The 128,625-nt window shown below is 45.7% G+C and overlaps 3 protein-coding genes and 1 pseudogene across 8 annotated transcripts; 3 read left to right on the top strand and 1 right to left on the bottom strand.

Annotated features, from left to right (window-relative positions):
- Positions 1-13,211: 13,211 nt before the first annotated feature.
- Positions 13,212-23,320, top strand: CHI3L1 (chitinase 3 like 1). The gene is given in 10 exon segments (NM_001080219.1): positions 13,212-13,349; positions 13,574-13,603; positions 14,505-14,706; positions 15,225-15,281; positions 16,051-16,201; positions 18,143-18,264; positions 21,033-21,156; positions 21,720-21,902; positions 22,405-22,521; positions 22,695-23,320. Coding segments are annotated over 10 exon segments (1,176 nt in total). The 5' UTR covers positions 13,212-13,300; the 3' UTR covers positions 22,836-23,320.
- A 101-nt stretch (positions 23,321-23,421) lies between these two features.
- MYBPH (myosin binding protein H) lies at positions 23,422-34,593 on the top strand. Of its 5 annotated transcripts, none has more exons than XM_005216663.5 (11): positions 23,422-26,597; positions 26,705-26,839; positions 27,576-27,743; positions 30,167-30,255; positions 30,610-30,805; positions 30,958-31,097; positions 31,653-31,812; positions 33,019-33,155; positions 33,264-33,450; positions 33,758-33,808; positions 34,270-34,593. In XM_005216663.5, the coding sequence occupies exons 1-10, from the start codon at positions 26,351-26,353 to the stop codon at positions 33,772-33,774; spliced, it is 1,476 nt and encodes a 491-aa protein (XP_005216720.2). In that variant the 5' UTR covers positions 23,422-26,350; the 3' UTR covers positions 33,775-33,808; positions 34,270-34,593. The 5 variants fall into 5 exon arrangements, with proteins under 5 accessions (XP_005216720.2, XP_010811320.2, XP_010811319.2 ...); XM_010813018.4 differs by having other exon boundaries at positions 34,267-34,593; NM_001075435.1 differs by having other exon boundaries at positions 26,296-26,597; positions 34,325-34,586.
- A 310-nt stretch (positions 34,594-34,903) lies between these two features.
- On the bottom strand, positions 34,904-76,128 carry ADORA1 (adenosine A1 receptor). 2 transcript variants are annotated; one of them, XM_005216653.5, is made up of 3 exons: positions 76,048-76,128; positions 74,797-75,229; positions 34,906-36,901 (listed from the first exon to the last, which is right to left on the bottom strand). In XM_005216653.5, the coding sequence occupies exons 2-3, from the start codon at positions 75,135-75,137 to the stop codon at positions 36,262-36,264; spliced, it is 981 nt and encodes a 326-aa protein (XP_005216710.1). In that variant the 5' UTR covers positions 75,138-75,229; positions 76,048-76,128; the 3' UTR covers positions 34,906-36,261.
- A 38,069-nt stretch (positions 76,129-114,197) lies between these two features.
- Positions 114,198-114,996, top strand: LOC100140718 (annexin A2-like; annotated as a pseudogene).
- The last annotated feature ends 13,629 nt before the right edge of the window (positions 114,997-128,625 follow it).

The raw sequence follows: 128,625 nt of genomic DNA, 5'->3' as shown, positions 1-128,625 counted from the left end.
TCTTTGCCTTTCTGTGGCCACTCATGCTCATCCTTCAGGTCTTTCCTTAAGACCCACTTCTTCAGAGAGCCCTGGCACTCATTTTCCAGTTACACTATCACATCATTCTGACTTATTCTTTATCATGGCACTTACCACTAACTGATGTTTTCCTTGCTTATCATCTGTTTCCCTGGGTGAGAATAAAATCTCTACCTGAGTAAGAACTTAGCAGTCTTATTACTCTATCTCCAGCATCTAACATTATTTCTGGCACATGGAAGATACTTAATAATTGTTTGTTGAATGAATGGATGGGTGAATGAATGAATGAACGAATGGATGTTATCCCTTTATATACTGCTTTTAGCAGAGAGATGAATTTTTCCCAGAGAACCAATAAAATTAAGTCCTAGGCTGCATTTCCCACATCATTTCAAGTTTCCCCCTACAACTTTAATCAAAACTCACCCATTCCACAAACTTTACAGGATCTCTGCTAAGACTGTGGATGGAGATAAATGAGATTTGGGCCCCAGACACAAGGCTTGATCTCCTGGAGTTTATAGAACTAGAAGGGGCAACATGCATGCCTGAAGCATTATACTCCAAGATTAAAATGCCAGAAAGAATGAAAGAGGAACAAAGTAAACATGTTCAAAGGGAAGAGAAATTTTCTTTGGTTGGGTGCTGGGTGAGGGCTTTAACAGAGGTGCCAGCACTGAGACTGAGCCTTGGATGTGGGTTCAGATCCTCCTCAATCTCAGAGGCAGAGCATTACCCAGGCAAGGACTGAGTGCCAGGATCCCCAGGGCACAGCCAGACTGACTGGACATGGCACACGCAAAGGAGGCACACACAAGACAATGATGGAAGTAGAGGTTGGGGCCAGATTGTGCAAGGTCGTGGACTGGACCTAGCCAGGGGGGAGTGAGCCACAGTGCGCCTTGACCTAGAAGCAAAGCGAGCAAGTGCAGCCAGGTTCCCTTCCCCCATCAGTGGATGGGTGGGGGGAGGGTGGGCAGAGGAGGGTCTTCACTTGCAGTCATGCGGGGGCTGAACTGGCTTCTCTCTGAAGTTCAGTGAGACACATTTCTCTTCTTCAAGCAGTGTGAAAAACAAGCTGGTCGACATACACGATTTCTCAACAGTAAGAAATTAAGCAACAGTTTTTGAGACAACATCCTGCCTTGAGAGAGGGCAAGGTGCCAGAATAATTTTGCTCTGTAGTCAATCCTGTTTTTGAAAGCAGTTTTCTTTGTAAGGGTGCTAGTCTGTCTGGGAAGGGGCGGAGACCTGGGGCTGGAGACAGGGATGGAAACTAAGAGTGATCTGTATGGAGTTGGCATGGACAGTGGGTATTCTGGTGGAAGAAGACTAGGGTGTGAAGGGCGGGGGAGAGGTGAAGTTGAAGGTGAAGTTGAAGTTCAAGGAGACTCGGGGAGTCTCACGGGAGATCCACCAGATCAGGAATAATTCCAAGCCTCTGCATCCTTTCTCTTCACCTTCCAGAGGCTCATGGCCCCTCCCATAGACTCAGCCATACTCCCAGTTTCAGAGACCAGCAGACATTTTCAGCTCCTTCTCCTGGGTCCATCTCTACAACTGCTTTACCACATTGTGCTGTAATTACAGGTTCATACACATGCTCACACACACTGTGAGCTCCTGAGGGCAGGGGCCGTGTCCTCCTCCTCTGGTGTCTCTAGCATCTGTGCAGCCAAGCCTGTAGGCTGGACAAAGTGTTTGGCTGAATGAAGTGGCTCCAGCTGCACCTTCTGGGCGCTACTATCTCTGCCTGATCTCTAACCATCACGGGGCTTGGACAAGGGCGGCTGCCCTTCCATCCCTGGAAGATCTCATCCATTCTCATGGCTTTAAATAACATGTTTATGCTAATGACACCCATACTTCTATCTCTGTAGTCCAAGGCTCCCCTCTGAGCTCCAGACATATATATCCATAAGCCTTCATGTTATTTCCACCCAGAGGAAGTGTAAACAGCTCATCTTTACCATGTCTGAAACAGAACTCTTTACTCTAAAACCTATCCTCACCCCAAATATTCCTCACTTTAGAAAATTACCACAATCCTCTCCAAGTTGCTAGAAGTCCAAGGTGGTTCCTGATTCCTTCTTTTCCATCATCCATTTACATCCAACTCATCAGTAAGTTTGTTAATTCTCCTCCAATAAATGTCTAGAATTTGCCCACTTACCTCCATTTCCATCTCTACCAGCCTGGTGCAGGCCTTGATGTCTCTTGCTTCGACTCTTTAATAGCTATTTATGTTCTTACTTCTTTCCACTCTATATCTATTCTTTACAGAGCAACAAGAGTGGCTTTTAAAAACACAAATCCTACCACATACCTCTTTGCTTAAACATTCAGTGTCATCTGATTGCACATAGAGTAAACTCCCCCCATGGGTTACAAGGTCCCCCTGACCCAGAGCTTCCTCTCTCTCTCCACTGGGCTTCCTGCCTCTGTGCCCCTTGGCTCAGTCTGCCATAGCCACAGTGACTGTCTCTTTCTCTTACTTAAAAAATAAAATATCAAAGCTGTTTCTCACTCCTGGGACTTCACATATGGTATTATCTACCTAGCTCACTTTCCCATTTCTTGGCATGGCTAACTTCCTATCCCTCAGATTTAAGCTTAAGCTCACCTCTCCAGAGAGACCTCCCTGGCCATGCAGGGTAAAGTAAGTCCCTCCATGCACTCATCACTCCTACCCACACTGCTTAGCCCAGGACTTGGCACCTAATAGGGCTCAGCAATTACTTCCTGAAAGGATGGTAGGTGCAGCCCTGGGTCCCATATCCTGTGAGTTCTTTTCTTCCTCCTTCCATACCACCAGGGATTCAGCACTCTCCCCCACATTTTTACAGTTTCTCAAACCTGCCCACACAAGCACCATATTGTAGGATTTCTTTCTCCTCCAAAATTAGCTGCAAAATTGGACAAAGACTCCTTTGCTATCTGCTTCCTGGCCGTCACCTTCAGTTTCAGGTTTAAAAGCTAGTCACTGCAGGGAAACAGTGGGGAGAATGGAAAATCACCAACAGGGAGAAGTGGCTGAGTCCAGAGCCCGATGCAGTTCCCGGAGACGTGGTCGTGCTCTATAGTTAGCTCCTGACTGCCTCTCTTGGCAAGACCCCACCAGTTATCTAGGACAGCCCTGATTTCCACCGATCTGTTCTAGTGTTTGACTATGTACCATGAGCCTTCTTACCATGCGGTCATTCTAACCTTTTCCTGCTCTTCTCCCAAGACAGCAGGCTTTCTTAAACCACCCCCACTCTCAGTAGTTGAAAGGCCACAGTCTGGTCCAAACCCTTGTTCTGCCACATTAAAATCTGCATGACTTTGGGGAAATTACTTATCCTCTTCATGTCTCAGTTTGCTCATTTGCGAAATAAGGATAAGAACAATACCTCCATCCCAGGAACTGCCAAAGCCGTGACTGGCATAATAAGTGTCAAGTATTTGGAACCCATAAAAGTGCCCCCATTTCCCTCAGAATGGATAAATGGTATGACAGAATCCTAGGCTCTAGTGAACACTTTAGTGCTTTGACCAGTCTACACATGATATGGCATTGGATGACTGTTACATTCCTGCAGGCTGGGTTGTGAGCCAGGTCACGTCTATAGGTCAGGAGTTCGGTCTCCCTGAGGAGAGGAAGAAAGTGTGGGGACTTTTTCTTCTAGGGACTCAGGTTTGCACTTTAGTGGGGAAAGGGCAAATCTTTATTGGAAATCAGAGCTCCTAAGACTGGTCTTAGGCAGACAATAAAGGATCTCCAGTCTTTTGGGCATGGTTCTCTTAACCCCAGCTCAGGAACAGGGGTGCATCCCTGAAAAGTGGTTGTGAGATGGCACCCTTCCTACAGCATCAGCAGGAGACCATAGCTGGAAGGTCTGCTTCCTGTGGAATCCATCGCTTAGTGCTCACTTCCCTTTGACACCCCGGAGCCGCCCCTAACGTCTTAGTTGAATCCAGTGGCTCAGACCCAACTCTGCAGAGGGAAGGCGTGCCACCTCCTGGGCTAGAGTATTCATTGAGGGACAACCAGTGTCCCAAGGCCACTTTGCTGATAGCCTCTCAAGGTGGGATCACGTAGTCCAGTTGCCCTTCTGGAATTCCTCCAGCGCCAACTCAGGCAGTCCTGCTTGAAGTTTGCTTTTATTAAGGGAGCTGCAATGGCCCCTTCAACATTCCAGGGGCATTCATTTCACACTGCGCAGGTTTTACCTCCCAAGGCTTTGCAGGAGAACCCTCACTTTCAGGCATGGCCTCATAGTCCCTGAGCTCAGGTCTGCTTTATGCTGTGCCTGTTGGAACAAAACTGAAGTCTGGGCTCTAGGGCAGGCTTTGTCACAGCGGAGGAATGACCTGGGAATTCACCTATTCTATTTCCTTGTTGCTAGTTGGAGAAAACAACCTCTGTGTTAGTTTCCTACTGCTTCTGTAACAAATTACCACAAACTTTAGTAGCATATTTATTCTCTTACAGTTCTAGAGGTAAATTCTGTGGTGCTAGAATCAAGGCATCAGCAGGACTGTACTCCTTCTAGAGGCTTTGGGGTAGAATCCATTTTCTTGCCTTTTTACTGTCAACAAGCCACGGCATTCCTGGGTCTGTGGCCCCTTCCTCCATCTTCAGAGCTGATCACTCCAACCTCTGCTTCCATCATCACATCCCCTTTTCTGTGTTTGAAGGATTATTATGATTACATCAGGCCCACCCAGATAATCCAGAGTAATCTCCCCATTGCACAATTCTTGATTTAGACACATCTTCAAAGCTCTTTTTGTGTGTAAGGTGCTGTATTCCCAGGTTCAAGAATCAGGACGTGGGTATCTTTGGGGAACCCATATTCTGTTTACTGCAATGTCTTAGTGTATAAGCTATTCTTTTCAAACTTCATCTATTTCCCAGGCTCCAAAAGAGATTTTGTTATCTTAGTCCAAAGTGCCTGGCTTAAGATTCTAAGAATGGAGGATCTATCTGATGCTGGGAGGTATTGGGGGCAGGAGGAGAAGGGGACGACAGAGGATGAGATGGCTGGATGGCATCACTGACTCGATGGACGTGAATCTGAGTGAACTCCGGGAGTTGGTGATGGACAGGGAGGCCTGGCGTGCTGCAGTTCATGGGGTCGCAAAGAGTTGGACATGACTGAGTGACTGATCTCTGATAGATGTTTCTAGTTGCCTGTTTTAGTGTTGAAAGCCCTTAAAGGAACCATCTCCTGGCTATGGTATAAGAGATCCATGTAGCTCTGCATTCACTCTCTCACACAAATGGATTGAATATTGTACTTGGATGAAAAAGGCTCTACAATCCTACCCCATCTTTTGATTAACCAGAACCATGTAATCTTATTATTGCAGATGATAGTCTATTAATCATAATTACAAATTAGTTTTCCTTGTGTCTACTAAAGGCCCCTGCTATAAGCTGAAAAATCAGAAATTCAGTCTTCTGAAAGAAATAACTAACAAAGGAACGTCAATAAAACAAAACAAAACCCTGAATCTGGTTGGTACTCTTGACTTGAACCCCATAGGACATACACTCACAGGTACAGTTCAGTTCAGTTCAGTTCAGTCATTCAGTCGTGTCCGACTCTTTGTGACCCCATGAATCGCGGCACGCCAGGCCTCCCTGTCCATCACCAACTCCCAGAGTTCACTCAAACTCACGTCCATTGAGTCAGTGATGCCATCCAGCCATCTCATCCTCTGTTGTCCCCTTCCCCTCCTGCCCCCAATCCCTCCCAGCATCAGCGTCTTTTCCAATGAGTCAACTCTTCGCATGAGGTGGCCAAAGTACTGGAGTTTCAGCTTTAGCATCAGTCCTTCCAAAGAACACCAGGGCTGATCTCCTTTAGAACAGACTGGTTGGATCTCCTTGCAGTCCAAGGGACTCTCAAGAGTCTTCTCCAACACCACAGTTCAAAAGCATCAATTCTTTGGTGCTCAGCTTTCTTCACAGTCCAACTCTCACATCCATACATGACCACTGGAAAAGCCATAGCCTTGACTAAACGGACCTTTGTTGGCAAAGTAATGTCTCTGCTTTTCAATATGCTGTCTAGGTTGGTCATAACTCTCCTTCCAAGGAGTAAGCATTTTTAATTTCATAGCTGCAATCACCATCTGCAGTGATTTTGGAGCCCAGAAAAATAAAGTCTGACACTGAAACAGTGTCACTTCTATGAAATGATGGGACCAGATGCCATGATCTTCGTTTTCTGAATGTTGAGCTTTAAGCCAACTTTTTCACTCTCCTCTTTCACTTTCATCAAGAGGCTTTTTAGTTCCTCTTCACTTTCTGCCATAAGGGTGGTGTCATCTGCATATCTGAGGTTATTGATATTTTTCCGGGCAATCTTGATTCCAGCTTGTGCTTCTTCCAGCCCAGCGTTTCTCACGATGTACTCTGCATATAAGTTAAATAAGTAGGGTGACAATACACACCTTTTTATACACACCAAATAGGAAAAGGACGTACTCCTTTTCTTATTTGGAACCAGTCTGTTGTTCCATGTCCAGTTCTAACTGTTGCTTCCTGACCTATGTATAGGTTTCTCAAGAGGCAGGTCAGGTGGTCTGGTATTCCCATCTCTTTCAGAATTTTCCACAGTTTATTGTGATCCACACAGTCAAAGGCTTTGGCATAGTCAATAAAGCAGAAATAGATGTTTTTCTGGAATTCTCTTGCTTTTTCCATGATCCAGCAGATGTTGGCAATTTGATCTCTGGTTCCTCTGCCTTTTCTAAAACCAGCTTGAACATCCGGAAGTTTACGGTTCACGTATTGCTGAGGCCTGGCTTGGAGAATTTTAAGCATTACTTTACTAGCCTGTGAGATGAGTGCAATTGTACGGTCGTTTGAGCATTCTTTGGCATTGCCTTTCTTTGGGATTGGAATGAAAACTGACCTTTTCCAGTCCTGTGGCCAATGCTGGGTTTTCCAAATTTGCTGGCATATTGAGTGCAGCACTTTCACAGCATCATCTTTCGGGATTTGAAATAGCTCAACTGGAATTCCATCACCTCCACTAGCTTTGTTTGTAGTGATGCTTTCTAAGGCCCACTTGACTTCACATTCCAGGATGTCTGGCTCTAGATCAGTGATCACGCTATCGTGATTATCTGGGTCATGAAGATCTTTTTTGTACAGTTCTTCTGTGTATTCTTGCCACCTCTTGTTAATATCTTCTGCTTCTGTTAGGTCCATACCATTTCTGTCCTTTTTCGAGCCCATCTTTGCATGAAATGTTCCCTTGGTATCTCTAATTTTCTTGAAGAGATCTCCAGTCTTTCCCATTCTGTTGTTTTCCTCTATTTCTTTGCATTGATCTCCCTAAATAAATGGACATCCTTACCATAGGCCTATCAGGCTGAGCCAAGTCACCAAGTCAGACTTTCTAGAGTGACTTTGGTCTAGATTTGAATAAGGGTCAGCAAATTATGGCCCTCAGGAGAAATCCAACTAGCTGTTTGTTTTTGTAAATAACGCTTTTTTGGAACATAGTCACACTCATTGAGGGGTTTTCCTGGTAGGTCACTGTTAAAAAAAAATCCCCCTACCATGCAGGAGTTACAAGAGATGCAGGTTCCATCCATGGGTAGAGAAGATCCCTTGGAGAAGGAGATGGCAACCAACATCATTATTCTTACCTGGAAAAATCCCATGGACAGAGCAGCTTGGCAGGCTACACTCCATGGGGTTGCAAAAGAGTCAGATAGGACTTAGTGACTGAACAACAACATGCTCGTTGAGTCACTGTTATCTATGGCTCACTTCCCACAACAGCAGAATTCAGTGGTTACATACAAGGTATGCAACTCACCTAAAAGTATAAAACTTTGTAGAAATAGACTGCTGCTGTGGCTAAGTCACTCAGCAGCAACCAACTCTTTGCAATCCTATGGACTGTAGCCCATCAGGGGTCCATGGGATTCTCCAGGCAAGAAAACAGGAGTGGGTTGCCACTTCCTTCTCCAGAAATAGACTACCTAACCCCAGATCAATAAAATTAAAATGAATTACCTACAGTTAAATAGACTAAATGGACTGATCTCATATTATTAACATTTATATTAATTGGCATAAGGGTAAAACCCTTCTTTTTAATCTATTTATTACCCTCAACTTAGAATATACTTAACTTTTAAATAATATACTTTATTTAACCCTATGTAATCCATAATATTAACATTCCAACATATAATCAATGCAAAAAATATTACAGATAGCCTATATTTTAAATTCTTTGTCTTCAGTTTTATTTTAAATCTAGTGTTTATTTTTATACTTTAGAGCCTACCGAATCACATTTTGAATGTCATTTTGTCCCAATTGAACTTTCAGATTTCAAAAGGAAAAAAAATAATACCTGACTTATCTTAAAATGGATTATAAGCTGATATATCATTAGCACAATTTAAAAAGAACAATGTTGTAAATTATAATGATCTGTATTGATGGGGCTTGTCTACAGAACAATGATAACACAGGTTAAATAGTATGGAAAGTGCCTTTACTGATTTCCTATACTTTTCATGGCCAATTTCCGTATTTTATAAGTTTGAGGCAATGTAACCAAACTGATATAGCTTATTTACCTTTACAGATCATGTAGATTATTTATATAGGCTCAGTAAGAATCTATCCATTTTTCCTACCAGAATATAATTGAATATTGACTATGCCAAAAATTCCACTTAATTAGGTATGATAAGCCCCTTTTTAAAGGAACAAAGATTATATTTTACATGTAAGGATGACATGAAGTCTTCTCAGGAAAAGTTTTCTGGGACAGCTTTATGGTTTGTGAAATTCAAAAATTTCATTTACTGGCAGACATATTAACAAATATGGGAATTTAAGAGAAAAAAATACTAATAAGGATGGTAAAATTTCTCTGACACATAAAAGTAATTCCCAGCCTAGGAGTTTCACAAGCCTCCAGACAGAAGTTCATTATATGGATATAAATCAAAAACAACAGGCTATCCTGACTGGTTTCAGACTCCAAAATAGTAAATTCTGACTATTTCTCATAAATATGGACTTTGGACAAAAGCTATTTTCTCCTTGATTTTTACCATGCTAACAAGTGAAGATAAACTGAATATGATGGACACTTAAGAAAGCTGCTGATTTCTACTATGAACATAGTAGCCTTAGTCATATTTTTTCACTTTTTAAATACTTGTTGCAATTTGTATTCAACAAAGCTTTCTTTCTTAAGTTACTTTTGCAATTGTTTACTTGTCCAGATGTTTCTGTGTCTGAGTCTTTGATAGCATTTACTATGTGCTGGCACTAATACCATGCTGGAGCCGAGGATTTGGAAATGAATTTGAGGAAGAGACCTGCCTGTGAATAAAGAACTTCCCCTCAAATACTTGGTAGGATGTTAACATCACCTTCATTTGTTCTGACGCTCCATGCAAAAGGAAAGGATCCTCAAAACAGTTATGCCTGAGAGGCTATCCCTGGGATCCAGAAAGTTGTCCTCTGACATGGTTCTGTCTGCCCACAGCCTCCTGATCCAGCCTTATCTGTGCCTCCCTTGCCCTACTTTGCTCTTCAAAGTGAAAGAAAGAAAGCAAAAGGCGTTCAGTAGTGTCCTACCCTTTGTGACCCCATGGACTGTAGCCTGCCAGGCTTCTCTGTCCCTGGAATTCTCTGAGCAAAAATACTGGAGTTGTTATGTTAGCCACTCCCTTCTCCATGGGGTCTTTCTGTCCCAGGGATCAAACCCAGTTCTGCATTGCAGGCAGATTTTTTACTGTCTGGGCCACCAAGGTGCCTCCCTTACCCTACTTCGTGCTTCAACCTCTTAAATCCATGCAGATCCTGGAACATGGCAGCCTCTTCCCATCACGGGCTTTTTCTGTTTCTCCTGCCTCATATGTTTTTGCCAGGTTAGCACCTGTTCTTCCCCTTCCAACTGAAACATCATTTCCCAAGGAAGACTTCCCTGACCACCCACAGCATTTGTAAACTCTCCTAACCCTCAGAAGTACTTTGTTGAACTTTTCACAGTTGTAATAAATAACTGATTTATATGAGCCGCTGTTTAATGTCCATCTTCTTTGCAGACCACGTGCTTCATGAGGACAGGCGCTGACTCTCTGATTTCACTGTTTTCTGCCTCCACCGCCTCCCACAGTACAGGGCAACTGTAAGTGCTCAATTAGCATTGGTTGCACGAGTAAATGAAGGATAAGAGCAGACGATTAGAATGACTGGATCAGGGAAAAATTGTCAGGGTGCTTTCTTTGGGTTTTCATTGTACCTCCCGAGTTGGTTATTCACAAGGTGACATAACTATTGAAAAGATGAAATTTCTAGCACCTTCGGTTCCAAACTCAAAGCAGAAGAGTTTGAAGTTTTGTACCATCCTGAGATCATTTTTTAATTTATTCAGTCACTTAATAAATACTTCCCTAAGCATCTACTATGTGGCAGGCACTAGGGATGAACACAAACGTGAGTAGAACAGGACCCCATCTTTGCCTTTACTGAGTTTATAGACTAGTGAGGGAGGCAGACATCAATGACATCCGCACTCACACACAAGATGTAAGATTATAACAGAGTCATGCGCTAGGAGGAGAGGTACAAAGTACTCTGACAGCCCCAGTAGGGATCTTCCCTCACAGGGGAATCTGCCTTTTCTGAAGGTGCTTGCTGAGCTGCAGTCTGAAGGATGCGTAAGTGTGTTAAGTTGAGAATATGCAGATTATGACCTGCAGACCGAGGAGGCATGAGCCATGCACACAGGGTGGGCAGGAGGCTCCTTCACTATCAGCTACGACTTTGGGGAAATGAAAACCCTGGGGCTGTTTTGATTGAAGGTACGGTTTCAATACACAAAGAAAGTGAAGTGACAGGATTACTTACAGACTCCAGAAACAGAGGAGGGAGGCGTGCAAGGAGCTGGGGCCAGTGCAAGGAGCAGTGCTCTGTCCTAGGTCACAAGCCGGCAGGAGACAGAGAGCAAGCACCTTTTACTTACAAGGTGGTTGAGGAGCACCACTTACTTTTCGAGGGCTCAACTTTAAAATTTTATTTTAAAAGGTGCCCAGGGAAATGCAAAGCAGGACCTTGTGGCTGGAATCCTAAACTCAGGTTCTTATCTAAATTGCCAGATTCTGGGTGTGAGTAGAGTTGTCATACTGTAAAATGCTTAGGCAGCAACTCAAATAGCTGCCTCATCACAAGAAATGATGCAAACATGGAGTTCATGCTGCTTGTTGTGACATGAAAAGTCCTTTGTCTCTGCCCTAAGGTTCTGTGTCTTCTGCCGGAATCCATAAGACTGGCTGTCTATCTCATTAGCTTGCAAGTAGTAGAAAATCTCAGGCCCTTCATCGTTACTGACATGCAAGTAGACGGCATATGCAAAAGCTGTGTGGTGGATGAGAGCAGAGCAAATATAAGAAAGTTCAAGAAGGAGGGCATTGGGACTTCCCTGGTGGTCCAGCAATGAAAATTCTGTGCTTCCATTGGTTTCCAACCCTGGTCAGGGAACTAAGAGCCCACATGCCACGTGGCGCGGACATAAAGTAAAAAAAGAAAGATGGAATGAATGGATGGGTTACAGGGGCTGAAGCAGGCAGGACATGAGATGAGGTTGGGAGGTGCTCTGGGACCCTCGGCCAGTCATGCTGGGGCAGCCCCAGGCAATGTCTTGGCCTCTTCTGGCCACATTCATGCACGACATGTGGAACCAATGAACTGGGTTTAGGGGAGCACAGGATAAAGCTTGGGCCAATCTAAGCCTATGAAATAATTTTTAACAAAGGAGGAGAGTGAAAGTAGGTGTTTTCTTAACATCCTGCACCCTGTTATGAAAATTTTTACATACCTACCACTGTAATATTTCTATTAGACTTAGAAGAAGTCTATTTCCCAGTGCCCCAAACAAAGAAAGGTTATTATGAACTATCATTTCTGTCAATTATCTAGGGTACAAAAGAAGGCTATTCACCTTAAGAGGGTGAAGCAATGACCCTTTAGTGTTCATGAGTATGACTCTGGACAAACTGCTCTCTGATCGTTTCTTTCAGTGAAGAGTTGTTTCAGTTCTACAGGGAGAGGAAGGAAGAGAAGTGCACAGAGAGATAGACCTCACCAAGAGAGGGCTGTGAAACCAGTGTGGCTAACATCAGATTAGTACCGAATGTTAGTGTCAAAGTAAAGGTATCTATTGAGAAGCCCTCTGACCTCTTCCAGCAACTGGAGTTCTGAATTTTTCACTCCCTGCCTATTAATTCATTTGTAGCCTACAAAGAATGGAGTTGTCTAGGATCTTTGGATCAAAGTGTATCCACAAATAAGACAAATCATGCAGAGCCTTGTTAAGAAGTTTTGTTCTTATCTGAAGAGTGACCAAAAAAAAAAAAAAAAATCACCGAGGGATCTAGAAAGGGGTGGTATCATTACACTTGGGTTTCAAAAGAGAGGAGCTGAGGGAATGGGGGTTATTCATCTTCTGAGATTATCTGCTCCTGGGGGAAACTGAGTAGTCTGCATTTTTACTTCTTGGTACTTCAGCGAAGCCTCAGACTTGCCAAATTCTTTCTCATTCATTGTAACTGGCATTTCAAAAGGAGGGAAAGCAGCAGCAGGTCTCAGAGTGCCACTCAGCACTTCCTACTCCTCTCTAGCTTTTCTTGTTAAACAATCAGCATGTCAGTCGCTGAAAGGCTCTCTGGCCCTCACCTTGACCTTCAGGCTGCTATGGGAAGCAGGCTTGGAGAGGAGGAGAGGAGGTCAGGCAGGGTGATGCCGGGGTCAGGGAGAGAAGAAATAACAGCCTTGTTTGGAGGTGCTGCGGGTTGCAGAATTCAATTGTGCCCAGTTTCAGCCTGGCCAAAGGCCTGGACAGAGGGCTGGAGAGGCAAAGGTAGGGGTTGCCAGAAAAGCAGGGGAACTGCTGACTTTTGGAGAAAAGTGAGTGGGAGGCTGAGTCACTGGGCCCAGGAACCCCCAGATCATCCCTCTAATGGCTGTTCTACTGGCAGATGCCTCAGGAAGACTTGGCCCAAGTTTTCAAGACTCTCCAGGGTTTCCCAATCCGCCTCTCGTGGCCCACAGTGCTCCTCCCCCGCCACTTCACAGTCTGCCAGTTCCTTCACTGACACACAGCTCGGTTTCCAGTAAAGGGAGGATTGCGGTGCAGGGGAGTGGAGAAGGGTACGTATAAGAGGAAGCTGGAGGCCCAGGAAGCGTCCTGCTCAGGCAGCTGGGGAGCAGGAACCTGAAGGCACAGGAAGAGGCCGCGCCATGCCCTCCTCTGCTGCAGCCAGGATGGGGCTGAGGGCGGCTCAGACAGGTCTCTGGGTTGGCCGCAGAGCTACTGCTTGCAGAGACTGGCCTCCTACCTGCTGTGGGGAGAGGCAGTGGGTGGGAGAAGGGGTGGTGCAGAGCCAGGGGGGAGAGAGGAGGTGCCTGGTGTGAGGAGGCCCTGGATTCCATGGTGGTGGCGGGGCGGGTGCAGGGAGCAGGAGGGAGGACCAGAGGTGCTTGCAGGGGGTCTCATCCTGGATTTCCCTTCAGGTTTTGTGGTCCTGGTGCTGCTCCAGAGCTGTAAGTAACCTTCTTTTAACTCATGGAAGGTGGGGGTGTGGTGAGGGCTATATGGAAGGGAACTTGGCACTTTTCCCCAGTTTCTTCTGTGATGCAAATGGCTCAGAAACATTAGCATTTGTTAAACCAAGGTGATGAGTATATAGATGTTTATTATACTACTCTCTACTTTTCTGTATATTTAATATTTTTCAAAATTAAAAACTTTCAAAGGCTCAGGTTCAATGAAGGCTTCAACCAATAGCCTAGTGGGAACCACTAATAGGAGCCCAGGAACAGTGTGCATGAGTGATGCCCACTCCAATCAAGAGGGCAGAAGAGGCCTGCTCTGCAGCAGCAGAAATTAGAAAAAGAAGAGAGCGGGAACTTTCCAGTCCACTGGGTTATTGTGTCTCAGCTAGGGGGATGGACTGAGGGGCCGGAGACTGCCATTCTGGGTGGGTTACGAGTCAGGGGTACCTTCCCCATGAAGGCAGAGAAGAGACAGGCCAGAGCCTCTCAGATCAAGGACTCCTGAAAGGCAAAGGTCTTCTAACACTGGCTGTTTGGAGCTAGGCCACTCCTTTCCTTCAAGGCCTCCAGGGAACCTTACTTACTTGTACCAAGTCCCATCTCATCTTTATTCATTAAAGCCTCCTCACTCCATGCAGTGTTCTGTTCTTAGTCTGCAGTATATTTATATACTTTGATCTTTCCTAAGCATTTTCAAAATAGGTTTTATTTTCACCAGACAGAGAACTCCCTTGAGCCAGCTGCTTTCACTGAGAATTTTAACTATGCTCACAATTCTACCCATCCATCCCACCCCTCCCCAAAACCCCACTGGTGCTCAGCTCAGGGCCCCAGCCAGAGGGTCCCTGGCTCAACCTTGGCCCAGGGCTCACCCTAGCCTTCTCCTCAGGTGCTGCATACAAGCTGATCTGCTACTACACCAGCTGGTCCCAGTACCGGGAGGGTGATGGGAGCTGCTTCCCAGACGCCATCGACCCCTTCCTGTGCACCCATGTCATCTACAGCTTTGCCAACATAAGCAACAATGAGATCGACACCTGGGAGTGGAATGACGTGACGCTCTATGACACACTGAACACACTCAAGAACAGGTTGGGCCACTGACTAGCCAGGGCAGGAGAAAGATGGAGGTCAGGAGGGCTGGTTTCAGGGTAGAGTGCGCCTGCTCAAGGGGATGGGCAAGGTCTCCGGGACTCACTTCTGGGTAGAGAATTGGAGGGCCTTGGCTCAAATGGGAGGAAGTGATGAGGGCAGAGGTCAGGGTATAGAAGAAGCCTGCAGAAAAAGGCATAGATGAACTCCCCTGGAAGAAGGAACTCTCTCTGTCCCCTGTGGGTGCCTCTCCACAGAGAAAATGTTCATGGTTCTATTTTGCCATATCGTGGCTTCCCACTGGAGGGAACAAAAATGGGCAACACATCTCAGAATACATGCCACAAATACTTAGAAAACCTTAGAATAGTGAATTTCAAGGTTGGAAGGGCCTTGGAGGCCTGATTCAGCCTCTACCCAAAGCTAGAAGCCTACTACAGCTTCCTAAACATGGGGCCACCCCATATCATGGCAACTTCACTCAACCCCAGCCTTCCTGCCTCTCTGTGCCCCACAGGAACCCCAACCTGAAGACCCTCCTATCTGTTGGAGGATGGAACTTCGGTTCTCAAAGGTAGGATGCATCCCCCAGAGGATGATGGGATAAGAGGAAGCATAGGTTTCTCTACACCCATGGGATGAAGGTCACAGGGACCCCAGAATGGTCAGGCACAGGGACGTGAATGGTTGTCAGGAGTTTGCATCACGTGCAATCATGAAACCAGAGACCAGAAAGGGGAAGGAACTTGCCAAGAGACACACAGCAAGATGGCAGTCAATGTTCTGATTGCTTGCCAGTGCTCTTTTTACTACTTCTCAGACATGAAAACAAAGAAATTTGAGGGGATACTGTCCTAAGGGTTGGAAGGAGCAAGATGGAATGAATGGGAATTTGGGAGTGGAGACCCTGGGAGGACTTCCTGGAGTGGGTAGAGTTGGAGCAGCTTTAAAAAGAGTTAAAGTAATGGCTATAACAGCTCTCATTTATTGAGTGGTTGCTATGTGTCAGGCATCCTGTCCAACCACTATCACATGTAATCCTCATAATAGCACTGTGAGATATTACATTTATGCCTGTTTTACAGATGAGGAAACTAAGGCTCAGGTTATAATCTGCTCAAAATGGCTTGGCTACTAGGTGATAGAGCCAGGGATATCTGATTATAATGCACATGTTCTTTCTATTAATAAGATGATTAGAAGTGGGTCCTGTCCAAACCATGCCCTCCTATAGCTGTGTGAGTTCAGGCTCCCAGCTGCACATGCCCCAGAGACCACTCCAAGGGGCCAAGGCACCCAGCATTTTGGTGCTGAGCACTCTACTGTGGTGATTTTGGTTCTAGATTTTCCAAGATAGCTTCCAAGACCCAGAGTCGCAGGACTTTCATCAAGTCGGTGCCACCATTTCTGCGGACCCATGGCTTTGATGGACTGGACCTAGCATGGCTCTACCCCGGGTGGAGAGACAAGCGGCATCTCACCACTCTGGTCAAGGTGCTGGTCGGGTCGGGGAAAGGGGCAGGGAGGTGGGGAGCACCAAGGAGTAAGGAGGGCAGAAGCTATCTTTGGGCATGTTCTCCCGAGGCAGGCAAAAGGAGACTAAAGCCTCCTTGCTGCAGAGTCCTGAGATCTGGGCCAAAGGTAAGACAAACAGGCCTGTGTCCTGAGGTCTGACACAGCAGGGAAGACATCCGCTGAAAACAGGGGAGGTGGGCTGGGGTTCTAAGAGGCAGCGTTCACTAACCAGGGCGCCTACTCCTCACTGCCACTTAGTCGAGCATCATTGTCCTCTATTCATTCTCAAACTGACACTGCGCACTCCCGAGCATGCACTAAATCAGGGATACTCAACTCCATCTGGGGGCAGCCCAAGCATCTCTAGTTACCCTAGGGGCAGAGCAATCAAACAAACTGTTCACAGTATCAGTAACATTTGCTGGATCATAGAGAAAGCAAGGGAATTCCAGAAAAACATCTACTTCTTTTTCATTGACTACAATAAAGCCTTCCACTGTGTGAATCATAACAAACTGTGGAAAACTCTTAAATAGATGGGAATACCAGACCATCTTACCTGTCTCTTGAGAAACTATGTGGGTCAATAAGCAACAGTTAGAATCTCAACAACTGACTGGTACAAAATCGAGAAAGGAGTATGACAAGGCTGTATATTGTCACCCTGTTTATTTCACTTATATGCAGAACACATCATGCAAAATGCTGGGCTGGCTGAATTACAAACTGGAATCAAGATTTCTGGGAGAAATATCAACAACCTCAGATACGCAGATGATACCACTCTAATGGCAGTAAGCAAAGAGGAACCAAAGAGCCTCTCGATGATGGTGAAAGAGGAGAGTGAAAAAGCTGGCTTAAAACTCAATATTAAAAAGAAGAAGATCATGGCATCCAGTCCCATCACTTCATGGCAAACAAAAGGGGAAAGGTGGAAGCAGTGACAGATTTCCTCTTCCTGAGCTCTAAAATCACTGTGGATGGTGACTGCAGCCGTGAGATTAGAAGATGGTTGCTTCTTGGAAGGAAAGCTATGACAAACCTAGACAGTGTATTAAAAAGCAAAGACATCACATTGCCGACAACGGTCCATATAATTAAGGCTATGGTCTTTCCAGTAGTCATGTATGAATGTGAGAGTTGGACCAGAAAGAGGGCAGAGCACTGAAGAATTGATGGTTCAAACTGTTGTGTTGGAGAAGACTCTTGAGAGTCCCTTGCACTGCAAGGATATCAAATCAGTCAATTCTAAAGGAAATTGATCCTAAATATTCATTAGACGTACTGACACTGAAGCTGAAGCTCCAATACTTTGGCCACCTGATGTGAAGAGCCGACTCAATGGAAAAGACCCTATGCTGGGAAAGACTGAAGGCAGAGGAGAAGGGGGTGACAGAGGATGAGATAGATGGATGGCATCATTGATTCAATGGACATGAACTTGGGCAAACTCCAAGAGATGGTGAGGGACGGACAAGCCTGGTGTGCGGCAGTCCATGGGGTCGCAAACAGTCAGACACAGCCTGGTGACTAAACAGCGTAGAACAACAGACTGAACAACAATCAATATGAATCACTTTAACTTTGTGTTCTCATTTACTACCTTAAACAAAGCAGAGACCGACAGGCAAATGTCTTCCAGCTCTATCTGTGGACTAAGCGGGATCACTCTTTATTCTCATGGTCCCTGCAGGACAAAGAAAAATGGAATATTGATGAGTACACACGGGGTGTAGGGATGAGATCGGCCCGAACTGTTTTTAGGAAAAGGATGGGTGAGCCTGCAGATGGGACCACTTTATCATTCCCACTAAGCTCCGGTCTGGTTGGAGATTACAGCAGACAGGGAAGGCCAATGACATCCTCAAAGATCTTTCTCCACAAGGCTTGCTGTCACTCACCTGCCTCTCTCCCAACCAGGAAATGAAGGCTGAGTTTGTAAGGGAAGCCCAAGCAGGCACAGAGCAGCTCCTGCTCAGCGCAGCAGTGCCTGCAGGGAAGATTGCTATTGACAGAGGCTATGACATCGCCCAGATATCCCGGTGAGTCTCCTGATCTACTCTGCCTTAGCAATCTGTGTACAATCAGAATACTGGGCTTTTGGTCCCAATTTCTCCAGAGATGAGTGACTTTGAGCAAGTCACATCACTTCTCTGTGCCTCAGTCTTCCTATCTGTCAAAAGGGGTATAATAATCCCTATCTTTCCTTTTCACTTGGGATATTGTGCTGACCAGTTGAGAAAATTGCTATGAATGTATGTTTGTGGGAAAAGAAGTAGAGAGAGTTATACAAATGAGCCAGTCACTAGTCTCTGGAAGGGCAAAGCAGCAGTTAAAAATACCTTTCATTTCTAGCCTGCTGGAGAGTCCTCAAGGGACTCTGTCTTGCAGAGACTCCCCTTTCTTGTTCACCTGTCCCTTCTCCTTGCCTTGCCTCCTTATGCATGTGGTGATGAGCAGTCTCCAGCCAAGCAGCTTGATTTCTTGGTGGAACAAGACATGGATCTTAGGAAACCCAAGAGTAAGAGACAAAGACTCTTCACTCTGACTAGAATCTTCTTTAGGGTCTCAGGCACATGTAGATTCATTGTTTTAATTGCTTTAATTGATCAGTTCAGTCACTCAGTCGTGTCTGACTTTTTGCAACCCCATTGACTGCAGCATGCCAGGCTTCCCTGTCCATTACCAAACTCAGGTCCATCAAGTTGCTAATGCCATACAACTATCTTATCTTCTGTTATCCCCTTTTCCTCCTGCCTTCAATTATTCCCAGTATCAGGGTCTTTTCAAATGAGTTAATTCTTCCCATCAGGTGGCCAAAGTATTGGAGCTTCAGCTTCAGTGGCAGCAACTGTCCTTCCAATGAATATTCAGCACTGATTTCCTTTAGGATGGACTGATTGGAACTCCTTGCAGTCCAAGGGACTCTCAGTTCAAAGGCATCAACGCTTCAGCACTCAACTTTCCTTATAGTCCAACTCTCACATCCATACATGACTACTGGAAAAAAACATAGCTTTGACTAGATGGACCTTTGTTGGCAAAGTAACGTCTCTGCTTTTTAGTATGCTGTCTAGGATTGATGATAGCTTTTCTTTCAAGGAGCAAGCATCTTTTAATTTCATGACTGCAGTCACCATCTGCAGTGATTTTGTAGCCCCAAATATAAAGTCTCTCACTGTTTCCATTGTTTCCCCATCTATTTGCCATGAAGTGATGGGACCGGATGCCATGATCTTAGTTTTTTGAATTTTGAGTTTTAAACCAGCTTTTTCACTCTCCTCTTTCATTTTCATCAAGAAGCTCTTTATTTCTTCTTCCCGGGTGGTGTCATCTGCATATCTGAGGTTGTTGATATTTCTTCCAGCAGTCTTGATTCCAGCTTGTGCCTCATCCAACCCAGCATTTCACATGATGTACTCTGGATATAAGTTAAATAAGCAGGGTGACAATATAGAACCTGACATACTCCTTTCCCTATTTGGAACCAGTCTGTTGTTCCATGTCCAGTTCTATTGCTTCTTGACCTGCATATAGATTTCTCAGGAATCAGGTAAGTTGGGCTGGTATTCCCACCTCTTTAAGAATTTTCCACAGTTTGCTGTGATCCACACAGTCAAAGGCTTTGGCATACTCAATAAAGCAGAAGTAGATGTGTTTCTGGAACTCTCTTGCTTTTTCGATGATGCAACAGATATTGGAATTTGATCTCTGGTTCCTCTGCCTTGTCTAAATCCAGCTTGAATATCTGAAAGTTCACAGTTCATGTAGTGTTGAAGCCTGGCTTGGAGAATTTTGAGCATTACTTTACTAGCGTGTGGAATGAATGCAGTTGTGTGGTAGTTTGAACATTCTTTGGCATTGCCTTTCTTTGGGACTGGAGTGAAAACTGACCTTTTCCAATCCTGTGGCCACTGTTGAGTTTTCCAAATTTGCTGGCATATTGAGTGCAGCACTTTCACAGCATCATCTTTTAGGATTTGAAATAGCTCAACTGGAATTCTATCACCTCCACTAGCTTTGTTCATAGTGATGTTTCCTAAGGCCCACTTGACTTTACACTCCAGGATGTCTGGCTCTAGGTGAGTGATCACACCATTGTGGTTATCTGGGTCATGGAAATCTTTTTGTGTACATCTTCTGTGTATTCCTGCTGCCTCTTCTTAGTATCTTCAGCTTCTATTAGGTCCATACCATTTCTGTCCTTTATTGTGCCTATCTTTGCATGAAATATTCCCTTGGTATCTCTAATTTTCTTCAAGAGATCTTTAGTCCTTCCCATTCTATTGTTTTTCTCTATTTCTTTGCCTTGATCACTGAGGGTGGTCAAGTGATCATTGATCACTTAGAGGGTGGGAATGAGGTGGCTCTCAATCATTTGCCCCAAACACCTAAAGCTCATATTCATGCAATCCACCTGGAGACCCCTAATCTGTGTGTGTAGAAAGCTTACTCCATATTACAAGGAATCATAGTTCCAGGCCATCCTTTGGTCCTGCTCTTTCCCCACAAGGCTAGTTACTGATGATATTAATCTGCTTTCTCGAAGATGAATGTGGTTGGAGAGCAGGAATTGAGATGTGCTGGAGGGCAGCTCCCAGTTGTGTCCTGAGTGCAGACAGGAAGAGCCCTGTTCTTGCTTTGAATGCTCCTGTGGGACCCTGAGCAGGAGCCTAGGTCCAGCAGCCTAGTCTGGTCACTGGGTTCTACCAGATTTTGGATTAATGACTGCCTGTTCTTCTTGCTCACATCCTGTTGGGGTGGTGTGCTTTTAAACTTTTCTCCTTGCCCTGCATCCACTCTTCTATAGACACCTGGACTTCATCAGCCTTTTGACCTATGACTTTCACGGAGCCTGGCGCCAGACAGTCGGACATCACAGCCCCCTGTTTCGAGGCCAGGAAGATGCAAGTTCTGACAGATTCAGTAACGCTGTGAGTGTCCCAAAGGAGGGAAGGCTGAGAGGGGGCCACAAATGCCTGCCGCCTGCCAGAGCCCACACACCAACCTCTCCACTGCTTGGTAATCCTGTAAGGGAGGGGTTAGGGGCCCACTTCACAGATGAGGAATCCGAGGCGCAAAGTTCATGCATCCTCCGTGGCTCTGGGAACTGAGGAGGTGATATGTACATACAGAATCAAGATATCTCCTGACGGGCCTACAGGGTGAAGGCACAGGGCAGGTGGGAGAGAGCAAAAGAGGGCTGGGGGCTGAGAAGCCAAGAGTCTGGTCTAGCCCTGCCATTTGCTTGCTGTGAAATGTGAGCCAGTCACCTGATTTCTGCAACTATGAAACAGCATCTTCTCCTATACCTAAGAGGATTTCTTTGAGATGGAAACTGTACAGTGCTTTTTAGACTGACATTATAAGTTCCCGGAAGGAAGGGAATTCCAGGTGCATCTAGATCTGGAACTCCCTTCAAGGCAGCAATGGGAATTGCACGACCTTTTCCCTCCTAGACTAACTGCTCAAACTGTCCTGCCCTTCCCACACCCAGGACTACGCTGTGAGCTACATGCTGAGGCTGGGGGCTCCAGCCAATAAGCTGGTGATGGGTATCCCCACTTTTGGGAGGAGCTACACTCTGGCCTCTTCCAAGACAGATGTGGGAGCCCCCATCTCAGGGCCAGGAATTCCAGGCCAGTTCACCAAGGAGAAAGGGATCCTTGCCTATTATGAGGTATGAGCTAGGAAGAAGGTAAGATTTCCCACAGCATTGGCAGCCCTGGGGAAGGTGACCCTCCAAATCATCCTCATTTTACTCCTTTGAAAATTAAAAAAATTAAAAAAAAAAATTCCAGCAGACTTAGCACTCTAGAGAAGAGGGAGGAGGAGGGCAGGCACATCATGTCTTCATCCCCTCTGGCCACCAAGTTGGGGCCTTCCTTTTAGCCCAGGAAAAAGCAACAGCCAAGAGGTAGGTTTTGTTTTGTTTTGACCCAACTTCTGCTGCTCTGAGTTGCCTTGGCCAGTCCTCAGTGTCAGTGGAGAGCAGCCACAGAACCCTGGGATATTTGCATCTATTTTAAGTAAAGTTGCGTGAAATCTGCAGGTTCTAGGGGCAGGTGCAACTTGCAGGATGAAGCAAGGGGCTGCAATAGATTTGGGGGGTAACATCCCCCCAGTGACCGGCAACATCTCAGCACAGCTCTCCAGTCACCCCTGCCCTGTTCTCTGCTCAGATCTGTGACTTCCTCCACGGAGCCATCACCCACAGATTCCGTGACCAGCAGGTCCCCTATGCCACCAAGGGCAACCAGTGGGTGGCGTATGACGACCAGGAGAGTGTCAAAAACAAGGTATATTCGCAAGGCCACACCCCCCAGATGAAAAGCGAGAGGGATGCCCCCTGCACCGAGGGGGGGACTTGGCTACAGGGGTGTTTTGGGTCCCAGTGTCGTCTAGATAGCATGCCCCCATGTGCACCCTGGCACGGGAACCCAGCCACGCCCGCCTTGGGTCTCCCCACCAGGCACGGTACCTGAAGAACAGGCAGCTGGCTGGCGCCATGGTGTGGGCCCTGGACTTGGATGACTTCCGGGGCACCTTCTGTGGGCAGAACCTGGCCTTTCCTCTCACAAGTGCCATCAAAGATGTGCTTGCTGAGGTGTAGCCTTCTGCCCTTGGGCTCACAGTGGGGCAGAGACGCCTCTCACACTTGGCTCTGACTGACCAGAAGCCTGATCTCCTGCCCTGCTGGGGCCCCGCTGAGCCTCAGCCTCCCTTCCTTGGGCCCATGTGAGGGCCACGGCTCTGCAGTCTGAGCTCAGCTCTGGTTGAGGGGCAGGCCGGGGTGGGGCTGTGGGGCCAGCACAGCGCACAGTGCAGGGTCAGCACGTACCTGCTGACGAACAAGAATGCTCAGCAGCGCCAAGCCCGACACCGGGAGATTTCTTCCCCTTGCTTACTCTGGGGCCTGATGCCTAAGGACGCCATTTTGGCAAGCTCTGCTGCCACACAGCCTTATAAGAAGCAGCAACCACACTAATTACACTGTCTGCAAGGCCTGGCTTGAAACCTTTTCCTGGGAACATAACTGTATCTCCATCCCACTTCCCCTTGCTGGTTCTGGACCTGCTCAATAAAGCACCAGGGTTCACCTGTTGTTGGCGCTTGCTTCAGTATCTGTGGCCCCACTGGGCTCACCTCCCACCTCTCTTCTGGAATCCTTTCTCTCAGACTTGGGAGCCCTGAGGTGCAGAAAGTGAGACCACCCTGTCCTCTGCTGCCTCCAGGGCATCCCCCAAAGCGGCAAGCATCACCAGATTCATCGGTTGTGGGCTTAACCCAAGAGTGCTGGAGGCCTTCTAGATCTTAAATTCATTGTCATCCAGACTTCTCTATATGGTTCTTTGTTGAAAGAAGCCTTTTCTGTTTCCAGGGGCTAGCAGGCACTAGGAAGGAAACCCTTTAATCCCAGCCCTTCATCTCTTCTCACCCTGGGAGGGGTAGGAGCCAATATAGGGCCAGGTTAGAGAGAGCCCTGACCCTGGACTCAGAGGTAGGAGACACCAATGTTACCTCACACACTGTCCCATAATCACTGGTCTAGGTCTCTGCAGATCTTGAGAGCTGGCCTTCCAAGCTCCCCTCACACTCTCAGTGAGCAGTTGCTCATCACCTTAGAAGAGCCCTTTTCATTGCTGGACTGAAATTGGTCAGATGTCATAGGGCTGTAGCCTAGCCCTCTGTCTCTCTCCTCTCAGGACACACTTAGCCCTCAGCCCATGCAGAAATCAAGGCTCCTTGGCCCAGCCTGGGACACGAGGTGGGGGCCAGATGAGACAGTGTGGGTCAGATAGGATGAGCTCAGATCAGCCAGGCTTCCAGTCTTCATGAAGTAGAGATGCTCTTAACAGTTTCTGCACACTCCAAGAGCCTTGGACAAGCTTTGTATCCCGAGTTCATCTGCATGCTCCAAAATCAAAGAGAATTTATTCATGGATTCCCGGCTGTTTGAATTATCTGTGACTTGGCCCAGTGGTTTGTGGCACTACTTTGAGGTGTGGGGAAAGGAAATACCTATCGGCCTCCCTGAAATCTGAACTAGCTGGAGCAGGGCAGAAGCAACTAATCCCAAGGTCACTGCCAAGCTAAAGGCAAAGAGTGAGAACTTGGCCAGAGCTTCAAGGTTGCCTGGCATTTCACTGCAGGCCAGTGGGCCCAGCATTCCCAATCTGTGCCTACAGCCCTCCCACCACACTGGGGTCTTTGAAATGCCAGGAGCTGTGTGAATCCTCCAGTGCAGCTATCCCCCTCCCCATCTCCCCCGGCCACCCTTCCCCCATCCTGGGACAGGCTCTGCAGGGCTGACTCAGGGTCCTACAGAGTTAGTCACATTCACTTATAGCTGCAGAGTCAGAGCCCAGGGATGGGGATCGGGTCTCCGGACCTAAATCCCGCCCGGCAGGACTCTGACTCACCCAGCAGAGGGCTCGGGCACCCAAGCAGGGCAGGATGAAGAGGCTCCTGAGGCCCTCCACTGCCTTTCCCAACAAGGACAGCCACCATGGGACGTGGCCACCACACTCCTGTGCCCTCAGCGCTGGGGAAGGGGCAGAGTGTGAACGCGACTGATGGCTTGAAATAAATTACACGGGCATTGATTTTAAAATGGTAGGATATATCATACATGCTGAAGAGTGCACAAAATGTATTTTCTTTTTTTTAATTTAAAGAATTACTATATAGTGAAAGGCTGTATAACTACTACTCAGGACAGGAAACAAGACCTCATTTGTGCCTCTGAAACTCCATATCTCTGTCCCTCCACCCAGAGGCAAGCACTATCCTAGTCTTCCTTGCCTTCTTTTGTGGCCTTATCACCTAAAGATGCCCCCTGAAGAACAGAGCTGGTGCTGCCCGTGTTTGAATTGAGTATGAATGGGGTCGCATCACTCTCTGTGCCCAGCTTCTTTCGCTCCCTGTTATGTCTGTTAGATCAACTGAGTAGCTGAAGTTTGCTCATTTTATTCCACTTTTGGTTTATAGGTGCACATATACGCCACTTATTTATGCATTCCTCTGTTGAGGCAGAGCTGTGTTCTCCAACTTTAATGTTATACACAATGCTGCTGTGAATGTTTACATGCATGTTTCTAGGACTGTAACTGCTGGGTCACACACTTTCAGTTTGACTAGATACCATCTCACTTTTTTCAAAGAGATTGCTCCCATCTACACTCCCGCCAGCAACAAATCTTAATGTTTTATTGGATGAATGACTCAGTGACTAGAAATCTGGCCATACCTGCCTCATTTCCCCCGTGGCACACAAATGTCCATGCCATGTTCTGCTTCGAGGACTCTAGAAGTCTCTGAGTGCTGTCCTCCTCCAAGATCGCTTCCAGATCTGTCTTACGACTTGATTTCACCCCAAGGGCTAGGGGACTGTCATAGTGTCCTCTGTAACAGACAAGGAAACTGAGGTCCAGAGCAGGAATTTGAGAGGCTGGGTAACCTGGGGCCTTGGACTCCCTTCCTGGGGTCCCATTGTTAGAAGACTTCCTGCAATCCAGCCCACTTTGGGCATCTCAGCTCCCTCCCTCTCTAGGCCCTCAGCCTCATACAGCCCAAGTGAAAATTCCCAGGGAATGTGAGGGCTAGGGGAGTGTAGGAGCCCAGGAACACAGTTGGGAGTGCTCTAAGAGAAGGCTGTTGCAGGCTGTGTGCACCCAAGCCGAGAAGCCCTGAGCACAAGTGGCCCCACAGAGGCCAAACACACAGAGCCTGATCTGGGTTCATTATCCAGATGGAAGCTCTGGTTCCCAATGCCCTGACCCCTGGCACAGCCTCCTGGCAACGTCCCATCTCACTGATCTGTGCCCTCCTCCCATCTGGGCACAAGAACCCTGTCTCTAAGATTCAATCGGGATGATGGACGAGGTTGTGTGCTCCTCAAGGGACCCTTGCAGTTCCTCCCCCAGAGCTATTCCTGGCCTATGCGCCTCCCTCTCCCTTCAGTCCCCCTGCCTGACCTGACCCCACAGCTGGGAACATTTGCTTGGGGGTGGGGCAGCCCCCTGACTATATAAGACTGAACCTAGGTAGTCCCAGTCACCCTGGAAGCACAGCTCCTCCAGTGCTAATCCCTGCACACTCCAGCTTGACCCTCCAGCGGGCACTGCAATGACAGAAAAAGCCACCTCGGAGGCCCCTGCCTGTGGTCTGGAGGAGACCACCTCTGAGTCTGCACATGTGCCCCTTACAGAGCCCTTTGGAGACACGGCAGCTCCGCAGGCTCCTGGGGGGGAGCAGGCTCCCGGGGGACAGCAGGCTTCTGACCCACAGGAGTCTGCCCGTCAGCCTCCTGACCCCGCAGCCTCTGCAGCCCCCGCAGGCCCTGCAGCCACTGACCCTGCACTTCCACGTGAAGGTGATGAGAGCTGGGGTGGGCGGAGGGGGGAGGCAGTCATGGCAGGGAGCGGTGGGGGGCGAGGTCTCGGCTGCAAACCCCTTCACCGCCCCCTGCTTCTCCCTCAGATGTCCCCAGTGCCCCGCTGCTGCTGGCTGTGGAGGATGTGAGTGACAGCTCGGTGACTGTGAGCTGGGAGCCTCCAGAGAGGCTGGGGAGGCTGGGGCTTCAGGGCTATGTGCTGGAACTCCGTCGAGAGGGAGGTGAGCTCCGGGTTAAGCCCTCATATACGGAGGGGAGGTGGGCCTGGGGGGCAGTAGGGACAAGCCCCCAGACTCTGCAGTTGAGTCAGAACAGAGGGAGACGCAGAGGGGGAGTGGAGGCAGTCTGCTTAAGCCTCATGGACAGCGTCTTGCTCACCTACACATCTCTGAAAGCAGGAGGGCATCCAAGGGGCCTCAGCAGGTGCCTTGTCCTCCAGCTTCAGGAAGCCTCTGAGTAACAAGGGTAAAATGGTCGGTGACACTGCGGTTCTCCTCTGTAAGAATTAAGGAGGTCCTGAGTCTCAGAGGACCCTGCTTGTAAAGAAGCTGAGGGAGAGGGCTAAGTTAGAACAAGAGACAGTGAGGAGAAGGAGCGGGGCTGTGGCCAAACTCCTGATGCCGCCATCTTGTCCGCTGCCGTCTTGTCCACCTCCGCGGCAGGCAAGTTCAGTCTGGCTCCTGCCTTTGCCTCCGCCTTGCTGTGTGACTTGGTAAACGTGTCCAAGCCTCTCTGGGCTTCAGGAAACCCGTTTCTGGCCACCACTCAAAGGTTCTGACACAAGGTGTCTTTGATGCCATTTGATACATGAGAAGTCAAGGAGGGACAGCAGAAGGAAAATAAGGCCCGGAAAGGGAGGCCAGCTTCCCCAGACCGTCAGTGAGCAGGGAAGCCCCACTGAGAAAGGGTGCCGGTGGCCATGGGGCCAGGGCCTTGTACTGTCTTCATTCCTCTCAGCCTTGGACTGGGTGCCTGTGAATGCCCGGCCCATGATGGTGACCCAGCAGACCTTGCGGAACCTGGCTGTAGGTGACAAGTTCTTCGTGCGCGTGGCTGCAGTGAGCTCTGCAGGGGCTGGCCCACCGGCGGTGCTGGAGCGGCTCATCCACATCCAGGAGACCATCGGTAAAGCCCATCCCTGCTCCCCAGTCCTTCCCAGGCACCTTAGCTAATGGCTGGAGAAAAGGAGGCCAATGGATAGAGTCGCTTCCCCACACTCACGTGCACAAGCCACCTGCTGGCGCCATCTTGCCTTAAGAAAGTTCCAGGTTCCTCAGCAGCAAGGAGTCTCTGGAGGTCAAAGAGGTCAATTTTCTGGGTGGTCCGGCTTGCAAGCATTGGAGGAAGGACTTCCCGACCCCCAGAAACGAAAGTTCACGCTGCCCCGGTCACCTGCTCAGAGTCCCAACACTTAAGAGTCATTTCATTCTTCCTATCTAATCGTAATCCCTTCAGCGGCCATAGAAGCTCATTTTCTGCTCATTTCATATGACCTGGGTTCCAGATTCTCCCAAAGGTTTTGGAATAGAGAAAAATCTTTGTTTGCCTCTTACTGTACCAAGTCCCTAGTGGAAAGAAGACGAACACCCTGCAAAAGACCTGTGAAAGTTTCTCCATCCCCAGAGGCCAGTGCTGAACTGGAAACCTGGGAGGCCAGCTGCTGTCTCCTTGCTAAGATTTCTATTTGTAGGGTGCATTAGCCTCAAGCCTACCCTTGCTCCCCTCCCAAGGCTGGTCGGGTTTCAGTCTGTTAATGGCAGTGAGTCATTTGGTCTGATCCAAGGTCTCTGGGGACAGCCCAGAGCCCCAGAGTGACAAGAGACATGGGCCAGCAGGTGGCCCGAGGCCTGCTCCACCTTCCTGCTTGTCCTGCCCTCCTCTTTCCCAGAGGCAGAGGGGCACCCCGCAGCTCTGGACAAGGCCACCAGAAAGAGGGGGCTTCATGGCCACAGAAGGGAGTCAAGTTTGGATTCAAGGAAATACTTTTCAGCTTTAAGGCCTGAGAGATGTGGGAACCACAGGGCTAGGCAATATAGAATTATAGATTGTCATGGCTGGTCCATCCAAGCCAAGACACCCCAGGACTCCTTTGAGGTCACCCAAACTATTAGTGGCAGTTCCAGAACTGACTCCCACAGAGGACCATTCCTGTCCCACCAGGTGGCAAGCAATCTTTTCTGGTGAATTTCAAAACCAGAGGACATGTCCATCCTTTGAGTCTGGGTGAGACATGGTCCCACCTGGCAGCTCAGTGTGATTCTAGCCTGGAAGTGGCGGGGAGACCTCCTGGTTGGGAAGGGGGCGTTGGCAGGCATGCTGGACCCTCCCTGATGGCACAAGGAGTTTGGACTCCGAGAGCTTGTTGGAGCCAGGACCTTCGACTTCAAGGCCTAACGTTGGAGGAGTCGGCTAGACTCGGCACCCACTACTCCATTAAAATTCCTCTGGCAGGAAAGAAGGGGATTTCCTGGAGAGAAGCGGGCAGGAGGAGGTCGTGAATAAACAGGGAGCAGCCAGGCCCTTCTTAGGGGCAGGGCAGGGTGGGGACCCTGTCTAGAGTCCTCAGCTGCTCAGCTGTCCCTCTTCAGCCACCTGGAGCTGCCAAGCATTCCTGGCCCCCTGCAGCTGCCTCTGGAACATTCCACCCCTGGTGCTCCCAGGGCCAAGTGCCTGCGCAGCTAGTCCTCAGAGACACCGTGTTCCTTCTCACTGTCCCCTGCCTCTCCGCCCTGCACGCCACTAACCACCTGCTGCCACCTGTTTGTCACTGAGGGGCCTCAGCCACCCCCACCCCCACCCCGCCTAGGCAGAGAGTTGCGAGGGTGTTGCAGCTCCCCGTGGAATGCCCAACAGCTTCAGTGGTTGCACCTGATGAGGTGATGGTCAGGAATGTGGTTCTCCACTGGAGCACGGGTCGGAAGTAAGGTGTCAGGAAGGACCTCCCAACCGCAGACTGAAAGGTAGTGGGAGGGAAAAGAGAAGGAAGCGGGTATGCCTGCTCTGGCTCCCTTTAGCAAGGGAAAGACCCCAGTTCTCTCACCTGGACTGGGGACAGAACAGTGTGCAAATGGGTCTCACGGGGCGTCTCTGAAGGCCTGGGCTGGTGCGAGGCAGAAGGGCAGAGGCATTAGGAAGGAGACAGTTGGCCATCCTTCTTGGGAATGCAGGCGACAGGTGCACACGCACTGCCCACCAGGGGGAGCCCGGGAGCCAGCAGGGCCCATCTGGAGTCCAGGAATGCCAGGGCTGCAGGGCAAATCCCAGCCTGGCAGGGTTGGAGCACCAAGGGAGTGCCTAGGATGCCTACCAGTTCACACCGTGGAGGTCCTGCCCTCCTGGAACCTCCTGTCTCTCAACTCCCCAAGGGCCTCAGGGGATTCTGGCTCCTGAATCTGGGGAGTGAGCTTTGCCCTGCCCACAAGGAGGCAGTCTCAGAGCATCCCAGGAGCCCTGCGGGGCGCAGCCTCACTGTTTGTCACGTCCCCTGCTGCAGAAGCCTCTCAGCAGCCCCCCTGCTGTGCTAAGCCTAGACTCTGGTTCTAATGCAGAGGCCCCCAAGATCCGTGTTCCCCGCCACCTTCGTCAGACCTACATTCGCCAGGTGGGAGAGTCGATTAACCTGCAAATCCCCTTCCAGGTGGGTATGCCTCCCTCCCAGGGTAAGAGCATGGGTGGAAATACAGGGCCCCGCCTGAGGTGTATCGGAGGAGCCCAGAAAATGTCAGGGTTCCCTTGGAGGTCTGCTGAGACCCACCCATCAAGATGCGCGTGACTCAGTCGATTCTCCAGCTGGCGAATAGGACAGGTGGCCCCGGGCCCGGCTGGACAACCGGATGATGAGGGTCTAGGAAGCACCTGTGGCTCTAGCCGCTGCTGCCCTTCCTAGGCAAGGCTGGTGCGGTCAGCTCCCTTGAGCACAGCTCCAGAGAACCCTGGAGCGGTGGTGGGGGCCTGCCACCTTCTGCTCCCATTCAGAGTTTCTCCCTCCCAGGGGAATCCCAAGCCTCAGGCTTTGTGGACCCACAACGGTCATGCCCTGGACAGCCAGCGGGTGAGCGTGCGCACTGGGGACCAGGACTCCATCCTCTTCATCCGCTCCGCCCAGCGCTCTGACTCAGGCTGCTATGAGCTCACTGTGCAGCTGAAAGACCTGGAGGCCAAGGCAGCCATCAACATCCTGGTGATTGGTATGGGACCGGGGGAGGCAAGGGCTGAGGTTCCCCTGCCCCAGGACTGATGGTCAGGGGGGTCAGGCCAAGAGAGAGCGATAGCAGCCCGATCGTGTTGAGGGAGGGGTTGCTGCGAGCCCAGCCCTCCTCCTTACTCTGTGGTCCTGCAGAGAAACCTGGACCCCCCAGGAGTATCAGATTGCTGGATGTCTGGAACTGCAACGCTACCCTCGAGTGGACACCGCCCCAGGACACAGGCAACACAGAGCTCCTGGGCTACACGGTGCAGAAGGCAGACAAAAAGACAGGGGTGAGGCCTGTTCGAGCAGGGTGTTAGGGAGGAGGGTCTGACTAGAGGTGGGTCTGGGGGAGAGGAAGTGGCCGAGGTGGTGGGGAAGGCCTGTCCACAGAGAGTACAGGAACTGAGGCCTTCTGGTCTGCCCACTGCCATCCTGACTCGCTGTGTGGGTTTTGGCAAATCTCTTTAAACTCTGGACTTCAGTTTCCTTCTGAAGACTGCAAGGACTGTTCTCTGGGGCCCTTCAAGCTCTAAAGCAGTGCTTCTGAAAATGTAATGTACATGTGAATTACCTAGGAATTTTGCTAAAATGCAGGTCTTAATTCAGTGGGTCTGAGGTGGGGACTGAGATCCTACACGTCTCTGAAGGTCCCAGGTGATTCTTTGCAGGTCATCTGGCCACACTTGGACCAGTAAGGTTCTAGAATTCTCTGAGGTCCCCAGAGAGGTCGCCTTCTCCCAGGAGTTGCTTCTCCGCACTCCAAGCCCCTCAGAGGAGAAGGCCCCAGGGGGCGCAGGGAGGGCGAGGGCATGGGGAGTGAGGACAGCTGGGCCGGGCTCTTGCAGCAATGGTTCACAGTGCTCGAGCGCTGCCACCCCACCAGCTGCACTGTCTCCGACCTCATCGTGGGCAACTCCTACTCCTTCCGAGTTTTCTCAGAAAACCTGTGTGGACTCAGCGCCTCAGCAGCTGTCACCAAGGAGCTCGCCCACATCGTAAAGACAGGTAGGTCTGGGTCCAAGACCAGAAAGCAAGCCAGGCATCACCATGCCCGTCTCTTCCATGCCTTGGAATGTCAGCACCCCTCCCTGGGTGCATCTCACGGGAGTCCACTTGCCAGAACTTTGCTGCTTCTCCACACCCAGGCCACCGCTATGCAGACACACACATTCACAGAGTGACTGTAAAAGATGGATGTGGTTGACTGATTGTAACAAACACATCAGAGTAAACCATGCAAATGAGCAGCACCCCTTGGGAGACTGCACTTATGCTAAAGATGCCATGTGGTTGCCAACATCATAGCAGTCACTGGGTCTCATGTACAGCGTCCCAAGAGAACCACTCTGAAGGACAGTGTGTGTGGTTAGGTAGACTGGCGAGTTTGCTAAAAGCAAACTCCCAACCCTAATATAGCACCACGTAGATGGACAACAGAGATATGGTTATTTACTGTTTCTACATAGACACATTGTCCTCTTGCGTCAAATGTGAAATTCCCGGTCCTTTCTCCCTGTCACCTTGTGTGTCACCTGGATGTTGGGCCTAAGGGCCCCACACAGTCCGTGTGAGCCACAGAAAGCACACTCTTTTAAACACCAGCCTAAGTTGCACAGAATTAGGAAAAAGGTTTTGTTTAAAAATAGAAAGCCAGTAAAGTCTCCAAAGACAAAGAGAAATAACATGTGGACTTGCTGAGTTTTAGTCCCCACCCTCAGTCAGCCACCCCCCTCCCTGCCTCCCTGTGACTCGCCCAGCCATGGTTTTGGCTTTCCTCTGCCTCTCTGAGATACTCTGTCTTTGCTCCTGCATGTTGGCTGTGCCTGGCTTCCCAAAGATCTCAGGAGCCTGGGGTCCTGCCATGGGGCTCCAGAGGTGGAGGCAGGGGTGAAGTGGGCTGTCGCCTGCCCTCAGCCTTCCTCCAGACCACTGGCTGTCTGCTCAAAGAGCCACGACCAGCACGTGGCCTTCCACCTCTTAAGCCACAAACTCACTGTGTGAGATTGGCAAGTCCCTCATCCATGAAGGGTCTTAGTTTTCCATCTGTTAGCTGGGGTGATAAACGCACCCTTCCAAAGGAATGCTGTGTAGATTAAATGGGATACCTAGGTGTAAGCTATAGTGATTATTTCAGGAAAACAGATGAGGTCAGTCTTAAGAGGTCTCGTCCTGTAACCTCAAACTCATCCCCTCTTTCTCCTCTGAAACCAGATATTGTTGCCAAACCTAAAAGCTTTGTTGAGCGAGACTTCTCAGAAGCCCCCTCGTTCACTCAGCCCCTGGCTGACCACACCTCCACCCCCGGCTACAGCACACAGCTCTCCTGCAGTGTCCGAGCTTCACCCAAGGTGAGGTGAAAAATCTTTCCAGACAACTCTGCCTAAGCCTGAGGGTGGCCTTCGGGGGCTTCATCCTGGCCACACCCTTCCCAGCTCTCTCTGACCTTGCCCCCCCAGCCCAAGATCATCTGGATGAAAAACAAGATGGACATCCAGGGTGATCCCAAATACCGAGCTCTCTCTGAGCAGGGTGTCTGCACCCTAGAGATCCGGAAACCCAGCCCCTTCGATTCCGGAGTTTACACCTGCAAGGCCATCAATGTGCTGGGGGAGGCGTCTGTGGACTGCCGGCTGGAGGTGAAAGGTGAGGCCTAAGAGAGGCTGCTTTTTAGGAATCTTCTGATGCATGGGAGACCAGGAGAAGCCATCTTTTCTCCTGCTGGACTAGATGAGGCTGAGCGCTGAAAATCAAGGCAAGATGAGGATAGTAAAGATAGAAGTCAGGCTCTCAGGAGGACTTTCCAAATGTGGGAAAAGGAGGGCTGGAGTCTGCCTCTCAGACACACGGCTCACTGGGTGAGGGCTTGAGACTCACTACCTCCCACCCTGCACTTGGGTCCCCAGCAAACACCCGCCCCCTCCCTGAGCTCTAACCTTCAGGTCTCTCCCAGCCTCAGCCACACACTGAGGAGCCTCTGGTGGAAGCTGTGAAGAGGAGAAAGGTAACTGCATGCACCCCCTCTCCTGCCTCTGGGGGTGGAGGCCTGGAGCAGGGGTGGGCTTAAGAAGGGAGGGTGGCAGTCAGCTCTGAGTATAAATCTGCAGTCACAGGCAAGATACCTGCACAGTCCTGGTGGTGCTCCGGAGACCCAGCACAGTAGGGTGATGCTGGCAAGGCCTGGAAGGCTTGGGCATCCAGGGGACGGGCACAGGACAGAGTCTAGTCCCGACTCTGAATGACCTTAGGCTGGGGCATCCCCGTGGGATAATTTCCTCAGCCAGAAAAGTAGCAGAAACAACCATGCCCTGACTGCCCTTCCCAGGTGGATCTGAGGTTCTGGACGGGTGAGGGTATATCCTAGAGCTGCGGGAGGCAGAGCTGGAGCCCGGGCTGCGGGTCTAGGGCCTGAGGGGAGGGGGGCCGGGAAGGGAGGCCTTCTCCCCCTTATCATCTCTTCAGCAGGCGCACGTCTCCCACCTCTGCCTACCAGTGGGGCTCGTGAAACGTTCTTTGCCAGGTGCCACAGGCCTGAGGGGTCAGGGCTGCCAGGCCCAGAATCAAGCACCTCAGAGGCCCGAGGTATTCACCCCACAGCGACAGTTGATGGGCTTTGCTCCTTGGTACCTGCCTCGCCTCTGTCCCTCCGCTGGGAGTGGGCCTAGCAGGCCTCTGGACAGGCTTCTAGACACCAGGAGCCCTGGAAGTTGCAAAGATCAGCGCTCTCCTGCAAAGAGTCGTATGCTGGGCGGGAAGCACTTGAATAAAGGTGTTTGGTGTTATGCTGCAGCGCCTCTGTGACAGTGAGAGTCAGCGTGACGGGCGCTGTGTCCCCAGGAGGGTGGGCTGAATGTGTCCCCATGATGGAGTCTCCACCTCTGACACTGTGAGGAAGGTCCAGTGGGAGGGGACCCGTGATCTCATGGGGGTTTTCCAGATATGAGATCTTTTAGGATCTTGTTTCACATTCAGTTTGCTGACCTTAGAGGATAACTACAGGAACAGACACACCCTTCTCTGGAACCCTCCTTGCTCCAAACGCCTCCATGCCCTCCCGATTCCCTTCATTTCTCCCCAGACACCACCACTGATTTCTATCTATTGAGGTTGCCTGTTGCCCTCAGTGGTGGAGTGCATTCTCCATGAGGGTTGACGGTCTTTTATTAGTCAAGTGACCTCCCTGGGAGCCAGGGGACATTCCACCTGAGAGAGGGAAGGGCCTGGAATCAGCCCTGGAGTTGCTGTTCACACTTAGAACCTGGCCCCTCACTCCTCTGTATAAGGAGCTTTGGTTTGGGCCAGGAGTAGGCCCTTGCCGAAGGGTCTAGTCTAAAGGCCTAGACTCTGCAACAGAGCCTCAAAGCCCGTGAATATAGTACTAAGTGCCTGGGGTGCTTAGGGTACTTAAAATCCGGTAAGACCTTCCTGTCCACACACTCCAGAGGGGCATCTCCTCCGGCCTGAGCAGCCTGTCACACTCATCCCACGGTGCCCATGGCAGCCCACTTTCCCTTGTTCGTCTCCTCCCCAGGCAGGCAGCATGTTCCCAAGAGTTGACAGGTCTGGAGTTCCCCAGAAGCAGCAAAGAGGGGTGTCACCTAGGAGGGTGCCCAGCACAGAGGACTGGAGGAGCTGGTAGAGCTGGTGGCCCAGATGACAAGCCGCAACGCTTCATTCTCTTACTTGGGATGCTCAGGGCAAGAGTCAGGGCTCAATGCTTCTGCCTCGTGGCTGTCCGAGGCCCACACCTGCCATTCCACACTAGTCCCAGGGAGCTTGGAGCTCCCACTCGGGGACCAAGGGCTAGTGGAGAATGAAGCAAACACTGGAAATGATTTCTGGACCCGTTCTTTCTGCCTCTCACAAGTATAACCTTGGAATCCCGGGGGCGAGGAGAGCAGGCACCCTGGCAAGCATCATGGTCAGGAACACAGGGTTGTGGGAGGTGGGGACTAAAGGCTCCTTGATTCCTGCCTGTCAGTGGCTCTGGCCACCTTCTTCTGCAGAACAGGAGAGAAAACAAGGCCAGGACATCCACTTTCTCTCCTTCTCTCTGTCTTGGCAGGGAGCTTCTCTCCTTAAGCTGGGTCCCAGGGCTGCAATCCCAGCACCTGTCAGGCAAGCCGCTGTCCTGCCTGCTGTGGGAGCTGAGCTTGCTCTTCTGGCCTACGTGGTCCCACGGCAGTCTCAGGGTCTCGGGCCCACTCAGGCCGTGGCACTGGGCTGCCTTGGGTTGATCAGGCAGATGGGGAGGCCCAAGCCACTTTCCTCTTTCCCTCAGGTTACCTGGTTCTCTCCCCATAGACTGACCTCCCAAACCTCCCCCAGGACCGTGAGGGGCGGGTCACAGCCATAGCCCACAGCAGGGAGAGACCAGGGAGACGAGTGGGATAGCAGGGAGGGGAGCCCTGGGCTGAGACACCCCAGATGCGGGCAAGGGGGGGTGGCGGGCGGAGTCTAGTCATCGGGTCTCTCTGCTGGGGCATCCTCATCAACGGGGGGTGCAGGCTGGCAGCGGAAGTGGTCATTCCAGATCTTAAGGAAGGTCACTCGAAACTTCTGGATGCGGAAGGCGTAGACGATGGGGTTCATGGCCGAGTTGCCGTGTGAGAGGAAGATGGCGATGTATATGAGGATCCTGGGCATGTGGCAGGAAGGGCAGAAGAGGGTGATGCAGTTGAGGATGTGCAAGGGCAGCCAGCTGAGGGCGAAGAGGAAGAGGATGAGGGCCAGCGACTTGGCGATCTTCAGCTCCTTCCCATAGTACTTCTGCGGGTCTCCGGAGGAGGCCGACACCTTCTTGTTGAGCTGCTTGCGGATCAGATAGAAGACCTCCATGTAGATGAGGACCATGAGCAGCAGCGGGGGCAGCACCCACACGAAGAAGTTGAAGTAGACCATGTACTCCATGCTGATGACCTTCTCGAACTGGCATTCAATCACAGGCTCGCCCACGCTGCCATTGGCCAGCCAGTCCCGCTCCACCGCGCTCAGGTTGTTCCAGCCGAACATGGGCGTCAGGCCCACCACGAAGGAGAGAATCCAGCAGCCAGTGATGGCCACCACAGCCCTTCGAGGAGTCACCACTGTCTTGTACCTGAGGGAGAGGAGGGCAGAGTGTGAGGCCCCCTTCTCGGTTCACCCAGCCCCGGGGGTCTCTAAGAGAAGCTCCTTGCTCAGCCAGGGCCCAGTAAGTGGGGAGGTGCATGTCTTTGGCTAGAGGGCAAAGTCTTTGGGATCTAAAATTTAGGCCAGAACTTGCAATGCACTGGCTCATGTCGCCTGCTGAGGGTGGGAAAAATCTAGAAGGAAATAACAGATGAACTCCTTTAGGAGTTTTACTAAAATTACCAAAGTAAAAATTGTTCATATGCACTTGGAACACCCCCACTGGTGACCTTATCATGGCTTCATGACAGTCCCCACGTGGTAGAAAAGCACCACCAGAATGAGGGCCCATTTGACAGCTGAGAAGACTGATGTTCAAGGTAATCAAGTGTTCTTCCTGAGGCCACACGGAGGGTGCAGGCTATCCTGTGCTTCCTAGCTTACCACACAACAAAATGATTAACAAACCACCCCTCCCCTTGGGCCAGCTGACTCACTATCATAAAAAGCTCTCCCACACCCGCCTCCCATGGCTCCGTCCCATCTCCCCACCTCCATCCTAACCTCCCCTCCTTTTACAGTCATTGTACAATGCTTATCTCCTGAAGGGTTCATGTCAAGAACCAGCTCTCCTCCCCCAAACTAATTGGGAATTATTCTCAAGAAAGAGAACTGACGGTTCCTGAGGACTGCATGCAGGGGACCTCAGTTTAGGCCTGCATGCCTGGGCAAGGTCATCCGTTTTCTGAGTGCTTTCTGAGTGCCAGGTGTTGGTCCCTGTGCTGGGACCAAGATAAAGAACCCCTTCCTCTACACAGCTCACATTTTGAGTGAAGAAACAGAAAACATAAAAGTAAGAAAGAAAGAATACAGCTACAGGTTGTGATATGTCCTTTGAAGAAAATGAACAGGACCATAGTAAGGGACAGAGCCCCCAACCCTCTTCAGGCCATAACATACACAGATATGAAACCATTAGGAGGGCCCTGAGAATGGACGTGGCTGCCCGTGGGCCATGCCTCTCTCTCTGCCACTGTCCCCACGGTGGAGGAGATGCAGTCTAGAGGGGCTCCCCGCTTCCCTTTAAACCAATTCAGCCAGCAGCCGGCATGTCCTTGGCCCACGCACTGGCCTTGGGATGAGTGCCAAAGGCTGGGGCCTGCCTGGCTCTGGGCCAGCAGCTTGCCCAGTTGTTATTTTCCGATGCAGTTTCTGAGATGGATGGAGTGGCCTCCTGAGCATGTAAACAGCTACTGAGGCCCACGGGTGTGAAGGTGGAGGCCTCCTTCTAGCTCCATTTTCTTCTGTCCTCTGCCTGGAGAATCTGCAGCTTTGTCCTCCACAGCAATATTTACTTTACTGGAGTGGAAAGGGGGATGATTTGGGGGATGTGAGAAGCTGGACCCACTCCCACCCTGCCTAAAAAATGAGCACTAGAAGGGACCCTGGGAACCTCGTTTCCAATCTCATCATCCCAGTGGGGAAACTGAGGCCCTTAGAACACTCCAACACCACAGCGTGGTTCCCCTCCCCTACTCTGTAATCTTGTGTCCCCAGAGCTCTGAGGAGTCTTGAAAGCTGCCCAGATTGCTTGTGCCTATCTGAAGTTATGGTTTTTCCTGTGGTCATGTATGGATGTGAGAAATAACTTGGACTAGAAAGAAACCTGAGCATCGAAGAATGATGCTTTTGAACTGTGGTGTTGGAGAAGACTCTTGAGAGTCCCTTGGACTGCAAAGAGATCCAACCAGTCCATCCTAAAGGAGATCAGTCCTGGGTGTTCATTGGAAGGACTGATGTTGAAGCTTAAACTCCAATGCTTTGTGGCCACCTGATGGGAAGAAGTGACCCATTTGAAAAGACCCTGATGCTGGGAAAGATTGCAGGTGGGAAGGGAAGGGGATGACAGAGGATGAGATAGCTGGATGGCATCACAGACTCAATGAACATGAGTTTGAGCAAGCTCTGGGAGTTGGTGATGGACAGGAGGGTCACAAAGAGTTGGACATGACTGAGTGACTGAACTGAATCCTTGCATTCTTGCTGTAACTAAAGCCTATTTCTGCCTCTTGAATCCCCAGCAGAATAGCAAGCCTGGTGCATACTTTGGAGCCACAGATCCATATCTGAGTCCCAGGTCTGCAACCTACTTGGTCAATTCTTCCTCTGTAAGATGAGACTATGGGACCTACTTCGGATGAGTTAATATATGTGAAATGCTCTGTAAGCACCCCACCAACATTCCTGTGCCTGAGCTCCTACCCCTCCAAAGCTCCTGAAAACACACACACCTGGGAAACCCTGCTATCTTTAGATGTTCAGCAAACGTAGCCCAATGTGTCTGCAATCATCTGGCTCAGGATTTGTTTCTGATGAGCTCCAATTGCTTTCCCATGTGTCCCATGGTGAAAGAAGTTCTGGCAGAGTCTATGGGCTGTGACTAAAGGACTGAAGATCATTCTACAAAAGAGAAAGGCACTCTGTCACAGCTGTCACAAGCAGGGGGCAGGGCCCTGGGGTGAGCCTCAGCAGGGCCAAATGGGGCTGCAGCTGCAGAAGGAAGGGTGGAGGCAGGCGTCCCCTGTCACAGTTTATCACCTCTGTGTTCACATCACGTGTGCCACTTATAAGGTGCTTTCACATTCATGTCTCAGGTCATCCGCACGACCACCCTGCAGGCTGACTATGGGTTATTTAGTTGTGGATGATAAGCAGATTCGGAATATCCCTTTCTGACAAGCTTTAAAATGCCTGTCCACAGGTGGTACTACCCGGAGAAAGAAGGGTAGACACGGTGAGCTCTGGTATTGCCATCCAGCCTGAGGACTGGAGGCGGGGGTGCCTAGCCCAGGACTCACATCTGGGCAATGATGACCCACCAAGAGAGGACCTGAACTCTGACAGTGTCCCAGATGGGAGACAAGGAGGAGGCAGCTTCTGTCTAAAGAGGTGCCCCCCTTTTCTCCTTCCCGCACCTTTCTCAACTGCCTGGAGCCCTGGGGTTAAAGCTTTCCTGGGGCTCCTCCAGGACCAGGTCCCAGCAGACCCTGCAGCCTACGGTATCAGTTCTCATCTGTTTTTCTTGCTATTTTTTCCATAGTGGGAAAGGATTAGACTCAGAACCTTGGTGGGGTAGGGGCAGGCATTCACAGGAAGGGCTATCTCCCGGGGCTGGGAGAAAAACTCACTTCTCCTTACATGTGGGAAAGAGCAGCAGAGGCTGCAAGTTCTGGGGTGCACATAGAGTGGGGCATGTTCAATAGGACAAGTGCTTGTCCCCCTCAAGTCATGGTCTAAGGCCTCATCACCCCTGGGGCTGTGCTGAGAGCTAGTCAGAGAGATGACTGCCCCAGACAAAGGGGAAGCAATAGCGTCGAGGCACTGAAACACCATGTGGGGCCCCACCGCAGGCAAGCGGGGTGGGCAGCCCTTCGAAGACATCACTGAAGGAACCAGGGAGAGCCCTGCCCACCCCTGTAGCCTAGTGAGGGCAAGACACAGGGCAGGGCAGTCAGAGCTGTGGTCTGGGGCAGCCCCCTGGGCTGGGCAGGTCACATGAAAGATTTCAAGGTTTTGTTCTTGTGCAGGGAAAGCCGTTGTAAGCAAAGCAAGAATATAATCCAATTTCGGTTTTTAAAAGATACCTTGCGCTGCGGTGTGGAGTGTGCTTTGTGCAGCGGGGAAAGCAAGAACACCACAGGGAGCCTATTTCAGCTGTCCAGGCAAGAGGCAGGGATTCCCTATTCCATGGTGGCTCAGTGGTAAAGAACTCACGTGCCAACGTAGAATACATGAGAGACGTGGTTTGATGAAAAGATCCTTTGGAGGGCATGGAACCCACTGCAGTGTTCTTGCCTGGAGAATCCCACTGACAGAGGAGCCTGGTGGGCTCCAGTCCATGGGGTCACAAAGAGTCGGACATGACTGAAGTGACTTACACGCATGAAGGCGAGAGGCGAGGTGGTGACCTCGGGTAGGTGACGGTGGGGGTGGGGAGGAGCTCCCGGCTGTCAGAGGTGTTGGGAGCACAGCCCACAGGACCTGCTGCTGAGTTTGGATGTCCAAGTGAGAGAGAGCACCATCAGGCTAGACTCAGTTTCTGATCCCTACCACTGAGGGAAGAGTGGCACCCCCGCCTTGAGCCTGACCCCTCTCTCACCAGGGGCCCTTCTCCTCTCCCAACCCCTCAACGTGAATAAATACACGTAAAAATGGACACATGAATCCATATATCCATTTATTCAATCTTTATGATTTATGCAGTGGCAACCACATTTTATTCAGCAACAAATAAAAACGACTTATTTGACCATTCATGATTGATTGAGGACGAGGGCCTCTTCTGAGCGGTATGAGTGAGTGCCACCAGGCCACCAGCCAGGCTCCAATACACACAGCAGTCCTGCTCCCAACACACAGTGAGGCCAGCAGAGGCTTCCCCAGCCGGAACCAGTCTCCCCAGAGTCTCCCAGAGCATTTCCATCTCAAGCTAAATTCCAGCAGGAGCTATGAGCATGCCTGAGCTCTGCATTGGCCCTTTGCATTATGAATAAGCCCTCTTCATGGGTTGGAGACCCGACTGCAGAGAGGCCTGGCCTCTGCCTGCCTACAGCGTCATAGGATGGCTCTTCAGGGACACCATTGTGGACTAATTTTTAGGCAGACTCTGATACCATGAACAATAAGCTCCTTAGAACAGGAAAAGCTTAGAATGCCACCAGGTGATAAAGAGACCCGGGGACCTAGGCAGGAAAGATGCACTGGACAAAGAAGAGAGAAGGGAGGAAAACAGATCCTCAAAAAGTCTTTGGTGGACAAAGAACTGGCCAACAGAGCAAGGCGCTCAGAGAAGCTGCTCCAGCCCTGCACAGACTAGACAGGTGTGCTGTCCTCAGGCTGGGCACCCTACCCGCCCCACACCCCCGGCCCTGCCCTGTTCTGAGTCACAGGGGATGGGGGCTAACTCCTGAAGCCTGCATCTCCCAAGGGCCTGGGTCACTCGGTTCATCGAAGGCATTGGACTGCTGGAAGGAGGAGACGGAAGGATGTTTCCACCCACCTCTCTGTCACAGGAGGGTCTCAGGCAGAGGTTAAATCTCTTCCTTGGCTCCACCTCTGGCTATCAGGCCCACTGTGGTTCCAGCTTCCACTAACCGCCCACAGCCCCTGGGTTCTGGGACCACCTCCTTTTTTGTCCTTCAGCCTAGGGGTAGCTTCTTTGTTGCTAATGTCTGAGTTACCTCACTATCCCCTCTTTGACTTTTCAGATGCTTCATGGCCTATGTTACCAGTTCCTAATGAAGGCATTAAAAGCCCTCGGTTGTAAACACCTAATACTTTCTGTGTTCCAGGTTAGATCCCAATGGTTCAGGAGTGAAGCTGGAGCAGGAACAATTGAGTGTAGTTATCACAAAGAACTCCCTGCTAGAGAGACGAAAGACCTGGCCAGACTTTTAATAAATATGTGTTAACTCAAAAGAAGAGAGATAATCCAAAGAATGAGTGTGGAAAAGGCTACACATGGTTCTGTTTGGAGGCAGGGGTGACGAAGTGTCCTGTGAACTGCTGAGACCAGGGCAGGGTCCGCAGGCCATCGTCACCTGCTTCTCACCAAGGCCTTAGGCATGCAGACTGAGTAGGGGACTGGAAGGGGCCCACACCTTTCTGCAACATGCAGTTGGATAGTCTGCGGCTGAATCCTCCATCTTCCCTTCCCTTTCTTGCCGTGTGAGAAGGAGTCATATTCCACAGCTCGGGTTACCGCCTTCCTTGCCTCCCTTCTTATCATAGATCTTAGCTACTTATAAATGGAAACTTGGATCTCAAGATCAGGGACGTAAGACTTTCAGACTATTAAACTGCTTCCTGCAGAGAAATTCTCCCTTTCAAAGGAAACAGGAAACCATATACAATCAAAAGCACACTCCAGGGACAAAATATTTAATAGTAACATTCCCCCCGGAGTCTGGATCAGAAGCCCCAGGGAAGGACCAGGATGTCTGGGTCCTAATTATCCTGCCTCGAATATTGTTTGCTTTAGGCCCTGTGGCATTACCCACCACCTCTAAATATCAGTGTTACCAATCCCCAAAAAGAGGATCCATCTGAAACCCTCAGGGCTACTTTGCAGAGCTACAGACAGTAGGGGAAGACACTAAACTCCTTGAAAGAACAGAGCTGGATAAATTAATTATGCTAGTAGGGTAATGGACCTTGGAAATAACTCCTGGTCATGTTCTGAGGACAAACAATTCAACAGACCGGTAGGAAAAACAATTATATCTATGTATGTGACCCAGTTGGAGAAGGAAATGGCAACCCACTCCAGTGTTCTTGCCTGGAGAATCCCAGGGATGGTGGAGCCTGGTAGGCTGCCGTCTGTGGGGTCACACAGAGTTGGACACGACTGACGCGACTTAGCAGCAGCAGCAGCAGCATGTGACCCAGTAACGTCCTCTATTCTGAAACAACTTCCCCCACCCTCTCTGCTTCAGATTCAGAGCTTCCTTGAATCTGGGAATGAGTGGAAGACACATGCTATTCTCTGCCCCAAGGGAACTCCCCTTCTGACAGGGGAGGTATAGCTCCTAAATCTCTGATGGAAGAGCAGTCCAGGCTAAATAAAACATACAAGGCCAATAAAAGTTCCTGGCCTCAGCCCCAGACTCAAAAGCAGTCCAGATAACTGACATCACAAGCTCCTCTAGAGGCCTAGGAGCCTGTGACAAAGCCCCTCTCCTCTCTGGCTGTGTCCTCTCATCCTCACGAAGAGGGGTTGGGATTTGTTCAGAGCATCTGATGCGGAGGACGCTGCAGGGGGTAGGGTGATTCAGGGAAGGCATGCTCTCAAAGTATGAAGGTGAAAGTGTTAGTCACTAAGTCGTATCCTACTCTTTGCGATCTCAGGAACTGTAGCCCGCCAGGCTCCTCTCCATGGGATTCTCCAGGCAAGAATACCGGAGTGGGTTGCCATTCTCTTCTCCAGGGGAATCTTTCTGACCCAGGGATTGAACCTGGGTCTCCTGCAGTGCAGGAAGATTCTCTACTGTCTGAGCCCCCAGGGAACCTTGCCTACATCCCCAAGCCTTTCCTGCAGTCCAGGGCATATCAGAACATCCCTACATAAGCAGCAGGAGACCCGGGACTGTGCTCTGACACAGTCCCCTGGGTGACTTTGAGATGCTGTCACTTCCTCCCCAGCCCAGTACTCTGACTCCTGAGACCAGTGAAGCCCCACATCCCAGGAACAGGGTGGTCTTCAGGGAGGAGAGTGTCTTACCTGAACTTCAAACTCAGGAAAACAGGACCCAGACCTCAGCATTCCTGGCCATTTCCTGCTCTCAGATTTGATTGTCTCCAGTTCTTGGGGGTAAGTCCAGGATGGTGAAAACATCAAGGCCAGATAGCCCCACCTGCTGTGGGAGACTTTCTGACTCATTCGGTGGCATGGAAAAAAAAATCCTGTCTGCATATAGATTTGATGACCTATGAGTGGTTGGCACGGTGAGGCCTTTCTGGTTTGACCACGGTGGTAAAGGGTGTCAAATTCTTTTCCAACAGAGTGGAAAGACCTGATGTTATAGGAAAATGGAGCTGAGTTCTGGTCCAGGCTTTGCAGGAGGGAATGAGCTTGGGTGAAACTCTTTTCCAATGAATGAAGAATGCTATGGAGTCAGATCTGAGTTTAAGCTTTGGCACTACCAGTTAACAGTCTGTGGCCTTGGCCAAGTAACAATTCCTTGAGCCTTGCTTTGTCCTCAGCACACTGGCACAAGAGGACCTACTTGGCAAGCTCACTGTGACCACAAGGCCCCTCTGTGAATAGTAGCAACTGGTGCCTCCTCTTACCACCGCCCCTCTCCCAAGGACACCCCTGGCTCTACCAGAAAACACAGTCAGCTCCTGAAGAGAAACAAATCAGGTTGCAGCAACTCAGAGAAACAAAAAGTTACTTGTTTCACTTCAGCTCCCCTCCTGAATTCAGCCTTGGTACAGAACTAGTCTGTGTCCCCTGATCTGACTAGTGTCTGAGTCTTTGGGTGGGGAACAGACGGGCATGGGGAGCTTGCTGAGCCCAGCACTACACCCCACACAAGGCCCTGGAGAAACCTTAATTCCTGGCTAAGTCCAGTAAAGCTCTCGCAAGTAAGCGGCCAGTGCAGAGAGTGGAGACGGGGGGACAGTCTTGGGGGGCTCCGGCGCTGTCTCCCACCCTCCTCTGCTCATCTTCTAGTCTGTCTGGAACTGTAGAGTACTCAATATCTGCCCGAAGGCCTGTTTCCCTCGAGGGGCCATGACCCATCCTGGGTAGAGAGACAGTGAGCAGAGTCAAGAGCAGCCCGAAGGGGGTAGCCCACTGAGACCAGAGAGCAGACCAGAGCGTGGAGTCACAGGGGTGCCCCCCAGGCCTCCCCTGGCCTGGGGGTGGTGGTGCTTGCCCTGCAGAGGCTGCTGCTCTCAGAGGACTTGGGTCCTTACTCTGCTTTAGCCGCCTGGGCCTCATTGGTGTTGTTTAGTCATTAAGTCATGTCCAGCTCTTTTGTGACCCCATGGACTGTAGCCCACCAGGATCCTCTGTTCATGGGATTTCCTGGGCAAAAATACTGGAGTGGGTGGCTATTTCCTTCTCCAGAGGATCTTGCCAACCGAGGGATTGAACCCAAGTCTCCTGCAGTGCAGGCGATTCTTTACCAGTGAACCACCAAGAAAGCCGCTTTGGCTTTCAGGGTCCCCTAAGTCACAGCATCAGCCCTCTAGGAAAGATGCAACAGATGTGGGAGGAGGACAGGAGAACAGGGAGACCCTCCTCTGTGGAAATCTTTCCAAAGAGAGGTCCCATCTCACCCACAGGCCTTTATTCCATAGCTTGTACTTTTACACCAGAAAGTCCTACCCAGGATCTAACTTCAGTCCCTCCTGCTGTATCCCAACCCAAGGAAGTACTGCTCTTGGGACCTGGAAGAAGCTGCAGTCATATTTTCCCAGGTCCTGTCCTTGCTCCCACCTCACGTTCAGGTTGGTGGAAATTTGGAGCCCCAATTACAGCAGTAAGAACTCCAGCACTCAGCAGCTTCCCATCGTCCCTCCTTTGTGCCTCTTCACGCTTCCTTTGTCTTGAGCCCCACCACAGGCCTACTCACTGATCCCCGCAGTGTGCAGGACATTCACACGAAGCTGCAGGCCAGGCCCAGTCCAGGAGCCAGCGCAGCCACTCGGGCAGCAGCACACAGCAAAGTTCAGCAATGGCTGCCAGCCCTGAGCCCTGTCCCACCCTGCCTTTCCGACTTCTTGGACTGGAGGCTTTTCTCCTCTTTTCTGTAGCACCTCCAGAGATGGGCTGGGGAGAAGGAGGGTCCTGATGCAGTGAGAGATGGGGAAGCACCCAGCATTGCCCAGGTGCCCTTCCCAGGCCTTCTCGCAGTCGGCTCACCTGGATCAAGGTGGAGACTGATACCGTCCTCTTCACCATGCGGGGCAATCACTAAAACTATGCTTTCCTCCCTGAGCATATAACTGCAAGTTCCCCAGTGACGGGAGTCAGGTCTGGTTCAATGTTGTATTCCTAGCACCGGCCATGGTACTGGTACGCAGTAGGCACACAATAATATTTTTAGAAAGGAAAATAGATTCACATAAAATGCTCAGTTAAAACCAGAGACGTCAGAGAAACAGAAGGTGGGAGAGAAACAACAAACTCAGTGAACAGAAAAAAGGCACTAACATGGTAGATATGTTATCATGGTAGATATGATATCATTGGCCATTTTAAATGGGAATAAAGCAGGAAGGAGAGGAAGAGGAAGCTGCTCTGAGGCTTTCTGCTTCTTGCCACAACATCCCTTCTGGAAGGAGAAGAACAGAACATGCACCCAGCCCACCAGCTGAGGAACCTCCCATAGACTCCTTGAGATTTCCAATCCTAAGTTTCTGCCCCAGTTACCCAGCCCACTTTCCATTCTAAGTCACCCAGAGTAATACATTAAGCTACTTAATTAGGTGATTCTAGCCTATTTAGAGTCTAACTACACTTCCTCCTGCTGCAAGGCTAGCCTTTCTCCTTACAGCTGCTCCTGGGTGGAAGTAGGGGACAGTCTGTTCTCAGCAAGCTGGCCTACCTCCCCGTGACTTGCATCAGGATAATGGAGCAGCATGGAGCCACTGGCAGCATCCCAGAGCAGGGACCTGGTGAGGCAGCTTCTCGGAGCCTTGATCAATGACCTCATTTTCAGTCACTTCTGCCACTTCTGCAAAGCCTAATAAATCACTCACATCTGCCACAACCCTGGATGAGGGAATCTCACATTATGATGTATGTGGGAGAGGAGGAAGCTTATTAAAAATCAAAGCCTTTTTTCCTGTCTACCATTCACAAAAACTTCCAAGTGCTGGGCTCAGAGCCGCAAAAAGTAAAGGCAGATTGTGGGCAATAATGGACCCTGGGGACTCAACCAAGCAAGGATTAGGTGGGAAAGGCATACCAGGCACGTGGCGGGGACCCCACAGTGGCTTCCTCTCCCAGCTGATGTTGATATCAACAGTCTGGGCCATTTGAAAGTTCCAACTCAAGTGCCCCACAAAGGGACCTGACCACCCACTACTGCCCCTCTCCTGGGGAAGCCGCTACCAGTATCTGTAACAGAGTCACACTAGTTGGCCAGGGAAGCAAGAAGCTCAAGATAACAAAGCACTGGCAGGCATGTGACAGGCATCAGAGGGCCGGGGTTCAAGTCAGACTCAAACCTGCTGTGTTAGCAGATTGCATCACCTCTCAGAATCTTAGCAAGGCAGATATCAAACGGAGCTGATATCTCCGGAGCTGCCTCACCCACCTTCCAGTGTTTCCACAGTAACTACTTGGCACTGAGCCTTCCGTGCAGCCTCTCCTTTCCCCTTTTCAAAATCCTCCTGGGAAGAAGGCAGCATCTTCACAGATTAGACTGGGTACTCTCTCAAAGTCATACAGCTGGTGGTCAGAACTGGGATTGTATCTCAGGCCAGCTCCCTCCAAGACCAGGGTTTGGTGTCTCACACAGTCATATCCCCATGAGGCAGGGCAGACCCTGAGAGCAGGGACTGTAGCCTTACGTCCCCAGTGTCCCTCACCATCCAAGCTTCTCAGACTTCAGTGTGTGTCGAAGGAGCAAGGCCCAGTGGTATTCAGCCGAATGGTTGGCACAAAAAGTTACCCTTCCCACTGTTGTTTGTGCAAAAGCCTGTCTGAGGAGCCCAGGAAAAAGAAAGGCATATGTCTTGGATCCTGTAGGAAATAGGAACTCAAATCCATGCCAAGTCCCCTGCAAACCACCAGTGTGACTTGCTTCTCTTTATGGAGAGCCACCTCCACCATATGGAGGGAGCAAAGGCAGGGAGCCAGAATGGGAGAAAGAAGGGCAAGAGGCTTCCACCTCAGCGAAATGACAGTGGGGCGGAGCACCTCCAACCAAGGATCCTCCCTGTTGCACACATTATCTTGTCTGACCAAAAGGATAGCTTTTGTTGTTGACATTTCACAGGTAGGGAAACTGAGGCCTAAGAGGGTTCAGCCATGCAAGGCTGGTATAAACATCATTTTGACAAATAAAGACTTAACCAGGTTCCTCTGACTGTGGCCCAGTGCTCTTTACAGGGTTCCTGCTACCAGCGGGTGGCAGAGAAAGTTTCCCAGAATCTCTCACAACACTAAGCCCTAGGACCAAGCCCAGCGTCTGCTGGGCTGCCTCTTTAGCCCATCTCCTCCATCTCACTTCCACAGACCTCACTGGACTATTTCTACTGCCACGAGGCTAGCAACACTTCCTGATTTAGCTTCCTTGCACTTGTGATTGAAGTAGCTGTGCAGATGAGCACACGCAGGCTCTGGAACCTGAGAGAAAGCAGACAGGGCCTAAAGGAAACCAGACGGTGGGTCATGCCAGGCCTGTGCCCACTGCTAGCAGCCCCTGTCCTGGAAGTCTCAGCCCTCTCAGCCAGTTTCTCTTATCTGAAAAATCTTGTGTGTTCCAGCTCCGTCTCAGCCTAGAAGCTCTCTGAGGACAGGGACTGCGGTTCCCCTGGAAATCCCTGAGCACAGTGGCCGGGTAAGTGGGTGTATCACAAATAGCATTCACTTTGGTGTCTGGCAGGCAGGTGTTCAAGCTCCACTTTTGCTAATTACTAGTTGGATAACAATTTTCAAGTTCCTTTACCTCCTTGGTTCTCTATTTCTTTATTTGTAGAAATGATGTTTATACCAGCCTTGCACAGCTAAATAAAATTGAATATGCTGCCAAAGAAGTCACTCAATGCTGCTCCTGACATTGAGGAGACACTTAGCACGCAGCTGCCTCCCCTCCCCTCAAGATCACATGCCTCCTTCCTCGGGACCCTTTGTCAGACAGCCTCGGGGCTCATGGAAGAGCTTCAGGCAGAGGGAGGAGCCCTGGGCGCTGTACCCGGAACAGTGACGGAGCACCACCTCACACTCAGCGTGCCTCCCAGCCTGCCGCAGCCACCTCCCCAAGGTAAAGACGGGACGCTTGTGAAGGAGCCCTCAAGAAACAGTGGTGCAGGTGTGTGTTAACTGTCCACCCCGTTTGCAACAGAGACAGAAAGACAGACAGACAGACAGACAGACAGACAGACAGACACACACACACACACGCTGCTATCCATCTATTCTCCTCCCTTCCATGAAACAGCAGGAAAGGGGAAGATCAAGCCCTGTGGTACCAGAGAAAGATGGTGGGTTTATATTATTTTCACGTGTAATCCTCTCAGCTGTTCAGTGAGGTAGATATCCTTATGTTCATTTTTCACATGTAGGAACTGAGGCTCAGAGAGTTCTGCCAAGATCCCAGAACAAGTGAGCCGCAGAGTCAGGACGAGGAAACCAGCCCTGCCAGCCTGACTCCTGAGACACAGGAGTTCTGCGCCCCTCAGCTTGCCTCCCTTCTTCAGACTCAGCACACGAGCTGCCCCCTGGGTCCCTGCAGCCACTCTGAGAGGTCAGTAGGGGCTGCGATTCCCCGCTCCTGGTGGGGATGTGGGGCTAGAGAAGTGGGGCGGCTTGTTCAGGTGGTGCAGTCTGTGGGTGCAGTCTGATGGGTGCAGCCTGATGGTGGGTGCAGTCTGATGGGTGCAGTCTGATGGTGCAGTCTGATGGTGGGTGCAGTCTGATGGGTGCAGTCTGATGGTGCAGTCTGTGGGTGCAGTCTGATGGTGCAGTGTGATGATAGGTGCAGTCTGATGGGTGCAGTCTGATGGTGCAGTGTGATGATAGGTGCCGTCTGATGGGTGCAGTCTGATGGTGCAGTGTGATGATAGGTGCAGTCTGATGATGGGTGCAGTCTGATGGTGCAGTCTGATGATGGGTGCAGTCTGATGGTGCAGTCTGTGGGTGCAGTCTGATGGGTGCAGCCTGATGGTGGGTGCAGTCTGATGGGTGCAGTCTGATGGTACAGTCTGGTGGTGGATGCAGTCTGATGGGTGCAGTCTGATGGTGCAGTCTGTGGGTACAGTCTGATGGGTGCAGTCTGATGGTGGGTGCAGTCTGATGATGGGTGCAGTCTGATGGTGCAGTCTGATGGTGGGTGCAGTCTGATGGTGTAGTCTGATGGTGGGTGCAGTCTGATGGTGCAGTCTGATGGGTGCAGTCTGATGGTGCAGTCTGATGGTGGGTGCAGTCTGATGGTGGGTGCAGTCTGATGGGTGCAGTCTGATGGGTGAAGTCTGATGGGTGCAGTCTGATGGTGGGTACAGTCTGATGGTACAGTCTGATGGGTGCAGTCTGATGGTGGGTGCAGTCTGATGGTGGGTGCAGTCTGATGGTACAGTCTGATGTTGGGTGCAGTCTGATGATGGGTGCAGTCTGATGATGGGTGCAGTCTGATGGGAACAGTCTGATGGTGCAGTCTGTGGGTGCAGTCCGAGTTCCAGCCTCAGGGCTGCTGGCTCCCAGCCTCTCTCTGCCCTGGGAAAATGAAGGAATCAAGTCTCCTTGGTTGGGGAGGGGTTCCCTTGTCCTTGATTCTCCTCCCAAGTGTTTCCCTTTTTTTCTTTAAATCAACAGTAGACTGAGCTCAGACTCAGGCCATGTTCTGACCGGAAGACAGGGGCCCAAAGAGTGTCCCCTTCTTGCCTTTGTGGACGTCAGCAGTGGGAGGTGACAACCACTCCTGTCCAGACCCTTGAGGCCCTAGAGCTGCTCAACACTGAGGACTTCAAGCTCAATGCTAGCCTGCACGTCCAGTGGCTGAGTTCCCCCCACCAGCCCCAAGGTGCCTGCTGACCTTGTGTGGTCAGGGAGTTGTTGGTGTGGAGCCGCCAGTCCACTGTGCTGGAGGTGGATGGCCCTCTCCCAGCAGCCAGAAGCTGTGTCAGCTCTGGTGAGGGGGAGACAACACGGCATAACACCCAAGAGGGAAGAGGTGCTCTTTCTAAATGTCGGCTCCAGAGACACGCGAGGCCCCAGCCAGGCACGCGGCAGCACCCGCCTCCTGCCTTATCGCCTCCCAGCGGCAGCTGTGTTGGCCTCACGTGTTCCTGTCCCCTCGCACAGCCATTGCCCTGCTGCCAGCATTAGCTCCTCTGGCCCTTCTGTGCGCCTGGCTGCCCAACTCGTGGGTCTTCCTCTGCGCTGCAACCAGAGGACAGGTGGGGCTGGAGCACTGGGGGTCCTGCCTCCCCCCAGACACACCCAGAGCCAGCTGACCCCTGAGCAAGCAGCCTTGTCCTCTTCTGTTCTGAGAGCACTGCCTTACAGACAGCTCTCTGCAGTATGGTTAGCAATTGCACCCATTCTATACATGTGGGAACCGAAACCCAAAGAGGTAAGTGGTTTATCCAAAACCACCCAGCACTAACGGTGGAGTCAAGGCTCAAAGACAAGTCTTTTCATTCATCTGTTCAGTTGCTCATTCAACAACCCCAGTTACACTTTGCTGCTCTGTGACTAATATCAAGCTGTTTAACCTCTCTGAGCCTTAGCTTCCCCAGAAAATGAGGAAAAGAGGAACATATTATAACTATTACTATAAAATACTATTAGCTCCTCTTCATAAAATTGTGTAAGGATTTAAACAAGAGAATCCACACAAAGCATTTAGCACAGGGCCTAGCAAATATTAGGTGTTCAAGAGTCACTTGCTACTATTACCATTCATTTATTGATCAGGTATTGGATACCAAAAATGGGCAGAAACTATGCTGGACACTGTGAAGGAGAGATGAATAGGCCTGGGCCCCACCCTCAAGTTGCTCACTGGCCAATTAAGGAGGTTACCTCAGCACAATCTGACAAGGGCTGTGTAACAGGGGAGCATTAGCAAATTAGCTGCTGCTAAGTTACTTCAGTCATGTCCGACTCTGTGCGACCCCATAGACAGCAGCCTACCAGGCTCCCCCATCCCTGGGATTCTCAAGGCAAGAACACTGGAGTGGGTTGCCATTTCCTTCTCCAATGCATGAAAGTGAAGAGTGAAAGTGAAGTCTCTCAGTCGTGTCCGACTCTTAGCAACCCCATGAACTGCAGCCTACCAGGCTCCTCCGTCCATGGAATTTTCCAGGCAAAAGTACTGGAGTGGGGTGCCATTGTCCTCTCCCAGCAGGGGAGCATGGAGAGTTGTAAACATGACAAAAGAAGGAAAGCTTCCGAGAGGAGGTGTCATCTGAGTTGACTATTAAGGAACAAGCAAGAATTAGAAAAGAGAAGGGAATAGTTTTCTGAGGGGTGTGTGTATTTGTTTAAGACATGTTCTTATATTTTAAATATCCTTTTATATTTCTCCTCAACTCCAAGGCTTGGACAGATTAAGCTGTAACTGGCTAGGAGGCAAAGAAAGTTTTGAGCATAGGTAAAAAGAGGGATGGGGCTGAGTGTCCTAGGCGGGGGAGTAACCTTGGCCCTGTGTGCTTGTGTGTGAACCAGGCTGCTCAGGCCTCCTGGTGCGTGCAACTGGTAAACTGCCAGTCTCAACCATCAGCCTATGGGGCTGTGCCCTTGGGGGCAGGACTTGTGTTGTCAGAAAACATTTCTTGACTTGAACACATTGTATTTCCACATCAGAAAGGTGGGGGTGAGGCATGAGGATTGGGTGGGGGCACAAACAGAAAAGAGATTAGCTTGCTGGGCCTCTCCCCTAGGCCTTGAATGAAGGACTGGAATGAGAATTGAATGAAAGGGCTGCAAATCCAGAATAGAATTTCTTGGCCTTAAAAAATAAAAAGCTATAGCTCCCTAAACACACACACACACACACACACACACACACACACACACCACTAAGAGCCTAAAACCACCGGGGCCTCCTGTCATGACTAATGGTGATGATGGCAGGGGTGTCATGCCGTCACACCCCTCGCTGGTGTGCTGGCTGCGCCCAGACTGTCAGCCCCTGGGCCTGAGTGGTGACTGTGTCTCTCTCGGGCCCTGCTGGACCATCCACATCGAGGCAGCAACCCACAACATGGGGTGCGGGGTTGTGTTTCCTCCACAGAGGATAGGGAACCACATCAGGTGCATCTGCTGAGCACAGTGGGCCTCTAACACACTGAATGTTTTCCTCCCCAGAGAGGATTTATGGATCTGCCGGCCCCCAGGGGAGCCCTTATGGAAGCTCCCTCAGAGGCCAGCCCTCCAGAAAGGGAAGGATGAGGCTTTGGGAAGGTAAACGGAGCTCAGGAGGGACTCTTCACACCCTTTCCTTATAGAAACAGGAGCATGGAGACCAACGCGAGCTGAGCTGGGGATCAGGAGGCCAGAATACTCCCCCTAACTTGCCAGATAAGCTTGATGAGACCCTGTACTCCTCTGATCTCCTGGGGATGTTTTAATAAAATAACACTTCACTCTCCAATACCTGCATTTGCACTCTGCAGGTGAATATAAAATATCCAACTGACTTCTCAATCTAGCTACTCAGTCTGCCCCACTAACGCTTCCTTCCCCCACCAAACACTGATCCAGCCACCTACTAAGTGCCAGTCAGGCATGTGTTGTTCAGTCCTGAAATACAGTCAGTGAGGCAGGTGAAGAGAACCAGGTCCTTCTCTCACAGAGCAGGCAACGCGTCTCAGCAAGAGCTTCCTCCCTGTGGGGCCACAGTGGCCGCAGAAGAGCAAGTGGTAAGTGAAACCAAGTTTGGGTTATTTGACGATAGTAATAGCCACCATTAATCAGAAAGGCTGAGTAGTTAACCTTAATTAACCTTAAAGTTAAGTAACCTTAATCAGAAAGGTTAAGTAGCTACTCCAAGATGACTAGTTCTAAGCACCTGAACTATCTGTCTGGGGATACTGCTCTTGCCCCTCATTCTGCTCGTGTACCTCCATAAAGCAGAACCAGAGAGATGTTTCTCTGAAAAGGTGATCATTAAAAATATCTGGGATAGAAGCTGTGGTGTATATATATACAATGGAAAATCACTGAGCTATAAAAAGGAATGCATTTGAGTCCATTCTGAGGTAGATGAACCTAGAGTCTATTATACAGAGTGAAGTCAGAAAGAGGAAAGCAAGTATCATATATTAATGTGCACATATGGAGTCTAGAAGGACGGCACTGATGAATCTACTTGCAGGGAAGCAGTGGAGATGCAGACATAGAGAACAGACTTACGGGCACGTGGGGGGCAGGGGAGGAGAGTGGCGGGCATGTGGGGGGCAGGCGGGAGAGTGGGATGAGTGGAGAGAGAAACATGGAAACATACACACTGCCACACATAAAATAGCCAATGGGAATTTGCTATCTGACTCAAAGAACTCAACCCGGAGGCTCTGGTACAACCTAGAGGGGTGGGATGGGGCGGGAGATCCAAGAGGGAGGGGATATACGTATACTTATGGCTGGTTCATGTTGATATATGGCAGAAACCAACACAATATTGTAAAGCAATCATCCTCCAATTAAAAATAGATAAAATTAAAACAATACAATAGTATAAAGCAATTATCCTTCAATTAAAAATAAATAAAAATTTTAAATATCTGGGGTAAAATAAGTCATGGGAATGTAATATACAACATAGGAAATATCATCAATAATAGGGTAATAATTTTGTATGGTAAAAAATCAACTAGACTTATCCTGGTGATTGTTTTATAATGTATACAAATATCAAATACTATGTTGTACACCTGAAACTAATATAATATTGTAAATCAATTATACTTCAATAAAAAATGAAATATATCTGGGCTAAGAGGCTCTTTTCCAAGAAACGTTTCCCTCTGGTACCCCCAAGAGAATCATGGCCTGATATGTTCCCATTCCAACTGGGTAGGTATGTATCAGAGCACTTGGTTCCACTGGGCTAGAAAAACAGGACTAGGAAGTAACTCTTGCCCTCCTGTAGTCCTTGTCCCTGCTTTCCCAGGGGTGGGAAGCAGAGAACTGGAAGCCTATGGACTCTAAGAACAAGTGCATGGTGCCCTCAGGGCTGGCACCAACCCCACAAACTGTAATGCAAAGCTTTCTCTGCTACGCAAGGCTAAAGGAGATTGTTTCTGCATAGAAGAGTTAACAGTGCTCCACCAAGCAGTCCATGGTGACAGAGACCCTGTCCCTGTGTGGCCTATGCCAGCCTGGGGCTTTCCCCAGCCCTCCTGCTCTGCCCACTAGGGCTAGTCTAGAGCTGATAACTGCCTCCTTACTGGTTGACCATCTTCTTTACTGTGTTAGCTAAAACCAGGCCCCCAGTGCCCAATATAGCAGCTGTGAGAGGACCCTGCTGTGGAGTGGGAGAGGAACAACCATTGTGCAGAGGATTAACACAGTCCACACTGCCAGGCCTGGAGAAGAAAATGGCAACCCACTCCAGTATTCTTGCCTGGAGAATCCCACGGACAGAGGAGCCTGGCGGGCTACAGTCCCTGGGGTCGCAAAGAGTTGGACATGACTGAGTGACTGGGCAGCAGCAGCACAGTGCCAGGTCACTGGCGGGTTCCAGCGATGAGGGTGGGAAATGAGGCCGTGGACACAGAGTATCTGCGGAGAGCGCCCGGCTGACTGAGGATGGGCAGAGACTCGAGGTGGCCTTCGCTATCACAGAAGCCACTGTGCCTCATTCTAAATGAAGCCTGGCAAGAAGGACAAACCCCCAACTCTGCCACCTCCTTCTGGAAGCTTTAGGGAGTCCAAAGTCGCATGTCCTTATTTCTGGGGTTTCAGCCTAAGACAGCCAGTCTCCCCCTGAGAATTGAGGTGGGAACAATACACGCAGCAGCTGGAGGCACCCGGGAAGCTTGCTCGATGTTTGAGGGACTCCTTAAAGAAGGCGGTTTGAGGCCAAAAGGCTGTTTGTTGGACCACATGAAAAGGACAGAAGCTGGTGAATCAGCAAGAGAGAGACCAGCACCAGACCTGCCATTGCATCAATTCCACTTGAATACCTACTAGGATCTGAGTCGCCCCCTCTCCAATTCCTCCCTTCCTCACCATTCCCTGTCTCCAGAAATGGCACCACCGTCCACCCCGTGGCTTCAGCCTTCATCTGGGGGAGTCACACTTGATCCCTCTCCTACTTTGCACATCCAGTTCTTTACCAGCTGGTTCTAATGCTAACATGCCTGCAGTCTCTGCAGCTCTCTCCATCGCCACTGCCTCCTTGGCTACCTGCCTGCCCCAACCCCCGCCTGAGCCATGGTCTCTTACTGTCTCCTCTTATCAGCTCTAAACCATTCTCCACACACCAGGCAGAGTGATCTTACAGTACTGTGGTAAAGATACTCATTTTTTTCAAATGTTAAACCATACCTGAATACTTGGGATAAAACCTGTTTGGTTGTGATATATTACCCTTTTTATGTATCACTGGATTTGATTTGCTTCTCTTTTGTTAAGGACTTGACATTTTAAAAATGTAATCTGGACTATGTCATTCCCTGCTTCAAGCACTCAAAGGCTTCACTGTGTACCTAGAATCCAAACCAAACTCTTGACCATGAACCACCCGGGCCTACAAGTTCCTGCCTTAGTGCTTGGACCCCGAGTGAGCTGGACTGACAGAAAGTCTGCAGAAGCCAAAGTCAAGTGCCAGCTACAGTGGATTCCAGGATGGCTTCCTTCCTCAAATTCTTTTCAAGTTGCAATTGTAGCTACCTGCTTGTGTTTGCTTTTTAAATTTTTTATTGGCGTATAATTGCTTTACAATGTTGTATTAGTTTCTGCTGTACAACAAAGTGAATCAGCTGTGCAAGTGCAAGTTGCTCAGTCATGTCCAACTCTTTGTGACCCCATGGACTATACAGTCCATGGAATCCTCCAGGCCAGAATACTGGGGTGGGTAGACTTTCCCTTCTCCAGGGGATCTTCCCAACCCCAGGATCGAACCCAGGTCTCCCACATTGCAGGCAGATTCTTTACTAGCTGAGCCACAAGGGAAGCCCAAGAATATTGGAGTGGGTAGCCTATCCCTTCTCCAGAGTATGTTCCCAACCCAGGAATTGAACCAGGGTCTCCTGCATTGCAGGTGTATTCTTCACCAACTGAGCTACCAGGAACGCTGAATCAGCTATATCAGCTACATGTATACATATATCCCCCCTTGAATCTTGCTCCCACCCCATCCCTCTAGTTTGTCACAGAGCACCGAGCTGAGCTTCCTGTGTCATACAGTAGCTTCCCACTAGCTATCTATTTTATACATGGTAGTGTATATATGTCAATGCTACTCCTCAATTCGTCCCACCTTCTCCTTCCCCCACTCATACCCCATGTCCACAAGTCTGTTCTATACATCTGTGTCTCTATTCCTGCCCTGCAAATAGGTTCATCTGTACCATTTTTCTAGATTCCATACATATATGCATTAATACTATCTGGGTCTTGGTTCACTCCCACTAGTCTCTAAATTCCACAAGGGCAGGGATCAGGGCTGACATCTTGGCCATTGTAAGATACGCAATGCCTGGCAAGGAATCTGACACTTCTGATTAAGTGAAAGAATGAATTGTTCACCTGCGCTATGCCTGTGCCCATGCAGCTGAACACTCCTATTGATCACCATGAACTTCAGGTGGGCCCTTAACGCTGCCTCCAATTGTACTAGATTTGCTGAATCTAGTCATTTTCCCATTTCCTAAAGAATTATTTCACACTTTCTACTCTCTCCATCACCTCCTCCCTCTCAGCTGATGACCTTGCTTCCCACTGCTAAGAAACCCGAAACACTCAGAAAAGAACTTCACCTACCAGTGCTCACACCCTGCCTTCCTGCCAGTTAGATGACCCCCATGCTCCTCTAAAGCCAACCCCTCAGAGGTTGCCCAGGTCCCAGCTCTGTTCGTCTGAACAACAACATCAATCCAGAAATTCTCTTCTTTATCTTATTGTTAGTTTTGCACTCTCTACTAAATTGTCTCAGTAAGTACACAGACATACCAATGTCCCTCCTCAGCAAAAACAGAGCAAAATGCCTAGCTCCCATTTCCCCAGGCAACTCCTGCCTCCTGCCTTTGCGCTCTGCAACAAAATTCCTCAAAGGAGTAATCTGTGCCAGCTGCCTTCGATTCCGTTCATCTTCTCTCCTGAGTCCTCTTCAATTAGACATTTTTCTCCCACCATCTATTAACATTGCTTCTGCTAATGGTAATTCTCAGTCTTCGCCTCCCTTGCCACACTGGCAGCATGTGGCAGCCAGCCTCTTGGTCCCCCTTCACCTGCTGTTTCTAGCTGGCCTTTGGGACACCACGCTAGGGACTCAGGGTTTCTTCCAATATCTGTGGCTCTCCTTTAGTCTCGGTTGCTGGTGTCTCATCTCCCCAACCTCTTAATGCTCAGTCCTTGGTCCTTCCCTCTTCTTTTTTAAATTAAAAAAATATACTTATACAATTTTGAAAGGTTGCTTTCTATTTACAGTTATTACAAAATCTTGGCTCTATTCCCCATGCTGTGCAATACACCCTTAAGCCTGTGTTACACCAATAGTCTGTACATCCCACTCACCCACCCCTGTGTTGCCTTCACCCCGCCTGCTCCCCACACTAGAAACCACCAGTTTGTTCTCTGTATCTATGAGTCTGCTTCTTTTTTGTTATGTTCACTAGTTTCTTATATTTTTTAGATTCCATGTATAAGTGATATACAGTATTTGACTTTCTCTGTCTGATTTATTTCACTTAGCATAATGCCTTCCAAATCCATCTATGTTGCTGCAAATGGCAAACTTTTGTTTCTCTTTTATGTTTCAGTAGTATCCCGTTGGGTTTCCCTGGTGGCTTAGACAAAAGAATCTGCCTGTAATGCAGGAGACCCAGGTTCGATCCCTGAGTCAGGAAGTTACCCTGGAGAAGGAAAGGGCAACCCACTCCTGTATTCTTCCCTGGAGAATTCCATGGACAGAGGAGCCTGTCGGGCTACAGTCCATAGGGTCACAAAGAGTCAGACACAACAGTGACTAACACTTTCATTTTCAGTATTCCATTGCATACACACACACACACACACACACACACACACACACACATCTTTATCCATATCTGTTAATGGACACAGGTTATTTCCATATCTTGGCAATTGTAAATAATGCTTCTATGAATATTGGGATGCATGTATCTTTCTGAATTAGTGTTTTTGTTTTTTTCAGATAAATACTCAGTACTAGAATTACTGGTTCAAATGGTAGTTCTATTTTTAGTTTTTAAAGAAACCTTCATACTGTTTTCCACAGTGGTTTCACCAATTTGCCTTCCTACCAAAATGTAGGAGGATTCTCTTTTCTTCACATCCTTTCCAACATGTGAAAATCCAACATCAACAATGGCTTTTTTGATGAAATCCATTCTTAAAGGCAAACGATTCAACATCACAGTAATCCAAGTCTATGCCTCAACCACTAATGCCAAAGAAGATGAAGTTGAATGGTTCTATGAAGACCTACAAGACCTTCTAGAACTAACACCAAAAAAGATATCCTTCTCATTGTAGGGGACTAAAATGTAAAATTAGGAAGTCCAGAGATATCTGGAGTAACAGGAAAGTTTGGCCTTGGAGTACAAAATGAAGCAGGGCAAAGCTAACAGAGTTTTGCCAAGAGAACGCACTAATCATAGCAAACATGCTCTTCCAACAACGAAAGAGGTGACTCTACATATGGACATCACCAGATAGTCAATACCAAAATCGGATTGATTATAGTCTTTGCAGCCAGAGATGGAGAAGCTCTATATAGTCAGCACAAATAAGACTTGGAGCTGACTGGCTCAGATTATCCACTCCTTATTGGAAAATTCAGGTTTAAAACGAAGAAAGTAGTGAAAACCACTAAACCATTCAGGTATGACCTAAATCAAATCCCTTATGATTATACAGTGGAGGTGACGAATAGATTGAAGGGATTAGAAGTGGTAGACAGAGAGCCTGAAGAACTATGGACGGAGGTTTGTAACACTGTACAAGAGGTGGTGACCAAAACCATCCCCAAGAAAAAGAAATGCAGGAAGGCGAAATGGTTGTCTGAGGAGGCCTTACAAATAGTTGAGAAAAGAAGAGAAGAAAAAGGCAAAGGAGAAAAGGAAAGATATACCCATTTGAATGCAGAGTTCCAGAGAATAGCAAGGAGAGATAAGAAAGACTTCTTCATTGATCAAGGCAAAGAAATAGAGGAAAACAATAGAGTGGGAAAGACAAGAGATTTCTTCAAGAAAATTAGAGATACCAAGGGAATATTTCATGCAAAGATAGGCTCAATAAAGGACAGAAATGATATAGACCTAACAGAAGCAGAAGATATTAAGAAGAGGTGGCAAGAATAAACAGAACAAAACAAAAAAGATCTTCAGGACCCAGATAACCACGATGGTGCAATCACTCACCTAGAGCCAGACATCCTGGAGTATGAAGAAGTCAAGGGGGGCTTAGGAGCATTACTATGAACAAAGCTAGTGGAGGTGATGGAATTCCAGTTTAGCTACTTCAAATCCTAAAAGGTGATGCTGTGAAAGTGCTGCACTCAATATTCCAGCAAATTTGGAAAACTCAGCAGTGGCCATAGGACTGGAAAAGGTCAGTTTTCATTCCAATCCCAAAGAAAGACAATGGCAAAGAATGCTCAAATTACTGTACAACTGCGCTCATTTCACATGGTGGCAAACTCAAAATCCTTCAAGCTAGGCTTCAACAGTACATGAATAGAGAACTTCCAGATGTACAAGCTGGATTTAGAAAAGGCAGAGGAAACAAAGATAAAACTGCCAATATCCACTGGATCATAGAAAAAGCAAGGGAATTCTATAAAAATATTTACTTCTCCTTCATTGACTACACTAAAGCCTTTGACTGTGTGGATCACAGTAAACTGCATATAATTCTTAAAGAGATTGGGAATACCAGACCACTTTACCTGTTTCCTGAAAAACCTGTATGCAGGGCAAGAAGCAACAGTTAGAACTGGACTTGGAACAATGTACTGGTTCAAAATTGGGAAAGGAGTACAACAGGCTGTATATTGTCACCCTGTTTATTTAACTAATATGCAGAGTACATCATGTGAAATATCAGGCTGGATGAATCACAAGCTGGAATCAAGACTGCTGGGAGAAATATTAAGAACCTCAGATATGCAGATGATACCACTCTAATGGCAGAAGGTGAAGAGGAACTAAAGAGCCTCTTGATGAAAGTGAAAGAGGAGAGTGAAAAAGGTGGCTTAAAACTCAACATTCAAAAAACAAAGATCATGGCCTCCAGTCCCATCACTTTATGGAAAATAGATGAGGAAAAAGTGAAAACAGTAACTCATTTTCTTAGGCTCCAAAATCACTGTGGAAGGTGACTTAAGCCATAAAATTAAAAGACACTTGCTCCTTGGAAGTAAAGATATGACAAACCTAGACAGCATATTAAAAGGCAGAGACATCACTTTGCTGACAAAGGTGTGTATAGTCAAAGCTATGGTTTTTCCAGTAGTCATGTATGGATGTGAGAGCTGTACCATAAAGAAGGCTGAGCATCAAGAATTGATGCTTTTAAACTGCTGTGCTGGAGAAGACTCTTGAGAGTCTCTTGGACAACAGGAGATTAGAACCAGTCAACCCTGAATATTCATTGGAAGGACTAATGCTGAAGCTGAAACTCCAATACTTCGGCTATCTGTTGTGAAGAGTTGACTCACTGGAAAAGACCCTGCTGCTGGGAGAGCCTGAAGGCAGGAGGAGAATGAGCAACAGATGATGGGATGGTTGGATGGCATCACTGACTCAGTGGACATGAATTTAAACAAATTCCAGGCAACAGTGAAAGACAAAGAAACCTGGCATGCTGCAGTCCATGGGTCGCAGAGTCAGACTTGACTTAGCAGCTGAACAACAACCACAGCATTCTGACAGGTGTGAGTTGCTGTGTCATTGTGGTTTTGATTCGCATTTCCCTGATAATTAGTGATGTTGAGCATTTTTTATGTGCCTTCTGGGCATCTGCATTTCCTCTCTGGAAAAATGTATATTCAGTTCTTCTGCCAACTTTTTAAGCTTTTTTTTGTTTTTAACGTTGAGTCGTGTAAGCTGTTTATATATGTGTGGAATATTAATCCCATATTGTTTCCTACTGTTTATAAATATTTTCTCCCCTTTAGTAGGTTGCTTTTTCATTTTGTCTATGGTTTCCCTTGCTGTGCAAAAGACTTTAAGTTTAATTAGGTCCCATTTGTTGTTTTTGTTTTTATTTCCAATACTCTAGGAGATGGATCCAAAAAAAATATTGCTGAGATTTATGTCAAAGAGTCTTCTACCTATGTTTTTCCTCTAGCAGTTTCATAGTATCCAGTCTTACATTTAGGTTTTTAATCCATTTTGACTTTATTTTTGTATGCAGTATTAGAGAATGTTGTAATTTCATTCTTTAACATGTAACTATCCAGAAGGCAATGGTACCCCACTCCAGTACTCTTGCCTGGAAAGTCCCATGGACGGAGGAGCCTGGTAGGCTGCAGTCCATGGAGTCGCTAAGAATCGGACACGACTGAGCGACTTCACTTTCACTTTTCACTTTCATGCACTGGAGAAGGAAATGGCAACCCACTCCAGTGTTCTTGCCTGGAGAATCCCAGGGACGGCGGAGCCTGTTGGGCTGCCGTCTACGGGGTCGCACAGAGTCGGACTCGACTGAAGCGACTTAGCAGCAGCAGTTTTCCCAGCACCACTTGTGAAAAGATCATCTTTTCTCCATTGTGTACTCTTGCCTACTTTGTCGCAGATTAACTGACCATACGTGCATGGGTTTATTTCTCGGATCTCTGTTCTGTTCCATTGATCCGTGTGTGTGTGTGTGTGTCTGTGTGACTACCATACTGTTTTGATTACGTAAGGCAAGGAATGTGATTCCTCCAGCTCTGTTCTTCTTTCTCAAGATTGTGTCAAGATTATATTCTGTGTCTTTTGTCTTTCCATACAAATGTGAAAAGTGACATTGGTATTTTGACAGCGATTGCACTGAATTTGTAGATTGCCTTGGGTAGTATAGTCATTTAAACAATATCAATTCTTCTAATCCAAGAACATGGTGTATCTTTCCATCTGTTTGCATCATCTTCAGTTTCTTTCGTTGATGTCTTATAGTTTTCAGACTACAGATCTTTTGTCTTTTAGGTAGGTTTATCCCCAGGTATTGTATTCTTTTGGGTGCAATGGTAAATGAGATTGTTTTCTTAATTTCTCTTTCTGATATTTCATTGTTAGTATATAGAAATGCAGCCGATTTCTGTATATTAATTTAGTATCTTACAACTTTACCAAGTTCATTGATGAACTCTGGTAGTTTTCTGATGGTGTCTTTAGAATTTTCTATGTATAGTATCATATCATCTGCATCCTCTTCTTTATTTCCACTTTCTCTCTTGGTGAGCTCATCTAGCCTTATGGATTTAAGCACTATCTACATGCCAATGGCTCTCACATTCACATCCCCAGCCCAGACTTCTCTCCTGAACTCCATCCTCGTATATCCATCCAGCTGCCTGCTCAACATTTCACTGAGGTATTTAATAGATACAGACAATTCAACATGTCTAAATCTGAACTCCTTTTACTGCTCCCACAACTTGTATCACCTATAGCCTTTTCCACCTTGGATAATGCACATTCCATACTTCCAGTTGCTTAGAACTAAAATCTTGGTCATTCTCAACTCTTCTTTCTCTCACACTCCACATTCAAGCCATAAACAAATTTTTCTTTCTTCCAAATATATCCAGAATTAAACAGATCATGGCATATTCATTCAATGGAATTCTAATAACAATGAGAAAAAAAAAAAAAAAAAACAAGCAAAACCTAGTATTTCATTCAATAGTACAGATAAATCTCAGACACAATTTTAAGCTTCAGAAGCCAGACAGAAAGGAGGATATACTACTCAATTCCCTTTATGAAAGTTCAAAAACAGGCAACATCAATCTATGGGGATAAAAGAATAGTGATTATCTTTTGGAAAGTACCTTAAGGGTGCTGAAATTGTTCCAAATATCGATCTGGGTGGTAGTTACACAGATATATCCATATGTGAAAAAGTTTATTTAGCTGTACATGTAAGACTATGTACTTTATTGTGTGAATATTTTATCCCAATAAAAAGGGTGTGCTTAGTCCCTCAGTCATGTCTGACTCTGCGACTGTATGGACTGCAGCCCACCAGGCTCCTCTGTCCATGGGATTCTCTAGACAAGAGTACTGTAGTGGATTGCCATGCCCTCCTCCAGGAGATCTTCCCAACCCAGGAATTGAACCCAGGTCTCCCTCATTGCAGGCAGATTCTTTACCATCTCAGCCAACCAGGGAAGGATACAGTAAAAACAATAAAAAATGTTAAAAATTGAAAGTGTACACCCAGAATTAATCACTTCTTACCATCTCCTCTGCTTGCTATTTTATCATTCTTATTCAAGTCACTTCCCTCTTCTCTTGCCTGAATTTCTGCTTTCCACTCTATTTCCACACATCAGTCAGAGTGAGCATTGAAAACCTAAGTCAGTAATATCATATCACTTCCTTGTTCTAAACCTGTAATAGCTTCCCATTTCCCTCAGAGTAAAAGCCAATGTCCTTCCAGTAGCTTCCAAGCCAGCAGTTTATAAACTTTTCAGCCTTATCTTCAACCAGTCTCTCCTTTTTTCTCAGCTGCACAGACTTCCTTGCTACCACTTTGGGTACATTTCTTCCCCAGAAACTTTGCTCTAATTATTTCCTCAGCGTGGATTATTCTCCCAATATCTGCATGGCAGAGTTCCTCATCCCCAAGTTTGTGCTCAAACAGCATCTTCTCAAGAAAGCCTCAATTATCACTCCATTAATAATTGCAAAACCAACACCACCACCACCACCCCCAGCCCGCCAGCCCCTATCCTGGCATTTCCAATTTCATTTGCCCTGCTCTTTTTTCTGTTTTAATTGGAGGAAAATTGCTTTACAGTGTTGTGTTGGTTTCTGCCATACAACAATGCGAATCAGCCATAATTCTATACACATCCCCTCCCTCTTGAGCCTCCCTCCCTCACCCCATCCCACCCCTCTAGGTTGTAACAGAGTGCCAGGCTGGGCTCCCTATGTTTTACCTTCTAACACTCTACATATTAGGTTTTATGTTTTTTATTTAGCATCTGTCTACCAACCCAACTAGCCTGCAAGCTCCATGAAAATCTTTGTTCTATTAATGAATGTATTTCAAGTGTCCATAAAAATGCCTGGCACATAGGATGCCTCCTATGAATGAATGAACAGATATCTCTAAATTAGGGCCCTGTGTGGAGACAAATTCAGTTCACTTCAGTTGCTCAGTTGCGTCCGACTCTTTGCCACCCCATGAATCACAGCACGCCAGGCCTCCCTGTCCATCACCAACTCCCGGAGTTCACTCAGACTCACGTCCATTGAATCAGTGATGCCATCCAGCCATCTCATCCTCTGTCGTCCCCTTCTCCTCCTGGCCCCAATCCGTCCCAGCATCAGAGTCTTTTCCAATGAGTCAACTCTTTGCATGAGGTGGCCAAAGTACTGGAGTTTCAGCTTTAGCATCTTTCCTTCCAAAGAAATCCCAGGACTGATCTCCTTCAGAATGGACTGGTTGGATCTCCTTGCAGTCCAAGGGACTCTCAAGAGTCTTCTCCAGCACTACAGTTCAAAAGCATCAATTCTTCAGTGCTCAGCTTTCTTCACAGTCCAACTCTCACAACCATACAGGACCACTGGAAAAACCATAGCCTTGACTAGATGGACCTTTGTTGGCAAAGTAATGTCTCTGCTTTTTAATATGCTGTCTAGGTTGGTCATAACTTTTCTTCCAAGGAGTAAGCGTCTTTTAATTTCATGGCTGCAATCACCATCTGCAGTGATTTTGGAGTCCCCCAAAATAAAGTCTGACACTGTTTCCCCATATATTTCCCATGAAGTGATGGGACCAGATGCCACGATCTTCATTATCTGAATGCTGAGCTTTAAGCCAATGTTTTCACTCTCCTCTTTCACTTTCAGCAAGAGGCTTTTTAGTTCCTCTTCACTTTCTGCCATGAGGGTGGTGTCATCTGCATATCTGAGGTTATTGATATTTCTCCTGGCAATCTTGATTCCAGCTTGTGCTTCTTCCAGCCCAGGGTTTCTCATGATGTACTCTGCATAGAAGTTAAATAAGCAGGGTGACAATATACAGCCTTGACGTACTCCTTTTCCTAGTTGGAACCAGTCTGTTGTTCCATGTCCAGTTCTAACTGTTGCTTCCTGACCTGCATATAGGTTTCTCAAAAGGCAGGTCAGGGGGTCTGGTATTCCCATCTCTTTCAGAATTTTCCACAGTTTATTGTGATCCACACAGTCAAGGGCTTTGGCATAGTCAATAAAGCAGAAATAGATATTTTTCTGGAACTCTCTTGCTTTCTTGATGATCCAGCAGATGTTGGCAATTTGATCTCTGGTTCCTCTGCCTTTTCTAAAACCAGCTTGAACATCTGGAGGTTCACGGTTCACATATTGCTAAAGCCTGGCTTGGAGAATTTTGAGCATTACTTTACTAGCATGTGAGATGAGTGCAATTGTGTGGTAGTTTGAGCGTTCTTTGGCATTGCCTTTCTTTGGGATTGGAATGAAAACTAACCTTTTCCAGTCCTGTGGCCACTGCTGAGTTTTCCAAATTTGCTGGCATATTGAGTGCAGCACTTTCATAGCATCATCTTTCAGGATTTGAAATAGTTCAAATGGAATTCCATCACCTCCACTGGCTTTGTTTGTAGTGATGCTTTCTGAGGCCCACTTGACTTCACATTCCAGGATATCTGGCTCTAGGTGAGTGATCACACCATCAGGATTATCTGGGTCGTGAAGATCCTTTTTGTACAGTTTTTCTGTATATTCTTGCCACCTCTTCTTAATATCTTCTTCTTCTGTTAGGTCCATACCATTTCTGTCCTTTATTGAGCCCATCTTCGCATGAAATGTTCCCTTGGTGTCTCTAATTTTCTTGAAGACATCTCTAGTCTTTCCCATTCTGTTTTTTCCTCTATTTCTTTGCATTGATCACTGAGGAAGGCTTTCTTATCTCTTCTTGCTATTCTTTGGAACTCTGCATTCAGATGCTTATATCTTTCCTTTTTTCCTTTGTTTTTCGCTTCTCTTCTTTTCACAGCTATTTGTAAGGCCTCCTCAGACAGCCATTTTGCTTTTTTGCATTTCTTTTCCATGGGGATGGTCTTGATCCCTGTCTACTGTACAATGTCATGAACCTCTGACCATAGTGGAGACAAATTAGGGTTAACAAATCAGTTACCCTCCTCTCCTGAAGAACAGAGTTCTGAAAGCAGGTGGTAGGAAGATAGTCCCAAAGGCCCTCTCTACCATGACCAGGGCTACAGAGAGTGGATGTGGAGTCAGGCCCAGACAACCAGCCCAAGCACTGCAAAGGGTCAGGGGCTGGATTCCAGCTCTCCAGCTACCCCTACTCCCACCATAGACAGGTTGGGATTTTCTACTTGGCCACCTTGGCATATAGGAACCCACAACTTCAGCAGCATCTAAGCACCCCCAGACAGAGATAGAGACCAATCCAACCCACCCATCTCTGTATCCCCAGGCCCCACAAAGTACCCAATAAATGGTCAGTACAAAAAAGTATGTTTATGAAATAGACAAATGGATATAACCAGCTCCCTAACTGAACAGCTCTCTGCGATCCTGCTAAAGAAAAAAAATTCCAAGGTGAGGAACATTGCAAGATAAGATGTCTGATCTCCTTTTTTGGGGGAAGGGGTCAGGGAAGTCCATTGCCAGCTTCCCCACTCTGTCTGCCCACCCCCAAGCCAGTATTTCCAAGGAGATACGAATACCAAGGCCCACCTACCTGTCTTTCCTCTGTATCCCACCCCACCTTCAGCTGCTAGCCTTTTCTTTCTTCTGCAGCAGCTGATAGCCTCCTCTGGGCTTGAGTTAAGAGACTGAGGCTAAAGAGGTGATTCATGCAGTTCAAGGAGTCAGGTACCCTTCTTCCTCTCTGTCCTGTGCCCACCCTGCCGGATGAGGCCAACCAGGAAGTACCATACTCCAAGCCCCTCTCCTCTAGGGGGTGCTCTCCTGACCAAGACACAAAGAAACAGGATGCCCAGGCCTCCTGTGGACTGGCCTTGGGGCCCAGTCATTCCTGCCCTACCTAGCTCAGAAGGGCAAGTGAGCAGAGAAATGCCACATGCAGCTATGGAGATTTGCAGTTTTCATGAAACTGGGCAGGAGGAGCAGGGAGAGTAGGAGGACAAGGAGTTGGGGAATATTTAAATTGTAAAATCTCTTACAGGTAGAAGCTGTGCCATTTACTAGGAGGCACAATCCAGAGTTCTAGGCTTGGCCCTGATCCTACAAACAATGTGAACTGTGGATATCACTGTAGTGTCATTTGTAAAAATTTAAAAATCAGTAATAATCTAAAAAGTCAAAATTATAAGAATGAATCAACAAAATGTGATAATCATTTATTTAAAAATGTTTACAGTATGGCTATTCTGTGCCAGGCATGGGATAGACATCAGTATGTGAGCAGATGTGTTCCTGCCCTTTCGGTGCTTACTAAATCCAGAAAGAACTACCTGGGCCAGGAGAGATGGGAAGGAGAAATATATCCAACCTAAGTAAATAACAGAGGAAATGAAACTGGGTTAGCTGAGGAGGGGGTCAGAGAAGGCCTCTCTATGAAGGTGCTGCTTTAGCTAAAACCTAAAAGATGAGTAAAAAGCCAATTCAATATTATATCATTATAAAAATCCTTAGAAAATATTTTTATTGATGGGGAAATGCTTATAACATTAAGTGAATAAAATAGGATATAAAAATCATTGATGTACTCAACTACATAAAAACATAATTATCTATCTATCCATCTATCATCTATGTGGGAAAATTTTCTGGAACACCAGAAAGTTAACAGTAGTCATGTGCAGGTGGCAGAATTACTGGTAATTTTGGAGACCTGAGTGGCTCAGATGGTAAAGAATCTGTCCACAATGTGGGAGACCCAGGTTTGATCCTTGGGTTAAGAAGATCCCCTGGAGGAGGGAATGGTTACCCACTCCAGTATCCTTGCCCAGAGGACTCCATGGACAGAGGAGCCTGGTGGGCTACAGTCACAAAGAGTCAGACATGACTGAGCTACTAACATTTTATCATCTTTATTCTTTTCTATATTTCTCAAAATTTTTACAATAAATATGGATTGCTTTTATGCTTGGAAATAAATATAAAATGTCAGGGCACAGCCTCTAAAACTCTACCCCATGATCTCTGGGTAGAGGGGTTATCCAGAAGGTATCTTGGCTGTTCCCTTGCTTCCAAGCAGCATTTCCACCGGGGTATCTTGCTCCTAAAGCACTTGGAGGCTTCCTAGATGCCATTCCAATGCCAGCTAGTGGGAGCTTTCACCACTGAATCTAATCCAGAGTGCTTAGCACGATCTTTAACATAATCCATCTGAAGGCTATCCCTAGTCCAAGCAAAGACACTATTTTTTTAATCACAAAGCTGACATCTCTCCATCACTTTTCCCTTCTAGACCCATCATGAATTTGCTGGCAAGCTGTAGAGGCTGAATTTCTCTGTTCTAGTCCTTGAGGATGATTGCCTTTTACATCAGAGGCTGGGGAACAACAGTCAGAATGAGGAGGAGAAAACAGCCTGTGGCTGAGTGACCTTGAAAACGCTGGAACTCTGTGCTTCTGTTTCCTCTTCTCCACATGTGAGGGAGTTGGGCTTCAGGGTTGCTGTCACTCCTCTTCTGTCTCAGACACTCTAAGCCAAGGAGTAACCCATCCTTAGACAGAGGAGCTAGAGGTGACCTATGTCTTCTGAAAACAGATGGCGCCACAGAAGAGCAATTATTCTGGGACCCTGAGGCCACAGATGAGCGCCTGCTGGTTCAAGAACAGGAGGCACTTAACCTGTCCAGAAAAGCCCAGGGTGGCTGGAGAGTTGGGGTTGCCTAAATTGATGCCTAAGAGCAAACATACCTTAATCTATCAAATTTCTTTCCCTGTCAGAGCTCTGGTCCAGTAATCTGGCCTCCCCCACACTCTGCTGTACTTCCCTGGTCAGCAGCCCAGTTGGGCAGGCCTCCAGCTGTGGACAGAGGCAGGGCTGCCAGAGGCTCAAATGCCCACTGGAGAAAAGGTGAGGAGGGAGAGAGAGCCGTCAAGCATGGGCTGGAGCAGAGTGTAGAGTCCATGGTAAAAATAAGAGGAGCAAAATCACCCCCACTGACAGCCTGGAGGCAACTCCTCCTTAAATCCTATAGCTTCTAGAGGCTGATTCAAAATACACATGGGCTCACTAGTTAAGGGCTTCCCAGGTCGTGCTAGTGGTAAAGAATTGGCCTGCTAATGAAGGAGATATAACAGACAAAATGTGGATCACTGGGTCAGGAAGATCCCCTAGAGGAGGAAATGGCAACCCATTCCAGTATTCTTGCCTGGAGAATCCCATGGACAGAGGAGCCTGGTGGGTTACAGTCCATAGGGTCACAAAGAGTTGGACACAACTGAAGCAATTTAGCATGCATGCATGCATGCACTAGGCCTGGATTCAAATCCTCTCTCTGCTCCTGATAAGATATTTGAGCAAATTACTGAAATGTTCTGAGCTTTAGACTTTAGTTTATCTATAGAAGTATCTAGAATGGGGATAATAATCTCTACCAGCAAGAAACTATGAGCATTATGCTTTATCTCATTTAATAATAATAAAAAAAATATGACTACTTCACAGGGGGCCGGTGGTAAAGAATCTGCCTGCCAATGCAGGAGATGCGGGTTCAATCCTTGGGTTGGGAAGATCCCTTGGAGGGGAAAATGGCAACCTGCTTCAGTATTCTTGCCTGAAAAATTCCATGGACAGAGGAGCCAGGCAGGCTGCAGTTCATGGGGCAGCAAAGAGTTGGACATGACTGAGTGGTTGAGTGCACGCACACACGCGCACGCACACACACACACACACACACACACACAAATATAGTACTATGTGTAGCTCATCACCACTAGGAGCTAAAAAACACAACACAATCTTCCTAGGATTTCAACAGAGTATTGGCAGGAGTCATGATGAGAAATAACCATAGAAAGTTAGAGGTGAAAGGAACCTCAGAGACCTCAAATCCAGAATGCAGGTAGCAAGGGGCGGGGTGGCAAAGAGGAGGCTCAGAGAGATCAAATAGCTTATTAAAGGTTGAACAGCTAGTTTGTAACACAGCAAGGTTCAAACTCATGTATTTCTTACTCCCAAATGCCCATTACCCCTTCCCCCCACACCAACCCAGATGACAGACAGATTGTGCTCAGATCCCCTTTCCACAGACAGGGCTTTGGTGGTTGGGGAGTGGCACTCCTCACCATAACAAGCCCCTGGTGTAGGTATCAAGATGACACAGTGCCACCAAGAAAATCCAGGGGTTCCCTAGAAGCAGGAAATGAGAGGGATAGGGTGTCCATTGCCAAACATGTGGAGGTACTACACAAATAACCCGTAAAATACATGTAAATAACCACAGGTTATTGATGAACCAACAATTTAAACTTTTTAAAATTGCTGTTACTTCCAAATGGAAAGAAATAAAAGTTGTGGTTGACCGGTCCAATCATGCCTTGCTTAGTAAGGGGTCCAGCTAATTCCTGTCACTGAATGCCCCATACATACTTCACCAATGCTTAGGCAATGCTACTCCCTGGCTCCCAGGGTCCCATCCGCCTCGGACTGGCTTGTCAGGGCAAGCAATCAGGTACGTGGGGGCCTGTGGCTAAGAGGTATTCTCCCAGCCCGGTAGCCTGCTGACTCCAGCTGCCCAGAGTGGAGCCGTGCATGCTGTTCCTCCTGCAGGAGGGACCCGGGCAGTGACCAGCAAGGACCTGGAGGAGTCTGTCACTTCAGCCCAGCCTCTGGGATCCCAGCTTTGGAAGCCAGGCCTGGCAGCCTTTTTCTCGCAGGCACTATTGATACGTGGCTCTGAAGCAGCTGCCTGAGCTGGTATGGGCAGCTGTGGTCCTGATCCTGAGGTGGGAAGCCAGGAAGACAGGCCACAGCAGGATGGTTAGAGGTCAGACCCCTGGGAGGCCTGCCTGAGGCTTCACCGTGTGACTCTGAACACTCATCCAATTCAATTGACTTTCATTGAGTAGACATTTGCTATGTGCCAGACACTATGCTAGGCATTTTAGAGAATCTGTAAGAATTAACAAAATGTGGTCACTGCTAGGTTGCCGCCCTTGAGGCATGACAATCTAGCAAGGGAGAAGAAACATGTATAAATATAGTTTCGTAGTAGTTTGACACCTCCCGGGGAATGTGGTGTGTTGTGTGTGTGCACATGTGTGTGTGCACATGTGTGTATGGGCATATGTGTTATTATATAAGAGCTGAGCGTGTGGGGCGTGGGAGTACAGGGCTTGCCTATTCAGACCCATATGTTAATAATGATAATAAAGCAACAAAATAAACCTACCACTTAAGGACTGCATATAATGCTAATTGTATAATACAGTACTAAGTGCTTTATATGTAGGAATTTATTATATTCTTCCAAGCACCCTAGAAGGAAGGTACTATTATTAATGTCTCCTTTTATTGACATGGAAATTAAAAATGAAGGAGGTGAATAAGTGACTTTCTTAAAGTCATAAAGCTAGGAATTCATAGCAAGGATTTGAACCCAGGCCTGCAGTCTTAGCCTCTACGCCAAAGCCTCTGCTTTGGCTCTCCAGTGATAGCCCCTAAAGACCACCACCTCCCCCGCCGCCACTCCGCCGCCCCAAGGCTGAAGCAAGGAGTGGCAGAAGCTGCCTTCTGCAGGAATGAGCCTGCAGTTCCTGCCAGCACAGCCATCCCCACCCCCACAGGACAAGTTGGGCACATTCTGTGAGTCTGTGATCACTGTTACATCACGGCCAGGCCTTTGTCTCACCTTGGCACCCACTCAGTAGACCACATTTCTTAAGCAGCTTTCCTATATTCACACATCTGCATGACTTTCCGATTGTGGCAACACTTTGTTGTAATGGCCAGGCTCAGAGGCCCAGACCACTCTAATGGACTGAAACCAGGTTCGTCAGCACAGGCCAGCCGTGACCTGGGGCTGATAACAGCATGAAGGCCCCTCAGCTCACAGGCTTTGTGGGCCGCCTTCCCCTCTTGCTTGAGCAGCAGTCTTCACCTTTCCTAGAAAACTCGGGTGTTGTGAGGGGGGTAAGCAAGGCAGAGAGCACGGCATGGAGGGGCAGGACACGGGGGGTCAGGAAGGAAGGGAGGCTGTGGGATTAAGGCTGCGTTCCCAGCCAGCCCCAGGAGAGCCTCTGGATCTGTTTCCCCTTGACCAGGTTCCACTTCACCTCCCTCACAGAATCATGTTGAAAAGAGGTGGAAAAAATGGCGCATTAAAGAAGCTTTGAAAAATTAAATGTACAAACAGGACAAATGTGGGTGCCTAGGCTTGCTTGGGAAAATTATCAAGTGAGGCCAGGGGCCCCATGTCCCAGGTATGGAAGCTACTCCAGGGATGGCTGGTGACAAAGATGGCTAGAACTTCACAGTAGAGAGGGAATCTACCAGTGAGAAGATTTAAGGAGGAGGCAAGCACGCCTCACAAGAATGTCCCAGCAAGGCAGCACTGGCAGTGTGCCCAGGCATTTGCTGGCACTTGGTGGCCCAGGCACTGCCTGGTGATGAGCCTATGGCCTGGCAGGCCCAGGGAAGGAACCCCAGTGTGGGCTTGACACCTGCGTGAGAGGACGGCCATTATTGGGCCACCCACTCTAGTGCTGCCTGGACACAGCGTAAGGACCTCTGCTGTGACTGGAGAAACACCCGTTTCACAACAGAACGGGATCATTAAGAGCCTGTCTCCTCCTCCCTGCAACAGAGATTCCGTAAGTGGGAGTTGGGCAGAGGTAATCAGACTGCTTAGGTTCGACAGGATAGCCCTGGAGCTTGGAGCTGGCTAGCGCAGGGGTATCTGGAGAACAGGAGAGCTATGGAGTATCTTTAGGAAGCTTTCCCAGGTCTGGCTAGAGAAGCAGCATCCCTGTCTGCAGTGTGTCACCCTCAGCCCACCCAAGCAACCTGCTCTGCTCTTTCTACTTGCCTCAAACAGGTGGAGTTCAGCTCCACCACCTAGCCCCTCCCCACCACCGCCTCCGCGGGCCGGACAGGCAGCCTCAGGTGCCCTGGCCGGATCAGGAGAGCAGCAGCAGCTTCAGCTCTGGGGGCCCAAGCACTACTAGGTTCACATTCTTCCAACCACCCAGCCCCTTCCTGCTTCAACTTCAGTTCAGCTTGGCGCTGCAGAGTGAGAGCTGGGGCATAACGGCCCAAGGAAAGTCCGGCTCACGTGGGGTTTTATGTTCTACCTTTTATCCTCTTCACATGGCCCTCGAGCCTCCCGGTATGGGGTACCTGCAGCTGCTCTAAACTCACCTGAGTGGGATCTTGACACGGAGGTAGCGGTCAACAGCAATTGCCAGCAGGGCCAGGATGGAGCTCTGAGTGAGGATGAGGACAGGGCAGGCGACCTTGAGGCAGGTGTGGAAGTAGGTCCGCGGCCCAATGTTGATGAGGATGGCGAGCGGGATGACCAGAGCGCCCACCGCCACATCAGCCACTGCCAGTGACACGATGAAGCAGAAGGTGGCATCCCGCAAGGCCTGATTCACCTTCACCGCCCAGATCACCAGCACGTTCCCAGGCACAGAGACCAGGGCGATGAGCACCTCGATGCCAATATATGCGGCCTGGAAGGCCGAGATGGAGGGCGGCATGGTGGGCACAGGCTGGGCACATCAGCAGACAGGCACCAAGGGGCAGGAGGCAAGCACCTGTGGTCACGGAAGCCTAGGGTGGGAAGGCCTGCCTGGGGGGAGGGGAGCCAGGCAGCTCTGGAACTCCAGCTGCCCTTTGGAGATGTGCCCCACTTGGCACATCTAGTGCCTACCCAAGCCGATGGGATACGCTAACCCTTTCTCTGCCTAATCTCTGTCCCCTCTCCTTGTCAACCCCAGAGAATCCATTCAACAACTTAAAATAGCAGCACTCACTCCTCCACTGGCTTTTTTTTATCAGGTGTGAGGCAGTTCCCAGCACACACACAACCCACAGGGCTCCGGGTGCCTGACTCTACCTACCCATGCTCATAGAACAGGATGCAGGGAGCTCACCATCCTGTCTGCTGGGGGCCAGCGAGTCCCAGAGGCGGTGCTCAAAGTTCTGGGCACCTGGTGCCTCCTGAGGCTAGAGGCTGCGCCAGACTGGGCTGGGCTCTGGGCTCCGCGCAGCGGTTCACCATCCTCCAGGCTCCCAGCCCTGCCTTTCAAGCAATCACATGGTGCAGCAGAGGCTCAGACTGGACGCTTTTAAAGAGGTAGCGCCCCAGTTTCGCACCTGGGACTGGTCTGGCAGACGCGGGTGTGGAGGACTGAGCCCAGCAGCGGCCAGGGTGCGGGGATCCCCGTCTCCCACTTTGCCGGGCATGCATGCCATAGCACCCCCCCCCCCCCCAACCTGAGACACGGCTGGCTCCTGCTTCCTAGCTGTCCCCAGTCCCGGTCCGGCTCTGCCAGGGACCCTCGTAAACATTCGGTCCCGGGGTGGGGGGGATTCTAGGAGTCCCTGTCAGCCCTTTCCTTCATCCCCACTGGGGATGACCGGCAGGCGAACGAGGTACAGACTTACCAAAGCTGGCAGAGCTCCGAGCCACCTGAACGGCTCCGTCCAAGCGCCCTCCTACCTCCACGCCGTGCGCAGTCGCTCGCTCCAGGGATGCTTGAAGAATCCAGAGGGAGAGTAAACTGGCTGAGACTCAACTCTGGCGCCCGGCGCCTCCGTCGCCCGGCGCGGGAGCGAGGCTGCCGGGCTCCGCACAGCCGGAGCGGCGGGGGCGGCCCCGGCCCCTCCCTCCTGGGCCTCTGTCTCCTCCCTCATCCCCTCCTCTAAACAAAGGCCGTGATTCCGAGTGAGAGAAGACCTTTCCGTAGGGTCTGATGTGCGAATCCAGGTCACAGCAGGGCATGGCACCTGCGAGTCTCTAGGACGCCCCTTCTCCATTTGCCTCAACAGTCAGTTGGAAGCCCTGGCACACTCTCCTACCCCTCAGAGCTGAAACCCTCCTTTCCCATGAAACCAGCCCCTGCATTTTCTTAGGCGCTAATGTTCTTCCAGTTGACTCATTGGAAAAGACTCTGATGCTGGGAGGGATTGGGGGCAGGAGGAGAAGGGGACGACAGAGGATGAGATGGCTGGATGGCATCACCGACTCGATGGACCTGGGTTTGGGTGAACTCCGAGAGGTGGTGATGGACAGGGAGGCCTGGCCTGCTGCGATTCATGGGGTCGCAAAGAGTTGGACAGGACTGAGTGACTGAACTGACTGAATGTTCTTCCAGCACACGTTGCTTTGAAGGCTCTATCCTGAGTCAACACGTTCGCTTTACCTCTATCTTTCAGAACACCTTTTCATCTATTAGCAATTCCCATTTTTCAGATGAGGGCACCGAGATGCAGACAAGTGACCTGGCTTCACAAGGTCATTTCCATCAGTGCCACCTCCTCTTGTGCCTCGTTTCTTTTCTCTATCTCCCTCTTCATAGCACAGTACGTAAACCATGGGTATCCAGTCCAATGTCCACGTGTTATTGATAAAGAAGCCGGCCGGTGGAAGGAAGAGACTTTTGTAAGTTACCATAGCGAGTCCTAATAGAACTGGAGCAAGAAGCCAGGCTGCTGACTCCCCGCACAGTGCTCTCTCCACTCTCCTCCATCCGGACCCCTCTCTTGGCAATCTCCTGCCACAGTTTCAGTTTAGGTGGGCCACTGGTACTGCCTCAGGACCACCCCAAGGAAGATGCTCACTCAGACCGGGTGCCTTACAAAGATCCTGACCTGAGAAGTCCTTGCTCATGGATATTGGAAAAGAGCTCTGAAAGGGCAAAGAGTCAAGTGGGGGGAGCCCAATGCCACCTGGCCACACCCAAGTCCCTGAGGTCACTGCACTCTTCTTGGGTTTCAGGATGTCAAGAGAGGGGTTCTGTTGCGAGGTGGGTGCCTACTAAAACTGCCGTTTGCCATCTGCCTCTACGAGGGTTAGGTCACTAGCCACTGCAGTCACTGACTTTCAACACAGGAGTTCGGGGCAGAGATCAAGAATAAGGCACTCTAATGAGTTTTATATTGTAATACTTGATTCATGGCTAAGTGTTAAAATGAAGCTACGTGATCTCTGGTTGTATCTGTCTATATGTCTGTTAATATCATCTAACTTTGGATGATATTAGCTCTACTTAATTGGCTTAAAGAAAAGAGCTTATATAAATTTCTCAGAATAAAAAATTTGCCAGAATGAATTTTGTACTCACATGAACTGGGAAATTTTTAGTATTAAATTAATACCTGGTATTAAAGTTTTGAGCCACCAGGGAAGCCCAAGAATACTGGAGTGGATAGCCTACCCCTTCTCCAGGGAACCTTCCAGACCCAGGAATCCAACCAGGGTCTCCTGCATTGTAGGCAGATTTTTTTACCAGCTGAGTTGCTATCAAGTCGCTTCAGTCGTGTCCGACTCTGTGCGACCCCATGGACTGCAGCCTACCAGGCTTCTCCATCCCTGGGATTCTCCAGGCAAGAACACTGGAGTGGGTTGCCATTCCCTTCTCCAATGCATGCAAGTGGAAAGTGAAAGTGAAGTTGCTCGGTCGTGTCCAACTCTTAGCGACCCCATGGACTGCAGCCTACCAGGCTCCTCCATCCATGGGATTTTCCAGGCAACAGTACTGGAGTGGGGTGCCATTGCCTTCTCCCACCAGCTGAGTTACCTAGTATTAAATTAATACCATCTAAAATCACTGCAGATGATGGCTTCAGCCATGAAATTAAAAGATGCTTGCTCCTTGGAAGAAAAGCTGTGACCAACCTAGGCAGAATATTAAAAAGCAGAGACATGACTTTGCTGACAAAGGTCTGTCTAGTCAAAGCTATGGTTTTCCCAGTAGTCATGTACGGATGTGAGAGCTGGACAATAAAAAAGGCTGAGCACCAAAGAATTGATGCTTTTGAACTGAGGTATTGGAGAAGACTTTTGAGAGTCCCTTGGACAGCAAAGAGATTAAACCAGTCCATCATAAAGGAGATCAGTCCTGATTATTCACTGGAAGGACTGATGCTGAAGCTGAAGCCCCAATACCTTGGCCACCTGATGTGAAGAGCCAACTCATTGGAAAAGACCCTGATGCTGCGAATGAAGGCAGGAGGAGAAGGAGATGACAGAGGATGAGATGGTTGGATGGCATCACTGACTCAATGGACGTGAACTTGGGGGAAATTCTGAGAGATGATGAGGGACAGGGAGGCCAGGCATGCTGCAGTCCACGAGGTTGCAAAGAGTTGGACACGACTGAGTGAATGAACAACAATAAAGCTTGTTGATTAATTAATATGGACATGTCTTTAGAGACATCGATATTTTAGTGTAATACTCATACTGTACCTAAGCTTAATAGAAGTCAAATAAGGTCTTAACATCTATTGCAAATTTGTCAGCAAGAGAAGTAACTTGGTATGATGAAATTTTTATAAGTAAAATATAAACAAGATAAGAGCTTCTGGGTGAACTCTTTAGGAGTAATTCTATTTTAGGAATATCTGTGCATGTGTATGTGTGTTCAGTCATGTCATGACTGTAGTCTGCTAGGCTCCTCTGTCTATGGAATTTTCCAGGCACAATACTGGAGGAGGTTGCCATTTCCTTATCTAAGGGATCCAGGGATTGAACCCACAGCTCTTGCATCTTCTGCACTGGCAGTCAGGTTCTTTAGCAGCTGAGCACCGGAAAAGCCCCCCCAGGAATGTTTACTTAAAAATAATCTCTCCAGGTATTTGGTAACTTAAAATTTTAGAGTTGTGCTAAGTTAAATGATAGAAGTTTATCATTCTTAAATAAAATAAGATACTGAAATTTTAATTACTAAACATCGGCCTCCTTTCACAGAGAAACCAAAGGTATTCACTACTATTAATACATATATTTGGTGCCATACTGAGATAGTTGATATAAAAAAGTACATGTTTTTAGCAATTGTTATTGATATTTATGCTTTCCAGTCTACAGGATGTTAATGTAGTAGACAGTTCACAATTGCTTACTTTTTAGTTTTCACTAGAAATTAAGGTTTTTAAGAGTTGAGGATTCTAATTTAAATATCATTAAAGCTACTGGAAATAATAAAAGTTTCAGTATGCAGTAAGAAAGTAGGATGTATGTTTTCAATAAAAGAAGATATGAAGAATGGAATTGCATTTCATTAAGGAAAAGAAATTTTGTCCTAGAGCTGGTTGTTTCTGGATGGAGAAAATAAGGGATAAACTAATATGGATATAGAAAGTGATGGATAAGGAGCCTTGAGAAGAGATTTGTGCATGATTAAGATGGACTAAATTTTGAATCAATTTTAAAAGTAAACTGTGGAAATTTAAATTTGACTTTTCTCTCTGTTAAGAGAACAAAGTTTTCTTAAAATGTTGATCTGCTTTGATAGCAGATTTTAAGTTCTTTACCTTTTAATTGATTTGCCTCTGTATTTGCCTCTGATATATTTTATTGTCACATTGGTTAAGTGAATAAGTATTTTTTCACAGTGACCTATGATCCTATTTGACCAAGAATTTTAAAACTTCTTTGATATTTTTTGACCAACTCCCCAAATAAAATTCTAATGAAGTTTAACATCTAGCTTACTTTGGGATGCTTTAAGGGGCCCTGAAACATCCCAAAGAAGGATATTTAATTAGGTTCATTTGGAATGTTAATTAATGGGAAGTAGTGTCAAATGGGTAATAAATCTTAGGTTATATTGTATGGGTAGTCCTTTTTTAATGAGGGAAACCTCATCTTTTAAAATTTTTATTTATTTTATTTTTGGCTGTGCTGTCTTTGGACTTTCTCTAGCTGTGAGCAAGGCTTGCTATCTAGTTGCGTTTCAAGGGCTTCTCGTTGCGGTGGCTCCTCTTGTCATGGAGCGTAGCCTCTGGAGGAATGGGCTCAGTGGATCTGGCACACGGGCCTAGTTGCCTCCAGCATGTGGAATCCTCCCGGACAAGGGATCAAACCCTTGTCCCCTGAATGAGCAGGCAGATTCTCAACTGGTGGACCACCAGGGAAGTACTGGGTTACTGTTTTAAATATAGATATTTTAAAAATTATATAGAATTTCTAAAAATATGGTATGTTCTGATAAACTATCATCAGTCATAATTCTAGTTATTATTTAAAACATTGTATGTAACCGAGTTACTTAGCAGTAACCGAGTTTCTTTGTCAATGGCATTGTATAATCAGGCACTTAACTGTACCTTCTTAAGTCTTTTTTGTATTCATAGATGGTCATTGTTTTACACTTATGCCTTTGCAAAAATGTTTCCTCTTGAAGAAGACTCATAGCAATAACTTTTAAAAATATGTATCTATCTATTTATTGACTGCATCAGGTCTTAGTGTGACATGTGGGATCTTAGTCCCCTGGATTAGAAGGTGGATTCTTAACCACTGACCATCAGGGAAGTCCCTAGCAAAAACTTTTTGACAAGTACCAGCAAAGCTAAATTTTTAAAAAGCCTATATGATCAAGTATATAAGTAATCAGGCCAAGTTTGTTGAAACCAGACTTATTTTGCAAACAAATTAGTCAATTTTGCAGTATTTGTTAGAAATGAGGGTAATTCTAGAGATAGAAAGATGGTGTTTCAGTCGATATTAAATTCTAGATTTGTTAATTGAGGTCTGTATTTACTGCCTAAGACTCACGTCACACACAGCTGTTTGCTATTATGCTATATTCTTGTAAAGCTTAATTGAATTATTAAAAGGACACTCTAGGTTTATTTCTGAAGGTTATCTCATTAATGTATCTTTGGATTAAGATCAGAGGCCCTGTGACCTGAAACTAGGGGAGTATGCACACTTGAAAAGATGTCATTTATTTATTTATTTATTTTTAAAATTTATTTTATTTTTAAACTTTACATAATTGTATTAGTTTTGCCAAATATCAAAATGAATCCGTCACAGGTATACATGTGTTCCCCATCCTGAACCCTCCTCCCTCCTCCCTCCCCATACCATCCCTCTGGGTCGTCCCAGTGCACTAGCCCCAAGCATCCAGTATCATGCATTGAACTTGGACTGGCATCTCATTTCATACATGATATTTCACATGTTTCAATGCCATTCTCCCAAATCTTCCCACCCTCTACCTCTCCCATAGAGTCCATAAGACTGTTCTATACATCAGTGTCTCTTTTGCTGTCTCATACACAGGGTTATTGTTACCATCTTTCTAAATTCCATATATATGCGTTATTATACTGTATTGGTGTTTTTCCTTCTGGCTTACTTCACTCTGTATAATAGGCTCCAGTTTCATCCACCTCATTAGAACTGATTCAAATGTTTTCTTTTTAATGGCTGAGTAATATTCCATTGTGTATATGTACCACAGCTTTCTTATCCATTCATCTGTTGATGGACATCTAGGTTGCTTCCATGTCCTGGCTATTATAAACAGTGCTGCGATGAACATTGGGGTACACGTGCCTCTTTCCCTTCTGGTTTCCTCAGTGTGTATGCCCAGCAGTGGGATTGCTGGATCATAAGGCAGTTCTATTTCCAGTTTTTTAAGGAATCTCCACACTGTTCTCCATAGTGGCTGTACTAGTTTGCATTCCCACCAACAGTGTAAGAGGGTTCCCTTTTCTCCACACCCTCTCCAGCATTTATTATTTGTAGACTTTTGGATCGCAGCCATTCTGACTGGTGTGGAATGGTACCTCATAGTGGTTTTGATTTGCATTTCTCTGATAATGAGTGATGTTGAGCATCTTTTCATGTGTTTGTTAGCCCTCTGTATGTCTTCTTTGGAGAAATGTCTATTTAGTTCTTTGGCCCATTTTTTGATTGGGTCATTTATTTTTCTGGAGTTGAGCTGTAGGAGTTGCTTGTATATTTTTGAGATTAGTTGTTTGTCAGTTGCTTCATTTGCTATTATTTTCTCCCATTCTGAAGGCTGTCTTTTCACCTTGATAATAGTTTCCTTTGATGTGCAGAAGCTTTTAAGGTTAATTAGTATGCAAGGATTCTTCAATATCCACAAATCAATCAATGTAATACACCACATTAACAAATTGAAAAATAAAAACCATATGATTATCTCAATAAATGCAGAGAAAGCCTTTGACAAAATTCAACACCCATTTATGATAAAAACTCTCCAGAAAGCAGGAATAGAAGGAACATACCTCAACATAATAAAAGCTATATATGACAAACCCACAGCAAACATTATCCTCAATGGTGAAAAATTGAAAGCATTTCCTCTAAAGTCAGGAACAAGACAAGGGTGCCCACTTTCACCATTACTATTCAACATAGTTTTGGAAGTTTTGGCCACAGCAATCAGAGCAGAAAAAGAAATAAAAGGAATCCAAATTGGAAAAGAAGAAGTAAAACTCTCACTATTTGCAGATGACATGATCCTCTACATAGAAAACCCTAAAGACTCCACTAGAAAATTACTAGAACTAATCAATGACTATAGTAAAGTTGCAGGATATAAAATCAACACACAGAAATCCCTTGCATTCCTATACACTAATAATGAGAAAACAGAAAGAGAAATTAAGGAAACAATCCCATTCACCATTTCAACGGAAAGAATAAAATACTTGGGAAAATATCTACCTAAAGAAACTAAAGACCTATATATAGAAAACTATAAAACACTGGTGAAAGAAATCAAAGAGGACACTAATAGATGGAGAAATATACCATGTTCATGGATTGGAAGAATCAATATAGTGAAAATGAGTATACTACCCAAAGCAATTTATAGATTCAATGCAATCCCTATCAAGCTACCAACAGTATTCTTCACAGAGCTAGAACAAATAATTTCACAATTTGTATGGAAATACAAAAAACCTCGAATAGCCAAAGCGATCTTGAGAAAGAAGAATGGAACTGGAGGAATCAACCTACCTGACTTCAGGCTCTACTACAAAGCCACAGTTATCAAGACAGTATGGTACTGGAACAAAGACAGAAATATAGATCAATGGAACAAAATAGAAAGCCCAGACATAAATCCACGCACATATGGACACCTTATCTTTGACAATGGAGGCAAGAATATACAATGGATTAAAGACAATCTCTTTAACAAGTGGTGCTGGGAAATCTGGTCAACCACTTGTAAAAGAATGAAACTAGAACACTTTCTAACACCATACACAAAAATAAACTCAAAATGGATTAAAGATCTAAACGCAAGACCAGAAACTATAAAACTCCTAGAGGAGAACATAGGCAAAACACTCTCCGACATACATCACAGCAGGATCCTCTATGACCCACCTCCCAGAATATTGGAAATAAAAGCAAAAATAAACAAATGGGACCAAATTAACCTTAAAAGCTTCTGCACATCAAAGGAAAAGATGTCATTTAAAAGACTATCTCCAGTCTAGATGGAAGGACCCTTATCAGGTACTCTTAACTAGCTCATACACAGGAAACTGAAGAGAATTGACTCTAGGATTACTATTTCCTCTTAGCAAGTGCCCCTGCATTGGACTGGCCTATAGAGAGGACTTCTGACCTTAAAATTACTTTAAATCAATGTTCATACAGAGAAGAAACTACCAGATCAGGATAAGAGGAAGACAATAACTGAAGTAGACAGTGGACCCAAGATGCTGGACCAGGCCTGTACGCCAAAACTTTTGATAATTGCTCACACCTTTGCTTATGAACCAAATGTCTATCACAATCTTATGCAGAGTTAAAGTTCATCCAATTATTAGGCTTATGGTCAGTTACCTATAATTGGGTTGCATTTGTTGATTTCTCTACCCCAAGGCTCTAATCGGAAGGCCCTTAGGAAATCATTCTAAAAGAAATTGTAGTTCTGTTCAAGCCACTATTCATATTATTAGGTAGGTTCCTCTCACCTGGCCATTTAATAATACCTGCTCTGACTCTGACCATAAATAGGAATTTTCTTCTAAAGTTAAACTTGTCAGAGTAAAATTTTAGCCAAGGAATATAACCTCCCTCAGTTGTGGAATAGATTTATATGACTAACATCAAGATATAATCATTTAAGTTCAAGGTCCTCCTTAAGTTGGGAACAATCAAACCATACTAAGGATTAAAAGTGAAGAAGAACTAAAGAGCCTCTTGATGAAAGTGAAAGAAGAAAGTGAAAAAGTTGGCTTAAAGCTCAACAATCAGAAAATGAAGATCATGGCATCTGGTCCCATCACTTCATGGCAAATAGATGGGGAAACAGTGGCTGACTTTATTTTTCTGGGCTCCAGAATCACTGCAGATGGTGATTGCAGCCATGAAATTAAAAGACGCTTACTCCTTGGAAGGAAAGTTATGACTAACCTGGACAGCATATTAAAAAGCAGAGACATTACTTTGCCAACAAAGATTTGTCTAGTCAAGGCTATGGTTTTTCCAGTAGCCATGTATGGATGTGAGAGTTGGACTGTAAAGAAAGCTGAGCACCAAAGAATTGATGCTTTTGAACTGTGGTGTTGGAGAAGACTCTTGAGAGTCCCTTGGACTGCAAGGAAATCCAACCAGCCCATCCTAAAGGAGATCAGTCCTGAGTGAATAATGATAATATATAATTTCTGTTAAAGATACGATTGGTACAGAATAGAATAAGTCAGATGACCTAGGGATATACTGGAAGTTCTTGGCATTATACTGGATATAATGGAAGTTCTTGGCATTTTTATTTTCCCTGATTTACAAAATTGTTGTTTCTTGCACTACCAGATGTATGGCTGAGCCTCTGATAAAATAATAAGTAGACGACTTGAAGCAGTTGACCACTTATGTAGTAATATATGAATGATTGTAATAGTGTAACTTTAATATGGAAAAAAAGCAATAGGGAATTGGTTCCTGGACCATAACAAATTAGTAAGACAAACTGTCCAGAGATTTTTGGCTACCATTAATAAGGTCTCAGTTCAGTTCTGTCGCTCAGTCATGTCCAATTCTTTGTGACCACATGGATTGCAGCATGCCAGGCCTCCCTGTTCATTAGCAACTCCTGGAGCTTGCTCAAATTCATGTCTATCCAGTCAGTGATGACATCCAACCATCTCATCCTCTGTCGTCCCCTTGTCCTCCCACCTTCAATCTTTCCTTTCAATCAGGGTCTTTTCCAATGAGTCAGTTCTTCACATCAGGTGATCAAAGTATTGGAGTTTCAGCTTCAGCATCAGTCCTTCCAGTGAATATTTAGGTCTGATTTCCTTTAGGATGGACTGGTTGGATCTCCTTGCATTCCAAGGGACTCTCAAGAGTCTTCTCCAACACCACAGTTCAAAAGCACCAATTCTTGGGCGCTCATCTTTCTCTATGGTCCAACTCTCAACATCTGTACATGACTACTGGAAAACCATAGCTTTGACTAGACAGACTTTGTTGGCAAAGTAATGTCTCTGCTTTTTAATATGCTATCTAGGTTGGTTATAACTTGTCTTCCAAAGAGTAAGCGTCTTTTAATCTCATGGCTGAAGTCACCAGCTGCAGTGATTTTGGAGCCCAAGAAAATAAAGTCTTTCATTGTTTCCACTGTTTCCCCATCTATTTGCCATAAAGTGATGGAACCAGATGCCATAATTTTACTTTTTTGAATGTTGAGTTTTAAGCCAGCTTTTTTCACTCTCCTCTTTCACTTTCATCAAGAGGATCTTTAGTTTTTCTTCATTTTCTGTCATAAGGGCTTCCCTCGTGGCTCAGATGGTAAAGCATCTGCCTGCAATGCGGGAGATCTGGGTTCAGTCCCTTGTTCTGGAAGATCCTCTGAAGAAGGAAATGGCAACCCACTCTAGTACTCTTGCCTGGAAAATCCCATGGATGGAGGAGCTTGGTAGACTGCAGTCCATGGGGTTGTAAATAGACAAAACTGAGCGGCTTCATTTTCACTTTCACTCTTTTCTGTTATAAGGGTGGTGTCATCTGTGTATCTGAGGTAATTGATATTTCTCCTGGTGATCTTGATTCCCGCTTGTGCTTCATCCAGCCTAGCATTTCATATGATGTACTCTGCATATGTTAAATAAGCAGGGTGACAATATACAGCCTTGATGTACTCCTTTTCTGAATGGAACAAGTCTGTTGTTCCATGTTGAGTCCTAACTGTTGCTTCTTGACCTGCATACAGATTTCTCAGGAAGCAGGTCAGGTGGTCTGGTATACCCATCTCTTTAAGAATTTTCCATAGTTTGTTGTGATCCACACACTTAAAGGTTTTCCTAGTCAATAAAGCAGAAATAGATGTTTTTCTGAAACTCTCTTCCTTTTTTGATGATCCAGTGGCTGTTGGCAACTTGATCTCTGGTTCCTCAGCCTTTTCTAAATCCAGCTTGAGCATCTGTAAGTTCACAGTTCATGTACTGTTGAAGCCCGGCTTGGAGAATTTTGAGCATTACTTTGTTAGCATGTGAGATGAGTACAATTGTGCAGTAGTTCGAACATTCTTTGGCACTGCCTTTCTTTGGGATTGGAATGAAAACTGACCTTTTTCAGTCCTGTGGCCACTGCTGAGTTTTCCAAATTTGCTGGCGTAATGAGTCAGCACTTTCACAGCATCATCTTTCAGGATTTGAAATAGCTCAACTGGAATTCCATCACCTCCACTAGTTTTGTTTGTAGTGAAGCTTCCTAAGGCCCACTTGACTTCACATTCCAGGATGTCTGGCTCTAGGTGAGTGATCACACCATCATAGTTATCTGGGTCATTAAGATCTTTTTTGTGTAGTTCTTCTGTGTATTCTTGCCACCTTTTCTTAATATCTTTTGCTTCTGTTAGGTCCATACCATTTTTGTCCTTTATTGTGCCCATCTTTGCATGAAATATTCCCTTGGTATCTCTAATTTTCATGAAGAGATTTCTAGTCTTCCCCATTCTATTGTTTTCATCTATTTTTTTGCACTGATCACTGAGGATGTCTTTCTTATCTCTCCATGCTATTCTTTGGAACTCTGCATTCAGATGGGTGTATCTTTCCTTGTTTGCCTTTAACTTCCCTTCTTTTCTCAGCTATTTGTAAGGCCTCCTCAGATGACCGTTTTTACCTTTTTGTATTTCTTTCTTTTGGGGATGGCCTTGATCAATTCTTCCTGTACAATGTTATGAACCTGTGTCCATAGTTCTTGAGGCACTCTATCAGATCTAATCCTTTGAATCTATTTGTCACTTCCACTGTATAATTGTAAGGGATTTAATTTAGGTCATACTGAAATGGTCTAGTGGTTTTCCCTACTTTCTTCAGTTTAAGTCTGAATTTTACAATTTGGAGTTCATGATCTGAGCCACAGTCAGCTCCTGGTTTTGTTTGTGCTGACTGTATAGAGCTTCTCCATCTTTGGCTGTAAAGAATATAATCAATCTGATTTCAATATTGACCGTCTGTTGATGTCCATGTGTAGAGTTGTCTCTTGTGTTGTTAGAAAAGAGTGTTAGCTAGGACCAGTAAGTCCTCTTGACAAAACTCTCTTAGCCTTTTCCCTACTTCAGTTTGGACCACAAGGCCAAACTTGCCTGTTATTCCAGGTATTTCTTGACTTCCTACTTTTACATTTTAGTCCCCCATGATGAAAAGGGCATCTTTTGGGGGTGTTAGTTCTAGAAGGTCTTGTAGGTCTTTATAGAGCCATTCAACTCATCTTCTTTGGCATTAGTGATTGGGGCATAGGCTTGGATTACTGAGATATTGAATGGTTTTCCTTAGAAACAAACAGAGATCATTCTGTCATTTTTGAGATTGCACCCAAGTACTGCATTTTGGACTCTTTTGTTGACTATGAGGGTTACTCCATTTCTTCTAAGGGATTTTTGCCCACAGTAGTAAATATAATGGTCATTTGAATTAAAGTCACCCATTCCAGTCCATTTTAGTTCACTGATTCCTAAAATGTTGATGTTCATTCTTGCCATCTCCTGTTGACCACTTCCAATTTACCTTGATTCATGGGCCTAACATTCCAGGTTCCAATGTAATATTGTTCTTTACAGAATCATACTTTACTTCCATCACCCATCACATCTACACCTGGGTGTTGTTTTTGCTTTGGCTCCATCTCTTCATTCTTTCTGGAGTTATTTTTCCAGTCTTCTCCAGTAGCATATTGGGCACCCATCAGTTGCTCAGTGATGTCCAACTGAACAACTAAGCATACACATTTTTCCAAGATACTAATCCTTGAAGCTAGTTCCTGAAGCTTAGTGGTGGATCTTGGTCATTCTATTTGAAGAAAATCTGCATAATCTACTTAACTTAATGGTCCATCTTGCCATGCTCTCACCCAAGGCTGTTTTTTGGGCAGGACTCAGAGATGCAGCCAAGGATGGAGATAGGTAGGGAGAGAGATGAGTTGACTCCTTGCATGGGTACAAGCATGCAAGCATGGCTACAAGTCATTAAGATCTTTTTTGTATAGTTCTTCTGTGTAGTCTTTCCACCTCCTCTTCATATCTTCTATTTCTGTTGAAAAGTGAAAGTGAAGTCGCTCAATTGTGTCCGACTCTTTGTGACCCCGTGGTCTGTAGCCTACCAGGCTCCTCTGTCCATGGGATTCTCCAAGCAAGAATACTGGAGTGGGTTGCCATTTCCTTCTCCAGGGGATATTCCAGAGCCAGGGATCAAACCCAGGTCTCCCACATTGCAGGCAGACACTTTACCTTCTGAGCCACTAGGGAAGCCCTACTTCTGTTTGCTCCCTACAATTTCTGTCCTTTTTAGTCCAGTAATATCAAATTGAGTGACCTATCAATGAAGTCCTCACCTGACCTAGCACCATGGGACAAAATGGTCATGAAAAGCCTCCAAAAATCATGGCTGAATTTATAACCATGAGGGAGTACCTGCCAACTAAAAATTGTCACTTGCCATCTGCCTCTACAAAGATTAGCTCACTAGTCACTGTAGTCACTGACCTTCAACTCAGGAGTTCAGACAGAGATCAGGAATGAAGTACTCTGTGCTCTGGGAAAAACTGGCCAAACAGCCCTTCAGATAGATATTTTCAGAAGAAGATTCTATGAGCCCAATTTCTTGCAACTTCTCATATCTAGAAAATCACTAAAATCATTAATGGAGGCATTTGCTTCTTATAACTAACAGCAACCCTCTACCAAAATGGGTGCTTGTTTGTATATATCCCCCTTCACCAAAATCACATATATACTGACTTCCCCCCACCCACCTCTTTGAAGCAGTTCCTCAGAGCTATCTGAGAAGCTGTTTACCAGGCTATGGTCCTCTTTTTTGCCCCAAATAAAACATAACAGACAACTTTCACATTGTACATTTTTTCAGTTAACAAGTGTGAGCCCATAGCTTCTTCTGGAAATCTGTGCTGAATCACAGTGAGGCCTGAGGTGGGGCTAGAACCTGAATAGCTTGGAGGAGAAGGGGAAGGGTAGATTGAATCTCCCAAGAGGAGGAGGAAGCCCAGCATGGGGAAAATTAACTTCCATTTCTACCTTCAGGGGGAGCAAGGAATCTATGCCTCAAGAGCAAAATTGCAATCTTTCCCTAGGACCTAGCTGGAGAAACTGGAACATGTCAACTTTCCTACCCTCATCCCCCTCCACTTCCCCTACAGATTTCCTTCACATTCCTGAAGGTCTGCTTACTCCCCATGCCCTGTGAACATACAAGCCTTGTGTCCACACACCTGTGTCTCAGACCTTTCCTTGACTCAAATTCTTTTTGATTCAAGGCTTTCTCTTAATTTTCACTCAGCTTCCTAATTTTCATTAATCTAGCTGTCATAAAAACCTGCAAAAGACCTAGCTTGGGGTGGATGGTTGGGTCACCCTATTGAGACTCCAGCAGCTGCTTCAGTCCTGGAGGCAACTGAGCACCGCCCCCCCCCCCCCCCCCACACACACACTTTCATCTGCAGTTCTCACCTCACCATGGATTTTTGACATGTAATAGATACATTTGCATAATACCTGTAGGTAATTTGTTTGTTCTTCATCTCTGGGTAAAATAAACCAAAATAATTTTCCCTTCTTTCCTCCCCCAATCCTTCCCTCCCTCCCTCTACTCCTGCCTGTTTCCAGGGTCAAGTGTCCTGGGGGAATAAACTGGCCTTTTTGAGAACAGAGCTGATTCAGTTAGGGTCCATCCTGGAGAACTCTGGGAAAAGCACACGGTCTCCTCAGAGTCTCCTGGGTGGGAGATGGTGGGGGTGTCAGTGGTGAACTGTCTTTGGCAGCAGGGCCCTTTGGTGCACTGAAAAGAGCACTTGAGAGTTAGCAGAGCTGGAAGCTGGCTTCTAGTGACCATACTCTGCCACTCACTAGCTGTGTGGCCTCAGCCAAGTTACTTTTCCTCTGCTGGCTTCAGTTTATACATCAGTCATCTCAGACGATTGACACCTACCATCCTGTCCTGCTCTGACAACTGGTGAGTACATTCCAAGGTGGAAAAGATGCCAAGATGGATACGGAACCCATGGGCACTTGGATTTTCCATATACGTGAAAGTGGCTCAGTCGTGTCTGACTCTTTGTGACCCTATGGACTATACAGCCCATGGAAGTCTCCAGGCCAGAATACTGGAGTGGGTAACCATTCCCTTCTCCTGGGGATCTTCCCAACCCAAGATCAAACCTAGGTCTCCCACATTGCCAGTGGATTCTTTGCCAGCCAAGCCACTAGGGAAGCCCATTTTCCATCTAGAAAAATTCTAAATCCAAGCTACTTAATCTAAGGCAGATTTCAGGGCTGAGAGGAGGGGAGGTTTGTGGTGGGAGAAGTAGAAAAGGGGGACAGAGGTCTATAGTGGGCAGAGGATGGTGTAGAGAGGTGTTAGCTGAACAAGTGGAACCAAGGTGTCTGGAGTTTACACTGAGAGAAAAACTCTGGCTTTCACAATATGTCCAGGGCACCCTAATAGATGAACATGCCTATGGCCAGGGTCTACTTATGCTTTGCAGACCTCCAAAGCATAAATGACCTCCATGCTTACACCAGCCTTGAACAGCTTAGCCTTGGTTTCCTTATCCATAAAACTGGCATAAGAATACCACCTCATTGCACAGTTATGAAGGCTTAATGAGCTGACTTGCAGAGTGTCTAGCACAGATATTTTATCAACAATGCAAGTAGATAGCACCAAGCAGGTGGAGTAGTGGTGGTAGAATGAGTAGCGAAGTGAAAAATTCTGGAATCTGCTCTGTGCAGCCAGTCATGCTAAAGTCCCACAGGTACCAGGTTTGGGTGTCCTTAAAATACCCGATGAAAAGCTTATATTTGGCATGTGGCTCTGGGAGCAAGATGACATCACCATGGGTCTACAGGTCCCCAAGGCCTGGCCCTCATCCCCTTTACCTCTTGGTCCTGCTTCTGTCCTCCCAAGGCCCCTGTCCTGAGTTTCTCCCTGACCTGCCGGGGACCAGCCCCGGCTGATCCAGGGTATTCGAAGGAGAGACGGCATAGGCGAGGATCAGGATACGATAGCTTCAATTAGGTATTAATTAAAGATATAAAGAGTAATAGAATAAGGATAGCTCAGTAGGAAAATTCAGTGGAGAAAAGAGGCTGAGTAGCTTGGTTTACGCGGGAGACCAATAAAACTTCAAGACAAGAAGTTTGCACCACTTACGTAGGCCGCAGGCGTCCTTCCGTTCTCCCGAAGGAGAGGAGACACTGAGGCCTCCCCGGTCGGATCTTAGAAGCTCAGGCATAATTAGTAAGCATGGTGGGTTCCGCGCTCCAGATGGAGACTCAACCAGAGTGAGAGAGAGAGCGACATGGGGAGACCAGTATTTCGAGAAACTGATCCCCATTCTTTATTTTCCAGAGTCTGTTTTTATACACTGAGATGTTATACAAAAGTCACGTGGGGACAGCAGTCCTGACTTTTATTAAAGTCAGGTGCTTCACACAAATGTATACAGAGGTCTTAGGGGTGTTACATCATCTTCTGGCCAGGGGGGCTTGCTGACAATTTACGACCCTCTCCTTGTGACAGCGGTCAGTCAATCAGGACACTTATTTCTCCAGGGCTGATTATTCTCAAAACAGACGCCACCCAAGTAAAGTTACATTCCTACAGGGTGAGGGTGTAGTGGGTTTTAGCTAAGGAAAGAATTTACTTAGCCTAAGGTCTAACGTGATTAATATCAAAGGTTAATACTTATTTCTTCTATATATTCATTAATGTGTGTAAGGGCAGGGGATGTGGAGACTTAGCAACAAACATTGGCTCAACAAATGAAAAACCCTTCACCAATACAATTTCTAATCAGCCCGTTATACTTATACTAATAGTTTTCTAACTTCTCTAAAGAACCCGTTTTTAGAGGGTTTAAAGCATCTTGTGCCTCTCACGGTTGGGAGGCTGTGAGCAATCACATGTGGCCGGACGAGCCTGTCAGGCAGGCTAGAGAACCTTCAGAGGAGTTTGTAGGTTAAAACACTCTTATCACGCCCAGGAATTATTATAAACTGGAGCTCTAAGTTAACTCCTTCTCCAAAAGAGGTGGTGGGGGACAGCCCCCCGTAAAGTCAGAGGTGTAGGTGAGCACAAAGTAGTAAAGTAGGCAGGCTCTGGTTATGGGGGTAGATGCTCGAGGAGTTCCAGGGGGACTCCTGAGGCTCGATCCCGCCTTTGCGTATGTCGAGCCTCCTTCCTCATGACCTTTGTCACGGGCGGAGTACCTCACTCTGGCCCCCAACACTGACCCTTCACCCTCACAGTCTCAGCAGTGGGGGAAAGGGTGGATAGAGGAGAGGGGGGCTGAGGTGGAAGCACTATTGAGGGGCAGCTCTGCATTTCTTCCTTCCTGGAGTTTTCCAGACTGGGTTAGACTCCCCAAGTCAGGAAGGGCCCCCCAGGGAGGCTGAAGCCATCCCAGTCACCTCCCCCCCCCCACCAGCCGCCACCAGGATACCAGCAGGGAAGGGGGCTATCAAAGCTTTGTTTAGCTCTAAGGGGACTAGGTGGGTAGATGAGGTTTTAGGGTTCTCCTCTTCCCAACAGCAGGAGGTTATTTCAGTTCTTGCCTTATTTTTTAGGATTGTTCTGAGCATCATGTGTACAAGGAGGAGGAAAAGGAACAGGACTGGGCAAGGACAAGCAGTTTGGAAGGAAAAAATTTCTAGATGGCAGGGAAGCCCTGGCCTTTCTCCAGTGGGGCCCACCCCAAGCCAAGCCTGCCTTTGCAGCGGCTTTCCTGAAGTTCCCTTCCTCTCCTTCTTTCTTCTACCCTCCTCCCTTTAGATCTGGAATCTAGGTCTCCCTGCCTCCTTCTCCCTCCCTCCTCCTCTCTCCCTTCTCTGGGATCAGAGGCTCCATTGTTTGAGATGCTGGGTCTATGGGAAGGAGACAGGCAGAGAATTCCCTGTGGCTCGGTGTGCTTGTGAGGAGAGGGAGGTGTGGTGTAGGCCAGGGCCAATTAGTCCCTCCAGACAGCATGGAACTGTTTCTAAATCCTGAAATGAAGATGTCACTTTCATTTCTTCTTAAACTCATTGCTCATTCATTCATTCGTCCATCCACTTGATCTATTCTAGAGAGGGTTATTGAGCTCCTTTTGTTGTATCAGTGAGCTGAGCACTGCGGATATAGAGATAAGAAAAGCTCCCAGTCAGGAGGGGGACAGAAGGCATAAATGACCCCCAATACATAGGGCTTGGCAGAAGAGGCTCTAAAGGCTGGGAAGGAGGGTCAGGTGTTGGGGCTCAGAGAGCTGCCCCTGCTTTAGCTGTTCTGACTTATATTACATACGGGTTGCTCATATAAGATTTTACTTAAACATAAGATTTGGAAGTGTTTTTCAGGTTGTAAATCACTAAATAGATATCGAGGTCTCTTCTATTGGTGACAGGAAGCTTTTGTAGGTTTTGAACAGGAGACTGACAGATCTGAATGAAGCTTTGGAAAGATAATTCTATGACCCTGTGCAGAGGGAACTGGAGGAGGGAGAAGGTAAAAGCAGGGACACCTGTCAGAGAGTTGGTTTTACATGGGGAGACCTGAGCATGCTCATAGTGAGAGGGAGGGAAGTAGTGGCAAGGAAGAGATGAATCAGAAACTGAGAAGACACCTTACTTGTCAAACTTCTAAGTGATTAATGCCTTAGGACTGCTGGGCATGAGGTTCTGGATACTCAGAAACCTGGAAGCACCAGTGCTCCAAGGCCCTCTCTCCCAGCCCCAGTGAATCTTGAGGGGAAGCTCCCAGGCCTTCTGCCCCAGCCCAGTCTCTCTGCAAAGCCCCTCCACTCTTCCACCCCACCAGCCCCTGACAGGAGGCCAGCAGTTTGCCTGGCCCTGTTGCACATCCGTTAAACAACCAGTCTTCTCCCAGCAGCGGCTCCTCTTCATCTGGGCCCATGGCAAAGCCTTCACTCCTGACCCCAGCCCACACAGTACTGGCTATGAATTTCTTGACTTCTCTGGTCCTTGACTGCAGCCCAAAAGGTGCCTCTGGGCAGTCCGTCCGCCAGGCTGGAAGATGTGGTGTTGACACTACCATGCACTAGATTCATTAGCGTTCACACCTCCCTGCACAGCCTACCCTATCCTGGCCAGAATATTCACACCCATCTCCCTGGACTCCTCAAACATCACCTTTAAGGGTGTGAGGCAGGGATTCTCTGCTTTCCCTCCCCTCAGTGGGCAGAAAGAAAGATCAAAACTGGGGAATTATGTGACTTCCGTTGGAGATTAAGCAGACTGGTATCCAGATTCCCTGATGCCTCCCTTACTCCTCACTCATCAAACAGTGCTCTTGTCCCCTCAAGAAAGGAATATGCCCACTACCTTCTGTATGTTCTGAGGAAGGGAAGAAGTCCATAAAGACTGGGGCAAAGAGGAAGGAAGGATAAAACTAGAGTTGCCAGATTAATTTTAGGAACAGTTAAATTTTTTAACAGCTTTAATGAGATGTAACTTACATAACATAAAGTTCACCCATATAAAGTGTACAATTGCATGGTTTTTAGTGTATTTACAGAATTGTGCAGCCATTACCAGCCATTACCTGGTGGCTCAGCTGGTAGAGAATCCGCCTGCAATGCGGGAGACCGGGGTTCAATCCCTGGGTTGGGAAGATCCCCTGAAGAAGGGAAAGGCTACCCACTCCAGTATTTTGCCCTGGAGAATTCCGTGGACTCTATAGTTCATGGGATCGCAAAGAGTTGGACATGACTGAATGACTTTCACTTTACCATAGTTTAATTTTAGAACATTTTTCTTACTCCCCCCAAAACTTTAAACCCTTTAGCAGTCATTACCTAGCCCCTCCCCATCCCTACCCAGCTCTAAGTAAACACTAATCTACTTCTGGTCTCTATGGATTTTCCTGTTTTGGACATTTTGTATAAATGGAATCAAACAATATGCAGGCCTTTGTTACTGGCTTCTTTCACTTAGCAAAACGTTTTTAAAGTTTATCTGTATTGTACCACGTGTCAGTGTTTTATTCCGTAATATGGCTGAATGATATTCTGTTATGTGGATGTCTTACGTTTTGTTTATCCATTCTTCAGTTGATGTTCATTTGGGTTGTTCTATTTTCAGACTACTTTGAATAATGCCAATATGAACATTCATGTATTGATACTAGTTTTGGTGTAAATCTATATTTTCATTTGTTTTGAGTCTATCCAGAGAGAAGGAAAAGTAGAACCACATGCCTGACCCTTTCTCACATTTATTTCCATATATCATCATGCTGCCTGTCTGGGAGGATATTGTATGATCCCTTTTAACAGATTCCCATTTAACAGATTAAAACACTGAGGCTCAGAGGGAGACCTGAAAGCACCAAATGCTGGAGCTGAAATATCAACCCAGTCTAGGGTTCTTTCCAACACAGCACAGTGAATACCTCTCAGATAGTCAGCAATGACTCTCCAAGAACTTTGAAACACTTGAATTTTGAAAAGCAACATAAAGTGAAGAGTCAGTCTAAACCTCTAATTAGGTGCTGGCTAGTGGAATGGCCCCTCTTCTCCTATGGGACCCTGGGAGCCTATCAGAGAGCTTTCCACACACAGGTTTTCCTACTGATTTATGTGACTGAAGCCCTGCCCAGCAGGGATGGAACCAGAGTCAAAACACTAAGCATGCACCCCATCACACTGAGGAGAAAACATTCCCGGGAAATAATTCTGGGGAAAGAATGGACAGGAGACCTTTTTCTGGCTTCAGCTCATTCTCTCAGCTCCAGTTTTATCTGAAAGCTAATTCCCTGATCTTAAGAAGAATCCCAATATTCTATTCAAATCTGCCTTGACCATCTATCCTGAGTCTAAAACACTTTCACCAAAGAACACTTGGTGTCTGAAAAGACTGCACTAAGTACATTTTCTGAAGTCAGGATGGACAGAGAAATAGGTTCTGGCCTGGGTTCCCGGGTCCCTCAGTGAGCCCATCCAAAAGTTCCAAATTCCAGGCCAGAAGAACAAACAGGAGCTTGCCAGAGGTATCCAACTATACCTAAGAGCCATCCACTCTATCCAGCTGATCAGATGGAGTGGGAAACATAGTGGAACCCTCCAGTTGCTGGATTTTTCAATTTCAATCATTGCCCCTGCCCCAAGGGTTGAAGAGATTCCATCTAGGGCTTAAAATTACTCCTGGTGAATAATAGAGCTCAAGAAACATTTTCTGAATGCTGAATTTTCAGCTTAATATAGTGATTGTACAAGAGTACAACAATAGGAAAAAGTCTAGCAATGCTTATTGTTTATTTAGAACTCATTTAACTCTCACAGCATTGCTGGTAAAGTAAGCATATTTTTCCTTTTTTCAGAGCAGAAAACTGGCTCAGGGCAGCATGTGGATCTGCTCAGAGAAGGGATCCAGATCCCGAAGAAGCTGCCCAGCTCAGCCCTGTTGCCTGGGGCTCAGGGTCCCCCTGCTGGCAGCCCAAAGCCTGGGTGTTGGTTGAGGAGCTGCGGAGTGCCAGCTTCCTCACTGGGCCTGCTCTGAGCTAGGGTTCCGAAGGCTGGGAGGAGGCTCAAGGCTAGGGGCATGATTGAATACACTATAAAAGGCTTCAGGTGGGATACTCCATGGTAAAACAGATCAGATCTGTGGGAGACAGCCTGTGTCTAGTCCCTTCTCTCTCCAGACTTTGACCAGGATCTCCTCTTGGAGAGCCCACCCAGAGGGAATGAAGAGACTGACTGCTCTCCTTTATTCTTCTTTCTCCAGGCAGAGCCGTTTAAAGCAGCCCAAAAAGATGGGATGGTTCCTACTTAGCAAAATCTCTAGAGAGGAGGATTTTCTAGCTTCTTTTACTTTCCCACCCCACCTCATCCAGCAGCTGTCAGTTCCAACGGTGAGAAAGGCTAGCTTAGAGGCATCCACATTTTATTTCTCCTGGAAATGTGGGTCTGCTGGCTTTCTGCTGGATATTTTGTTAATTCAATCCTCCTCAAGGGTTATGAGTTTTATTTGTAATGTCAAAAAAAATTGGCATCAAATTTCACTTCTGTCCCTTCTTAGTGTCTGACTTTGAGCACATTGCTTAACCAAGAAACTTCATTTTTCTCACCTATAAAATAGGCCTTACTTTCATAATGGGCTGTTAGGATGATTCAGTGATACATCATTAAATCAATAGCACTATGCGTATAGTGACTTCAGTAAATATTATTAATAATAACGATTATTTTCATAATTCTTTTACCTTTCTTATTTTGTCACTCTACTTAAGAGAAATGGAGTGAGGGGTACAGTAGGCAGGTAGGAGTTCTGGAAAGAAAAGTGTGGAGAGCCCAGTCATGTGCTTGAAATGTCCGCGATCCAGCCACCTCCTTGTGCTCTGACCCCTTGTTTGCCAGGGGAGGGGTGGCAGCTGCTCCATCCACCTGCCCAGGCCCTGATCCAGCCAAGGGACTGGCTGCTGCTGGAATGGCCCAAATGTCCTGGGTTTAGAGCTAGGTAGAGGACAGCTGAGGATGGGGGAGAAGGGTGAGGGGGCAGATAAGGAACACTCTTCTCTCTCATTATGTCCACCTACCCTGCAACTTTGTAAGCTTTCCAGGTCAGCCTGGGACCTCTGACCTCAAGCCTGCTCCCCCCTGGGGGTAGGACTGGAGGAGTTCCCCCTCTTTCCCTCCCTTGTTCTCTGCCCTCTCTTGCCTCCTCCCCCATGGCTAAACCCACTCACCCCACTCCCACGCCCCTGCTCCCTCCCCATCCCATGTGCTGCTCAGCTGTCACTGGCCCTCAGCTAGGCACTCTGCCTGCCTGTACCCCTTATGAATTGCCACCATTCACACACTGGCTCCAGAGTCTCCATCTGTCTCACTGGGTCTGAATAGTAGGGCTATGTGGCCTCATCTGTTGTCCTCCATCTGGAATCCAGGGCAAGAGACTAAACTTCAAAATCCCCAACTTTCACCTGCCAGGATTGAGGTAGGCAGCACTGGCTGAAAGGCAGAGTCTGAGTTAGGGGCACCCTCATCTCCTGGAAGAGCAGGCCTGGTTCTTCTCTATCCTAGACCCACCAACACTGACTGAAACAAACTGCCAATGCAGTGTGAAAAAAAGCAAGAAGCCCACTCTTCTCAAAAGGATACTTGCATATTTAATAGCATTCTCTTATTACATTTCATTTATTTGTAGCCAGGACCTGAATCAGGGGTTTCAGTGTACAATGTAAACAGAAAGACACACAGTGGCAATATTTTTTAAATTAATTTTTTTGTTATATAAGCAATATGTAAATGTTCTTTCCTTGAATAGAAAAATGAAACCATTGCATTTCAGAGTCAGACTTCCTTTGATCAGTCTCCTAAATCCAGACTATTTCCCCTCAACACAGAGGTAACCACTGTTACCAGCTTGAATATATATTTGCCTAATATATACATAGAAAATATATAATTCTGTCATGTGGACTTGGATTTTGCTATTATTTTTTACATAAATTGTAAACCACAAATATTTCACAACTAAATTCACTAAAAAAAGGTCATATCTAAACCAGTACATACAGATTTATATCATGATATTCTTAGAATAGACATATCATGGTTCATTTAGCCACCTCCTTGTTGACAGACATCCAGGTTCTGTCATTTTCTCTCATTATAAACATTGTATTCTGTCACATGCTTGAGTCTTCTCCAACCTTGTCCTGCCTGGTCCTATGTTCCTACCCCTTATGAAGGGGAAAATTTATCATTTATACTGTTTTAAGGGTGCAAAAATAGTAGAAGTGTTCTTAAGAACTCTTTATAACACATTTTTAGTAATTTAAAAACCCTAGGTCCCATTAAGATGATTTCTACATCCAGTTGGGGACAAATCACTGCTCTAGGAAAGACAGTGCACCCAAGGAGGTAGAAGGAGTTTCAAAAGAGAATGAAGAGAGTAGAAAGGGAAAGAAAGTGAACAGGAAAGAGTAAGAAAGAGAAATATGTAAAAGAACATGTATACAGTAGCGCTCTCTGCAACAGAGTAAAATTGGAAATGTCTAGCAGAAAAGAAACAAATAAAACTTGTCATATATATTCACCAGAATATTATGTAGCATTAAAATAATAATTTGAAGACTGTGTAAGAGTATGAAAAAGCTTCTGATATTAAGTTAAAAAGTAATCTATAGGGCATTTCACCTCAAAACAATGAATTTCACCTTTTTCTCAAGTGCACATGGAACCTTCTCCAGGATAGATCACAGCTTTGGCTATAAATCTAGCCTTGGTAAATTAAAAAAAATTGAAATCATTCCAAGCATCTTTTCAGATCACAATATGGTAAGATTAGATGTCAACTACAGGAAAAAAACTATTAAAAATTCAAACATAAGGAGGCTAAACAACACGCTTCTGAATAACCAACAAATCACACATGAAAGAAAAAGAAATCAAAATATGCATAGAAATGAATGAAAATGAAAACACAACAACCCAAAATCTATGGGATTCAGTAAAAGCAGTGCTAAGGGGAAGGTTCATAGCAATACAAGCTTACCTCAAGAAACAAGAGAAAAATCAAATAAATCAAGTAAACCTAGCTCTACACCTAAAGCAACTAGAAAAAGAAGAAATGATGAACCCCAGGGTTAGTAGAAGGAAAGAAATCATAAAAATTAGTACAGAAATAAATGGAAAAGAAACAAAGGAGACCACAGCAAAAATCAACAAAGCTGGTTCTTTGAGAAGATAAATAAAATAGACAAACCATTAGCCAGACTTATCAAGAAACAAAGGGAGATGAATCAAAGCAACAAAATTAGAAATGAAAATGGAGAAATCACAACAGACAACAAAGAAATACAAAGGATCATAAGGACTAGTATCAGCAATTATATGAAAATAAAATGGACAACTTGGAAGAAATGCACAAATTCTTAGAAAAGTATAAGTATCCAAAACTGAACCAGGAAGAAATAGAAAATCTTAACAGATGCATCACAAGCACAGAAATCAAAACTATAATCAGAAATCTTCCAGCAAACAAAAGCCCAGGATCAGACAGCTTCACAGATGAGTTCTACAAAAAATTTAGAGAAGAGCTAACACCTATCCTACTCAAACTCCTCCAGAAAATTGCAGAGGAAGGTAAATTGCCAAACTCATTCTATGAGGCCATCATTACCCTAATACCAAAACTGGACAAAGATGCCACAAAAAAAGAAAACTACAGGCCAATATCACTGATGAACATAAATGCAAACATCCTTAATAAAATTCTAGCAAACAGAATCCAACAACATATTAAAAAGATCATACATCATGACCAAGTGGGCTTTATCCCAGGGATGCAAGGATTCTTCAACATTTGCAAATTGATCAATGTGATATACCACATTAACAAAGTGAAAGACAAAAACCATATGGTTATCTCAATAGATGCAGTTAAAGCCTTTGACAAAATTCAACATCCATTTATGATAAAAACCCTCCAGAAAGCATAGAAGGAACATACCTCAACATAATAAAAGCCATATATGATAAACCCACAGCAAACATTATCTTCAATGGTGAAAAATTGAAAGCATTTCCCCTCAAGTCAGAAACAAAACAAGGGTGCCCACTCTCACCACTACTATTCAACATAGTTTTGGAAGTTTTAGCCACAGAAATCAGAGAAGAAAAAGAAATAAAAGAAATCCAGATTGGAGAAGAAGAAGTAAAACTCTCAAGTTTGCAGATGACATGATCCTCTACATAGAAAACCCTAAAGACTCCACCAGAAAATTACGAGAGCTAGTCAATGAATATAGTAAAGTTGCAGGATATAAAATTAACACACAGAAACCCCTTGCATTCCTATACACTAACAATGAGAAAACAGAAAGAGAAATTAAGGAAACAATTCCATTCACCATTGCGATGAAGAGAATAAAATATTTAGGAATAAATCTACCTAAAGAAACAAAACACCTATATATAGAAAGCTATAAAACACTGATGAAAGAAATCAAAGATGACAAATCAAATAAATGGAGAAATATACCATGTTCATAGATCGGAACAATCAATATACTGAAAATGAGTATACTACCCAAAGCAATCTATAGATTCAATGCAATCTCCATCAAGCTACCAACGGTATTTTTCACAGAACTAGAACAAATAATTTCACAATTTGTATGGAAATACAAAAAAACTTGAATAGCCAGAGCTATCTTGAGAAAGAAGAATGGAACTGGAGGAATCAGCCTTCCTGACTTCAGGCTATACTACAAAGCTACAGTCATTGACAGTATGGTACTGGCACAAAGACAGAAATATAGATCAATGGAACAAAATAGAAAGCCCAGAGACAAATCCACACACCTATGGACACCTTATCTTTGACAAAAGAGGCAAGAACATACAATGGAGAAAAGACCATCTCTTTAACAAGTGGTGCTGGGAAAACTGGTCAACCACTTGTAAAAGAATGAAACCAGAACACTTTCTATCACTATACACAAAAATAAACTCAAAATGGGTTAAAGATCTAAATGTAAGGCTAGAAACTATAAAACTCTTAGAGGAAAACATAGGCAAAACACTCTCTAACATAAATCACAGCAGGATCCTCTATGATCCTCTATCACCTCCCAGAATATTGGAAATAAAAGCAAAAATAAACAAATGGGACCTAATTAAACTTAAAAGCTTTACACAATGAAGGAAACTGTAAGCAAGGTGGAAAGACAGCCTTGAGAATGGGAGGAAATAATAGCAAATGAAGCAACTGACCAAGAATTAATCTCAAAAATATACAAGCAGCTCATGAAGCTCAATTCCAGAAAAATAAACAATTCAATCAAAAAGTGGGACAAAGAACTAAACAGACATTTCTTCAAAGAAGACATACAGATGGCTAACAAATACATGAAAAGATGCTCAACATCAGTCATTATCAGAGAAATGCAAATCAAAACCACAATGAGGTACCATCTCATGCCGGTCAGAATGGCTGCTATCAAAAAGTCTACAAACAATAAATGCTGGAGAGGGTGTGGAGAAAAGGGAACCCTCTTACACTGTTGGTGGGAATGCAAACTAGTACAGTCGCCATGGAGAACAGTGCGGAGATTCCTTAAAAACTGGAAATAGAACTGCCATATAACCCAGCAATCCTACTGCTGGGCATACACACTGAGGAAACCAGAATTGAAAGAGACATGTGTATCCCAGTGTTCATCGCAGCACTGTTTATAATAGCCAGGGCATGGAAGCAACCTAGATGTCCATCAGCAGATGAATGGATAAGAAAGCTGTGGTACATATACACAATGGAATATTACTCAGCCATTAAATAGAATACATTTGAGTCAGTTCTAATGAGGTGGATGAAACTGGAGCCTATTATACACAGTGAAGTAAGGCAGAAAGAAAAACACTAATTCTGTATACTAATGCATATATATGGAATTTAGAAAGATGGTAATGATAACCCTATATGTGGGACAGTGAAGGAGACACAGATGTATAGAACAGTCTATTGGACTCTGTGGGAGAAGGTGAGGGTGGGTTGATTTGGGAGAATGGCATTGAAACATGTATATTATCATATGTGAAACAGATCACCAGTCCAGGTCCAACGCATGAGACACGGTGCTCAGGGCTGATGCACTGGGATGACCCAGAGAGATGGGATGGGGAGGTAGGTGGGAAGGGGGTTCAGGATGGGGACATATGGACACCCATGGCTGATTCATGTCAATATATGGCAAAAACCATTACAATATTGTAAAGTAATTAGCCTCCAATTAAAATAAATAAATTTAAAAAACGTTAAAAAGTAGACTATAAAATTAAAACTATATAATAATAACAACCATGTAAAATGATGCAGACATATTAAGATGGAAAGGCAATACAGACAAAACAATCTGATTTGTTATAGTAACAGAATTGTGGGTATACTATTATTACTGTTTACTTACATTAATATTGTCATAATGGTATTTTGGGCAATATTTGATGTTAAATAGCAACAAAAAGAAGAAAGGAAAATAAATAAAGTGAAAATGGTGAAGAAGAGAGGGAGAGAAGGGCATGGGAGATGAAATAAGAAAGGAGAAGAGAGGTGAGGAGAAAAGGATTGGAGTCATGTTTTGAAGGCTGGGCCATCTTTAGCCATAGAAGCAATGTCAGCGATAGTGTTGACTCAGGCTCTTCCAGGCTCCTTGGATGGAAAACAGTTTCCACCGTACACAGATGTTTACCTTCCACCCTCTTCCCTTTGATATTTTTTAAAGCCAGTGAAGAAGTTAGGGATACCAAACACAGGATTTTAAAGAACTCAGATTCTAGTGTCTAGAGAGAGATGAGGGCACAGGTGTGTGAACAAACAATTATAGACAGTCAACAAAAGCTCAAATAGAGGTCTGATATTCTGTAGGCGGAGGTTGTAGTGTCCCAGAAGGCTTCACAAGCAAGGGACATTTGAGCTGCATTTCAAAGAATGGGCAGGAGATTATCAGACAGAGAAAAGGGGGCAGCATTCTAGGCAGAAGGCACAAGTGCAAAGGCACCAGGGCCTAAACACACACTATCATCCAGTATAGTTAAACTTTGGGTTTGGGAGAAACATAGGTAAGAGATGAGGCCTTGAATTTATTCTAAGGGCAATGGGAAGCATTAAAAAATTTAATTAGAGCAACATCATACTCTAATTTATGCTTTATGATGACCATTGCAGCAATGAGCAAACTGGGTGGCAGTAGGACAAAGTGGAGAGAAGGAACATAAATTAGGACATCATTGTAAGAGTTCTGATAAGAAAGAGTAAGACCCTAAACTGGGGCAATTAATGGGATAAGAGTAGAGGAATTAACTCATGAAATTTTTATGTAGAAATAATAAAACTTTATCCATTAATTCATTCAGTGAGCAACTTTTGAGTTGCTGTTGACAGCTCAGTTGTGTCCGACTCTTTGAGACTCCATGGACTGCAGCACACCAGGACCCCTGCCCACCACCAACTCCTGGAGCCACCCAGACTCTGTGGCCCCACGGACCACAGCACACCAGGCCCCCCTGCCCACCACCAACTCCTGGAGCCACCCAGACTCTGTGGCCCCACGGACCACAGCACACCAGGCCCCCCTGCCCACCACCAACTCCTGGAGCCACCCAGACTCTGTGGCCCCACAGACCACAGCACACCAGGCCCCCCTGCCCACCACCAACTCCTGGAGCCACCCAGACTCTGTGGCCCCATGGACCACAGCTTACCAGGCCCCCCTGCCCACCACCAACTCCTGGAACCACCCAAACGCACGTCCATCACGTCAGTGATGCCATCAAGCCATCTCATCCTCTGTCATCCCCTTCTCCTCCCACCCTCAATCTTTCCCAGCACCAGGGACTTTTCAAATAAGTCAGCCCTTCGCATCAGGTGGCCAAAGTATTGGAGTTTCAGCTTCAACATCAGTCCTTCCAATGAACTCCCAGGACTGATCTCCTTTGGGATGGACTGGTTGGATCTCCTTGCAGTCCAAGGGACTCTCAAGAGTCTTCTCCAACACCACAGTTCAAAAGCATCAATTCTTCGGTGCTCAGCTTTCTTTATGGTCAAACTCCCACATCCATACATGGCTACTGGAAAAACCATAGCTTTGACTAGACAGACCTTTGTTGGCAAAGTAATGTCTCAGCTTTTTAATATGCTGTCTAGGTTTGTCATACCTTTTTTTCCCAAGGAGCAAACATCTTTTAATTTCATGGCTGCAGTCACAATCTGCAGTTATTTTGGAGCCCCCCCAAAATAAAATCTATTATTGTTTCCATTGTTTCTCTGTGTATTTTCCATGAACCGATGGGACTGGATGGCATGATCTTAGTTTTCTGAATGTTAGTTTTAAGTCAGCTTTTTCACTCTCCTCTTTCACTTTCATCAAGAGGCTTTTTAGTTCTTCTTCGCTTTCTGCCATAAAGGTGGTATCATCTGCATATCTGAGGTTATTGATATTTCTCCCGACAATCTTGATTCTAGCTTGTGCTTCATCCAGTAGTAATGCTCCAACTATCATACAGTTCTTATTCACATGCTAGCAAGGTTATACTTATAATATTTCAAGCTAGACTTTCAGAAGTAAATGAATTGAGAACTTCCAGATGTACAAGCTGGCTTTAGAAAAGGAAACCAGAGATCAAATTCCCAACATTAATTGGATCATGGAGAAAGCAAGGGTATTCCAGAAAAACCATCTACTTCTACTTCATTGACTACACTGAAGCCTTTGTGTGGATCACAGCAAACTGTACAAAACTCTTAAAGAGATTGGGAATACCAGACCACTTACCTGTCTTCCAAGAAACTTGTATGTGGGTCAAGAAGCAACAGTTAGAACCTGACATGAAAAAACTGACTGGTTCAAAACTGGGAAAGGAGTACAACAAGCTGTATATTGTCACCCTGCTTATTTAACTTGTATACAGAGCACATCACGTGAAATGACAGACTGGATGACTCATAAGCTGTAGTCAAGCTTGCTGGGAGAGATATCAACAACCTCAGATATGCAGATGATACCACTCTAATGGCAAAAAGTGAAGAGGAACTAAAGAGCCTCTTGAGAGCGTGAAAGAGGAGATAAAAAACCTGGCTTAAAACTCAACATTCAAAAAATAGATCATGGCACCCAGTCCCTTCACTTCATGGCAAGTAGATGGGGAAAAAGTGGAAACAGTGACAGATTTTCTTTTCTTGGGCTCCAAAATCACTGCAAAGCATCTACTTCTAATTTACTGACTATGTCAAACCCTTTGACTGTGTGGATCACAACAAACTGTGGAAGATTCTTAAAGAGATGGGAATATCAGACCACCTGACCTGTCTCCTGAGAAATATGTATGCAGGTCAAAAGCAACAGTTAGAACTAGACATGGAACAACAGACTGGTTCCAAATAGGGAAAGGAGTACATCAAGGCTGTATACTGTCACTGGTTATTTAACTTATATGCAGAGTACATCATGTGAAATGCCAGGCTGGATGAAGCACAAGCTGGAATCAAGATTGCCGGGAGAAATATCAATAACCTCAGATATGCAGATGACACCACCCTTATGGCAGAAATTGAAGAGGAACTAAAAAGCCTCTTGATGAAAGTGAAAGAGGAGAGTGAAAAAATTGGCTTAAAACTCAACATTCAAAAAACTAAGATCATGGGATCCGGTCCCATCAGTTCATGGCAAATAGATGGGGAAACAGTGGAAACAGTGAGAGACTTTATTTTGGAGGGCTCCAAAATCACTGCAGATGATGACTGCAGCCTTGAAATTAAAAGACACTTGCTCCCTGGAAGAAAAGTTATAACCAACCCGCTGCTGCTGCTGCTAAGTCGCTTCAAGCATGTCCGACTCTGTGGGACCCCAGAGATGGCAACCCACCAGGCTCCCCTGTCCCTGGGATTCTCCAGGCAAGAACACTGGAGTGGGTTGCCATTTCCTTCTCCAATAACCAACCTAGGAAGCATATTAAAAAGCAGAGACATTACTTTGCCAACAAAGGTTCATCTAGTCAAAGCTATGTTTTTTCCAGTAGTCATGTATAGATGTGAGAGTTGGACTATAAAGAAAGCTGAGCACCAAAGAATTAATGCTTTTGAACCATGGAGAAGACTCTTGAGAGTCCCCTGGACTGCAAGGAGATCCAAGTAGTCCATCCTAAAGGAAACCACTCCTGAATGTTCATTGGAAGGACTGATGCTGAAGCTGAAACTCCAATACTTTGGTCACCTGATGCAAAGAACTGACTGCTTTGAAAAGACCATGATGCTGGGAAAGATTGAAAGCGGGAGGAGAAGGGGCCGACAGAGAATGAGATGGTTGGATGGCATCACCAACTTAATGGACATGATTTTGAGTAAACTCTGGGAATTTGTAATGGACAGGGAGGCCTGGTGTGCTGCAGTCCATGGGGTCACAAAGAGTTGGACACTGAGCGACTGAACTGAAAATCACTTGGACGGTGACTGTGCTGTGCTAAGTTGCTTCAGTTGTGTCTGACTCTTTGGGACCCTATGGAGCGCAGCCCACCAGGCTCCTCTGTTCATTGGATTCTCCAGGCAAGAATAAAGGAGTGGGTTGCCATGCCCTCCTCCAGGGGATCTTCCTGACTCAGGGATCGAACCTGTGTCTCCTTCATTGGCACTAGGGCCACTTTACCACTAGTGCCACCTGGGAAGCCCCATGGCAGTGAATGTAGCCATGAAATTTAAAAACTCTAGCTTCTTAGAAGAAAAGCTGTGACAAACCTAGACAATATATTAAGAAGCAGAGACATTACCTTGACGACAAAGGTTCATATAGTCAAAGCTATGCTTTCCTCCAGTAGTCATGTACGGATGTGAGAGTTAGACCATAAAGAAGGCTGAGTGCCAAAAAACTGATGCTTTCAAACTGTGGTGCTGGAGAAGACTCCTAAGAGTCCCTTGGACTGCAAGGAGATCAAATCAGTGAATCCTAAAAGAAATAAACCCTGATACTCATTGGAAAACTGATGTTAAAGCTGAAGCTCCAAATACTTTGGTCATCTGACTCATTGGGAAAACCCTGATGGTGGGAAAGACTGAAGGCAAAAGAAGGGGCAGAGAGTCAAATGGTTAGCATCACTGACTCAATGGATGTGAATTTCAGCAAACTCTGGAAGATAGTGGAAATCACAGGAGCCTGGCATGTTGCAGATCATGGGGTCACAAAAAGTCAGACCTAACTTAGCAATTGAATGACATGTCAGTCAGTGATCAAATAGAGTGTCTTAAGAGAGAAAGTTGGATGGGTAGACAGCCGGTTACAGACCAATGAGGGAGAAGGCTTGAGAGACTAGGAATCAATGGGCTATGAGAAGGGAGGGAGGAGAGTTCTAGGATGACTTCCCAGTTTCCTTCTCAGAGGTTGAGTGGATCCAGTGGCTGACATGAGGAGCTCAGGGTAAGGGTGTGTCTGGAGCCACACGGTCATTTTGATTTGGGTCTCTTCATTTCCTTGAGAAAGGCCAGTTGTGGCTTAGGGAGCTTGTTATCGCCTTCCCAATTATATGAATTTATGGAAGGCACCTAGAAAAGTCCCTGTCACACAGTAAGTGCTCAGTAACTGTTAAATGAAGAAAACAAGTAAGAAGTGCAGAGACTTAAAGCAAGATTCATATATACCATGCTGCCTCTGTTCATAAGATCAAGATCAGTGTGTGGCCCACTGACTCTGAAAGGCAGTGTACCAGAAACTTCTGACAGAACTAAACCTCAGCCTCCCAAAAAGAGGTTATTAAAGAGAGTGTGAATATAAACATGCAAAAATAGAGCTCACTGTTTGTAGCCTGGTCTCCTGCAAAGAAAAGCATAGATGGGGCAGAGGGATCTCAGCAGTTTATTCCCATCAAAAGGCATTTGCATTGCATCATTTGTTTGAAGAATGCATACTGTGAACCTTGAAAATCACCTCATTGCTTGATACCATGGAGGAAGTCACCAAAGTTGTGAATTTTCTTTGTTCTTGTGCTTTTATTATTGTTGGTTTACTGAAATTTTAGAAGATGAAACATAGTATGGAAATATTATTTATATCGATGCTGTTGGGTAGTGAAGTCATGGAAAATTTGCTTGAAAGGTTTACTGAACTGCTTCTCCACCACAGGGAATTAAAAAGCTTTGAAGGACTCAACTCTTCAGACCTCAGGCAACTCATGTCTTCTGTATGTGACAAGACTTGTAAACACTCTGATCCTGAAAGTGAAACACTGCTGAGGCATTGGATGGAGGAAGTACTCATATTGATCTTAAGCTGGATGTGTGGACTAAGTGACTGAACACTGGAACCTGCTTTCATTTCTTATTGCTTCAGTACTCTGAGCACAATGAAATCTTTACCAGATGAGCCACAAGGGAAGCCCAATGAAATCACCAACAATAAAGAAATGCAGTGCTATTTGATGGACATAAAGTCACATTTCAGGAGACATTCTCAGATTTTGTTATGAATGGTATGAAATTTGGTATGAATTTTGTTATGTTATATATATGTATATATATGTTATATATATTATATATGTTATATATATATGCTATGTTATATGTGTGTGTGTATATATATATATATATATATATATATATATATATATATGAAACCTCTTTTTAAATTTGTATAGAGAAGGGGAAAAAATCTCATACTTGTTGGGTTTCCTCCTGCCGTTTAAGAGAGATAAAAAAGTGTCTGACACTCGCAGCCTATTTCCTCTGTTTGGAGACCCCTGGCCTTCCTGCCTGTTACCCTCATATATATATATATATATATATATATATATAACCATTTTGAAATGAATATCTATTGAGTGCTTATATGTTCCAGGCACTAGTCTAGGTGTTTTACATGTACTAATTCATTCAAGCCTCACAACAAACCTATGTGATAATTTCTAGCATTGTTCTCATTTCACAAATATTAAAATGGAGACACAGTAAGATTAAGAAGAAAGATCTTCAAGTAGGGGAATCCAGACTCTAACTCTGGCAGTCTGACTTCTGTGCTCTTAACCACTCTGTGTAAACTTGAAGATGTATCTAAATCACCAAACATCAACCCTATCAGTGGGGCTTCATTTCCATGGAACTGATTATAGTGAAAGTTAATCACAGTTACCAAGAAAATCAATTTTCCTAGAATTATAGAAAGCACTGGATAAATTCCAGAACTTAAAATATCCTACTGTGTGGTCTGACTTAGCAACACTTGAGTGCATTTTCTTTTTCTGAAGAAACCATTGAGGTCAGTGCTGAGAACCCTCACTAGTGAGTAGATCTGGATCCTGTGTTGAGATTCGACTTGCTGGAGCACCCTCTACAACTCCATTTGTTATATACCTGTCCTCATGGACTCCATCAATCCTCTTAAAATCAACCCACATTTAGCGTAGGCCCATAAGAGTGCACTTTGTATAAATTATTAATCTAACTGCTTTTATATTGCTTTTGTGTTGTTGTTAAATTGTCCAGTCAGCTTCGCTGTTGTTGTTATCTTTTAAGTTATGGACTTCATGTTCTGAAGTATAGCATGGTAGTTTAGTGATTGATCCTCTCATTAAAGAAAACTAAAAATACTGGACAAAATAAATAATTGAAAACTCTTTTTAAATGCACTAATAGATTGGGAAAAATACTACAGGTAAATTCAGAAGCCTTAAAATCACATAAAAACCAGAAAGATAAACCTGTACTAATGTCAGCATTTATAATGAGTTTCAGTTTTCATATATCTTGCAAGACATAGAGGGTTTAAAGGTAAAGAGACTAATAGGAGTCTACACGCCCAGTATAAATCCATAAACCTAGAGCCCAAAGGCTACAATTCATTACAAGGGTGAATTAAAAATAAATCGGTCAACATCACTCATTATCAGAGAAATGCAAATCAAAACCACTATGAGGTACCATTTCACACCAGTCAGAATGGCTGCGATCCAAAAGTCTACAAATAATAAATGCTGGAGAGAGTGTGGAGAAAAGGGAACCCTCTTACACTGTTGGTGGGAATGCAAACTAGTACAGCCACTATGGAGAACAGTGTGGAGATTCCTTAAAAAACTGGAAATAGAACTGCCTTATGATCCAGCAATCCCACTGCTGGGCATACACACTGAGGAAACCAGAAGGGAAAGAGACACGTGTACCCCAATGTTCATCGCAGCACTGTTTATAATAGCCAGGACATGGAAGCAACCTAGATGTCCATCAGCAGATGAATGGATAAGAAAGCGGTGGTACATATACACAATGGAGTATTACTCAGCCATTAAAAAGAATACATTTGAATCAGTTCTAATGAGGTGGATGAAACTGGAGCCTATTATACAGAATGAAGTAAGCCAGAAGGAAAAACATAAATACAGTATACTAACACATATATATGGAATTTAGAAAGATGGTAACAATAACCCTGTGTATGAGACAGCAAAAGAGACACTGATGTATAGAACAGTCTTATGGACTCTGTGGGAGAGGGAGAGGGTGGGAAGATTTGGGAGAATGGCGTTGAAACATGTAAAATATCATGTAAGAAACGAGTTGCCAGTCCAGGTTCGATGCACGATACTGGATGCTTGGGGCTAGTGCACTGGGACGACCCAGAGGGATGGTATGGGGAGGGAGGAGGGAGGAGGGTTCAGGATGGGGAACACATGTATACCTGTGGCGGATTCATTTTGATATTTGGCAAAACTAATACAATTATGTAAAGTTTAAAAATAAAATTAGAAAAAAAAAATCGGTGTCATGCCCAGCTGCCTTAAATCTGGCACTAAATAGAGAGAAGAAAAGCATTTCTTCTGAGAATTAGTAATTACCAGCTAGACCTTGTGCAGATTTGCAGCCTACAATTCACACTATCCTGGGGGTTCAAAAAATCTAAAGCCAAACATTTATTTTTTGTATGATCCTGAGCTAGCAATGTCCTCAGGTGCTTGGCAGTAGCAAATAGAAAACATTCCAGAGGAAAGCGATTTCAATCCAAGCATCAGAGAATTACCACAGATTCAGGTTTAAGAAACATGAGCTTCCCCAAAAATCACAAAACACAAGGAAACAAGATACCATGAGTGAGGTCCCATAAGGGAAAAAGTAGACGGCATATAGTGGTTCACAACCTAGGGTAACTTTGTCCTCCAAAAGACATTGTTGGTTGTCACAGCTAGGAGGGGAATGTGTACGCCCTTGGCATCTAGTGTGCAGAGTCCAGTTGCTGTCAAACACTCTCTAATGTGCAGGACAATCTTCTACAATAAAGTCTTCCCTGGCTCAAGATGTCAATAGTGTTAACACTGAGAAACCCTGAGAGAGCAGAATCATGCCTACTGCTAAGTCACTTCAGTCGTGTCCAACTCTGTGCGACCCCATAGACGGCAGCCCACCAGGCTCCCCCGTCCCTGGGATTCTCCAGGCAAGAACACTGGAGTGGGTTGCCATTTCCTTCTCCAAAGCATGAAAGTGAAAAGTGAAAGTGAAGTTGCTCAGTCGTGTCCGACTCTTAGCGGCCCCATGGACTGCAGCCTAGTAGGCTCCTCCATCCATGGGATTTTCCAGGCAAGAGTACTGGAGTGGGGTGCCATCGCCTTCTCTGGAATCAGGCCTACAAGGCTTCTATTTTGGATCTGAAAAAAACATATATAATGTGTATAAACTTAAGGAAAATTAAAATATCCAAAAACAGCAAAGGAATATATTATCAAGCAGATTTGAAGAGCCAAATAAAATTTTTTTAAATTAAGTAAAACAACTGAACTAAAAAATTCAGTGGAACAAATATTCTGAAAAATAGCCTGGAATTATCTAGTAAAATTAAAGATATACATAATCTGTGACCCAACAATTCTACTCCTAGTACATAGCCTTGAGAAATTCATGCACATGTGTTTCAATACACATTGTTGAAAATAGTGCCTCCATAAAAAGGGGAAAAGACTAATCCAGATATCCATCAAAAACAGAATAAAAGGTGTAATATTTTCATGAACTGTACTGCCTCAAAGCATGGAAAGTAAGTGACCCACAGGTACAAACATGGATTAATTTTCAAATATTATGTTGAATAAAAGATGTAAGACCCAAATATAGAGTATTACATTAAAACAGACAAACAAAAATGGATATAGGTGGTAAAACTGTAAAGAAAAGCAAAGAAATTGTTAGACTAAAGCCAGAGTGATGATCATCTCTGGTGGAGGAAGTGGTGGTTGAGGATCAGGAACAGAGACAGAAATTCTGGACTTCAGTAAAGTTCCATTTCTAGGGTGATTACTTAGTATTTGTTTCATAATTAATTGTTAAGCTGTGAAAGTGAAAATGTTGGTCCCTTGGTCGGGTCTGACTCTGTGGCCCCATGAACTGTAGCCCTTCAGGCTCCTCTGTCTATGGAATTCTCCAGGAAAGAACATTGGAGTGGGTTCTCATTTCCTTCTCCATTTATATTTTGTACTTTTCTGAATTGTGTTACATTTTCTCAATTTAAAAAAAAAGTTTGAAAAAGACGTTTGAAAAATGAAATGGACAGGTTAAACACCAGCTTAGGAAAAGCTGAAGTGAGATTTACGATATTGGAAGACAGATCTAAAGAAGCTCTTCAGAACACAGTTCAGAGAGACAAAGAGATAAAAAGTAGGAGAGAAAGACTGAACTGGAATTCTAAAGACATGACACAAAGAAGGGCAGTATTTGAAGAGCTAAAAGCTGAAAGTTTCTCAGAACTAAAGAACAAACAACTGACAAAATTGGGAAGCCCAGATAATCACAAGCAGTTTAAATAAAAAGTATATACACCTATAACATATATTGAAAATTTCATAATGTGTAGATTTAAAAAAATGGCTCCACGTAGCTCTTGGTACTTGACCCAACTTCTGTCAAAATGTCTCCTGTTTCTGAATTTCTGTGCAAGCCCAGCATGAAGGGTAATCACACTACACCTTTAAGTACAGACAGGTCAGTCAAAGCATAGAACAACTCTGATGCTGAGTAGAATGCTTTGAACATTGAAACAGCCATCAAGACCAAAGGTATGCATGCGGTTACCATCATCCACATTTTGACCAAATGCGGCAATGAAAAGAGACAGGATATTGCCTACCATAGAAGGACCAAAAAGAAACTTGCATCAGCACTGAAGTCAGCCTTGTCCAGCCACCTAAAGATGGTGATTTGAGAACTATTGAAAACACTTGCTCAGTATTATGCTTCTGATTTGAAAACCTCCGTGAAGGGGCTGGGGTGCAATGAGGACTCCCTGAGATTATTTGCTCAAGGACCAACCAGGAGCTACAGAAAATTAACAGAGTCTACAAGGGAATGTACAAAACTGATCTGGAGAAGGACATTATTTCTGAAACATCTGGTGACTTCTGCAAGTAGTCAGTTGCCCCTGTAAAGGGTAGAAGAGGAGAGGATGAGGCTCTGTCATTATGTACTAACTGACCAAGATACCTGCAGTCTCTATGGTACTAAAGAGAAGAGGAGAGAACTGATGTTCTTAATGGATAAACATCGTGACCAAGTGGAGTGTGTGTCACCTCCAGAAAGTACTTGAAAGGTACAAGAGTTATGTCCCTTAGAGATTTATAAACATAACGGCACCCCACTCCAGTACTCTTGCCTGGAAAATCCCATGGACGGAGGAGCCTGCTAGGCTGCAGTCCATGGGGCCGCTAAGAGTCGGACACGACTGAGCAACTTCACTTTCACTTTTCACTTTCATGCTTTGGAGAAGGAAATGGCAACCCACTCTAGTGTTCTTGCCTGGAGAATCCCAGGGATGGGGGAGCCTGGTGGGCTGCCATCTCTGGGGTCGCACAGAGTCAGACACGACTGAAGCATCTTAGCAGCAGCAGCAGAGAGCATAAAGCAAGCTGTGGTACATATACACAATGGAGTATTACTCAGCCATTAAAAAGAATATATTTGAATCAGTTCTAATGAGGTGTGATGAAACTGGAGCCTATTATACAGAGTGAAGTAAGCCAGAAAGAAAAACACCAATACAGTATACTAACGCATATATATGGAATTTAGAAAGATGGTAATGACAACCCTGTATGCGAGACAGCAAAAGAGACACAGATGTATAGAACAGTCTTTTGGACTCTGTGGGAAGTGGCAGGGGATGATTTGGGAGAATGACATTGAAACATGTATAATATCATATAAGAAACGAATCACCAGCCCAGGTTAGATGCAGGATACAGGAAGCTTGGGGCTGCTGCACTGGGATGACCCAGAGGGATGGTATGGGGAGGGAGGTGGGAGGAGGGTTCAAGTTGGGGAACACGTGTACACCCGTGGCAGATGCATGTTGATGTATGGCAAAACCAGTACAATATTGTAAAGTAAAAAAAAAAAATAATAATAATAAATAAAATAAATAATACTAGCAAACTTCAAAAAAAAAAAAAAAGAAAGAAAGAAAGAAAGAAAGAAAAAGGTCAAAGGAGACTGGGAAGATGTTTTCCTAAACCTGGCCCGAGTATTCATAATAAATTCCTGTATTTTGCTGTATATGACTCCATGAAGGGCAAACCCTCATTATAAGGGCTTGATTAGAATCATGGTCTCCCACAATTACAAGCTGCTGTACTACTACATCCAGCAAGACACCAAGAGTGACTGCCAGAAAGTGCTCTATGCCTGTGTGTTGGGGATGACTTAAGCGTGAGATAGCATGAGCATCCAGAAGTGGTGTTCCTATGCTTCTAGCTAACAGTTCTAGAAAATCAGCTTGCTACAAACAGCCCCCTATGCCCATTCCCTGTGAGGATGATGTTAGTATTGCTCCCCTTGGCCCCAGCTTTATTTTAGTTGCCCAAGCATTTCCTGCCTTTCCTGTCTAGTCTTCCCTTTTATCAAAAAAAAAAAAAAAAAAAGAACATTCCAAGGAGTTGGAAGTGCAGTCTCTGATGTGAAACACTTTGCCTCTTGTGTACTATGTCATAATGTCATAAACAGATGGATAAAATAAATTTTTATTTAAAAATTAAATAGAAAATATATTAAAAGCAGTCAGCAAGAAAAAAATATATAACCTTTAAGTAAATGATACCTAGACTGACTCCTTTTTTCATCAACAGTGAAAGTTAAAGGATAGTACAATAATATTCTTTAATGTGATAAAGAAAATTAAATCTATTATAAATCTATTATATTATCATGATGCTGCTACTGCTAAGTTGCTTCAGTCATGTCTGACTCTGTGTGACCCCAGAGATGGCAGCCCACCAGGCTCCCCCATTCCTGGGATTCTCCAGGCAAGAACACTGGAGTGGCTTGCCATTTCCTTCTCCAATGCATGAAAGTGAAAAGTGAAAGTCAAGTCGCTCAGTCGTGTCTGACTCCTAGCGACCCCATGGACTGCAGCTTACCAGGCTCCTCTGTCCATGGGATTTTCCAGGCAAGAGTACTGGAGTGGGGTGCCATTGCCTTCTCCGTTATATTATCATATGTATGAAAATAACATCAATGACAGATATAAAAACATTAAATAACTCATGGAATAAAGACATTTTTAATTGAAATTTAAAATATTTAGAAAGGGTTACAGACAAAACATTACATGTCAAACTTGTGAAATACAATTAAAGTGGTACTTTAAAGAAAAATTATAGTCTTAAATGCCTATATTAGAAAATAAATCAGAAGGAGGATCAATATGGGTAGAGGTGTAGGACGTGGAGCTTACCTCCCACACATACATCAAAAATACATCTATGCATGGAACAATTCTCATAAAACATCTACTGAACACTGGTAGATGACCTCAGACTTCTGAAAGAGCAAGAAAATCTCCATGGAACTAGGTATGACAAAAGGAAAAAAGGAGAGAGAGAGAGAGAAAGGAATCAGGATAGGACCTGTGTTCTTGGGCGGGAGCTGTGAAAGAAAAACGTTGCCATACCCTGGGAAGTCCCCAGCCAGGATGGAAGGGGAGCTTCAGAGACTTGGAGGACAGCACAACTGGTTTGTGTAAGGCAAAACAGAGAGAGACTTGCCCAGATGTTCAGTACCATCACCATGCACTCCCCAGTCTGAGATACTTGTCTGCCAAGGCAGGCAGGGACTGAGTGCCAAAGCTGGGGCTTTGGAGGTCAGACATGGGGATACAACTGGGATTGACTGCATAGAGACAGCCTGAATGGACAGGAGAGGGGTGCGGTTACAACCAAGGGTATATGCAGAAGAAACGTGGGCCAGCATCTCTTTCCGGAGAAGGCAATGGCAACCCACTCCAGTACTCTTGCCTGGAAAATCCCATGGACGGAGGAGCCTGGTAGGCTGCAGTTCATGGGGTCGCGAAGAGTCGGACATGACTGAGGACTTCACTTTCACTTTTCACTTTCATGCATTGGAGGAGGAAATGGCAACCCACTCCAGTGTTCTTGCCTGGAGAATCCCAGGGATGGGGGAGCCTGGTGGGCTGCCATCCATAGGGTCTCACAGAGTCAGACACGACTGAAGCAACTTAGCAGCAGCAGCAGCCATTGAATTACCCATGACATTTTTCACAGACTGGAACAAATAATCCTAAAATTTGTATGGAATCATAAAAATAAATAAATAAAAAACCCCCAGAATTGCCAAACCAATTCTCAGGAAAAAGAACAAGCCAGGAGAAATAATTCACCCAGATTTCAGACAATACCACAAGGCTACAATAATCAAAACAGTGTGGTATTGGCACAAAATCAACCATAAAGATTAATGGAACATAATAGAGAGCCCAGGAAAAAACCCACACACATGGATAATTAATATTTGACAAAGGAGGCAAGAATATTCAATGGGGGAAAGACAGTCTTTTCAGCAAGTTGGGCTGGGAAATTTGCACAACTGCATGTAAATCAATGTAGTTAGAACACATCCTCACACCATGCACAAAAATAAACTAACAATGGCTTAAAGACTTAAACATAAGTGGGAGAGGGAGAGGGTGGGATGATTTGGGAGAATGGCATTAAAACATGCATAATATCATATATGAAATGAGTCACCAGTCCAGGTTCGATTCACGATACTGGATGCTTGGGGCTGGTGCACTGGGACGACCCAGAGGGATGGTATGGGGAGGGAAGAGGGAGGAGGGTTCAGGATGGGGGACACATGTATACCTTTGGCGGATTCATTTTGATATATGGCAAAACCAATACAATATTGTAAAGTTAAAAAATAAAACAAAATTTAAAAAAAAAGAGAGAAGAAAAAAAAAAGTCATGAGATTAAAAAAAAAGAAAACAAGACAAGACACCATAAGATTCCTAGGAGAGAACATAGGCAATTATGTTAATTATGTTTAACATAGGAAATTAAGTTTTTTAATTTTATTTTATTTTTAAACTTTACATAATTGTATTAGTTTTGCCAAATATCAAAATGAATCCATCACAGGTATACATGTGCTCCCCATCCTGAACCCTCCTCCCTCCTCCCTCCCCATACCATCCCTCTGGGTCGTCCCCGTGCACTAGCCCCAAGCATCCAGTATCGTGCATTGAACCTGGACTGGCGTCTCGTTTCATACATGATATTTTACATGTTTCAATGCCATTCTCCCAAATCTTCCCACTCTCTCCCTCTCCCACAGAGTCCATAAGATTGTTCCATATGGAAATTAAGTTTTTTTAGGCTAGTCTCCCAAGGTAATAGAACTAAAACCAAAAATAAACAAAAAGCACTTAATCAAACTTACAAGCTTTTTCATAGCAAAGGAACCCATAAACAAAACAAAAAGACAGTCTATGGAATGGGAGAAAATATTTGCAAACAATGTGATTAACAAGGACTTAATTTCCAAATATACAAAGCTCATGCAACTGAACAACAGAAAAACAAGCAATCCAGTTGAAAAATGGGCAGAAGATATACAGATGGCCAATAAACACATGAAAAGATGCTCAACATTGCTAAAGATTAGAGAAATGCAAATCAAAACTACAATGAGGTACCACCTTATACCACTCCAAGCAGCATGATTAAAAAGTCTGAAAGTAACAAATGTTAGAGAAGATGTAGAGAAATGGAACATTCCTACACTGTTGGTGGGAATGTAAGTTGGTGCAGCCACTATGGAAAACAGTATGGAGGTTTCTCAGAAAACTAAAAATAGATTTACCATATGATCTGCAATCCCACTCCTGGATATATATCTGAATGAAACTATAATTTAAAGAGATACACATACCCCTATGTTCATAACAGCTCTATTCACAATAGCCAAGACATGGAGACAACCTAAATGTCCATTGACAGATGAATGGATAAGGAAGATATAAATGAGGGAATAATACTAGCCATAGGAAAGGATGGAGTAATGCCTTTTGCATTAACATGGGTGCAAGTAGAGATTATCATACTAAGTAAAGTAAGTAAGTCAGAAAGGGAAAAACAAATACCATATGATATAACTTGCATGTGGAATCTAAAATACGAACCTGTATACAAAGCAGAAACAAAATCACAGAAAGAGAGAACAGATCTGTGGTTTCCAAGGGAGAGGGATGGGAGAGGATTGGACTGGGAGTTTGGGGTTAGTATATGTAAACTATTACATATAGAATAGATAGACAACAAAGTCCTACTGTATAGCACAAGGAATTATATCAATGTCCTGAGATAAACCTTAATGGAAAAGTAATATAAAAAAGAATGGCTCAGTGGGAAAGAATCTGCGTACAATGCAGGAGACATGGGAGATTATTGATATTTCTCCCGGCAATCTTGATTCCAGCTTGTGCTTCTTCAAGCCCAGCGTTTCTCATGATGTACTCTGCATATAAGTTAAATAAGCAGGGTGACAATATACAGCCTTGACGTACTCCTTTTCCTATTTGGAACATCTGTTGTTCCATGTCCAGTTCTAACTGTTGCTTCCTGACCTGCATATAGGTTTCTCAAGAGGCAGGTCATGTGGTCTGGTATTCCCATCTTTCAGAATTTTCCACAGTTTATTGTGATCCACACAGTCAAAGGCTTTGGCATAGTCAATAAAGCAGAAATAGATGTTTTTCTGGAACTCTCTTGCTTTTTCCATGATCCAGGGGATGTTGGCAATTTGATCTCTGGTTCCTCTGCCTTTTCTAAAACCAGCTTGAACATCTGGAAGTTCACAGTGTATGTATTGCTGAAGCCTGGCTTGGAGAATTTTGAGCATTACTTTACTAGCATGTGAGATGAGTGCAACTGTGCAATAGTTTGAGCATTCTTTGGCATTGCCTTTCTTTGGGATTGGAATAAAAACTGACCTTTTCCAGTCCTGTGGCCACTGCTGAGTTTTCCAAATTTGCTGGCGTATGGAGTGCAGCACTTTCACAGCATCATCTTTCAGGATTTGAAATAACTCAACTGCAATTCCATCACCTCAACCAGCTTTGTTTGTAGTGATGCTTTCTAAGGTCCACTTGATTTCACATTCCAGGATGTCTGGCTCTAGGTGAGTGATCACACCATCGTGATTATCTGGGTCGTGAAGATCGTTTTTGTACAGTTCTTCTGTGTATTGTTGCCACCTCTTCTTAGTATCTTCTGCTTCTGTTACGTCCATACCATTTCTGTCCTTTATCAAGCCCATCTTTGCATGAAATGTTACCTTGGTATCTCTAATTTTCTTGAAGAGATCTCTAGTTTTTCCCATTCTGTTGTTTCCCCCTATTTCTTTGCATTGATCGCTGAGGAAGCCTTTCTTATCTTTCCTTGCTATTCTTAGGAACTCTGAATTCAGATGTGTATATCTTTCCTTTTCTTATTTGCTTTTCACTTCTCTTCCTTTCACGGCTATTTGTAAGGCCTCCCCAGACAGCCATTTTGCTTTTTTGCATTTCTTTTCCATGGGAATGGTCCTGATCCCTGTCTCCTGTACAATGTCATGAACTACAGTCCATAGTTCATCAGGCATTCTGTCTTTCAGATCTAGTCCCTTAAATCTGTTTCTCACTTCCACTGTATAATCATAAAGGATTTGATTTAGGTCATACCTGAATGGTCTAGTGGTTTTCCCCACTTTATTCAATTTAAGTCTGAATTTGGCAATGAGGAGTTCATGATCTGAGCCACAGTCAGCTCCCGGTCTTGTTTTTGCTGACTGTATAGAGCTTCTCCATCTTTGGCTTCAAAGAATATAATCCATCTGATTTTGGTGTTGATTATCTCTAGTAATTTTCTGGCGGAGTCTTTAGGGTTTTCTTTGTAGAGGATCATGTTATCTGCAAACAGTGAGAGTTTTACTTCTTCTTTTCTAATCTGGATTCCTTTTATTTCTTTTTCTTCTCCAATTGCTGAGGCTAAAACTTCCAAAACTATGTTGAATAGAAGTGGTGAGAGTGGGCACCCTTGTTTTGTTTCTGACTTGAGGGGAAATGCTTTCAATTTTTCACCATTGAAGATAATGTTTGCTGTGGGTTTATCATATATGGCTTTTATTATGTTGAGGTATGTTCCTTCTATGCTGGCTTTATGGAGGGTTTTTATCATAAATAGATGTTGAATTTTGTCAAAGGCTTTCTCTGCATCTATTGAGATAATTATATGGTTTTTATCTTTCAATTTGTTAATGTGATGTATCACATTGATTGATTTGTGGATATTAAAGAATCCTTGCATCCCTGGAATAAAGCCCACTTAGTCATTATGTATGATCTTTTTAATATGTTGTTGGATTATGTTTGCTAGAATTTTGTTAAGGATTTTTGCATCTATATTCATCAGTGATTTCCATAAGCCTTTTATTCTTCTCCATCAGAGGTCAGATAGACTGAAAACCACAGTCACAGAAAACTAACCAATCTAATCACATGGACTATGGAAGGGTCATGGTGGAGAGTTCTGCAAAACGTGGTCCACTGGAGAAGGGAATGGCAAACCACTTCAGGATTCCTGGCTTGAGAACCCCATGAACAGTATGAAAAAGCAAAAAGATAGGACACTGAAAAATGAACTCCCCAGGTCGGTAAGTGCCCAATATGCTTCTGGAGATCAGTGGAGAAATAACTCCAGAACGAATGAAGAGACAGAGCCAAAGCAAAAGCAACACCCAGTTGTGGATGTGACTGGTGATGGAAGTAAAGTCCAATGCCATAAAAAGTTATATTGCACAGCAACCTGGAATGTTAGGTCCACGAATCAAGGCAAATTGGAAATGGTCAAACAGGAGATGGCAAGAGTGAACATTGAAATTTTAGGAATCAGTGAACTAAATGGACTAGAATGTGTGAATTTAACTCAGATGACCATTATATCTACTATGGTGGGTAAGAATCCCTCAGAAGAAATGGAGTAGTCAACAAAAGAGTCCAAAATGCAGTACTTGGATGCAATCTCAAAAATGACAGAATGATCCCTGTTCATTTCCAAGGCAAACCATTCAATATCACAGTAATTCAAGTCTATGCCTTGACCAGTAATGCTGAAGAAGCTGATGGTGAATGGTTGGTTCTAAGACAACATACAAGACCTTCTAGAACTAACACCCAAAAAAGATGTCCTTTTTATCCTAGTGGACTAGAATGCAACAGTAAGAAGTCAAGAAACACCTGGAGTAACAGGCAAATTTGGCCTTGGAGTACAGAATAAAGCAGGGCAAAGTCTAATAGAGTTTTGCCAAGAGAACGCATTGGTCATAGCAAATACCCTCATCCAACAACACAAGAGAAGACTACACACAGACATCACCAGGTGGTCAATACTGAAATCAGATTAATTATATTATTTGCAGCCAAAGATGGAGAAGCTCTATACAGTCAGCAAAAACAAGATCAGGAGCTGACTGTGGCTCAGATCATGAACTCCTTATTGCCAAATTCAGACTTAAGTTGAAGAAAGTAGGGAAAACCTCTAGACCATTCAGGTATGACCTAAATCAAACCCCTTATGATTATACATTGGAAATGACAAATAGATTCAAGGGATCAGATCTGTTAGAGTGCCTGAAGAACTATGGATGGAGGGTCGTGACATTGTACAGGAGGCAGGGATCAAGACCACCTCCAAGAAAAAGAAATTCAAAAAGGCAAAATGGTTGTCTGAGGAGGCCTTACAAATGGCTGTGAAAAGAATAGAAGCAAAAGGCAAAGTAGAAAAGGAAAGATATTCCCATTTGAATGCAGAGTTCCAAAGAATAGCAATAGAGAGATAAGAATGCCTTCCTCAGTGATCAATGCAAAAAAAAAAAAAGAGGAAAACAATAGAATGGGAAAAACTAGATATCTCTTCAAGAAAATTAGAGATGCCAAGGGAACATTTCATGCCAAGATGGGCACAATAAAGGACAGAAATGGTATAGACCTAACAGAAGCAGACAATATTAAGAAGAGGTGGCAAGAATACACAGAACTACACAAAAAAGATCTTCACCACCAGGATAATCACAAAGGTGTGATCACTCACCTAGAGTCAGACATCCTAGAATGTGAAATCAAGTGGGCCTTAGGAAACATCATTCCGAACAAAGCTAGGGAAGGTGATGGAATCCCAGTTGAGCTATTTCAAATCCTAGAAGATGATGCTGTGAAAGTGTTTCATTCAATATGCCAGCAAATTTGGAAAACTCAGAAGTGGCCACAGGCCTGGAAAAGGTCAGTTTTCATTGAAAACCCAAAGACTGCTCAAACTACTACACAGTTGCCACACACACTAGTAAAGTAATGCTCAAAATTCTCCAAGCAAGGCTTCAACAGTATGTGAATTGAGAACTTGCAGATGTTCAAGCTGGATTTAGAAAAGGCAGAGAAAACAGAGATCAAATTGCTAACATACATTGGATCACTGAAAAAGCAAGAGAATTCCAGAAAAACATCTACTTCTGGTTTATTGACTACAATAAAGCCTTTGACTGTGTGGATCACAACAAACTGTGGAAAATTCTAAAAGAGATGGGAATACCAGGCCACCTGACCTGCTTCTTGAGAAATATGTATGCAGGTCAGGAAGCAATAGTTAGAACTGGACATGGAACAACAGATTGGTTCCAAATAGGGAAAGGAGTACATTAAGGCTGTATATTGTCACCCTGCTTATTTAACTTATATGCAGAGTATATCATGAGAAATGCTGGAGTGGATGAAGCACAAGCTAGAATCAAGACTGTGGGGAGAAATTCCAATAACCTCAGATATGCAGAAGACACCACCCTTATGGCAGAAAGTGAAGAATTAAAGAGCATCTTGATGAAAGTGAAAGAGGAGAGTGAAAAGTTGGCTTAAAGCTCAACATTCAGAAAACTATGATCATGGTATCTGGTCCCATCAGTTCATAGCAAATAGATGGGGAAACAGTGGAAACAGTGGCAGACTTTATTTTGGGGGGCCCCCAAATCACTGCAGATGGTGACCGCAGCCATAAAATTAAAAGACACTTGCTCCTTGGAAGAAAAGCTAGATAGCATATTAAAAAGCAGAGACATTACTTTGCCAACAAAAGTCAGTCTAGTCCAAACTATGGTTTTCCCAGTAGTCACATGTGGATGTGAGAGTTGGACTATAAAGAAAGCTGAGTGCAGAAGAATTGATGCTTTTGAACTGTGGTGATGGAGAGGACTCTTGAGAGTCCCTTGGACTGTGAAGAGATCCAGCCAGTCCATCCTAAGAGATATCAGTCCTGAATATTCAATGGAGGGACTGATGCTGAAGCTAAAACTCCAGTACTTTGTCCACCTGATGGGAAGGACTGACTCATTGGAAAAGACCCTGATGCTGGGAAAGATTGAAGGTGGGAGAAGGGGACAGCAAAGGATGAGATGGCTAGATGGCATCGCCGACTCGATGGACATAAGATTGAGTAAACCCTGGGAGCTGGTGATGGACAGGGCAGCCTGGTGTACCGCAGTCCATGGGGTCGCAGAGTTGGACACGACTGAGTGACTGAATTGAACTGTACCATTTTTCTAGATTTCACATATAAGCGATATTAAACAATATTTGTTTTTCTCTTTCTGACTTAACTTTACTCTGTATGACAGTCTCTAGGTCCATTGACATCACTACAACTGGCTCAATTTCTTTCCTTTCATAGCTGAATAATATTTCGTTGTATATGTGTACTACATCTTCTTTATCCATTTCTCCATTGATGGACATTTAGGCCACCTCCTTTTCTTGGCTATTTTTAAATGGTGCCACAGGAACATCAGGTGCATGCATCCTTTTGAATGATTGTTTTTTCTGAATATATGCCTATGAGTGGATTCACTGGGTCATATGGTAGCTCTAGTTATAATTTCTTTTTAAGGCAGTTCCATACTGTTCTCCATAGTGGCTGTACCAAGTTACAGTCCCACCAACAATGTAGAAGTGTTCCCTTTTCTCCACACTCTCCAGCATTTATCATTTGTGGATTTTTTGATGATACCCATTCTAACCAGTGTGAAGTGATACTTCATTGTAGTTTTGCTTTGCATTTCTTTTATAATTAGTGATGTTGAGCACCTTTTCATGTGTTTGTTGGTCACCCATATGTCTTCTTTGTTGAAATGTCTATTTAGGATTTCCACTAATTGCTTTGTTTTTTGTTTTTTTGTTTTTTTTTTTAGTTGAGCTGCATGTTATTTTTGTATATTTTGGAGATTAATCCCTTGTCAGTTGCTTCATTTGCAAATGTTTTATCCCACTCTTAGGGTTGTCTTTTCCTTTTGTTTATGGTCTCCTTTGCTGTGTACAAAGTTTTACATTTAATTAGGTCCTATTTAGGGACTTCCCTGGTGGCTCAGATGGTAAAGCGCCTGCCTACAATGAGGGAGACCTGGGTTCAATCCCTGGGTCAGGAAGATCTCCTGGAGAAGGAAATGGCAATCCACTTCAGTATTCTTGCCTGGAAAATCCCATGGATGATGGAACCTGGTAGGCTACAGTCCATGGGGTCGCAAAGAGTCAGACACAACTGAGCAACTTTACTTTCACTTAGGTCTTATTTGTTTATTTTTATTTTCATTACTCTAAAGCAGTGGATTGAAAAAGATCTTGCTATGATTTACATCACAGAGTGTTCTATCTATATTTTTGTCTAAGAGTTTTATAGTATCTGGCCTTACATTTAGGTCATTAATCCACTTTGAGATTATTTTGTATACGGTGTTGGAGTGTCCTAGTTTTATTTTTTCATGTGTCCAGTTTCCCCAGCACCACTTATTGAAAAGACTGTCATTTCTCCATTGTATAGTCTTGCCTCTGTCAAAGATTAAGTCACCATATGTGCATGGGTTTTTCTCTGGGTTTTCCATCCTGTTCCATTGATATTTATTTCTGTATTTGTGCCAGTGGCATGTTGGTTTGATTACTGTGGCTTTGTAGAAGAGTTTGAAGTCAGGGATCCTGCTTCTTCCAGCTCTGTTCTTTCTCAAGACTGCTTTGGCTATTCGAAGCCTTTTGCTTCCATACAAATTGCAAACATTTTTATTCTGATTCTTTGAAAAATGTCATTGGTATTTTGATAGGGATTGCATTGAATTTTTAGATTGCTTTGGATAGTATAGTCATTTTCACAATATTGATTCTTCTCATCCAGGTATGTGATATATACTGCTTCTTCTGTTTGTGTCATCTTTGATTTCTTTCATCAGAGTCTTATAGTTTTCTGACTATAGGCTTTTTGCCTGCTTAGGTAGGTTTATTTCTAGATATTTTTTGTTGTTGTTGTTGCAATGTTAAATGAGATTGTTTCCTTAATCTCTCTTTCTGCCCTTTCATTGTTAGTGTATATAAATACAAGAGATTTCTGTATATTAATTTTATATCCTGCAACTTTACCAAAACCATTGATGAGCTGCAGAAGTTTTCTGATAGCATCTTTAGGATTTTCTATGTACAGTACCATGTCATCTGCAAATAGTGAGTGTTTTACTTGTTTGTTTCCAACTTGAATTTTTTTCTTTAACTTCTTTTCCTTCTCTGATATATGTGGCTAGGAATTCCAAAATTATGTTGCATAAAATTGGCAAGAATGGACATTTTTGTCTCATTCTTGGTCTTAGAGGAAATGCTTTCAGCTTTTCACCATTGAGTATGATGTTAGCTGTAGGTTTGTTGTATATGGCCTTTATTATGTTGAGGTAGGTGTCCTCATGGCTCAAATGGTAAAGAATCTGCCTGCAAGGCAGGAGACCCAGGTTCTATCCCTAGGTCATTCTTGCCTGAAGAATTCCATGGACAGAGGAGCCTAGTGGGCTAGAGTCCTTGGGGTTGCAAAGAGTCAGGCATGACTAAGTGACTAACACTTTCAGGTTTCTTCTAAGCCCACTTTCTGAACGTTTTTGTTTTTTTTTAAATTTATCATAAATAACTGTTGAGCTTTGTTAAAAGCTTTTTTTGCATCTATTGAGATGATCATATGATTTTTATTCTTCAATTTGTTAATGTAGTGTATCACACTGATTGATTTGCATATATTGAAGAATTTTTGCATCCCTGGGATAAATTTCACTTGATCAGGGTATATGCTTTTTTTAATGTGTTATTGGAGTCTGTCTGTTAGTATTTTTGTGAGGATTTTTACATCTATGCCCACAAGTGATACTGGTCTGTAATGTTCTCTTGTTTTGTGTGATATCTTTGTCTAATTTTGGTATCTCATGATGGTGGCCTTGTAGAAGAAGCTTGAGAGTATTCTTTCCTCTGCAAATTTTTGGAAGAGTTTCAGTAGGCTAGGTGTTAACTCTTCTCTAAATGTTTGATAGAATTCAGCTATGAAGCCACCTGTCCCTTTTTGTTGGAAGAATTTTAATCACAGTTTCAATTTCAGTACTTGTGATTAGTTTTTTCATGTTTTCTATTTCTTCCTGGTTCAGCCTTGGAAGGATGTATCTTTCTAAGACTTTGCCATTTCTTCTTCTTGCTGTTGTTCAGTTGCTCAGTCATGTCCAACTCTTTGGGACCCCATGGACTGCAGCATGTCAAGCTTCTCTGTCCTTTACCATCTCACAGAGCTTGCTCAAACTCATGTTCATTGAGCTGGTAATGCCATCCAACCATCTCATCCTCTGTCATCTCCTTCTCCTCCTACCTTCTAACCTGCATCAGCATCTTTTCCAGTGAACTGGCTCTTCATATCAGGTGGCCAGAGTATTGGAGTTTCAGCTTCAGCATCAGTCCTAGTGAATATTCAGGTTTGATTTCCTTTAGGATTAATTGATTTGATCTCCTTGCAGTCCAAGTGACTCTCAAGAGTCTTTCCCAACACCACAGTTCAAAAGCATCAATTCTTCAGTGCTCAGCCTTCTTTATGGTCCAACTCTCACATCCAT

Source organism: Bos taurus, chromosome 16 (genome assembly GCF_002263795.3).
Source record: "Bos taurus isolate L1 Dominette 01449 registration number 42190680 breed Hereford chromosome 16, ARS-UCD2.0, whole genome shotgun sequence".
Lineage (NCBI taxonomy): Eukaryota > Metazoa > Chordata > Mammalia > Artiodactyla > Bovidae > Bos > Bos taurus.
The sequence above is the reverse complement of the archived record's forward strand: the minus strand, read 5'-3'. Positions and strand labels throughout refer to the sequence as shown.

Bases quoted from the DNA above. Each gene is read 5' to 3' on its own strand.
- MYBPH (XM_005216663.5), top strand. From the start codon at position 26,351: ATGACAGAAAAAGCCACCTCGGAGGCCCCTGCCTGTGGTCTGGAGGAG. The intron at 31,098-31,652 runs GTGAGGCCTGTT...GGGCTCTTGCAG, and splicing joins AGGCAGACAAAAAGACAGGG to CAATGGTTCACAGTGCTCGA. The intron at 31,813-33,018 runs GTAGGTCTGGGT...CTCTGAAACCAG, and splicing joins CGCCCACATCGTAAAGACAG to ATATTGTTGCCAAACCTAAA.
- ADORA1 (XM_005216653.5), bottom strand. From the start codon at position 75,137: ATGCCGCCCTCCATCTCGGCCTTCCAGGCCGCATATATTGGCATCGAG. The intron at 36,902-74,796 runs GTGAGTTTAGAG...CCTCTCCCTCAG, and splicing joins CGTGTCAAGATCCCACTCAG to GTACAAGACAGTGGTGACTC.